Source organism: Castor canadensis, chromosome 2 (genome assembly GCF_047511655.1).
Source record: "Castor canadensis chromosome 2, mCasCan1.hap1v2, whole genome shotgun sequence".
Lineage (NCBI taxonomy): Eukaryota > Metazoa > Chordata > Mammalia > Rodentia > Castoridae > Castor > Castor canadensis.
The window spans coordinates 137823-282001 of record NC_133387.1 but is presented as its reverse complement, the minus strand read 5'-3'; the positions used below and the strand labels follow the sequence as shown (position 1 = coordinate 282001).

Here is a 144179-nt window from a genome sequence, read left to right as displayed (position 1 = left end):
TTCAGAAGGACCAGATGCCACATTGGTTAAGGCATGATGTCTATAATTATGGACTGAATATGCAGATTATAACTCCTGCTTCAGAGGCTGCCAAATGGGAACAGATGACTAGTGGAAACAGTTACTTCTGATAATTTAATGGTGTGTAATAATAGCAATGATGTGTTTATCATTGGATGGATACCTACTTTGATATACAAACTATAATTTGCATATATACAAATGGTCAGGTCAAGCTGAGGCCCACAGAACAAGTCCAGGGTCCCTGATAGCATCTACAGGAGTGCCCACCTCTCTGGGAAGGTGTCCTCACTGGCCAGAAAGTGTGGAGTGCAGTCACCACACATCCATTGAGTATTATGGTATGTTATTGAAGTTTCTCTCCAGCTACCAGGGTGGCATGCTTTTACTGGGTCATCTGTGCTTAATCCTGTCACACATGTATACATACACTGTTTACTAGGACAGCCTGACTCTGTCCTGCAGCCAGGTACCCAAAGGCTACACATATCTGCTGTTTAGCCTGGTCTATTGTCTGTGTTGGGGTGCTCTGGGGGTGCTGTGTGTGCCACCACTCAGCAAATAGCAAATCATGACTATATTTGCAAGCAAGGCCACTTGACAGCAGACTTCTAGGACAAGGGATTGTCAGGAGGAAGAGCCACAGGAGTGCAGGGCTGCCCACCCTATCAGACTTGTCCTGCTCGCGCTGTAAGCTGTGTGACTCCATCCTCAGCTGTGACGTAGGCATGTGTAACTCCTACCTTGTAGATGAGGACAGAGAGGCACAGGCTGCTTAGCCCCGGCCTCATTGCACACCTGGGGAGCAATGAGGAGACCACAGTCTGTCTCATCCTTCCTTGTTGAAATTCCAGATCCATCATGCACGATGTCTGGCCTGGGAGGACATTCAGATTGTGTTCCTGTCTGGTGAGAAGACCTATGGAAATCCCCAAGAACTTTCAAGACATAGGCTGGCAAGCTGAGGCTGGCGAGTTGAAGCATGGCTGGAATAGTGGAAGATACTCTTCTGATGCTACAAAAGCATAAAAACGGAAGGCTCAGAAGCTGAAGCAGGTGTGTGCACGTGCATACTCCAAGTGCAGGCAGACAGCCTGGACAGCCTCTCCCTGGACTTTGCAAGGAGCTTGTCCTAGAAGTCCTGAGGGAAAATTGAGCAGGACCTAGCTGAGGAGAAAGGCAGCAGTCTTGTAGAACTGAGCCACACGCCTGGGCCACAGAGAGGCTCAAAGAAGGCAAGTCTCACTTTGTGGCTGAGGTCGTGTGGCAGAACACAGTCCAGGCAGAAGACTGTTGTTTGCAGGACTGTGACCATGATTCACATAGGCTAAAAACTAGGACATTTAAATGTTTTTAAGATTGATGACAGTGAAGGCTGTTGTGGTGAACAGAACAAATAATAAAACACGGAGAAGATGGGGAAGACAAGCCAGTGAAAAGGAGAGAGAGGTGAGAAGAGAAAGGGCGAGGGAGAAAAAAGAGAGGGAGATGGGAGAGAGAGAGAGAGAGAGAGAGAGAGAGAGAGAGAGAGAGAGAGAGAGAGAGATGAGGGATGAGGACAGCTGTTTATTGGGAGCTTTCTATGGACTTGCACCAACCAGGTCCTGTGTGTGTAGCTCTGTTGTGCTTGCAGTGTAACCTATCACACCCTTCATGAAACAACATCCTTTTGCTAATAACACACAATTAAATGAAGCAGATATGTGTGTCCTATTGATAGGAAGTGGGGTCCATTCACCCTCTCCTCACATTAGACCTGCTGAGGTCAAACCTCAAGGAGTTTCTGAGGCTCTCTCTACTGTGGGGCTGAAACAGGCAGGGGCCTCCCCCCAATCGAACCAACAAATCTGCTTCAGCATGGGACTCTGTTAAGCCTGACTTGAAGGAGCTTGCACTGGTGAAGGCATAGGGGGTTGCCTCCCCGATAGCCATCCCTCTGCATGGATTTGTCAGCTGTGATAACAACTGAATTCTGTTAGCTTCTGAGGTCACATATGTGGTGGCAATTGGAGTAGAACCCTGAGTGGACCAGGATAGGACAGACAAGTTGTGATGTGAGTGTGGCAGGAGAAAGGCCTATGTGGAGTTTTCTAGGGTCAGCTGAGGCAGGTTATGGGTCAATCTGGGCTCCAGAACTTGGCAAGACTGGGCATCTCAGAGTTGAGGAATCAAGCAAAGGCATGTGGATGCACAAATGAATATGCTTATCAACAATTTCTTGCTGTTTTTAAATTAGAGAAATCTGGAAGCATGGACAGAAACTCATCCCACATATTGGTATAGGAATGCCAATCCTATTATGAAGGAGACTTGGATCGATAGAAGGAGCATGGTTTTCAGGGATCCAGGTGTTCAGCATGAGGCAGGCACAGTATTAAAAGCTCTCTCCAGAGCTGGACACTGGTGGTTCTCCTGGGTTCGGATCCATGCTTGGTGGAAAGACCGCTCCCAGAAATTTGCTTGACCCATCAAATTTGGGGGAAAATAAAAAATAACTATCAGTTATATGTGTTTGCGTGAGTTTCTTAAGGATCCAGTCTAACGACCTGGTTGTTACAGACATGCTACTGAGTGGACAGAGACAAACGACAGCAGTGGGGTTGGTGCCCCGTTTTGCAAAGCCTTGTGACCACGTACACTTGGTGCCTCTGCTGTCCAGCTTTGCTTGGCACCTCCAGGACATGGGCTCTCTTCTTCACCAGATGGCCATTTGTTTTTGTTTAGCTCTCTCTGCAAGAAACACCCTCTATTTTCTCTGCTGCAGTCTACCTCCACAGCTCCTGATTCTTCCTCTGGTTGCCAGACGAGGACATTAACAAACCTCTTCGTAGTAACCAATTTTCAGGGCATTTGCATGTAGCTGCTGTGGTCTGTTCCTCATCATCTAAGAGGCTCTCTTTTCCTGTCCAAGCTCCCTGGCGCCACCAGCAGCTCTTCTTAGGCCTTGGCTCCTGTCCTACAGCTGTCTCGCTTATTGTCTGTGGATGCTCTGTGACCTGATCAATGCAAATGGCGCCATGACATCAGGAAGCAGACCTGTTCATAAACGTGAATAGATCCAGCTTATCAGGACCTTGTGGTTCCTCTCCACCTTATCATACTTTGTTGTTTTTCTGGGTCCCAACTTCTGTTTTATTTCTTACTGCACATCCTTGTCCTGTCAATCCAGCTGAGATCTTCCTCCTCTTTATTTGTAACCATTATTTTCTATACTACACCAATGCTCCAATCATATGGAGTCTTAGGTCCCTATGCAAACTGACCAAATCACACTGCACTCGCACACCCATGGCCGAGTAGGAACTGCTGTTGTTCCTCTCCTGACTTATTGCCGTTGACTCCTGCTGACTGCCTTCCCTGTCCTCAGGATCAACCACTGACTTCAATGAGACATGAATGAGGCTGCTTCCATCACAGCGGAGAGTGAAGGATGAGATCCACTGCTCACCTGCCCAGCCTCTGTTCTACATGTGCCCAAGTCTCCCCGTAAGAGACCTGCCCTAGAGCCCCACCACCTACCCTGCCCTAATGTCTCTTCTGTCCTTCGTCTGGTTTCCCTTTGTGCTGGGCTCTGTCCTTATGCTTGCTCATCTGTTTATTGCCTGCTCTGGGGGCAAGGGTTTTTGCCTGTCTGGTCACTGTTGTTGCTGCAACACCCAGGCCTGAGCCTCATCTGGGAACTCAGAAGTGTCTAGCGAGTCAGACAGTCTTTGAGAAATCCATTTGGTGGCTCCTTATTCTTTGAATTGTTGCTTACATTCTCTCACTTATGTCTAGCATGATAGGGGCTCTGAGGGCTGGCTACTGTCTTTCAAGACAGTCCTGGCCCAGGATTTGTAGGAATCTGTTCAAGCTCTACAAAGAACACCTCTTCTGTGGACTGGACTGGTAAGAGGTGAATTGATGTGGTTAGTTAGACCATAGTGGGACACCACCAGATAAATGAAGCAAAGAACCTGAGGACCCATAGGAGACCAGTATGTAGTGTGGGCAGAACTTCCTCCAGGAGAAGGTGGGGGCATGAATAATTCATTGTGATGCGTGGGGTGACAAGTGAGAAGCAGGGTGTTGTGTGATTGAACTTTTGCACAGGAGTGTGACAGAACCAGATGGCGTGTAAGCGCAGATGGAGAGAGCAGAGCTGGCTGTATGGGACTAGGGTCATTGGAAAGAGCTCAGACCCGAAGCTTTGAGTCATACTAGTCTTTACTTAGGAGAGACACTGCAGGATGTGCCTCGTGTCATGATAGACCTTACTTAGGAGGGATGCTCAGACACGCCTCGTGTTGTGATAGACTTTAGGAGGGACACTGAGACATGCCTCATATCATGATAGACTTTACTTAGGAGGGACACTGTGAGATCCATCTTGTGAGCATTGGTTTGGCAACTCTGTGGGGGAAAGAACGGATGCCAAGTGACAGGACTGTATTTTAGAGACTGGCAGGTGCTGGGTAAGAGGGCCAGGCAGGTGGTATTTGGAAATTGAAACCAAGTACGGGGGGAGAGACTGTAGGTCAGTGTGGGGTGGAAAGGACAGGGGTTGTACAGCAAGGAAGGAGGTGAGGATGAACCTACAGAGCTGGAGAAAAGAGGCTGTCACATCCCAGAGCTACACAGGCTGGAGAGGAAGCACCGCACTGCCCGGGACACAGCTGACAGGCGGGCAGAGGCCGGAGTGTGGTGGGAGGAGCAAGGTCACACACAGCAGCCAAGGCAGTGGAGGGCAGTGGAAGGCAGACACTGGATGTGTAGCAGAGATGCTTATAGGCAAAGCTGATTTTGAAGTGGTTTTGACACAGTTTTCTTTTTTAGTTTTGTGTCAACTTGCGATCCGGTATTCAGTGAGATGAGGCAGGTGATCTACATACAGGGGACTGTTTTCAAAGTTCTGGTTTTGAAGGAAAAGTGGGTGGAATATGCTGCTTGTCAGTACATAGTAAGCCACAAGCACTGCTCGGGTGGGCAATACAATAACAAATATCTTTAAAACTATCTCCAGATACCACCCACCCCCCAGCATGACAGCCAACAGAAGACCAGGCTCTAAAGTTCTTCAGTATGAAACAGCCATGTTAAAAGCAAGGCCATCAGAGTGGGAACATAGCCCTGAGGTGTTCCTCACATTAGCAAGTGATGGAGTGCTGACCACTTGGAGAAGGATCTGGTGCCGTGGAGGGAGACGTGCAGTGAAAAATCATTAACGAACGAGCTTCTGTTACTTTTGGTTACAGCATGAAATTGAGATGTTGATGTGATTCCTAGTGGCATTTACTTAATAACATGCAGACATGGATTGCATTGAGCATGTCATGTTTTATACTTGGCCATTGCCAGAGCTCTGGTGGTACCAATTATACACACTGAACCGTGCTGCAGGTCAGATTCTATCCCTCACGAAGCAATGTGGTCAGATTTTCAAATAGGTACAGGCTAGTTTTCCACAGTTGACATCATGGAGAGGTTTACTCTTGCAATTTTATTGAGGCTGATTATTATTATTTTTTTTACAAACTTTCTTTATTTCAAAGACAAGCTTCAGTGTAGCCCCTGTCTGTATGTTCACCACTTTCTAATTAGTAATCTAAAATCACAAGGGTTACGTGCCACACAATGAACTTAAAATGTTGCCTGTTGATTAGGAAAGGGGAGAGTCCCTCTGTGCCCACACCCTCAAACATACCTCTCATGGTTCTAAGCTCACTGCACACCCAGCCCTCCATTTCATCAGCCTCACCCCACTTCATTGACCTGAACTGCGGATTGATGGCCTGTGGCTCTCTCCAGCAGTTCCTGGCAACAACCAGTTAGCACCTTCCTTCTGAGATTGATGGGCTGTGCTGTTTTCAAATGCCTCACAAGGCATCCTTTCTCCCCTTTATTGCTTTACCTCCCACCCCCCCATTTTTCAACAGCTTTAAATACACATCTTATGTCTTTTACCTTCAGATCTTATGTTTTACAATATTACTGATGCTTTATCACTCTTTTCCTTTCCCTCTTTTCTGAGGAAGGTTAGGGTCAGGGAAAGTTTGGGACTACCCCCCCTCTTGTCTCAAAGAGCTTCCCATAGCCCACAGGTCAGAGGAGCCAGGTAATGACATATTCTCTCCCCACCTCCAAGTTCAAGGTGGTGTAAAAATGACCTAGCAAAAGACCCCTGCCCTTTTTTCTTCTCCCACCGAGGTGCCTCCTTTCATCTGGCAGAGCCGCTGCTTCCCCTTCCCTTAATAAAACTTTTCTACCTTACCACACCCACATGTTCTGCTTGGATTCTTCCATGCCAGAGCTCAAGAACCAAGAAGCACCTTTTACCATTAACAGCCCAGTATTATAATCATGTTCTGCATCTGAGTTTGTGTGTGATCATGCTTGTCTTTGTGTATAAGTTTATCTTTTGGATCTGCCTTCCATGTATGAGAAAACATGCGGTCTTTGTGATTCTGAGCCTGGCTTACTTCATTTAACATGATGTCCTCCAATTGCATCCATTTACCTTCAAACCACATGTCATTATTCCTTGTGGCTGAGTAAAATTGAACAGACCAAAGTAAAGTATACCCACAGTGCTCATATACTAAGCAACCCTTTGAACATCAACTTAAATATTAATAGCAAAAGACAGGACTGTAAAATAGGTACAGTGTGTATGTGTGTGTATGTGGGGGGGCTACTAGAGGGAGGGGGAGGGTGAAGGAAGGAGATCAAGGCAATGGTAAATTGTTGATGGACTTCATATACCTATATGAAGTAGAACAAAGAAACCTCTTGCAATTGCTTTAAGTGGGACAGAGAGGGGACTGAGGGGCAGAGACAATTGGGGCAATGTAACTAATATACAATATAAGTCTAATTAGAATTGCCAGTAAGAATCACCCCCTGTATAATGAATATATCCTAACAAAACAAAACAAAGCAACAACAGAGGAAAAAAACCAAGGCACCCTTTCGCTGGTGCCACAAGTCTGCTGAGGGGAGCCCAGGACCCATGGGGTCTGCAGAGATGGTGAGGACCAGTCACAAGGGAATGATGTCCGTTCTTCCTTGGGGTGGGGCCTGCACATCTGCTCCTGCTGGTCTAAAATTGCATGATCATGGCAAAGTTTGAGTGATGCCAGCACAAACCTTCTGGAGGAGCTCACCCACAGTCATGGGCTTGGTCACTGGAGTCGTGTGATCTGTCATGGTCGCTGTGACTGAGGAGTTTGGGAGGACTTGGCAGGGTCTCACACGGTGCACCAGTTGATGGCTGGAGGCAGGGGGGCTGGGACAGCTGTAGGAGGCCAGGCCCTTGTCTTTGTCTCTCTTTTCTCTTCGTCTCCATCTCTTTCTCTGTCTTTGTTTCTCTCTTTCTGTTTTTGTCACTCTTTATCTCTGTTTCTGACTTTCTCTTTCTCTCTGACCCTGTCTCTCTGCATCTGTCTCTCTGTTTCTGTCTCTGCTTCTCTGTTTTTATCTGTCTCTGTCTTAATACCTCTGTCTCTGTATTTTTCTGTTTCTGTCTCCCCATCCTGTGTAATCTTTCCATGTGGCCTCTCTGTGTGATTTCTATGGTGGCTTCAGGGGCAGCAGGCAGTTTTCCATGGTGGCTGGTGGCTTCGATAGAGAACACTGTAGCAAAGGAGGAGGACTTGGTACCCCTTCCACCTTAAAGTCTTGGTTTCAGTTGCATCACCAGCTCTCAAATCCAGGCTTGAGAACTAGCCCGCACTCTTGATTTCGGGGGACCCAGATCCTGGAGGCTCCTGTGTGGTCTCTATGAGTGGTTGGAGCAGCATGAGGGAGCAGCAGCTTCTGCAGACTCAGGGGCCAGAATCTGTGTGGGGCTCTGAGTGACAAACTGCTGGGGTGCATAGCTCTCCCCAACCTTCACAGATGCTGCCAGGAGGGTTCTGTGTCCCATTCTATGGTCAAGAAAACTAAAATCCACAGTGAATTCTTGAAGCATGGTCAGGAGGTACTGGAGCATGTCTGTGAGTGTTGCTCTGGCTCTAAAGCCCAAGTTCTCCTCCTGGTCCAAGGCCTCTCCAGCAATGGAGCCTCTGCAGAAGCCAGGGGGTGTTAGCTGGGCTCCTCAAGCCTAGCAGTTCCCTCCTGTGGGAGCAGAAGAAGAGGGCATGCTGCTCTGCCTTTCTTCAAGCACACACAGCTGCAGTCTCTGGCAACAAGTCTGCGGTGAAAGTCTACACTCCATCTCACTTAAACTTCTTTTTGCAGCTGAGATTGAGCCTGGGGATGAGAACTCTGCCAGTCTTTTCACCCCTTGTTCCTCCCTCTCTGTCCTGTAGCGTGGGAAGGGAACCGACACTGGGATAGCCAGAGCTCTAGCCACTCCCCTGCAGCCTGTGAGACCTCAGCTCAGCAGCTGGTCTCCATGAGTCCCATTTGTGCTAACTAGTGGGTACAGGTGGACCCCAGGTTTCCAGAGTCCTGAGTCTGGCTTACTTCAGTGAGTCTCTTGCCCTCAGGACAAGACAAAAACCCAACAAGTATATTTAGGATCATTGGTCAGACACGAAGGAGTTTTTCACTCACTTTGTCCCACACAGAAGCCGGTGCAGGGGATACATAGTCCCCAAAGAGGTGCAGAAAATGGAACTGCTCCAGGCACACTTACTGGGCTTTGGTTGGGGAGGGAAGGCCCTGGGATGTGGGCAAAACCAGGTATCAGATTTACCGCTAAATCTCGGACACACTCCAGGGAGGTGAGGTCTTTGCCTTGGGTGGATTGACTGTGAATTGATGATGGTTGTAGGATATCATCCTGTAGTGCAGTGAGTCCCTAGGGTTCCTAAGAACTTCTGGGGCTTCACACCAACAGGGACCCCTGGGTCCTTACACCGATGTGAACTCCTGGACCTCACATCCATATCACACTAACCTAAACTCCTGAGATTTCAACTGAAGTCTACCAGAAGTGGAAACTAAAAATATTAAGTCTAGCATTTTTAATCATTACCATTTCTATACACTAATAATGAACAAACTGAGAAAGAATATATGAAAACAATTCCATTTACAATAGCCTCAAAAAAAAATCAATACCTAGGTGTAAAACTAACAAAAGATGTGAACGACCTCTACAAGGGAAAGAGATTGAGGAAGACAATAGAAAGTGGAGAGATCTTCCATGCTCATGGATTGGTAGAATCAACATAGTAAAAATGTCGATACTCCCAAAAGTAATCTACATGTTTAATACAATTCCCATCAAAATTCCAATGACATTCATTAAAGAGATTGAAAAATCTACCATTAAATTTATATGAAAACACAAGAGGCCACGAATAGCCAAGGCAATACTCAGTCAAAAGAACAATGCTGGAGGTATCACAATACCTGACTTCAAACTATATTACAAAGCAATAACAACAAAACAGCATGTACTGGCACAAAAACAGACATGAAGACCAGTGGAACAGAATAAAGGACCCAGATATGAAGCCACACAACTATAACCAACTTGTCTTTGACAAAGGCGCTAAAAATATACGATGGAGAAAAAGCAGCCTCTTCAACAAAGACTGCTGGGAAAACTGGTTAGCAGTCTGCAAAAAACTGAAACTAGATCCATGTATATCACCCTATACCAAGATTAACTCAAAATGGATCAAGGATCTTAATATCAGACCCCAAACTCTAAAGTTGGTACAGGAAAGAGTAGGAAATACTCTGGAGTTAGCAGGTATAGGTAAGAACTTTCTCAATGAAACCCCAGCAGCACAGCAACTAAGAGATAGCATAGATAAATGGGACCTCATAAAACTAAAAACTTCTGCTCATCAAAAGAAATGGTCTCTAAACTGAAGAGAACACCCACAGAGTGGGAGAAAATATTTGTCAGCTATATATCAGACAAAGGACTGATAACCAGAATATATAGGGAACTTAAAAAACTAAATTCTCCCAAAACTAATGAACCAATAAAGAAATGGGAAAGTGAACTAAACAGAACTTTCTCAAAAGAAGAAATTCAAATGGCCAAAAAACATGAAAAAATGCTCACCATCTCTAGCAATAAAGGAAATGCAAATTAAAACCATGCTAAGATTCCACCTCACCCCTGTTAGAATAGCCATCATCAGCAACACCACCAACAACAGGTGTTGGCGAGGATGCGGGAAAAAGGAACCCTCTTACACTGTTGGTGGGAATGTAAACTAGTACAACCACTCTGGAAAAAAATTTGGAGGCTACTTAAAAAGCTAAACATTGATCTACCATTTGATCCAGCAATCCCACTCTTGGGGATAGACCCAAAAGACTGTGACACAGGTGACTCCAGAGGCACCTGCACACCCATGTTTATTGCGGCACTATTCACAATAGCCAAGTTATGGAAACAGCCAAGATGCCCCACCACTGACGAATGGATTAAGAAAATGTGGTGTTTATACACAATGGAAAATTTTTTAATTTAGTTTTTTATTATTCATATGTGCATACAATGCTTGGGTCATTTCTCCCCCCTGCCCCCACCCCTTCCTTTACTACCCACCCCCCCTCCCCCCACCCCCTTGATACCCGACAGAAACTATTCTGCCCTTATCTCTAATTTTGTTGAAGAGAGAGTATAAGTCATAATTGGAAGGAACAAGAGTTTTTGCTGGTTGAGATAAGGATAGCTATACAGGGAGTTGACTCGCATTAGTTTTCTGTGCGTGTGTGTTACCTTCTAGGTTAATTCTTCTTGATCTAACCTTTTCTCTAGTTCCTGGTCCCCTTCTCCTATTGGCCTCAGTTGCTTTTAAGGTATCTGCTTTAGTTTCTCTGCGTTGAGGGCAACAAATGCTAACTAATTTTTTAGGTGTCTTACCTATCCTCACCCCTCCCTTGTGTGCTCTCATTTTTATCATTCGATCAAAGTCCAATCCCCTTGTTTACACAATGGAATTTTATGCAGCCATGAAGAAGAACAAAATGTTATCATTCACTGGTAAATGGATGGAATTGGAGAACATCATTCTGAGTGAGGTTAGCCTGGCCCAAAAGACCAAAAATTGTATGTTCTCTCTCATATGCGGACATTAGATCAAGGGCAAACACAACAAGGTGACTGAACTTGATCACAAGATAAAAAGCGAGAGCACACAAGGGAGGGGTGAGGATAGGTAAGACACCTAAAAAAACAGCTAGCATTTGTTGCCCTTAACGTAGAGAAACTAAAGCAGATACTTTAAAGCAACTGAGGCCAATAGGAGAAGGGGATCAGAACTAGAGAAAAAGTTAGTTCAAGAAGAATTAACCTAGAAGGTAACACCCACACACAGGAAATCAATGCGAGTCAACTCCCTGTATAGCTATCTTTATCTCAACTAGCAAAAACCCTTGGTCCTTCCTATTATTGCTTATAGTCTCTCTTCAACAAAATTAGAGATAAGGGCAAAATAGTTTCTGCTGGGTATCGAGGGGGCTGGGGGGAGAGGGAGGGGGCAGGGGTGGGTAAGGGAGGGAGCAGGGAGAAGTGGGGAGAAATGACCCAAACAGTGTATACACATATGAATAAAATAAAAATTAACAAAAAAAGTCTAGCATTTTCAAATTTAAGAGGACAAAGGTAAAATTTAAACAAAAATAATGATATTGAAACGTGACTACCAGAAAAACAAAAGCATCAAAATATTATTCAAATGAAACAAAACCATTTCCTGGGGACAGGTAATATCTAGAACTTAGCATGGAACATGAACCTCTTCTGCTGTAACTGTGTTGCCAGGCACTGAAGCCACATTTCTTCTGGACTATGGTGGGTGGGAGGGTAACTGACCTCTGAGGTGGGTATGTGCAGCTGAGTTGGGGACCTGGCAGGGTCCTCCTTGATGTCAGGGCTCTGGCTCAGTAGGGACCATTGAGGGGGATAGGGAGCTGAGGGAGACACTCAGCTCAGCCCTGATGGGGCAGCTAGCCTCTACCTACCTGCCTCTCCTTGCTGTTCTGCCTACTCCTCCCTAAGACTCATGCAGATGAACCTGCAATACACCTTGGAAAGAACCCAGTCAGGGTCAGTTGCATCTGGGACGTCCCCCAGGTTCCCACAGACAACAGGGAGGGACAAGGATGCATGACTTGCTTTCTTGAGGGTTTCTGAGGGCTATCAGTAATGTGTCTGGGGGTGCTAGGCAAAGATTTCACTGCATAGCTGCCTTCTGCAGGGGCCAGTGAGCCCTGTGTGTGCCTCACCAGTGGGCGCCTCACCAGTGGGCGCCTCACCAGTGGGCACCTCACCCAGCATAGTGGCAGCTATTCTGTGTTCTCTGAGCCCAAATCCTCTTGACTGAACACTGTTGATCTGTGGATTTGCAGGAGCTTATAGTGGTAAGTCATTAAGGCCTCCATTGGAGATTCAGGTGGCCCCATGGTAAATCATCTCCTTCAGAGCCTGGTGAGCACTTTTGGGAACATCCCCAGGCTCTTGTTCATCAGGGACCAACAGTTTGACGCCCAGGGAAGCAGCCTTGCCACCCGTGTAGATGTTCCATGGCAGTGCTGGGGGACTGGGGTCAGTATCACCCATTTCTATGGTCCTCTAGGTCTTTGAAAAACCACGAGACTAACTGGGGACTGTGTGGGTTTAAAGGGAAGAGGACAGGCATTAGTGACTGTGGTTGGATTCCCTGCTTCAGAGGGGCTGATCTCACAAGGTGAGGCTGGCCACGAGCAGCAGACATTGGCCTGAGTACCTGTCACCAGGGGAAGCCATTCTTAGTGGCTGAGTCTTGCCACTTCTGGTATTCTGTCCACCATTGGCACCATAGGGACCATGCTCACAGTCTCTCCATGCTGGGTCTCACACATACCCCTACTGATGGTCCACGACCTTGTCAAGGAAAGGGTCAGAAAATCAGGACCCACACCTCTAGTGTCTAGGGAGGGTATGAGGTGGGACACTGAGAAGCTGCTTCAGAAAGAAGTAGGGCGAGATGCACTATGATTATGACAATGAGAAAAAGGAGAATCCCTCCCACTGGCCACGAGCCCCCACACATCAGGACTGTGTGCTCAGCACCTTCTCTCAAAGGAGAAAGAGTTATAAAACAAAACGAAAATGACTGAATTTCAACAAGGTCATCTTTCTGGTGTCCTGGTAACCGTCCTGCCCCTTTGGCTGCTGTTGACCATTGTGAGTCTGGGGGGTCACCTCCCACTTTCTGGTGTGTGTCCTACTCTGCACCTCTCACTAGACCTGGGACACCGTCCATGAGTGGCTGTGTGTGGGACGTGTGAGCTGTTCAGTGTGGTCAGAGCTGAACTTTGCGTCTCTCAGACTCACTCGGATGGCTCCCAGCTCCCCCTTGCCGCTTCGGTGCAGGGACCCTCCCCCAAGGGGTGCAGCTTTGTTGGAGAATTGTGGACCTGAGATGTTCTAATCCTGACAAGGGTGTTTTCAAATGTTCTCTTTTTTTTTAAAAAAGAAACTCTTAAAAAATATTATGATAAAAGTATGTCATTTCTGTTTTGAGCCTTTATCAGCCAAGGTGTTCATGAGGACTGTTGTTACCCATGCTCCCCAGGCATCTGGGAACTGGTGGCTTGGGCCCCCATGGATTGGCTTTGTAGCTGGGTCCCCAGGCTCCACCCCCATGGTGAGCATGGCTGGTGGAGTGTCTGCTGTGGGTCTTGCTGCCTTGAGTGAGTTGTTTTATTCTTGGAAGTTTTGGTCACAGCCCTGTTGTTGTGTGCTATGCACAGTGTGTAGCATACATGACCGGAGATGTCACTTTGCCTGTGTAAAAGCAGGGGATTGGTATTGGGCCTGTTTTCTACAGGAGGAGCCCAGGGCATTGCCTGAGGTTGGTCAAACAATGCATTTGCCCTGTCTGAGACTTTGCACACACCAACTTTTTGACCAGGAATTCAGCAGGGGGTGGCAGCTGTTGCACACATGGTAAAGGGGTTTGCACTCTGATCAAGGTGACAATACCCTACGAGGTCCTCAGGCCTTAGAAAGGGCCCCGAGGCAAACCAATCAATGGAGGGAACAAGTGCCAGCGGCTTGAGGGGTTGTTCAGGTGGGAACACAGAACACAGGACTGCAAAGGGCACTTGGACATTATAAACATAATTTGCAAAATGAGAAGCTTAGTGTGAGGTTCGGAGATAACATAAGGAAACACCCTAGAAAATAGAACTAAGTGACAAGAAGCTTAATAGAACAGTTCACAGTCCCAATATCTGATGATAGGAATTATGAAAAAACAATAGGGAAAACAGGGATGGGGGTGGAATATTGAAGAAATGTAAGACAATTTCCAGAGTTAAAGGATGCAAGTCTCTGTATTAAGTGGACCCTCCAAGTGCCCAGAAAAATGAATGAAAAGTTTCCTAGAAGGATATAGAATTATTAAACCCCAGAACACCAGGAGCAAAGAGAAGGCCCTCAGGACCTCCAGGAGTGGAAGTGGAGGGAAAATGCAGAAGGGGTTGAGAATCACACTGACCACTGATGGCAGACCGCCCACTGCTGTATTGGCCCTAGAAGACACAGGAGTGATACATAATTTTACAAAAGAAAGACTTTTGACCTGGGACAAAGATAAGTTGTTGATAAGATGTGACAGAAGGTCATGAGAATTAGTACTTTTGTAGTCTTAGGTGATTTTTTTTCTCTGAGTCACTCTTTTTTAGTAGGCTACTTGAGGATGTACCCCAAGAAAATAAGACGGTAAGTCAAGAGAAGATGTTGGGCCCCAGAAATGATGTAGCTCAGCACAGCCCTAAGCAAAGATGCAGCTGGAACGCAGGGGAAGGCTAGAGCAGACCAAGGTCTGAGTTGCTGGGAAGAGAAGGGAAGGCACCCCAGGGGGTGTGAGGTCATGTAATGGAGTTTCCACGAAGAACTAAGAGCAAGAGAGAGGACGAATGGCTACAGAAGCTCTAGGAAGAACAAGGAGTGGCACAGCAGTGGAAACTCAGCTTGGTAGTGAACAAAGTCAGGCTGCTTGTTATCTTAATTAGCAGCACAATTAATTACTATGGCGGGAAGGACAGGTGAGGAAGTGTAGAAAGTGATGTCTTTCCTCCTAATCAGGAAGCCAACTGTATAAAAATATGCAGTTGGTAGACCATGAATGACATTTTAGGGCTGCCATTGAAACATGTGGGGAGCAGTTTGTGGGGCCGGGTCATAGACAAGGGGTCTTTCTAGTGCTTGAGCCTTAGCATTTCTTGGTGTTTTCGTCAGGACACACTTTGCATTGATTGGCACTCTTTGGAAAACAAATAATGCCTTTTCAATTAGTCTTTATGGCAGTGTCATAACTGTTGCTATTTTCGGTTTTTTCAGGCCTTTTAATCACAAATAAGCCCATGGTTCACAGCACACGGCTGGCTGTCAGCGCTTCCTGAGGCTTGGCAGCTGCTCTCTGACCAGAAGCCTAGACACGTCACAACAAGAAATGAAAAACTGCGAGAACCGTGCTGGGAAAATGTGCCGGCTTACCAAACCATGCCTGGGGAGATGGTGGGGCCTCACTCTGCTTTGAGCTGGAGGCCTTGGCAGGTACAGCTGGAGGAGGCCATGGGGTGGACAACCCAGCTCCTGCATCCCGTGGGGCAGGTTGATGGGGAGATGAGGTTGGAGCATCAGGGTTGATGCTCCAATCTCAAAGCAGAGTCATCTGACCTCAGACCTGCCTCCCAGTGACGCTAAATAGTCATCCTTGTGCCCTCAGGCTGCAGCCCCCTCACTGTCCAGTAAGCTCACAGCAGACAGCTGCCTCTGGGTTCGGCTCCCTGGGTTCAGCTCTGCCTGCCACTTATGGACTGGGAGGGCTGGTTGGTATCCTGACCTTTCTGTGCCCTGGCTTCCTTGTCCTTAAGTGCGTCAGTCCTAGTACCTAGTACAGGCTGTGGGGGTGACTAAGGCAGAGGGCACGTCAGCAGTGGGGAGCAGTTAGCATACTTCCTGGCGTTTAGTGCACTTCCTGGAAGTAGTGTATTTCCTGGTGACTAACACACTTCCTGGTGTGCAGACTGCCCTTCTCCCATGCTCCTACTGTGGTTGAATGGTATTACTAATGAATGTCGCCTGTCACTTAAATTTTATCAGATGCTTCTGCATGTGAGACATCCTGTGCCCATGGATGGTGTACGGAGTGGAGGGATGGAGCCTGTCCACAAGGAGTGTGGTTCATCTGACGGCATTAGATTGTTGCTGGGAAAAATAGGAACAGTCATACAGCCACTGGGCATGGAATTAATTCACTCACTTATCCACTCCACAAATCTTAGTGGAGACTCTCTGAGTGCCAGGCTCTGGAGGAGGCTCTAAGCCAACAAGCATGAACTGGGGGCTGGAGTATCACCAGGCCTGGGCCTGCGAAAGCTGGAGATGGGTTCCCCATGGCCTGTGGAAGGCTCCTCGTGGTTCTGCGCTGTTGTACTGACAACATGGATTTGTCCTCACTAGACTGGAGATCTGGGGGGAGACCTGGGGCTGCAAAGAAGCCTCTCTTGTTCTAGACTCAGGAGGGACACAGGCGTCCTGGGCCACAGTCCTGTGCTAGGGCAGCTCAGGGTTTCTCAGCAGGAGAAGTTTCCTGACTTGCTTCAGAGGCCACAGTCTGTGCTCTTGGTGGGAAGCTCAGGGGAGGATGACTTTCTAGAGTTTACATTTTTCTCTCCCGAATATTTGAGACTGAGCCTACAATCTGGGCCCCACACACCATGAAACAAGCTTACAATTTAGCTTTATAAGCCCTCTGGCTTTGTATTTATGTAAATACCAGTCAGAATATGAAGAACCCGTCAGAAGCTACAAGGAAAGGCATCAACAGTCCGCTCAGTGGACTCAGAGGCCCAAATGTGTGGAAGAGTTGGGTTCCTGCCAGTGCTGTCAAGCCACTCAGGCTATGTGCGGCTGCGGGCATGTCACCTTCTCACCAACAGAGTCTGTCAGGGTGAATGGGCCTAAGAATGACTGCCAGCCCTCAAAAGTGGCCTTCATGTTTGGTCTCGTATGTAAGCATTAGCCATTATGCTTGGTGAGATTTTGGGGGAGAAGAGTAGGGAAAAAATTTTAAAATATTTAAAAATTTTTAATTGACAGAATGTTTTCACAATTAATGTGAAAACATCCTGTACCTAGCAGGCAAGTAACAGAGGTAGTGCACCGGTTTGTTGGTTTGAATCCTGTGGGTGAAGCTGGGGAGTTAAGTTCTGTTATTTTGCCTCAATTCAGACAGCCAGCAGTCAGACTTGCCCACACCTCTGTTGGGTGCCATGGCCTGAGAGCAGTCGCATATTATGAGATTTGAAAACACTGGGAGCTGGGCTTCCCCCAGCACTGTGTGACTGGGAGCTAGTCCTCTGACCTTGAAGTCAGCTTTCTTTGATGAAGTACACCTGCTTAGGCCGTTGCCTGACGCTCTCTGCAGGAGCGAGTCTTCCTCGTGATTCTGTTAAGTGAGCCTCTGCGCACCCGGTGGAGTTTTTGCTGAGAGGGGCTGCATTGCCCATGAGCTGGGCCTTGGACGTCTTCTGTATGAAGTGGATTGTTCGAGAAAATGTTTCACAGTGTCTGTGCTGTGTGATTGCCCTGCTGTTAATGTAGGGCGAGTCCTGCTTTAGCAAATTATTTTATAAATGATTTCTGTATGATCAAAAATGATTTATAATCCTCAGACTAGAACACCCTAATCCAAAAATCAACACCATAAAATTATAGGAAAGTATTAAAATGATGTTTGAAGTGAATAGAAATTATTTGCTTCTAGGGCCAAGACTTCCTGAGATAAGAAGATGTGTTTTGACCAGGATGGTTGGGATTCCTCCCCTCTCCACCAACATATGTTAGGCTGGTGTGAGATGCCCTCTTGGGTAGTCTGTGTTTGAGGTGGGTGCTGAACGGGAAGGATGGAGGAGGTTGTGTGTGAACCTCCATTTTAACGGTGGTGTATCCCTGACACCCTCAGCCATGCCTGGATGCAGGAAGGGGCCTTGCTGCAGAGACTGCAGCTCGTGCTGAGAGCCACCCCCCACAGGATGGTCTACACTGTGCCATGGCTGGCCAGGTGCGGGTCAGCTGACCACCTTGGGTCCTGGAGGACAGAGAGGTCAGGACCATGGGCAGAGGAAGGGCCAATTTCCTGAGAAAGGGATGCGGAGTTGCTGGCTACCTTGCATTACTTGTTCCATCTCTCAGGTGCCCAGTGTTGATTTATACTCCCCATGCATGAAGAACCCCACTCTGAAGAGCAGGCGATGGAAATCCTGCATGGAAAACCCTGTCCCTACCCCATCCCCAGTGTCACGAGGACCACATACAAGGGACTGTGTCCAGAGAGCAGCACTGGGGCAGTCTAGAATTCTGGGCTCCTCCACGGCCCAGAATTCAGAGCACTGAATTCTGACAGCCCAACTGTCAGAGCACTCAGTGTCTTCGAGACTCATCTCGTCCCCACCACCTGCCAACTGGGAGCTTTCCCACGGTCATGTTCTCCCTGTACAGCTGTTTCGAGTGTCAAGAGGCCGAGGCTTCCTGTCCACGATCTCACCACACAGATGGGATGAAGGATCCCTTGTGCCCATCGAGGGCTCAGTTGTCTTTCCTACAGAATGGCATTTGTGAGTTCTCACTGGCTGAAAACTAACGCATGCTCATGGGTCACCTCTGGTTTCAGCCCCTCTCTGGGGAATGGAGGATAGTGCAGAATTAAGAAGGCTGGGAAGATCTGCCTTCCTTAGCTCTGCTTCCAGCCTTTGGCTGGCCAATGATTCTGTCTGAATTTCCTCCTTTGTGAAGTGGAGGGTTAGTGTGATCCCCCATGACCTATCCTTCACAGTCAGGACAAATTCCTTTCCACCCAGCTCCTGGGATATGGGTTTCTTGCTACTGCCCCTAATGGCGTCATTATGGGTTTATCAGGATGTATGGTGGTAAGTCGCTCTTGGACTGTGGGGGTCTCATAATTAAAAATGAAAAACTAGAGAGGGATACTAACTTGTGGATACTAGAACAGAGTCGCCCACTTGTTCTGAGAGATATTCCATAAACTTCTGCCTAGAAGTCAGTCATAATTTGTGTGAATGGTGTTTGGACCGGGCAGCAGGTCCTCTGGGTTAGGGCCTCTGTGAGTCTGGTCTGTTCTCCTCCTGCCCTGAGTTCATGGTGACTCACAACTCCTAGTCTAGAACTCCATGCCACCCCTCTATCAGCTAACACCTCTCAGGAGGCTGCAGGAGGAGCCAGAGAGAAGACCAGAGCCAGGCAGCCTTGGCAGAGCTGCCTTAAGGCCTGGCCCAAGTGTCTGAAGGGCCAGAACGGCGCAGAAGTCACACCAGGGGTCTCCTGGCTCCCAAATGTTCACAGACCCCAGGGACAGGGCCACCCTTGGTCCTGTGGATGGGGTCATGGTCTCTTGAGGGCCAAGATCCCCAGATTCCACAAGTAGACACTGTTCTAGTGATTAGGCTCATGGGGTAGGCCTGACAATCTTGTATAAGGGCCATGCTGTGGAAAAAATGTCCTTGCCTCTGACCTTAAAGAGGCCACCTGGAGTTAACGCCTTACAAGAGGTCTTTCTGAGGGGTTGTGGTGTGGGGCACGGGAGGTGGGCTGTGAGGGTCTTTCTGAGGGTTGTGGTGTGGGGCACGGGAGGTGGGCTGTGAGGGTCTGAGCAGAACAGATGCCCAGGGAATTTTCCTCTCTCTTCCTCTACACTGCTTTCTTTTTTATTATTTCAAAACGAAGTAGTTTTGTCATTTAAATCTTCAAGTGTTTCTTTTTCTCTCCTGTGCTTCAAATCTTTAAATATACAATTAGTTGGACAAACTCTGGAGTGTCTGTCATATGCCAGGTACTCATGAATGCAGGGTGACCAGCAAAGCCCCGGCTGTCACTGTCTGAGTCGGAGAACTCAGGTTTTTGTGAGTTTATCAACAAAACAGAATTGTTGGGCTGGGGTGTGGCTCAGTGGTGAGAGCTTGGCTAGCATGTGCAGGCCCTGGGTTCCACCCCCAGCACTGTGAGAAAACAAACAAAACATGCCAATTGCTTTGTGAGTAAGCTACTTCGTGAGTAATGAAGATGGTAGACTTTCCCTTCTTTTTTCTCTGTCTTCTTCCTTCCCTCCCTCTTCCTTTTTTTCTCTATTCTTTTCTGAATTGGTTTTAAACCTATCAGCTGGGTTCAGAAGAATCCCAATTAGAGCTGTACAGGTTGTCCGCAACACTGCCCAGCTTTATTTTCACAGGCCTGTGGACTTTTGTTCCTCTGCAAGGTTTCTGGAACCTCCCCATGATCTCGAGAGTGCAGTCTCCTTGCAGGGCACGGGCCATGGTCACTGAAGGGAGACCCACAGCAATGAACCTTTCCAGACAATTCTGAGGGAGCCCTAGAGATCGACTTGTTTTGTTGGGAGTATCTTCATGGGGCATAGGAATGAGTTAGGTCAAGGAGAGGACTGTGGTGTGGACACCCCCACAGGGCTGTGGTACGGTATGCTTGCCTGGTCCAGGATTCAAACCTCTGGGCACTGGCTCCTCCACAGCGGCTTTTCTGCCACATGCCACTGTTGCCAATCTGTGTGGTTTGTGGTAATTCACACCCCCAGACACCCAGATCGACCCTGAGCACCCTCCTGTGTCTCACACTGTCCACTGCACACCAGCAGGAGGCACTTGATGTTCTCCCTCATGCCACTTCAGAGAAACTTGTAGTCACCCCAGCACACCAACCTTAGGGAGGCTTTTAGAGCAATGCAGCCTCCCTGTCTCTGACACTGCTCTCAGCATCTCAGTGACCAGACTCCCAGAGAGTAAGTCTCCATTCTTCCTGTGCTGAGAACTGACATCTCAACAAGGATTAATAATCATTAGATAATTAATCAGGCCTCCACTCAGAAATCCCTCCACCTCCATGTCAGTGAGGAAGTAGCACAGGGAGCCTGCTTGCTCCATCACTGTGCACTGCCTGTCTCTCTACAGGTTTTTGTTACTGTTCCCAGTTGGGATCCATTTTACAAAGCATTCAGAGCAAGGACAGGGGAGGGGCCGTCAGAGATGGGTCAAGACCAAGCAGTGCTGGGCAGGGAGAAGGCTGGCCTCACATCCCTGCCCACAGAGCCTCAAGACACCAGATCAGCACTCTGGAGATGCTGCCCCTACACCCTGTTCCCCACTGTGGGAAGGAGGGCACAAACCTTGGGCCTGTCTCTTTCAGTCTTGCTGTCAGCCAACCTACATGTGCGTGACTCCCTGGCTGCCCAGCACAGCGCAGTGCTGAGGACCGATCCTGCTGAAGTCCACAGCTCAGATTGGGTGCCTGTGTGCAGTGAGTGCTCTTGTGTGAGTACTCATGTGTGACATGTACACGCTGGTGGGGCTGGATCCAGTATGTGCAGGGACCAGTGGCCTGGGCTCACCTACCCCAGCCCTCACTCTGCAACCAGCAACCCTAGAGTGTCCATCTGTGTCTCAGAAAGAAATTTGGGTTAATCGGAACCACTGGCAAGTTGCAATCCTAGGCTGCTGCTGATTTTGCTGTGAGACCTGGGCTCACCCACCGTAGGCATCCAGAAATGGTCTGGCCTGGATGCATTGTCCCACTCCTATGGCTGCCACAAATTACACGGCTTCCGAAGCCCAAAGTGGCCACTGCCTGGTCCTTTCCAGGAGCTTGCCCACCCCTGGAACCTGCTTCTGGATGTTGAGGTGAGTTGGGAGATCTATAGTAGAAGGCAGGGAGGGCATGGCCGACCTCAGATCTGGGAGGCACAGTAAAAGGCCTTTCTGGCCTTGTTCCTATTTTTCAGAGGCTTTGTTCCACCCAGGGCATGGCAGCAAGGCCCTGGGCTCTGTTGCCCCCCCATCTCTTGGCCTGGGCTGGCCTCACCCTCACCAGCTATCTGGTCCTTTTTGTTTGAATGAAGGGTCTCACACTTGCTAGGCAGGCAGGCACTCTACCACTTGAGCTATGCCTCCAGCCCTTTTTGCTTTAATTTTTTTCTTTTGAATAGCGTCTTTCCCAGGCTGGCCTGAACCACAATCCTCCTATTTACACCTGCCATGTAGCTGAGATTGCAGGTGTGAGCCACACCAGTTTTACTGGTGAGATGAAATCTTGCTAACTTTTTGCCAGGGTGGGCCTCAAACTGGGATCTTCTCCTGTAGATGGAATTATAGATGTATTTTTCTTATCCTTCAGTTCAAACTATTTTGCAATTTTCCTTGTGATTTCTTTTTTGATCTATTTAGACATGAATTGCCTAATTTTCACAAATTTGGTTTTTAGGTTTTTTTGTTATTAATTTACAGTTTGCTCATTTATTATTTATTACAGTACTTGAGTCACACCCTTAGCCCTTTTCTCTTGAGTTTATTTTTTTAGGTAGGGTCTGGAGCCTGTTGGCTAGGGCTGGCCTCAGATACCATTTCCTATCTCTGCCTCCCGTGTAGCTGGGATTACAGGTGTGTAGCACCATACTCAGCCTTTTGGGGGTGGTACTGGGGTTTGAACTCAAGACTTCATTCTTGATAGGCAAGAGCTATACCACTTGAGCCATTTCCCCAGCCCTTTTTGACTTACTTTATTTTTCAAGTAGTCTTGTTTCTGCCTGGGGGCTGGCCTTGAACCACAATCCTTCCTATCTCTGCCTTCTGAGTAGCTGGGATTTTAGGTGCACACCCCACACCTGGCCCTTGATTTCTACTTTAATCCTAGTTTTATTTCTTACAGCCAGAGAACTTACTCTGCATGACTTTGTTCCTTTGAAATCCATGAAGACTTGCTCTGTGACCCACCACATGGGCCACCTTGGTAACTGTTGTATGTTCATTTGAAAACGTATATTTCACAGTTGTTGGGTGCTGACTAGGCCAGGCTGGCTAAAATTGGTGCTCATGTGCCATCTTGGCTGACTTTTGGGATGTACTTAATTGTTCTATGGATTGCAGAGAGAGGCCAGGATCTCCGGGTGTAACTGTGGTTTGGCCAGTCCCTCCTCAGTTCTGTCATGTTGCCTCATCTATCGTGGAGCTCCGCATATGCACACTTAGGGTTGTGTTTTCCTAATGAACTAACCCTTCATCCCTATGAAAGGGGAAGAAGGTGCTGAGCGTGGGATGGGAGTTCAAGAAGACAGGCCACATTGGAGTCGTGTGGTTTGGGTCTCTAAGCCCCTGTGTGGGATGAGTTGGGTTTGCCATTTCCCCAGTCCACTGTCAAAGTAGGTGTCCTATGTTCATTATGTTATATTCCTCACTAGGTGAGCAACTAGAATATGTAGTTTGCACTGTTCCGTGGCTAGCTTAGTGGAGTTAATTACTGCAAGGAATGTGCAGGGGTGGGAGTTCCAGACAGGTGGATGCGCTCAGGTGACTGGGTGCAGGAGGTGATGCTTGTGCTCAGGGCCAGTGCTTCTCCCACTTCTGATCTTGTTTACAAAGGTGCATCCCTGGGTATGGCTATGCAGAGTGCACGGCACCGGCAGGGGCTCACGGTAGACACTCCTTGAAGTCACCACTCCCACCAAGTAGCCTTCAGTGCCAGAATCTATTCTATATTCAAGATTACAATTTTCATTCTTTAATGACTGAACATTAGATTACATTCAATTGTTTGATATTGTTATTATAAATAACATCACAGTGACCATTCTTACACATAAATCATTGTGTATTACTCTGAATATTAAGTTAGGAAATTTCCTGGAAATAAAGTTACTGGCTTCAATGGCATGTTGACTTTAAAGTTCATAGAATAAATAAACTTGGCAGATAATATGCTATATGATGTAATAACTATTATACTGCATCATGATAATACTATGACATAATAAACCACTAAGTAAGTGCTTGTCATATTATACTGTGGTGTAATTCAAACCTCCCTGGCATAGTCACCGGATGCATGCTGCTTTTCTTTATGGAATTAATGTGTCCAGTTACAATTTTCTTTTACTTAATAGAGGAGTGCGTGCATTCCTTATTCTGTTGGCCTTTTGCAAGTTTTGGTTCAATAGGTATCAACTGCCTGAGCCTAGGACATACGGTGGCCCTGGGGACTGCACTGAAGTCCTCATGGTGCCCAACTCCAGGGAACATTCACAGGCGGCCTGAGGAAAGGTCTCTCTCAGTTATGCTGGGGACAGCAGTTGTCCCCTTGTCTGAGAGGTTATCATCAGAATACAGTCCTGACACTGAGGCCAGGAAGCCTCCATCCATGGTATGTGGTTTTGTTCAGGGTCCTCCAGAGTCTCATGGAGTAGTTTTCATTTCTGTTCATAACAGTAGGCATTGACTTTAGCAACCTAGCATGGCCAGGACAGGGCCAGGGCCATGCAGACACAGCCCAGGCAAACCGATGACTCCCGGCTCCTGGCTTTCTGACTGTCCCATGCCCGTGCTCAGTGGCTTCTGCCCCAGAAGGACTGCCAGCCAGAGTTCTTATGTACTGAACCTGAGTGGGGCCTGTTTTCTCAACTTGAAAGCTCTAAGCAGCCACAGCTGAGCAAGCAGGGCTGGTCTGGGGAATTGAGCTCCTGACCCAGAACTCTGTGATTCAGTGCTACTCTGTGGAGGTCCCATGAGGACCTGCTTTGCTGTTTGGGGTTGCGATTGTCCTACCCAGCTTTCTCTTCCTCTTCTGGGCCCTATATCCCTCCTGACAGCTTCTCTCCTGGACTCTGCAGTGACTGGAAGGTCTGCAGGCCTTGCAGGCCGAGTGACAGAACCTCAAGACTGTGGAGCAATGGATGTAGCAGATTGAGAGCTAAAATCATCATGGGTGTCTTATGCCCTTAAAGCCCTTCACTGCAGCCTCCATGGCTGAGCTAACATCCTCGTGACCATTAGGTACACCTCTTGGAATGTATCGCTAAACTTAGCAGACTTCTATCTTCCACCAGTCCTAAAGCTACGAATGTGGTAAGACGTTATCTGAATCCTCTAGGGGAGATGTCTCCTTGGTGTCCCCACCATGTATGTGGTAAATGTTCTTGTTCTGTTACTATAAAAGTTCACGTAATCCCTTCCACTGTGGAACATGTCACTCAGGGTAACCTGGATCCGTGTTCCTGGCTTCGTAGTTGGCTCAGAATAAACTGTCTCTTATTCCCTTTGAAGCAAGAGTTTGTTTTGTGTTGACACACCTTTGCTATGTCTGACCTTGGTTCCTCTCACTGACATGCCCCTTCCTTTTAAGGTTTCTCACAGTCTCAGACCTTTTTCTGATGTTTTCTGTTCAACATGGGGCAACTCAAGGATTCTGGAGTCTGACTCTGTCCCCTGGTTTCTGCACAGAGTTGTATCTTTGTGGCCAGGCTGCTCTAAGTGGCCTGTTGCCCCACCCCCACCCAGAGAAAGTGCCCTCCAGTCCTGCCCTCTGTTCCTGTGCTCCCTCCTACCTCCCCACTCAGATGCTCTCTCTCACAGGTGTTCCTTTAATAAGGCAGAGGGAAGAGGCAGTCCAAGGAACTGATGGCATGGGGAGTGCAAACCTGAAGTCTCCAGGGTCTGTAGCACTCACCAAGGTTCAGGTCTCTAGGGTGTCAGACACCTGCAGCTCTCAATGCAAAAACACTGGCCCTAGGTTCACCCCAGAACTAAAAATAGATACCCAGGCCTTTACCACATGTGGATGGAATTGGGAGAAAGACCTGCTCCTGCTGAGCAGAAGTCTGACCTCACAAGTGGCAGTTGGGGTAATAACTTACTTTATGACTTAAAAATCACAACTTCTACATATGCTACACCCATAATTCAAAGATTTCGGCCACAGTCACTTGTATTTTGAAAGGCATAGAATTTCTGCACTGTTTTTTTTAGGCTTTTACAAACAACCTTCACATGTGAGGCTATGAAAACCCTGACTCAAAAAGATGCGTAGTTCTGTTTGGTTTCCGTGTTTTGTAATTATATTTACATGGTGCTCTTCCCCTGTGTCTTCAGTACCAGGCATTGACTGGAAAAGCAGCTTTAGGGACAGTCCTGGGGTGCCGGATGTGTGTGTGGGGAAGTGTCCATACTGAGGCCCTGCCTGACAGGGTCCACGTGAAGTCTGGGAATGGCAGAGGAGAGGATGTTTTCATGAGCCAGTAGGCCACCTGCTGATGTGGCCACCTATTCCACTTTCCTTGTTAGTCATTTAGGGAACATAAAGGAAGCAGAGTCCCTTTCTTTCCATCTTCCAATGAGCACTTTTCTGTATAAAAGATGCCCTAAATCCTTTGTGAGGTCCACGTCCCCACACAGCATGCTCAGAGGTACCCACTGGTCAATGACGATGGGAAGAATTGTGTCCTCTGCTGAACTGCGATTCCTGTCCTCATTAAGTTAACCCGTGAATGGCCAGTGGGCTATGAGGCTGGGATAGCCGGAGGCCAGACACTGTCCAGTTTGGTAGGGGTTAAGCTGAGGCTCGGCTATAAACTAGAATTAAAGACAGGCTTTCTGTGAAGACAACATACTCACTGTCCCTCACAATTAGAGAAACACACATCAAAGTGAGCTGTGTCCTGGCTTTTCAGGAGGAGGTGAAAGCACCCAGGGATATGTACAGCCATGTGTGGCACCTCTCGGAGTGGTGAGAGGGTGGTCTGCTGCTACAGGCCAGGAACCATGCCCCAGATTCCACCATCCACTCTGGAAGTTTGTCATAGGTGAATATTTGGTTAATCATAAATATCTGTGAAGATGTTTAGTAGGGAATAGATAGAGTAAACTAAGCTCTGCCCATGCCGTGGAGTGTTAAGCAGCCACTGAAAGCCATGCAGATGTGAGCCTAGTGTGGCAGTACCTGCCTGGGACCCCAGCTACTGGGGAGGCTGAGGCAGCAGGATTGAGAGTTTAAGGCCAGCCTGGGCTTCATAGTGAGACCCTTTCTGAAAAAACAGAAAATGCAGTTCTGCACATTCAGACAGGAAAGATCTCTGCCATGGTCCAATTGAAAGCAGCAGACTGCTGTACAATGTGACCTACCTTCCATGAGTAAACAGAGGAAGGGAGGAACAGAGGATTGGCCTGCAGAGACAGGAAGAGCCTGGGACCAGCATCAGCTGTTTGTGATGGCTACCTCTTGGGGGAGGGGAACCTCAGCATCTCACTTCCTCTGCTCATAACATCTGAAGTTTTACAACTCAGATTTATAATCCCAATAATCTGAAAATTGCAAACACAGCCAATAGAAAAGCTGGTTTTGATGAGAAAGGAACCACTGCCACTCTCACTGATGTAGAGGGCTTCCTCAGAGTGGCCCCTGGCCACTCCAGCCCCTCTATCAGACAGGGCAAATTCAACCTGCGTGGAGTACTCTCCTCTCTTTCTGCCCACCTTGCTCTGAGGAAATTCATAAGACCTGTCCGTCTGGCTCATTTCCAAATTCAGCTTCTTGAGAATTTGATTTTTAGCAATGTGCTACATTCCTCTCAATTGTATGGTAGTTTGATTGAGCACTGAGCAGAAATAGGTTCTAATTTACCTTTAACATAAATGTAGTTAAGGGTCAGAGCACACAGACATGCATACACACATTCAAGCACACACACCCGTAGGCACACCCATGCACACACACACACATACACGCAAGCACACACCCACTGCACACATGTAGGCACATCTGTGTGCACACATCACATACACACAGGCACACCCACATGCACACACCCATGCACACATGCACTCAGGCCCGCTCTGCTGACAGGGGCTCCAGTTCAGTGGAGCTGAGGGAGGGTGTGTTCAGCCTGCAAGGCAGGGATGGTCAGGTGCTGGGTCACATCCCTTGGACTGCCACCCTCACTTCTTGGTCTTCCCATATCCACCAGAACTTGTGAGGAGGTGTCAGCTGGAGCAGTGAGAGTCTCCAGGGAGGGCAGCTGTTTCCACAGTCCTCAAAGGTGTCAAGTAGCCACAGGACCCTGCCCGTGCCTCTCCCCTGGGTATAGACACTGTGCTTCAGGGCCTCAGCACTACTGATAGCAAACTTACTAGTACTGATATGAATCAGAGTTTATTGTACTATCTACATGGCTCTTTCCCATCCCGGGGTAGAGTTTGGGGCATTCCACATACACAGCACTTAAGATTACATATTAACAAGTGCTCACCACATCTGCTACTGGTCAGTTTGTCAATACTCCGTTTCACCAGGGACAGGACCCAGTCCACTCTGTTTATGTCTGGCACGTGGTTGGCTGAGGTGACCGTGTCCCCCATGCACATTTGGATGCCTGTGTGTGACCAGCGACTTCTCCTCAGTGTCTTCTCAGGTCACAGCATGGTGTCCACACGTGGACACCTTTAGATATGGCAAAGCTTTGTTTTCACAAGACTGCTACAGTGAGTGGGAACTGGGTGGAGATGGAGCTGAATGGAGGCGGGGCTGACCCTAGGGCTTCCAGCATTCACCGCTTTCCTCTTGCTGCGCCTTGTGTCCTGCCCTTGAGCCTGTGGCCCCAGGAAGGGAGTGTTAGGTGTTCTCTAGATCCTCTGACCATACACCTACCATGCCTCCAGACAAACTGGGAGCTCATTCAGAAAAAGTCCAGAAGTGGTAATATTAGATGGGGCCATGTAGACAGACATAGGCAGGATGGAAGCCTGGTTGCTGAGCTTGAGCTGGTCTCCGCACACTTACTGCTCCACTGTCCTATGGCCTGACCATTGGTCAGCCTGTCTGATCTGGGTGTGGGACCATCACTGTTCCTGGCCCTGCCAACCTCTGGCCCTGGCACAGCCATTGAGATCATTAGTATCTGTGCTGGCACAGGAAAAAGACTTTGCAGCCTTCACTTTGGGGAGCAAATGGTGTAAAATGTGCTTGGAGCACTGGGTTCAGCAGCTGTGGCCTTTGCACTGAGCTGGGGTGCAGTCTTCAGGGTCTCTGGGTGCCACAGGTACTGTGCCCTGTCCCACCCCTATGGCCACGTCAGCAGTCTCCCCCAGATCTGCCTCTCCATGTCTGCAAACAACCAGCGTATGAAAAGCAAGGACTGCCTTTTGCAAATATTGGATAGGAGTGCTTGATACCATTTGCTATTTTGATAAAATAATTCTCCACTTAAATGGAAATAACTTTAAGATTATTTTCACTAAAAAGACAGCAGGTTTCCTGTTGCCAGACAGCTTCTCTATCTGTGTGGCTGATCACCAGGGGCCTGAAGCCTGACCAGCCAACCTGGGGCTGATGGCTTTCTGTGGCCTCCCTGGGGCCATTCGGGGAAGCTCCAGGCACTGAGAAGCAGGCAGGGGCAGTTGTGGAGCTGCCCCAGGAGGCCACTGCATTTTGACTGGAGACCCACTGAACTTCACATGTCCTCCCTTAATCATCTCATGGTCATTACCTGAGTGATCAGGGTGCGACTGTCCTGGTGATGAGGCCTGAGGGGACAGTTCCAGAGGGCAGGACTTTGGGGTTCTGGGGACCAGGACAGCATCCAGGAAGGAGGGCTGCTCTCAGTGGCTTTCCCTGGCCTGGCTTGAGGGGCAATTTCATGGAAGCCCTAACCAGGCCTCTGTGTCCAGGAGACAGAGATGATGATGGGTGGTTATGTCCAGCCCAGTTTTGGGCCTGGCTCCTATTGACAGGAGGTGACAGGGAAATTAGAAACCCTCATCCTCTTTAGAGGCAGGTGGGCCGTGAAACCTGGTTTTGATGTCCAGGAGCCACCTGACCCCTGTTCTCTTTTGCGGATACACCTATTACAAAGCTGAGCAGACATTCTAAATGCTGGAGCCTAAAAATAATTTGTGATTAAATCAAGTCGATTACAACATGGCCCTGTTCACATAGGATCAAGTTGACTGCAAGGACCTGGTAGATCGAGGTACTGACTGACCCGACAGGACACAAAACCCTGGGGTAGGAGAAAGCCAGCACACCCATGTGTCACATACTGTAGTCTGCTCAGTAATGAGGGATGCAGCTAGATGACTGAAGTCTCCGTCTGCAGAAAGGACTGGGCACGGGAGCCCCGGTGTATCTGCAGGGCGCTTTCTGAGCCATTCCGGGACATGGACCAGCTGTGCAGTCGGTAGTCACGGCTCCCAGACTGGGTGGAGTATAGGCCCCGCCACCTCCTTTTCAGCTCACACTGCACCTAGGGGTGAGAGTGTCCAGTGAGCAGTGAGCTCAGGAGGTGGGAACTCATGTGTCCCCCGCAGAGCTCAACTGGGGACCCACCAGTGGGAACGCAAGTGTCCCCTACAGAGCTTAGCTGAGGATCCACCAGTGGGAACTCAAGTGTCCCCTGCAGAGCTCAATGGGGACCCACTAGTGGGAACTCCTATGTCCCCTGCAGTGCTCAGCCAAGAACCCACCATAACTCCCTCTGCCTGCTCCAGGTGTGGAGGGTGAGTTGCCATTTCTCCACATCCTGATCAGATGGACAAAGATGAGCTTGGGGAGACAGGGAGTGGAGAAGGGCTGGGAGAGACCCAGTCAGAACAACAGGAACGTGCTCTGTCAGTCACTCCAAGATGACCAGCGTGGGTTTGGAGAAAAGGCCATGCCACCAGACCCGGCTGTGTGTTTTTGGGACTTTCTCTGGCAGCCCAATGACTATGCTCTGGCTGAAGTTTTACTCTCAGGCTGTTTGGTGAGTGAGGATTGGTCCAACTTTGTGGAAGGTGTCAGACACAGACAGATGCCAGTGGCACAGGACTGGACTGGGGAATTCATGGAGGGGATCTCGGGGCCACTGGGGAGAGGGAACCGTGTGGGGTATGTCTTGCCCCGGGCACAGTCCCCAGCCCTTGTAGGGTCCTCACAGATTTCCTTTCCCTCTGAGGACTCAGAGGGCAGAAGGTGCTGGAGGGGTTGGCTGCAGGAAAAGTCCTTCTTCACTGATTGGAGAGATGGGCCATCAGGTGGAGGGTCACATGGGGACAGTTGGTAATGTGGGATGCACAGGCCCCAGGGCCAGAGGACAGGGGGGGAAGTGAGTTATGTAGGCAGAACAAGGCTCCCTGCTTTATCTTGAGACTGGACTGGTGCATCTCCCATGAGGTCTTATCCCTTCCCACCGAGGCCTGGGACTTTTAGTCGTGGGTCAAGGAACAAGAGTTCCATGGAGGGAGGAAACCAAGGTTTTGCTGGAAGGGGAAGAAGCTGTGCCAGAGCAGAGATTTGGGGAAGTGGGCTGGGTCTTTGCTCTGTGGGGCCCAGAGGGGCAGACGTGGACAAGGAGCCTGACCCGGATGCTAAGGCTCTATTTGGGCTGCCTCCCTGACCCAGTGTCTGTGCAGGGTTCCCATGACAGGGACTTACTTCACTGTTCAGGAAGCAGTAGAGAACCGCCACGACCAGGCCCTACAAGGAGAAGGGGTGTCAGGGCTAATTGTGGTGTGGCCCTCCCTGCATGACTGCTTCCCTCACCTACCTGGAAGGAGCCGACACACAGCTCAAACAGGATCTGATACGTGGAGGAGATGCCAATGGGGAAGGCAGCAAACACCATGTAGTGGACACCAAACAGAGGGATGAGCAGCAGTGTGGACTTGGCGAGCCTCCTGGCAGAAGAAGAGGGATGTGGTGGGCGGCGCCCTGGGCTCCCACGCGTGTGGCCGAGGCAGGTTGTGGAGGCTGAAGGAGTTGTGGGCCTGGGACACGCATAGGCGGTCACTCTTCCTGAGCCCAGCAAGCCTGGGCACCCCAGCCCTCTCTGCTCAGCACTTAGGTGGAATGTGTGAGTGAGGGGAAAGCTCTCCTGGGGTGTGTTGTGGTCCCCAGGGGATTCCCTGACTTTTGTCACAAGTGTCAATAGTTGGGCACGCCTGTCTGGAACAAAGTCTAGCTTCAGATCAAAAGCAGGGCTGAGTCTGTGGCTCAGGGGCAGAGTGATTGCCTGCATGTGCAAGGCCCTGGGTTCCACCCTCAGCACTGCAAAAATCAAGTGGATGGCGACCAGGGATGGTCCCACAGCACAAAGAAGGGCCTAGCAGCTACTGACAGGTCCTAGCAGGAAATCCCGGAGGTGCTCTTGTTGATGTAGGTATCAACAAGGCTAGAGGGGACTCACTGCTAGGAACCAGACACGTCACTTAGGAGAAACACCAATTTCTTCAGCTTATTTTTGAGGCATGGGCCTCAGATCTACACTTGGGGAAGCATGCAAATTCTACCATCCTACAGCAATGCCATATCCCGTGGGGTTCACTAAAGGCAGAATTCCCCCTCTTGGATGATTTGCGTACACCCCAGAAGTCTGCTCCGCTGTTGAACACCTGGGCAGAACAGGCTCCTCTCAACAAGCAGCTACTTACTATAATAGAATAGGCATCTGTATGATCCAGTGGGGACAGTGTGGTCCACAGTGGTCATGAGCAAGACCCACAGGCACCTCCACCAGCAGGCTGTCACTGGCAACTGCCCTCCCATTGTGAGTGTGCACTTTAACTAACTCAACCCAGGCTCCTCTGCACCAGCCCCTCACCAGGGCAGGTGGGCACTGTGTATTTAACTGGTGTTAGAGGGAACCTTCCAGGTCCTGCCACTGGCATGGCCCACTGTGGGGAAGAGCTATGGGTGAGGCGGGCCTCCAGCCCTTCTTGGCTATGACCCTTCCATCACCCTGGAAAAGCACAGATTTCATTACCCCACGTAATTTTGTTTCCAAAATGAAAGCATCCATCTTAAGACCTACTTAACTAACACTCTCCAGGAACCCAGAGAAAAGGTCAGCACAGACACTAAACAAGATTTGCAGAAAATCCAAATTCAATTGAAGGGCAACCAAGAACGACTTCATTCTGCCTTCTTTGTCTGCAGGCGTGAGGCCAGGGGCCACAGGCTTCTCCCTGTAGACACCGTGGGGGTGTCTCCTGCCTCATCACCCACAGCCTGACAGGGCATCTCCAGTGTGAGCTGCACAGAGAAACTTCTCCCTCAGATTTTTGCACCTTGTGACTCAGTCGGACTTAATTGTCTACCAAACCCTTTCAGGATTCTTCTGTGCCAGGCACTGAATGTCTTTAAAGTCCTAACTCAATGGGCCTCAAATCTTACTGACAAACCATTTCACAGGTGAGGAGACTGAGATTGCATGGACAACTTCCTTTAGCCCCACTGGGCTAAGACCCAGTGCTGCTGGCTCAGTGTCCACATGCATCCTGTTTTCTGAGGAGCAGGAAAGGGGGTCCAGTTGGGCAGCTCCTTCAAGGTTGGTGATTTGCTATGTCACTTAGGTGACATAGCTCTTTGCTGGTATAGCCCTGAGTCTGAGGCTCCTTCCAAGATGGATCAAATATGTCAACAAAGCAAATACCTTGAGGCAAAGATCCTGTTTATTTTGTACTTGAGTGGGGATTTTACTTTTTTCTTTGTGAATTATGGGAGGCAGTTTATGAAATCTTCAGGTTTTTTCATGATTTCTCAGATCATGAGAAATTGGCTGGTGACTTCTCCAACATCAGCCCTGCTCCTCCACCACTGAGAGGAATGGAGCTCTGCACCTGATCTGCCAGCCAGCACTTACTTGTTACTAAGATAGGCCTGGTACCAGGTGCTGGACAAGCAGCCCAGGCCATAGGCTCTGACAGGGAAGACAGAATTAACATGAAGTAATATGACATGTGGTCAAGGGGAAAAAGCAGGCTGCGACCTAGGAATGTGACCATACACCTAAGCATCTCATTCACTAAGGGAACTCCTCCCACCCCCGCAAGAAACAAGAGAGAAGGCACCTGACTTCAGCAATGGCCATGGTAATGCTGCCTTTTGGCCTTTGAGCGCCAGGCCATCAGACCTGGGTATTGTCATGGCTGCTGCAGTACCTTGGGGACCTTCCTTAAGTCGGTGCTGGGCTTTGGTCCCTACACATCTTTCTGTGTGTGCTGGCCACTGCTGGATAAGGAGATACTCACTTGTATTGTGACTGGTCATTGCCACCAACATCTGGGGATGTTAGCTTCTGCAGTAAAATCCTGATAATGCTGACAAAGAGGACAAAGTTTACCTGCAGGGAAAGGGATGACACTCGAGTGTCTGAACTCACATGGCAAGGGGTGTGTGGGCATCTTCTGAGCTCATCCCACCTGTGGGGCTCTGGCATCACCGATTACAAGACCCAGAACCAGCACTGGGTCAGCCCGTCATGTGGCAGTGAACCCTATTTTTGCTGCTGAAACCACCACCAAGAGAGGCTACTGTGGCTTGAGCAATTGGGGATATGAAAGGGACAAATGTAAGTCCCCCTGCCCTAGCATCCCTCTGACCTCCACCCTCGGCCTTCTTCTTTACCTCGGGCTCTACTGGAGGCATAGATCATGGTGGGGGTTTTTTATTTCCCCAGGCTTGGGTGTAGCCCTTCTATAGTGAGGCTGAGTGGAGCCAGCCATTTGTACTCAGGGAAGGACGGCAGCCACTGGGCCAAGATGTGCAACAGCAGAGCAGGCCCGTCTCAACAAGCAGCCACTTACTATTATAGAAATGAGAATGGGCATCCGTATGACCCACCAGGGGACGCTGTGGTCATTTGTGTCCCAGCAACTGTTGGAGAGACAGAAACTGTGTCACACCAACTCCATCCACAAACCAGGTGCCTGGGCAGAAGTGTGCACCTGTGTGCTGACCTCTTACATGGACTTGTGGAACAAACCTGTCCCCTGCACAGGCCTCACACTCCATCCATTTGTTCATCTCACCCTGGTCTAAATACCATGGCCCTGCATGTAGAAGCATCTGTCCCCAGCAAGTCAATAGGACAGGTTGCAAATGGGGAGGGGACTGTGTGTGGCCAAGGGCTAACCCTTGCAGGTCAGTGAGGCCTAGGCTTATCAGCCTTGTTCCACAAGACATAAGGAAGAAGGAACTTTTTCTCCTGAAAGCTCATCTCCTCCAATATTTTATGTATGTACTATAAATGAAGGTTTAAAAATTGCCTTCAGAAGAGCTGAGCTGAATGCAGCTGGGATGTTCCACACAGCAATAATTTCATTCTTGGTTTTCAGCATAAGTGTTGTCTGTAGCAAGAAGTTGCTTGTAGGTGGCCTCCAAAGTACTCCCACCTCCATGACCACAGCCCTGCAGTAGACACTGGCTGTCCATCAAGAGAAGAGTCTACATCCTCGTCCTGTAATCTAATTGGGTCTGAGCTTGAGCTTGCATCCACTTGCCCCAACATGCCGGGCGGGAGAAGCCTTCCAGCTGATGCCACCTCAGCTGCCAGCCCCATAGCATGGAGATGGCTCTGAGCAAGCCCAGCTGAGGAGAAACCTGACAGGGTCCCCCAAGTTGTCTGTATGCAAAGTCACACACTCAATAAGTTGACTGCCTTAGGCTGCCCACCTTGGGGAGGTCTGCCTCTCAGTGGACTACACCCAAGGCCCTTTACAATGCATACTGTGGCTGGGGAAGGCGGCATGGGGCGTGTGCTTAAGATCAGGGTCTGACTCTCTGTGGTCAGAGCTGGAGCTTTGGGTCTCTAGCTCAAAAAGGCCTTGAGAGAGAAGAGTTGGTCATGGAGGTCACCAGCTAGCCATTCAGTCTGATCTCAAAGCTTTGGTGTAGCACATGCTGGCCCCTGCTGGCTCTCTTCTATGGATACTGCAGTGCCACATAGACATGCCCCATCTCTGTCTGCTTTATCCCAATCTTAGCTACACTGAGGGTGTGGCTTGATTCCCATCTCTCATGGGAATCAAATACAAATACATCAACCCCTAAGGAGTCCTCCCCATAAATGTCCACATCTTCTTAGGGGTGCTAAGTGCTGCCTATCACTGTCTTGATGGCTGTGATGCTCCTGTCCTTCCCCAGTCAAGCTTTCTAGTTTCCACTCAGCCTGCTCTGCTGGCCACGTGTTACAGGATGCCGTGTGGGTATAGCACTCACCCTGTGTCTTCTAGAGAGAGCCGGGCAGCCGTCCATGCACCTATGCAGATGGTGGGGATGCCTGCAGAGAGATACCTCATTAGACCAGCTGGTGCTCCTCAATGAGGAGTAGCACACAAACTTGGCCTTGGGAGCCAGAACTGCCAAGGAATGAGTGCCTGGCCAAGGACCACATGCATGCTCTTGTATGAAGTCTTTATAAATATGTACAAGTTTGCCCTCACACCCTATCAGGCAGTGAAGACAGTTAAATGTGTCTGAAAGCTGAGACTCTGGTCAGACCTGAAACTAGTCTAGTAGAGAGTGTGACCAAACACAGGGAGACCAACATATGAGAAGAGGGACACTACTGCCTTAGTGACACCCGATGGGCCTGTGGGTTGGCCCCTCTTGGCAACGTGACATCTAACTCTGGGTCTTTTCTGCTCTGGGCAGAGCCAGGTTCCTGCTAGTGTCCTGTTATCTGCTCCTTCTCTGGTCCCTCTCCTATTGATTGCCCACTGTTAGTGTGAGCTGGCTAGGAAGGGAGAGGAATATACCATTTGGCTATTTGTTAGTAGCTCAGTTTGAATTTGGGGGACAAAGGGCCAGGAACAGAGATCTAAATCATTTTAAATCAGATCCCTGGTTACCAGAAACAGTTAGATGTTGCCTGTAGGAGCCCCAAGTCACCTAGCACTACCCTGAGGTATACCCTCAGGCCAGCAGTGTCCTGAGCTGAAGTCTGTGCACACAGGTCAGGTGGGACAGGAATTGGGTATGGGGTGCATATGGGCAGCTCTTACCCCATCCGATGAGGAGGTAAGCCAGGAAGCATCTGCTGGGGGGTAAGACGGCTACCAGGAGAGTGTGCAGGTACAGTCCCTCTACGAGGAGCCAGTAGAAGTTCGCCATGATGCAGTACTGGAAGAACACCAGGGTGAGCTTGCAGCCGACCTGGAACCACAGACAAGAAAATTCTCTCCTGGGTAAAAATAGTTGTGGTAGGCGAGCTGCTCTGTGTGTTTGGATAAGGAATAAAGGACAGCCAGGGTGCCGTCTCTAGATGACTGTGATTAATACAGTGGCCCTGGTGTCGGCCAAGAATGTGTGTTATATTGCAGTGAGGCACTTTGTATACACGATACCCGGGTCCATCTGCTCAGAGCTTCTGAACTCCTCAAAGAGAAACACAGGCAGGGAGGCGAATGTAAACACCCTCTTGAGAACAGGGTGCTGGTTCCTGGGGAGCCAGCTGCTGGCCGCCCTCCTAGGCACCAGGCTTACAACCTCCACCTTCCTGCCCTGTCATCCCTGGCTCCCCCAATGTGTCCTTCTGTCTGTCCTTCCTCCACTGTCCACTCAAGGCTCTTGCCTTCCCCAAGATATGCAGTGGAGGAGGGGTAGTAGGGTTCTGGCTGGTGGAAGAGCCAGGTGAGATGTTAAGTGTGCACCGAGGGACCTGCTCAGGATGTGCCTGGACACTTGGCTGCTATCGGTGGCCTGACGCTGGTGGGGGATTGGATTCTGCCCAGTGCATCTGTAGCTACTCTGTCCCCACCTCTGAATGAAGAATGAGTGTGCGCCCATGTTTATTGCGGCACTATTCACAATAGCCAAGTTATGGAAACAGCCAAGATGCCCCACCACTGACGAATGGATTAAGAAAATGTGGTATCTATACACAATGGAATTTTATGCAGCCATGAAGAAGAACAAAATGTTATTATTCGCTGGTAAATGGATGGAATTGGAGAACATCATTCTGAGTGAGGTTAGCCTGGCCCAAAAGACCAAAAATCGTATGTTCTCCCTCATATGTGGACATTAGATCAAGGGCAAACACAACAATGGGATTGGACTATGAGCACATGATAAAAGCGAGAGCACACAAGGAAGGGGTAAGGATAGGTAAGACACCTAAAAAATTAGCTAGCATTTGTTGCCCTTAATGCAGAGAAACTAAAGCAGATACCTTAAAAGCAACTGAGGCCAATAGGAAAAGGGGACCAGGAACTAGAGAAAAGGTGAGATCAAAAAGAATTAACCTAGAAGGTAACACTCACGCACAGGAAATCAATGTGAGTCAACTCCCTGTATAGCTATCCTTATCTCAACCAGCAAAACCCCTTGTTCCTTCCTATTATTGCTTATACTCTCTCTACAACAAAATTAGAGATAAGGGCAAAATAGTTTCTGCTGGGTAGCGAAGTGGGGGGGAGAGGGAGGGGGCGGAGTGGGTGGTAAGGGAGGGGGTGGGGGCAGGGGGGAGAAATGACCCAAGCCTTGTATGCATATATGAATAATAAAAGAAAAAAAAAAAGAATGAGTGTGCGCCAAGGCCTGAGGCACAGAGGTCATGTCCCTTATAGCACTTCAGGTGATGAGAGGTTTGGGAAGAGGAAACAATGAGCCAAAACTAAGTTCTTAGACTTAAAAAAATATTTTTTGACGATCTTGTAAGTTCCTCAGTTGTAGAAGAGTGTTTTTAATTTTGGTAAATTAATTAGAGTTGAAAAATAAAGGGAACAGAAAAATCTGGCAAATGAACTCTCTTCCCCAGGAGCTCTGAAAGGGTTTTCTCTGGGAAAAATGACAGATTACACGTAGTCAGCCCATTTCAGTCTCTTGGATCTTTTATACAGCCAAGCACACCAGGTGTTTCACTTCATGAGCAAACATGAAACTGCTGCTTCAATCACTGCATGTGTGTACAGTTTCCCAACAAAGAATAACATTCCAACTCCGTTATTTTCGTTTCTTCATCTATGCAGACACATATCCATAGATACAGAAAATAGGCAGGAATACATACATGTGGAAATACTTGTGTGTACGGGTAGGTGCACTGCAATTGGAACGGATGTACTCATGCACATAGTGGGTGTATATTCCTACGCACATGTTGGTGGACACGCATTTGTTTCTGTAGATGGGATGGATAAACTTACACATACAAATACACGAGTAGATACACTTACGGGAAACATGGTGGTCTTTTGAGCTGGTCTCCAGGGCCATGAGGATCTTGACCCTGGCAGCCTGCTGAGCCTACTACACCTGTGCCCTCCTCTCCAGCACTCACCCCCACTGGGCTTGTTTCCCTTTTCTCTGAAGTGGGGCAAGATGCAGGCAGAGTAATCCTCATTTGTAGGAACAGCCCAGTACCAGGCACTTCTTACTGTTCCTCTTCACCACCAGTGTTGGATCCCGGAAAGTTCCAACCTGGGGATTAGGACAGAGCCTGTGCATCCAAGGAGAGATGCTACACAACCCAATCTGAAAACAGGAAAACTAATGTATACAAATTTGTGACTTGCTACCACTCATCAGAATAGTGGGTGAAATAAATTAAAAAATCTTTGGAAGGGGGATTCTGGGAGTTGAAATCCCACCTGAAGGTATCTTGCTTTCTTTTGACTTTGATAAGAGACTCCCTACTGCAAAACATAAAACTAGTAAATTAACAATGAATTAAAGACATAAGTGAACAAATTTAAAGAAAAATCTCTCTTAATACAAGTGCATCAGAGACCTGCTGGTGCTGGTGTGAGGCCAATGACCCTTGCTGGTTGTTTCAGCCTTTTTGAAGGCAATTGAGCAATACTTTTAGTACAGCTTAAAAATACAGCCACCCCTTGCAAGGGACCAAATGCTCTGCCCCCAAATTTATGTGTCAACTCCTAACCCCAGGTGATGGTATTAGGAGGGCTTTTCTGGGTGATGAGGTCAGGAGGGTAGAACCTGCTGAAGGATTGAAGCCAAGGGAAAGGCTCCCATGCATTCCCATCAGGTGAGGATGAAGTGAGAGGCCAGCCCCCCTAGGGTCCAAAGAGCCCTCACAAGATGCCGAATTAGCTGGCGCCTTGATCTTAATCTTGATCCAACCTCCAGAACCATGAGAAACAAGTGTCTGTTGTCTGAGCTGCTCTCCGTGACATTCTGTCATGGAGGCCCAAGCTGAGACCCTTTGACCAATAGCTCCACCTGTGAGTTCCACCTGACAGAAACACCAGCACTGCTTCATGAAGGAGCACAACCAGGGGCATCTACAAGCAGCAAACACGTCAAGCCAAGAGTGTGCCCACAGTGGGGCTAGATGAAGCACAGTGTCATGCATGGCCAGTGGCCACCTGGACAGCAGGAACAGTGGCTGGTCTGAGGTCTCTGTGATGTCATGTGGGATGAGGAGTAGATGGTACAGAAGGGTTCATGTTTTCATAAAATGGTGACAGAAACATTGTCTCTCATTTCCTCCCATTTCTCATCTCCCACAAGTGTGAGGACAGGAGGTCTGGGGAACACCAGGTTGTTATCTGATCTCATCTTCTACAGCTGTAGCCCTCAAACCATGTCCCACAGCACTGACAGCATGTGGGGCTGGCAGATGACATGGGACTCTCCAGGGTCTGCTACCATCCAGATAGGTCAGGGAGAAGGCACCAGTAAGGTTAGTCTCTCTAAGGCTGGGATCAGTCAGCAGCTGGTTCCTTATAGACCCGAGGTCCTGCGTGGGAGCCTCTGTGTGAGTGTGCATGTGTGCACGTGTGTGCACGCTTGTGTGACTGGGGTCTGTGTGCATGTGGGTACACACACATCTGTCTGCAATGTATGTGTTTGTGCATACACGCATTTGCTTGGGGTATGGTGTATATGTGCACACACATGTGCCTGCAGTGTATGTGTGTGTATTTTTGCATAGTTTTGCAGATGGGTTTTTGCATGTTTTGCATGTGTGTGTGCTGTTCATGTCCCTGCTTCCTGACCCCTCTGCTGTTCTGACATGGGTTGTGGGCCTGAGACCCTGTGCAACATGGTCACTATGATGTTGTCTCTGTGGCCTTCCAGCCAAAATCTTTGGTTTGACCCTCTCTGCAGCCCCTCAGGCAGTGGGCTATGGCCAGGTCAGAGCTCAGATCTGGAAGGTGTAGCCCTGCTTAGCTGTCTGTGCCTCACTGCAGCCTTGCATCTATTGTGTCCCCACTGCCCCTGCCCTGGGGAAGGAAGACCTCAGGCTTAGTAAGCTAGGGTTGGGCTTCTCAGTGTCCACAGACTGTGAAGAATCTTCTCTGGCCTCTGGTGAGAGTAAACTGCTCTGAGGCATGAGAGCAGCTCAAGAGTCCAGAGGAAGCCAAGCAGCTGTCACCCATGTGGAAGGGCAGCTCCATCAGCCTCCCCTGGCAGGAAGAGGCCTCTTTCTGCTCTGGCTACTCCTGATGCCTCAAGAAAAAAGACTCTGTCCCTGTTCTGGGGGAGACCCCAGGTAAGTTGCTGGGAAGATGATGCTCACTTGGCAAAACCTGGCAAGGAACAAAAACGTCAAGAACATGGAGTTTGTTCCTTATGCTCTTGTCTAATTTACTCAATGCTTTGTCATTCTTAGGGGCAGCTCCTTCCTTTCCTTCTCTCCTTTGCTGTGTTCTGCTCCTTCCTCCTCCCCGTTGCCTCTTTGCCCTTCTCACTCCTCTCTGTCCTCTCCTTGGTCAGAATCACAGGGTCATTGGTACAGAGGCACAGCTGGACCCTCTGCTCCCCAAGCTGGACTCTGGGAACAGACCCAACACCTGCTCCTCTTCCCAAGTCTCACCCTCAGCTCTCTTACAATGGACAAGCAGGTGGACCTAGGGTTGGATCCTCATACAGTGGGCCAATTGCAGGATTCCCTCAGCCAGGGTTCCTTGTTTGTGAAGCAGGGCAATTGCTATTTCAGAGGTAACTGAGAACTTACCAACAGTGTCCAGGGAAATAACCTGGCACTAGGAAGAAACTCAACAAATGTAGGGGGAGGCAGAGATTCCCTGTAGGAGTTGGCAATGGTAGGGCAGGGTCACAGTACTTCTCCAACCCCACTCTGCTTGGGAGGTGCCTGCTGCTGCTCCTTTGTATTTCTGTGCAAAGAGGTTGGGTCCTTCAGGTCTCAGTGGCAAGAGTGTGCTGTGAACCGCTGCTCCAGACAGACATGGTGGTCTGCTGAGGATCACTTTTTCTTTAAACAAAGAGCTTAGGAAAGACAGTTCCAAACAGCCGCTCTGAGGCCACCGCAGCGAGAGGGCCGCTGGTGTTGTCCCTTGTTCTTTACCCGCTGCCATGCGTATGGAGAGACCCTTGTCTCCCGACACAAACTCCAGGGGCACCAATTTCCACCTGGTGCTGGGATTTGCCAGGTGAGGGATCTCATTTTCTGACTTTGTTACTATGACAGACTCCTCTCATTAACCAACTCTTGCGTCATGAGCCAAGCTATCCCTGGAAGCATATTTATTTGTAGGGGACCTTGGTGGCCTATAAACAGCTGATGTGCCAGGGAGCTACAAAGAACTCTCCTGTCTCAAAACGGAATTAATTCAAATCTGTCTGGCCAAGCAACCATGTCAGTAAATGATCTATCTGCCTAGAGTGGTTGGGGGGTGGGAGGTGAGTCTGGCCACCTGGCTTCTTGCAGAAGACTGTTGCCCATCTCAGGGCTGAGACCTCAGATCAAGACAGATGTGCCAGAATCCCCAGTGTGGAGGTTTATGCATGAGTAAGAAAAGCATGGGAAGACTCACATGTAGAGGCGCTCAATAATATTTGTTGAACTAGTTTGACTTGCTTAGGTTCTAAATAACCACTAATCACCACAAACAGAGCCAAGGGAGGGTGACTGGGCACACAGAACAGCCTCTCCTGCGTTGGTAAACACTGATCATTAAGATTTTTTTCCTCCTTGCATTAGAAGAGTGCACCTCAGACATGCAGTTGGGTCCCCACCAGGCAATGCATGAATCTTAGTCACTGTCAGGTTGATCCCTCCAGCAGAATGGATGGAAGCTTTTATTGTTTAGAACTGGGCAATTTAGACAGAAAATGCATGCTCATCCATGTTAGAATTCCCGCAGAAGCTGCCACCACCACCCTGTCTCTGTCTGAGTCTGCTGGGGTCAGAGCTCAGGGACCTTTGACTTCCCAGCTCCTGCAGCCGCCTGGATGGCACCCATCCCCATGCCTCTGTATGACCCCTGTGTCTCCATGTGACCTCTCCTAGTCTTGGCTGCTGATTCAGTCCAACTCTGACCAGGACTGCGTGCCAGCTCTGTCACTTCAATGCCCTGAGAGGAGGGAGGATGGTGGGTGCTGCCTCCCCCAGGCAGGACCCTGCCTTTAGGGAAGGGACAGCCTTACCCAGGAGGATGGTTGGTCTGGGCAGTGCAGTGTGCCTGAGCTGGAGTAGAGCACATTGTCCTTGACCAACACTGAGACGGCCCTCAGGATGAAGGAGAGAAACAGGTTCAGGTGGATGTAGTTCCGGGTGCAGTGCAGCTTCCTGGAGGAAGGGGGTGGAGGTGAAGTGAGAGGGAGAGATCATCAGATGCTGGTTTTTTGAACACCTTCATCACCACCTGTGTGGCTTTGATCTTTCTTTCTATGAGGTTACTCATTTATTTAACAATTCCATTAATTTAGGTTGTTCAGTTTTGCATTATGACAAATCTTTTTTCCCCTTTATTTCACACTGTTTCCTTAGGTTGGATTTCAGGATAAAGGTACAAAGTCACACATGAGCCCACCCCACAGGAGTGAGAGATGGACAGTTTCTGCAACCCCAGCATCACCCACATGGCTGGCATGACTGAACTGTGTCATTGCATCTTCCTCTCCTGTCTTGTTTGGAGTCTTCTTCAAGCTCCCATTCTTCTATTTGCGGCACAGCAGCAGTGCCAGCCTTGTCCATTCCTAAGTTAATTAATTACTACATGGCTCAAAGGCTTGGATGCTAACTTCTGCATTGTGGAGAGTGGAGTACATAAGCACAGCTGTATCAAATACACTGCAGGCTTGAGTTTGGCACAGCCCCAAACCACAGTAGGGAGAAAGTGCAGTTATGCCCAATAAACTGCAGGCTTGAGTTGGCACAGCCCCATCTGCAGAAGTGGGCAAGATGCAGTACAGCTGTTTTTCCTAAGATGTTTATGTTCAGAAAGAAGTGGTCACAAGTTCCTCCTGTTCCTGAGAACTGCTGCTCCACCTCGTTTTGCCACTGTATGTAAAAAACTCGCTGGAGGTGGAGGCTGCTGTTGCGTGTCTCCATCCGAGCACCCAGCCTACCTGGCCCCAGCTTTGTGCATGTTTGGTCTTTTGTCTTTTGTCCTTTCTGCATCTCCTATCACCCTCAGTTAAGTTTCTAGGACAAGCTCATGAGGAATGCGAGAGGTAGTGCTCAAACAATGCATAACTTCTTGCATCAGATGGGAAAACTGCCTTTTGTAAAAGTTGAGTTTTCTCCCAGTCATGCTAATGCCAAAGATGGTTGACTCTCCCTGGACCACCCTGGGAGTCCTGTTTTGGGTGGAGGACCTGCACTTGGTCTTCTTGTCTCTCCACGCATGGCCCAGCCACTGTCCTCACCCCTTCTGTACTGTCCCTTGAGAAGGAATCTCCTGGTAAGCTAAGTGCACAGGTCAATGTCCTCCTGCTTCACTCACTCACACAGGCTTAAACCTGTCCTTCGACCCTCTCATGACCCATGACCCATGTTGACCAATCAGCAGCCACAAGCTATACTGAACAAATGAGACTGAAATGTGGCTACTCCATTTGATTTCAAATTTTGAAGTTATTATTATTATTATTAATTTTGACGGTGCTGGGGTTTGAACTCACAGGCTCATGCTTGCTAAGCAGGTGATCTTACTGCTTGAGCCACTCTGCCAGCCCTTTGATTTCAAATTTTATGTAATTTTAATGTTTAGAAAGCCAAAGTAGTATAAACTATTTTTTTGTGGTACACAACTTCCTTGTCTTGGTAGCACTATCTCTCACTTTAACCGATGCATTGTCTATGCACTTATTGTATTTTGTATGTACATTCATATATAAATGCATGTCTGTGTGTGCTCACTGTATGAGACGTGTATTCATTCTACCATTACACATAAATAAGCCACCATCTACCTGATGTCAACTGATATCAGTTTGATTGATGTTTTTGCATGAATGGAACACGTAATACTTGTGCAAATCAACTGGTTATTCAATGGAAAAATACTGTTTTGTTATGAGTAATTTTCTTGCTTCAAAATAATGTGGGCAAGTTTTAGAATTTAAAGTGAAGGCATACTACTGACTTAGAAGTACATGAAGAAGAGAGACCAGTGCTGTGGCCATGAACTGTGAGTGCAGTAAAAGAAGCCTGGATGAGTCATGTTGAAAATTTCACAGTGAATGGTATCCACAATTTGCTGTGGTGGAAAAAGTGAAAAAGCTCTTTGTTGCGTTAAACATTATTGAGATAATGAGGTGGATTAAGATGGAGAGATGTTTTGAGGAAGTGCATATTGAATTTGATAAGAAATTTCCCAAAATTATTCATCTGAAATCAGAATTAAAAATCCCAACAAAGGCCTGTGAAATGGTGTAGGGGCCTCGGAGGCAATCCCTCTGAAGAAACACTGAAAACCTGGCAAAACTGCCCAAATAAACCTTGTTGGAACTCTGGAAAGCAATCACAGGGTCAGCCACATGATCCCCGAGCCTGGGGCACAGGTTCTAGCTCGGCCTATCCCTGCCCATGCCTGGCACGACACCATCCTGGAGAGCAGCCCTTGGTTCCTGTTTGTGGTTCCCTTCTGTTTAACCCAGGCCAGGCTGAGCAGTAGCTACAATGGATAAGTGTTGCCATCTCAGGACAAAATTAGCAGTTGAGGCAAATGACAGACAGACACTCTGAAGGCCAAGAGAAAGGCTGGGGAGTGAGTGTCCTTGGGGAGTCAGGGTTTCAAAAAGCTCCCTCATGTACTGAGAAGCCTAGAAACCTGTAAGTGAGTTCAGGGCAGGGTGCATTCTCAGATAAGATCTTCCACCTCTGGTCAGTCTTTAGGTTTAGCACAAGCAGGAAGGGAGAGCTCAGGCGGAGTTGTAAACAGCCTGGCTAAGCATTTGAGGAGTGCTCCCAACACAGCTGACTCACAAAGGTATTGAAAGTGTATGGCTTTTCAATTTATTTTCCTCCCATTAGGTTCCAGGTGTTTGTCAAACAAGTAGCTGACTACTAGCTAAAGGTATAGTGGCTTCAGAGACTAACAAGGGCCAACATAATCTCTACAAAATAGTTTAGAAAAGTCACTAAATAAACAACGTTAAGATGGAGTGAAGAGTAGCAAATCTTAGGGGAGAAGTTGATTTCCAGAGTTGTCACAACGTAATATACTAAAAATGCCCAGTTTCAATAAGATTATGAAGCATGAAAAGAAATGAATATGCTCCAGTATTAGGAAAAGGAAAATAAGTTAACAAAACCTGTCCTTTAAGGACAGCAGGGCTACACCTGCAATCCTGGTTGAGATTGGGAGGATCGTGGTTCCAGGCCAATGTGGGCAAAAATGTTTTAGAAACTCCAGCTCAATGAAAAAAGCTGGGAGTCGTGGTACACACCTGCTGTCCCAGTGAGGGTAAAAAGGGTTAAACAGGAAGATAGCTGTCTAGGCTGAGCTGGGCAAAAAGTGAGACCCTATCTCCAAAGTATCCAGAGCCCAAAGGGCTGGAGGTGTGGTTCAAGCGGTTGTAGCTCAAATGGTAGAGTACTTCCGTAGCAAGTGTGGAGCCCTGAGTTCAACCTCTAGTACCTCAAAGAAAATCATGAGACCACACTGGGACAAGAGTCCACACCTTCACGCCCACCAGATGGCAAAAGTAATCACAATAAAATAAAAGCAGAAAATAGAAAGTGCTGGAGAGGATATGGAAACACTGGAACCAAGAAGCTCTGCTAGTGGGAGCAGCCTCTGTGGAGAGGGGTGGTGGAACCTCAGTAAGCTTAGCACAGAGTTCCCATGGGTCCAGATTCCACTTGTACGTACAAACTCCAAGGAGCTGGATGCAGGCATCAAATGAAATCTTGACACAGATGCTCACAGGAACTCCATCCACAGTAGACAAGAGGTGGGAGGAACTCAAACATCCACACGGTGATGAAATGTGCCCAAACAACAAAATATCCAGCCATAAGGAGGCAGAGGTACCTATGCGTGTTGCAGCAGGGGTGGATCTCAAAACACAATGGAGGTGACAGAGCTGACATGAGGCCACACACTGGGATCCATGTCGTCCGAAGGCAGAGTAAGGGTTCCAGGTCTGGGCAGTATGTGCTGGGGTCCACTTGGGTGGTGACAGCTGCACAATATGTGGAAGTGCTCCTGATACCACTGAGTCCAACGCTTTCAGATGGCAAAGTGGTGATGTTTATGTTCTACGCCTTTTACCCCAATTAAGAACATTGTGACAAAAATTCTACTTTGTCTATCTGTAAAGCAGTTTGAATTCTTGCATAAAAAAGAAAAATAATTTTTGTTGGAGAGATGGTAAAATTTTTAAAATTTTATTTATGGAAATTTTGTTTGGAGAATATAAAGAATAGATTTAAAAAGACACCTAAAAAGCTAAAATGTTTAAATTAAGCCAAACTATTGCCCATAGAATACAAGCCTTTTCTGATATTATCAAAGGGTCAATTAGTTTAAAACTTGAACAATCGCAAATACTTTCCTTTAGTTTTAGATAAGGTGTGTGGTTATGAAAAACTCACTGGACAATTAATACTTTGAAGACATTTGATTTAGGAGGAATTTCACATTTATAAAAAAGTCAATTGATGGCCTAAAAATTGTAGTGTAAAATCTTTTTCATAGTTTCCATCTGTCAGAGAAGAATTTCAGCCACCATGAGAACACAGTTTCTCTCCTGACAGAGGCTGTTCCAGCTGTGGGAGGTCAAAATCTGAATTTATTGGGAATTTAAGACAAAGGGCTGATATTTCTATTATAGCTTCATTCCACAGTATGGTATGATTGAAACTAGTTTTGTACAATTTTCTGAAGCAGATGCTGTAAAACCATCAAGAATGTGACCATCAAATTCTTTCAGTATATGTGTGGAAAAACTGGATGACTAAGCATTTGTGGAACAGAGGAGGCACAGGGGAGAAGTGTGTCATGACGTGCAGTATGCCAGTGCTGCAGGTAACACCGAGGTCTGGACAAGAAGCAACAGGGGACGAGGGGCATCACAACCATGCTGTTTGCTAGTACTTGTGGTTGACACCGAGGATTGGACAAGACTGGGTTGATAGCTCCACTTCAAGATTCCTGGGAACAACAAGGATGCTTTCCATACCTCCGGTGACAAGGACAAACACAGCATTACTTCATTTCCTCACTATCACATCATTGAATTTGGTACCCCAAGGAAAGGAAGCTCACTTGTGACGTAGTGAGGTCTGAAAACGTATGTTGAAGTGAAAACACTCCATAATGTGAATCATACTAGTGATTTGATATATTATTCTAACACGAATCAACATGCAGAACATTTCAATTAAATATAAATTGGCTGAAAACAGCATAAGAACTGGAGGAACACTTCATATCAATGCATTTAGAGCTGTTACTAACTCATGCATTGCTCTTTCACATCTGACACTAGTGATGCAAGTTAATCAGAGTCCCCAGGCTTATCTAACTTGGGCAGAAAGTTTGCAAACAGTATGCTTTTGCTTCAAAGTTAAAGTGATAACTAACAAAGACTGAAGGAGAGTGACACTTGGTGTCCAAATTTATTTGCTAAGAAACTTTCAAGTTTCAATGACAACTGAGGTTATGTTTGAACAATGTTTTCTCCTGTACATTTTATAAAATATAAATGCAGTCTACAGCCATACCACCATGACCATATATGTTCTTGTCTGATCTCACAAGCTAAAATATAAATACAGATCAAGTATTGCTAATAAAATTTTCATGACCAAATTGATCTATGCTATGTGAATGATAAACTGAACTCTGGAGACTTACTGTGAACTCAAGAATGTTGAATAGCACATTAATATTTTATGTTGATTTCATACTGAACTGACAATATTTTGGATCTAATGATTTAAATAAAATGTATTATCAGAATTGATTTCACTGGCTCTTTTTTTATTGTTTTTTTTTTGCAGTACTAGTGCTTGAACTCAGGGCCTTCACTTCATTGAGCCACTCTGCCAGCCTTTTTTTTTTTTTTTTTTTGTGATGGGTATTTTTGAGATACAGTCTTTTGAACTATTTACCCAGGCTGGCTTTGAACCGTGATCCTCCTGCTCTTTGCCTCCTGAGTAGCTAGGATTAAAGGCATGAGACGCTGGTGCTCAGCTCACTGGCTCCTTTTTATTTTTAAAATGTGGCCCCTAGAACATTTAAAAGTATGTAAGTGACTCGTGTTATGTTTCTATTGGAAGCTGCCCACCTGCACAGCCATTGAACCCTAAGGGCCTGGGCATAATTCCTCCATTCACAGCCACCACACACTCTCAGGACATCCTGCCAGCTCTTGGGCCTTCCTCTAGGTCCTTCCACAGCCTTGTGGGGTCCACCTATCCAGGGCATTGGTGATCTTTCTTTCCTGTTCAAAAACCTCTCAAATTAGCCTTTCATCTAAGGTTCTCCATTCTCCAGCTTCAGTATTTCTTGTCTCATTTTATTTTTTTGCTATAAATATACCCATACCCTTTTGTGCCCCTGGTTGTGCCGCAAATGAGGTTCAGATGGTTACTTCTGGTCTTCTGTCTGGTCTGTGTTCCCAACAAAACCCTGTGTCTTGGGACTCTGTCCTTCTCCTAGACTGCCAAATGTCAATGTGAGTATTTCTTTGAGCCTAGTCTATGTGATGTCTTGCTTCCTTAAAAAACACTCTTAACATTGCTATAACTCTGAAAACACAAGTTCTGCTCAGAGAGGATTTACTTGGTGCTTGGTTTGACTCTGAGGGTTCAGACTTCATCCAGCACCTGTCCATACCCATCTATCATCATCTGCCCGGCTCACGCCAGTGACCTGAAACATAGCAGATGCTCACTATGAGCTTGCTGAACTTTTCTTCCCATCAGTTGACGAGGCTTTTGTGGTTGTCCATGCCTGTTCCAGCAGGGTAGAACTGCCTACACATGTCAGGCACTCTGTAAATGTTTTGACGGTATCACTGATCGGGTAAGTGTGAAGTTCAGATTTCTAATGCTGAGACTGGGATCTTAGGAAACAGCTGCTCCTCACATTGCTCACACATCCCAGATCCCTAAACATCAAAACCATTGAGTTCAAATGAAGTTTAAAAGTTTTGAAACACATTAAGAATAAATACTGAAGAGGACTTCCCCTCTTCCGGAGCAGTTCATATTGGCCCTCACTGAAGGGCCAAGCTCTGTTTCCAAGGGCTTCAGAGGGCCTGGGAAGCAGCCAGGGGGCAGGGCTTCACTGCCTGAGCTCATGCTGTCCACTCCGCATTTACCTCGCTTGGTCTCAGGGCCAAGGGCAGGAAAGGCAGATGCCTGGAGCCCATGAGGGTCTCACTAGGCTGAGTGGACAGACAGAGCATGAGTCCCTTCAAGGGAGCAGGACTGAGAAGCAATGATTCTGTAAGAAAGGAAAACAGAAAGACGCACCCATAATTCCACAGGCAATTACCTATTAAAGCTTTTTTTTTCCTTTTAAAAAATCTCCACGGTGTTCGTATGTTGGATGAGAGGCTGAGAAACAAAGCAAAAAGCAGCAGGAAGGAGAATGTTTGGAAGAAGTTTTAGCAATCATGGTACCAGGAGATGAAAATCGGAATTCAGAGTCTGCAAGGCTGGGGCTCCATGCTTCCATCTCAGGCCCAGAGAGCCATGACTCTGATTCTGCACCAGTCTTCAAAGGCTGAAGTAAGCCTGAAGCAGCTCCTGGACGGGATTGGCTCAGCCTGACCTGCCAATTTACTGTGGAGAATCAAACCCTCTCTGCTGTAGGAATCACTCAGAGCCTAAAATGTACATATTCGTAATTCAGTAAAGTTACTGTGTAAGACAGAAGCCATGCTAAATAATCCCAAGCCAAGTTAGAAAGAGGGAAAAAAAAGAAAAAACCTACGCCAAACAACAACTGGACAGAAGAAAGCGATGCAGTACCAGTGTTTTAAGAATGGACTATAAAATCATGCTGATAAACATACTCCAGAAAACAGAAGAAGGGATGGAGAATTAAATTAAAGAATTGTGTTAAGAAAATCAAGTAGAAAAAGATGTGTGCTGTAAATGTGAGGGGACAACTGGAGGAAGAAAAGCAGAATGTATGACTAGCAATTGAAGAATAATGAGAACACTTGACCAACTGGAAAGAAAAAAGAAATGAGTGAGAATGCAATGAACAGCAGTTGAGACAAACAGAAATCAAAGAAAGAGAAGGGAGATTAAAACTCAATGGTGTCAATAAGTGTACCACATGCGAGCTTAAAAATGTTTTAAAATCAGTATCATTGGGCTGGAGATAAAAAAAGCAAATCCCAATTAAATGGAGCTTATAAGACATCCAAGTAAGTATAAAACAGGAAAGTTGAAAAATGAAAGTACAGAATACCTTGTGAAGAAATCTAGTACACGTCTGTTAATAACAAAGTAGATTTTTAAGGCAAGTGCATCACTACCATGGTCAGTTTAAATTGTATGCTACAAACAACATAACCTCAAAATACATAGAGCAAACAGTGAAATTAAGGATGGAATGAACACATTCACAATATTACTGGGAGATTTAATATCTGTCTCAGTACTTTTAAAATAAGGAGTTAACACAATCAGTAAAGATTTGGAATATTTAAATAGCCCAAAGGAATGTAAGTCAGGATACAATAGAGACACCTGTACACTGATGTCCATCACAGCACTATTCACAATAGCCCAGATACCCTACAACTGATGAATGGATCAAGAAAATGTGGTATATCAACACAGTGGAGTTTTACTCAGCCATAAGGAGTAATGACATGTAGTGTGAAGGAAAATGGATGCAATTAGAGGACATCATGTTAAGTGAAGTTAGCCAGGCTCAGAAAAACAAAGGCTGCAAGTTTTCTCTCATATGCGGAAGATAGATCCAAAGATGAACATATACATAAAAATAAGCATGATCACTCATAAACTCACACGTAGAACATGTTTGTAACAGTGAAACTACTTTACGAAACTCTGGTAAAGAGGGTCTTTATATACGTATATAAAATAGAACAAAGAAACCTCTTGCAATAGTTTTAAGTGGGGTGGGAAGGGGGGCCGACAGGGAGAGATGGTGGGGGTGAGCCAACCAATGTGCAATATAAGCCTATATGGAATTGTCACAGTGAATCCCCTCTGTACAGCAAACATAGTCTAATAAAAATTCATGGAAAAAACACAATTGACAAGCTTGATGTAAAGGGCATATCATATAAGACAATAACTACAGAATTTACATTGTTTGCAAATGAAAGTGAAACTTTTACCAAAATAGGTCCCAAGCTGGATCAAAAAGCAAGTCTGAACAAATTTCAGAGGCTTGACGGTTCCTGGAAAACACTGATAAAACTGATAAAGCTTCATTCAGAAAAAACTCATTAATATAAAAAGAAGGAAATCACAAATAAAGGATACCAGAATGAAATAGTAGAAATCAGTAGAAGCCTTACATATAGTAACAATGTAACAGAATATTGAAACAGGGATGAAATGCACACATGCCTGGAAAGTACAGTAACTTACTATAACATGAAATGGAGCAGAAAGGTGGGAATAGCTCCACATCTGTTTTAAAAAATTGGAGTCCCCAAAATAAAAGCTTTTTACAGGAAAACTCTCTACAAAATGTTAGCAAATTAAGTCTAACTGTATATGGAAAGAATAATATATCACAACCAAGTAAGGATAATTTAGTAATGAAATATTTCACATTAGAAAGTTTGTCCATGGATATTTTCACATTAAATGAACAAATGATAAAAATCATATGTTCATCTCAATATACACATAAAAATCATGATAAAATTAAACACCTCTTCATGACTTCAGAAAACTGGGGACTGGAAGGAACTTTAAGTGTATTTTCTTTTTTTTTTTTTTTTTTTCATTTTTCTTTTATTATTCATATGTGCATACAAGGCTTGGTTCATTTCTCCCCCCTGCCCCCACCCCCTCCCTTACCACCCACTCCGCCCCCTCCCGCTCCCCCCCTCAATACCCAGCAGAAACTATTTTGCCCTTATCTCTAATTTTGTTGTAGAGAGAGTATAAGCAATAATAGGAAGGAACAAGGGGTTTTGCTGGTTGAGATAAGGATAGCTATACAGGGCATTGACTCACATTGATTTCCTGTGTGTGGGTGTTACCTTCTAGGTTAATTCTTTTTGATCTAACCTTTTCTCTAGTTCCTGGTCCCCTTTTCCTATTGGCCTCAGTTGCTTTAAGGTATCTGCTTTAGTTTCTCTGCGTTAAGGGCAACAAATGCTAGCTAGTTTTTTTAGGTGTCTTACCTATCCTCACCCCTCCCTTGTGTGATTAAGTGTATTTTCAAAGCATCTACAAGAGACATATGCTTATAGTGATTTACGAATGCTTTCACCCTGAGCTCAGAGGTAAGAAAAGGTGGACTGCTAGCACCATGTCTAGTCAACATCCATAGAATTACAGAATAATTAAAGAATTCACAAGTGACTTTAGCAAGGTTGCTGAAGCATGATTAATATACTGAAAAGAACAATTTTTCTATAAATAATAAGAAATGGAATTTAACAAAATATTTTAAATAGCATAAACAAATATCTGAATGACTATAAAAATATGTATAAGGCTTTTCAGAAAATCAAAACATTGGAAGAAGTTAAGGAAAACTGAAACAAAGGGAAGGACCTACTATGGTCACAGTTTGGCTGGTTTAAGATAACAGACACCCTGTCTGTCCAAAATGACCTACAGGTTCAAGATCATCCCAGCAGGATCTCTTAATGGCCATGGACAAGCTGCTTTTAAAACATTCACATGTGAGTCCAAATGGCTAAACAGGTCCAAATGAATAAAGAAGGGCAGACTCAGAAATAAAGGCTGAATAAAGGTAGAACAGTTACAGTAGTTAGAGACAGAGAGAGACAGAGGCAGATGGCACAGAGCCAAGAGTCGCCTCACATGGTGGGTATTGTTACCTGCCCTATGACAAAGACGTTGCAGGTCAGGGGTAAAGGAAGAAAGGAAGGCATCTCCCAAGGTGCCTGGACAAGTGGGACACACACTGGAAACCAGGTGAGTCTCAACCCTTGCCTCACACCACACACAGCAAATCATGGACATACATAAACATAAACATGAAAGGTTAAACTAGTGAAATTTCTGGATGAAAATAAAGATGACAGCAAAGATTTCTTGATAGAACTCAAGAAGCATGACACAGGAAAAATGGGTCCCATTGAAAGTAAGAACTTTTGCTCATCAAGACCTCATTAAAAGAGTGTACAATCAACTCACAAAGCTTGAGATGATGTCTGTAATAACATATCTAACGAAAGACTTCTACTCTAGGGGGAGGGGGAGAGACAAGGAGAGGGAGAGAAGGAGAGAGAATGAACTAATCAAATGTAAAAGTGACTCATTATCCACCAGGGAAATTCAAGCTAAAACCACAATTCTGTGTGTATAATAACACAGCTACTAGATAGCTGAAACATTAGAAACTGACAATACCAAGTGGTAGCAAGGACAGGGAGTAGCAGTGTTAAACTTTCTGGTGTGTAGTCATTTTGGAAATTACTTGCATGTTTAGAAAGGCTAAGTCTATTCATAGCCTATAACCAGTGAACATAATACAAAGTAAACAGAAAAATAAACCTAAGTGTGCACACATATAAACATGCATCAGGCAATGAATTAGAACACTAGCAACAGTTCCGTCCATATCCATCAACAGTGGAGTGGAAGAAGAATACCTTGTATTGTGGTCCCTGAGTGGAACACGACACAGCAATACAGAGAATGTGAAAACTACTCACAGTGACACAGCTGATTATCCTCAAATGGCTGAGTCAAGGACCCAGAGACCACCCAGCCTGTGAGCCATCTGTCACATCTTTGAAACATAGCTATCATCCCAGAGGACAACTCCCATTTAGAACGAGGTCCCATATATACTACACTTTGGGACTTGATCTAAGAAATAAGCTTATTCCTTTATAAGTCAAACAAGAACTTGGTTACTTGATCTTTCTTTGCTGATGGAGCATAAACATTTGATGACTAAAAAGAAGTCTGTTTCCTGGGCAAATTTCTGGAACGATGGAGAAGGCTATTATAGTATGGATATTAGAATCGATTCCCCCCAGCTCTCCAGGGAAGTGGCACTGGCACAGCTTCTGACAGATGGAGGTGGCAGAAGCTCAGGCTCTGAGGCCCAGGGTGAAGAGAAGCCCTACAACTTGGCACACAGAGGGGCCTCTGCAGGTGCCAGAAGGCCTGTGCACTGTTGCTTTCCTATCTTTGCAGAATTTCTCACTTCTGTGCCTTACCTGAACAGGCAGAGGATTATGCTTCCGGTTGCCAGAGACATCAAAGAGACACTGTAGCCCAGGGTGTAAATGGCCTTCACCAGAATATAAAACGTGATCTATGAAGAAAGGAAAATGCTTCTGTGAGCTGTTGGTGGCCCTCATGGGACAATGGGTCATTGTGAGAGCCCTTTCTGGAAGACCGCAGTCAGGGGTCACTTTGTAATTCCACCTCTGTCTCCAACCAGGAAGGATCTTCACCCTTTGAACACCCACTTTTTCCTCACAATTCACTGAGTGACTGGAGGGTTTTCCTAAAGAAACCTGTCTGAGGGAACCAGATCTGGCCCCATCAGGACCAAACAAAAGCAGATGGAGTGAGCTCTTCCCCAGGGCAAGGAGGAGCAGTCAGAGTGTGCCCAACTCTGAGTACACAGGAAGGACGTGGGGGTCTCAGAGGCTTAAGGCCAGGGACTCAGAGGGCCTCTCCTCTCCTTTTGAGTCAGGGCAGAGCTGCAGCAGCTCAGAATTGCTCTCTTCTAGCACTTATTGATGAAGCAGGTGTCATGGTTCCATACTCGTAACCTCCAAGGAAATATCAGGGATAGAGTGACGGGTGACAGCCACTGTCACAGACCACAGTGTGGGGTGAGGGGGTTCTGGACAGCAGGGACCCTATGGGGGGGGATGGGTCCCTTGGGAGCAGAGCAGACAAATCTTGGGACATCCTGAAGCTGAGTGCAAGATACCCAGAAATCATGTCAGCTCCACACTTCTTGGTGAAACGAATTCCTATGAGAAAATGAGGAAATAGTCACATGATCTGTGGGATGAATTTGATTTTTGCCAAGAAGTCCTAAAATATGTATAAATGCTACATACCTCATGGCTATTTTAGAGTAAAAGTTTAAAGCAGGCTATGATTTTGTTTATTAGTTCTGTTCTTAGTAATAATGTAACAACCTAGTCATGTATCAAACACATAACACCATTTAGTCTGGGTACCAGAGCCCCACCAGGAAGGCAGACCACAGGAGAGCAGGGGGTCATGATAGCCCTGCTCCATCCCTAGGACACTTCATGACACCATCCTCCCTCACCTTGCTCCCTACACCATCCTCCCTTACCCACTCTTTGTCTCCCAAACTATTCCTCATCCCCCCATCTTTTCCTCCCCTCTTTTCACCTCATTCTCACTCTTCCCCTCCCCTATTTCCTCCCTTCTCCTCCTCTCCCCTCCCCTCATCCTCCCCTCTTTACCTCATCCTCTCTCCTCCCCTGCCCTCTCCTTACCATCACCTCATTCTCTCTTCTCTTTGCCACCTCTTTTTTCTCTCACCTTATTCTCATCTCCCTTCACTTCATTCTCCCCTCCCCTCATCTTCTGCACTCTCCTTATCCTCACCCTTCTTCATTCTTTCTCCTCTCATCCCCCCTCTAATCCTCCCCTCCCCTCCCCTCCTCCTCTTCTCTGCCCTGTAGTTTGGTCAGGTTCCCTTCTCTGAATTCTCTTTGGTCTTGCACACATAAATCTACTCTTGATTTTATTTGGCCTTATGCCATTCTACACATCATATGCCTCTTTGGCAATTTTTATGCCCCATGGGCTTCCCAGCACATCCTGGCACACACTGTCACCTCATAGCAGCTTCTGGACTTGGCCCCCTGAAGTGGCCAGCTAGATGCTTGCTGCTGGGCTCCAAGCCAGCTCACTGCAGTCTTCACCGCCTTGTTCTCGGTTGTTTTGTTTTTCATCAGGGGACAGAATCTGGGCTTACCTTTCCTTCTGCCACCCTGCTTTCTCAAGGTGCCTTGTGGGGGCCTACGTGCAGGACCTGGATGACCTCTGCTACAGCTTCCTGTGTCCCCAGATGTGTGTATGCTCAAGTCTCCAACACAAGTTCTCACTACCAGGCCACCTCCTATGATGAATCCAAACTCAGTCTAGTCCTACCAGCCACACCTCACCACTCCTGTGTTCAGGTGTTGGTTCACATGACATAACCGTCAATTCAACGACTGTTGGTTAACTGTCCTGGAGGGCCTGGTGCCCAACACACAGCTGGACTCATAAGTGCCCCAGAAGTGGGGAACCCCAGGAGTGGATGCTGCCCTGCACCTCCATACATACCGAGATGAGACAGGCGTCCCTTGTCTGTGGGGCTCATGGCATAGTGCAGGGCCTATAGGACCCTCAGACACATATGGTCTTGCCTCCTGCTTTTGCTCACTCCAGACTGCCTCTTCTCTGTGGAAGATGCCCCTCAACTCTCATCTCCTTGGCCTGGTGTTTGGCTCATGGGGGTCAGCATGGCAGAACTCTCTGGGGGACATGGTACAAGTATGGCTTCCTGGTCTCCCACAGACTAGGCCAGGAGGTCTGGAATGCCCCATCTGCCCATCCAGGTCTGGGCTTTAGAAGGCAGAGCCCTGGGGCTCTGTTAGTGGGGGAAGGGACCCTGTCCCATGTGAAGATCTCAACATGGCACTGCATGGCCTTTCATGGCAGCTAACTGGAAACACATCACCAATCTGCCCTGCTGGTGTGGGGATGTAGAACTCACATGGGGCTCCTGAAACAGAAACAGAAAGGCTGGGTGAGGAGTGCGGTGGACAGTCAGAGACTCTGGAGGGAAGTGCTCACCTTGCCCTGACCCTGGCTTATAGGACTGCTGGGTCAATAGGGCTGGTGTGGGAGGTAGGGCCTCTTCCCAGGACTTCAAGAGCTCAGAATGGAGCTCTGCTGCACCTCACACCCAGGAGGCAACAAGGAAAGTCATTTCAATACCAGTGCCCATTTCCTCCATCAAGCAAACACTGATGTCGGTAGGGCATTTCAGCTAAGCTGCCTAAGCCCAGGGTCTCAGACCTCATAGAGGTGCACCAGAAGCCCTGCAAATTCATCAGCAACTCGGCTTGTGGGAACAATGCAAAAGGAGAACCAAAAGACGTATCATTCATCACAGAATGGAGCAGCTTAAGTGTCTGACAATCAGTTGTGGGTTGTGTACAGCCACCAGGCCCATTCCTTCTTTTATAAGCACTTTCTCTCTGAGAGTCTGCTGGGGGTAGGGACACCAGTGGAGCAGTTAGACAAGAATCACAGCCTTAGAGGGTCCTACATTGGGCAGGAGGGGATCAAAACCAACCCCCAGAAAGTAGAACTCAGTCCACATTGCTTGTAGCTGGCAGAGCTGAGTAACAATTGTGGCCAGTGTGGTTAGATTGGTCTCTGGAGAGAGGGGAAATGGCCTGGCAGAAGGAATGGCCAGTTCAAAGGCCCTATGGCAGAGAGGAATGGCTGGGAGGGGGTGGGTCATTCAGATGTGCAGGTTGTGAGAAGTGGAAGCTGTAGGAGTGATGTCATCTCATAGTGCTATGGTGGGAGCGTGTGTGGGGAAGAAGAGCTGTGGGGATCTTTTTGTGGTGAGTGCATGTTTCAGTGGAATGTTATGCCCAGACTGAAACACGGGATGAGGGTGGTCAGATTCTATCAGATATAATGTGAAGACAGGACCGATAGGATTTTCCAAGTTTTTAGGCATGGGATGAGAGGAGGAAAATAGAGCCAGAGTGGTCTCCAAAGGCTTTGGCAGAGAAATTGGACCACAAGTCTCCTAGACTGAGATGGGGAGGGGCAGGAAGGACAGTAGCTCATTCCAACACAGTGCCTGTGAGATGCCCTAGGGCCTGGGGAGGACCCAGCATCTGCAGGGCAGAGTTCAGGGAGAGGCCTGGACCTAAGGTTCGTTGGGAGTTGTCAGCAAGCAGATAGAATTGTAGACATGAGCCTGGGTGTTTATTTACTAAGAAACTGAATAACAGGGAATAATACTCTTGATGTGGCACTGGAATGGAGAAGCAACAAGCTCATGGTACCAAGGCTGGATCTCCAATAAGCAGACAGGAGTCCCTGCAGAGAGGACAGAGGCTGGTAGAGGCCTGCTGTGGGGCAGAGGCCCACAGTTCACAGGGTGTAAGTTACAGTCAGAACTCCTGGCTGAGCTGAACCTTCAGAAGTGTGTTCTCCGAGGACAGGGCCAGGCTGAGAAACAGACACAAGAGGGGAGTAGAATAAGTGGTTCTGAGTGGCAGAATTCAGGTTCATTCTCAGTGGGATTTCAGCACAATGGAAACAAATGCTACCAGAGTTTGCATCCTGACTTGGCAGGTTGGTGTTAAATCCCTTGTGCTTGGAGCTGGGTTTCAGGTGGATCTACAGCAGGAGTGGAGGTGGGGCCACCAAGATGAGGACATACCAGAACAAGGTGTCTGGGGCTCCCCATGTTGGCTGTGTTGGAGGCACAGCCTCCCTGCCCTTCCTGCACCAGCACCATCAGCAGTAGGGTTTGGGGGCTGGTGAAGGTGATCTTACCCCAGGACAGCAAGAGGGCCTTTCCTTTCACTCTGAGGAAAGCAACTTTCATTCAGCCCCTGACATTGTAGCCAATGGAGATTCTTCTGTCACCATCTGCCCCCGGAAGTGAGGTAGGAAGATCTGTGTGTGATTGGTTGGGGTAGAGGACAAACCAGGGCACAGGAAGTTAGAGAACAGGATGTCAGACTCTGCAGAAGTCCCTCCTGCCTGGAGAAGATGTTGTTATACTGATACCCCAATCCTGCAGAGAGGAATCAGAGAGTGGGGAGAGAGTCATTTCTCTGGGTGTTCCTGCTCTCCATTGTCCAGAGCCTCAACCTCAGAGTTCAACCTCTGAACAAGTATTGTCAATGGAGCTCTTGGTGCCCGGTTCCCTCACACCTCTCTAACTGCAGCAGTCGCTCCAGGTCCCTGCTTGCCTGGCTGTGCAGAGGACGGGGCGGGTGGGCCAGGGTGCTATCTGAGCTCCCTCCTCTGCCCACAGATAGCAGGTAGATGTGCGGGTGAAGGCTGTGTAGCTTTCTGAGATCTCACAATCCTGCCCAGACCTTTCTAGTACCTTCGTTACCCCTTTCACAGGTTTATTCTTACATGTGTCACATGTGTGTGCAGAAATTGACAGCTTTCCACAATCGTGCATGTAATAAATTTTTGATGAACTGAAAGCGACATAGAAAGAACCTCAGATTAACCAGGAGTAACTTCACACTAAAGGGCAGGGATGTAGTTCAGGGATAGAGCACTTGCCTAGCATGCACAAGACCCTGGTTCAATCCCCAGCACAGCAAAATGAAACAAAATAAAAACTTAACACTAATTAGAAGACACAGGAACAGAGGAGAAAGAGAAGACCACCAGCCATCTCTGCTCAGCCCACTTCAGAAGCTTTCTCTTCTGCCCAAAGCCCCTGTGGCCATTCCCCACAGGGCCACTCACTCCGTAGTCTGCTTGGCATCCCTGGCCCTGGACACCAGGGTCCTCTGGTGCTTTCAGTCCACTCGGCTTTCTTGTTACAACACACTGCCCCTGAAGAGCACTTGAGGCCCTAGGGTCCCTATACCAAGACCAGCTCATCACATTCAACCAGGGAAGGAAGAAGACGGGAGAACAGCATCATGAGGTCCGGACTCCTGTAAAGCAGCAGGATGATCAGTACAGCGATCATGGCCCAGTGGCCTGAGACGAAGCATGACCAGGAGTGGCTTTTCCACATGGCCTCCATCCTGCTACATCTCACAGGCTCCAGATGCCACAGGTGTGGTCAGTGCCACTGGGCAGTGCCATGGACCAGGCCCATCTACCTATGCTATACCCATCCTGCACCTTCCCCAAGCCCAACTACAAGAATGAGCTCCAGGGAGAACTTTTGCCTCACTGGTAAGTCCCAGCCTGGGGTCAATACTCTGGAAAGATTGCACAGGTTAATGCTTCATGAGAAAGTCAAATTGGCTGTATAACCCCTGCCCACTCAGGCAATCATGGTGAAAACACATGCCCATCTGGAAAACAGAGACATCAGAATGATGATTGAAGGAACTTGTTTGCTTGTTATGTTAAACTTCAGTGGTCACCCATGACCCCCATGGTGAGAAACATGTGCTTTCCAACATGCCTCTTGTTGTATGAGTATATACATTAAATTGTTGAAAGTTAAATAGCATTTGACTGCATTACACTGGTCACATTTCAGGGCTCCAAGCCCTAGTGGACTCCACCCTGGACTAGCAGATGAAGAGCATTCTATTCTGTCAGAAAGCTCTGTTAGCACTGGCCACCCAGAAACAGGCAATCATTGCTGATGAGTGCTAAGCCATTGTTGGGTTGTTAACCAGAGCTCATGTGTTGTCACCTCTCCACTCCAAAGAACCAAGCAGTCCCCTCCCCCACATGAAGGTTCCTGCCTCTGCTTTCTGTGGTTCCAGGTTCATTCTCAGCCCAGAGCCTCTGGGAGTAGGGTGTAGACAAAGCCAAACAGACATGACCACAGCCATGGCCATGCCGGGCTACAAACCCCTCCCCTGCACAGAGTGAGTCTTGCTCAGACACACTGGCTTCTGATGACCTAGGTTGTGGTGTGAGGGGCCAGGGATGCCATCCAGACACTGTAGACCCTTGGCTCATGACCCCAGCCCCATCCTTCATTGCCCTCCCAAAATGGCAGTGTCCAGTTCAGCAAGGGTATTTACATCCCAGGTGTGGACAATGTCTCTGATCATCAGAGGGTTCTAAAAGTGCATGATTTTCTACTAGAAAGAGCAACCCAGCAGGAAATGGGGAGGAAAGGCCATGGCCAGCAGCTGCGATTCAGAAGCTGATTCCCGCCCTGACTTTGGGAAGACACATTTGAAGGCCTGAAGTTCTTTCTGTAGGTCTCAAGCCTGCCTAAGTCCAAGAAGGGTTAGAGATGATTCTGTGACCGTAACACCACAAAGAAGTGAATGTTCCACTGATGTCACTGAGCAGTGGCTTCTTGTGAAGCTGAGCATGGGGACAGCAGGTCCCCAGGTGTGGAGGCCCCTCTGGCAGAGGCTCCTCTCACCAGGCCTGGTGAGGAATCATTGGAGCCCACCTCGGTGGAGAAGTGGTCAGTGCCAGGCTCACAAGTCAAGAACTCAAAAGGATGGTGTTTGGAATGCACAAAGCACTTTTGGCACCTGACATGTGGTGTGTCATTGTCCCTCCTCTGTTAAACAGCTCAGTATGCCACATCCACAGAGGTGAGGGTATAACCTAGGCCCTGTGAAAATGCAGACATTCTCTTTTTCTGTGTTTTTCCTTAAAGGGACCGACCTGATCAAAATCTGTCAGGGAAATGCTGATGTTTCCAAAGTGGCAACCCCCCCGGCCCCAGCCTGTGCTTCTCCCCTTGCCCCCAGCTGCCAGAAACGGTGGATTTCTGGCTGATACGTGGCGCTCCAGCCGGGAAGAGCGACTCCGCCAGGCCTCTGCCTGAGTCTATGTTCTCAGCTCTTGAACTTCATTCTCAGAACAACTGGATGTGGATCAGGACATGTGACAACATTGTGCGTGACAAAGCTCTGGCAGGGCCATAGCATATGGAGGGAGGGAAGGGGGATGTCTTGCCTGGGAGGGGTCAGGGGATGTCCTGGCTGTCCATGAGTGGGGTGAGAGGTCTTTTACTCCCAACCTCTTACACAGGGTTTCATTTCTTGCTGGGCGTGTCTGTATCACTGTTGCTCAAATCAATTCTTTTAAGACACTGCAGGTCCTTGATTTGATCCATACATGGTGTGAGGTGCCGCAGGAGGTACAGTGGTACCTGATCAAGCCTCAGCAGCTGTGTCTGCAGTGCAAGCACCTTGTTCTGGGCCTATGTTCGGGACAGCACTGGAGTGGACCCTGAAGTAGGCAAGAGTTGAAATTTGAGTTTCCACATTCACTAGAGAATAGGAAAGTACACATTTTAAATGATACTAGTTGCCTGAAGCAGGCTTAGAATTTAAACATCCATAGTTTCAATCTGTTCAGAAGGCTTAATTTGGTCACTTATAAACCTGGCTTTATCAGGCCTTGGGGAAGCAGAGTGTTTCTCAAGTGAGTTAGAGACCTAGGGCAGAGTTAGGAAGGCCTGTCAGGAACAGACACAGAACTCCTCACAGTATTTGGGTCAGGCCAATGCCACACAGCAACATGAGCCTTGTGTCATTTTCTGCACACTTTTAGTGGACAAGGGATCTCTCCTGTAGTTAACTTTCATGAGAATGAGGCAAATCACAAGCAGCCAGAGATCTCTGCAGGAGGACATAGTGTTTGTGTTTTGGGTTTTCCAGGTCACAGACCCTTCCAATCCCTGCACCAAGAACCTATGCTGAGAACCCAGCCGAGGATCTTCAAGGCAGGGCTAAATTGTGGTCACGAGAGGGTCCAGAAGCTGATCAGGGGCTGCACACAGGACAGAGGCCTATGCAACATATTCCAGCATTGCCCTAGTTCTACCTCCTACCTCAGCCTCCTTCTTCTTGAGGGTAAGGTCAGTCCTAACCCTCAGCCCTCAAACAGTGTGGTCTCTCGGGGCCTTCTGGGAAAGGGCTGGGCTCCGAGGTCTCCCTGGCACACCACCCTTTATTCCTTGAGACTCTCAGCAGCTCTGCCACTCAGACCACTCACCAGCCCTGACCAGGCCTATCCTTGCCAACAGGGATGTACCAGCAGGGAGCAAACCTCAGAGAGGAGAAAAACTTCACAAGAAGAGAGACAGAATTTTCTCTTCCAACTCAGACCCTGAGAAGATCCTGTCTCCTGCTAAATTGGAATTCACAATACATAAAACAGCCAGAGGAGCCAGGAACACTCCTAGACCAATGCAGGAGCCATTAAATATCTGTGGGATAAGTGAATAATTGCAAGAAAACATGTGTACAGAGAATACCAACAAGTAACCAAGGAGATAGAGCCCTGAGTCTGAAGCTTGTGGAATATGATGTACGATTGTAAAGCAGGGGACAGCAGAAAAACTAATAAGCAACCAACTCAGTTCCTAAATAAACTCAAAAAGAACTAAAAAGCAGCAAATTTATGTGAAAAACAAACAGTAACACCCCCAAACTGTCCAGACTATACGCAGCAGCATGGTGACAGCTGTAAATGGCTTTGTTTGTATACAGGGAGGTAAAGCATTACACTAAAGAGCCAGAGAGACAATGAAGGAAGCCAAATAAAGCAAGAAGAAGGAAATGCAGTGACAAAAACACAGACGGGGAGGCTGAAGTTGGGCTCCTTCCCTGAGGACAGGTTCTATGTGCACAGAGCATCCAAATGCCCTTGCAGGGCTGGTACATCAAGATGCTCACAGGTGCTCACTGAGTTGAAGGAACTAGAAAGCTTTTGAATTCAAAAAAAGGCTGCAAGGCAGTGTTTTTGGAATATGTGAATATAGTAGATATGTTTATGAAATACTAAGACAAGAAAAATAACAGGAAATTAATGCCTAAAGTGGTTTGAACAAATTCACACATTTTAATTAAAAAAAGTGCATGGGTAACTATGCTAACAAAGTCCAAACTTCAAAGAAATGGGTAATATTCTGGGCTGTGAACAGTGCAGGACAGGTTTAAAGAAAAGCCCCAAATATGAACAAGTAGGAGTTTTTAGAAGTTGTGAAGCAATCTGTAAAAGGGTCACTGAACTGGCTGCTTCTGCAGGTGGGTTCCCTCACTCTCCTGAGGAACAAGCCGCTCCAGGGACATGAGAACAGGAAAGGGAAGTGCGTGAGATTGTAGTCATGAAACCAGCACAGTCCAATGTCAAAAGCAGACAGTAAGCCCCCTAAAGCACACACAAAACACAAAACATGAAGGCTAATTTCACCTATAATAAAGGAGAAAAAGTCTCAAATAACATATCTGGGATGCAATAAAATCAAGTTAGATGTGTGCTTATAAAAACGAAGCAACAGACACACATATCTCCATAGGCAAGTTTTCACAGCATGCAAAGATGACACATGATGACGGTCAGCCCATGTCACACCACGTGGCAGGGAAGATGAGTCATCTCAGGAGAGGTCCAGGCACCCTCTTCTCTCTCTCTCAGGCTCTGTGCTCAGGCACAGTCAGTACCGCGGGGTGCGGGGAGCCTGCGGCAGCGAGCACAGTCTTTCGGGTAGTGTGGCATTTGATCCTTTAAGGAAAACCATAGCATTTTCTTTAGGAAAAGACACCCACAGGCCATGTATGCAGAGCGGATCACTCTGAACGCAGAGCCTCCCCGGGGAATTTCTCCGTCAAAGTCAGGAATGTGTATACCTGCTTCTAGGGAAAATGTTTCAAATTTTATCCCATGAAACATGAAGAACAAGAACTCTTCACACATCGGGCATGAAGAAACAAAACTGCTGCTTGTGGATGGGCAGGTGCCCACCCGGAAAACCAAGTAAAAATCAGAAATAAAAAAGCCATAATCAGGTCTCATTCAAAATATTTGCATGCATGACAAGATGCCTAAGAATAAGCTTAAAAATATTCTAGCCCCAGAGTGAGAGGCTGAGGCAGGTCACTGGGACAGAACATGTTTTTCCATGAAGAGACTTGGCTATTCTTCCTTCATTGAGGGTAAGAGTCAAAATAATACCAGTGAGTTTCAGGGTTCTTGGGCAGTTGGGGGATAGACATTTTGAGGTTCACTTGGTGGAATAAACACTAAGACAGCACAAAAATCTAGGGGTGGGAGTGGGGTAGGCTGTAGCAGGTCAGATTGAGCTGTGGGTTGGGGGCGGCCCTCGAAGACCAGGTGGGTTCCATAGGGTGGGAGAGGGCAGTGAGTGGATGTGACAGGGAGAAAAGTTACTCCTTATTTGCCAGTCACTACAAACACATTCCAAGTATACTACAGAGTTAATGTAAAAAACTCGTAAGAGGAAAAACACAGGTGGCCAGGTATCTGCTTTTAGAGTACAGAAGGTCAAACTATAAAAGCAAAGGAAGAATCCATAAAAGGCAAATGGATTTTACTTGCACTACCAAATATATCTTAAACAAACTTCGAAGGTCGACATGGGGAAAGTGTATCAGAGAGAGGTAACATTCTCAGTGGATGAAGGCTGTGAGCACACAGGAAGGAAAACCTTCCCACAGAAAAACTGGCCAACCAAACAAGAATTGAATGAATAATAAGCATAGAAAACCTTCTAGCACCATTAGTAGTTAGCCAAAGGCAACACTAAGATAATATTTTTTGTTCGTAAGTTGGTGATAATTGAAATTAATGAAATTTTATGGTGAGTGCTGTAGTCTGGATTTCTGTGCTCCAAATTCACTTATAAATTCCTAATCCTAGGGTGGTGTTAGGGGGCATGGCCTTGGGAGGTGGCCAGGTCTCAAGGAATCCATGCATTCATAAAAGAGATGTAGAGAGATCCCTACCCCTCATCATGGAGGACCCAGTGAGGTAGCACCTGGAACTCAGTTCTAGCCTCCGGAACTGTGGGGAATGAACCTGTGTTCATAAGCCTCCCGGGCTGTGGTATTTTTTACAGCAACCTGGACCAAGATAATACCCTCCAATGTCATTCTTATCACTAAAATTGTACAAGTACTTGTGTTCTGTAATAACAGAAAGAGAGCCGAAGACATGCAGGCAAGATGGCAGCCTGTAACCTCTCTATTGTATAAACGTTTGTGGTGCCCACTATGCCTGAGATACCTGGAAAGGCAGGTAATGCAATGGGAGCTTCTGTATGGCTATGAAAACTAACTCAACAGAAATGTTCTTCAGCTGCTTTGTGTAGCTCAGCTTTTGGAGTAAGCCAGGCTCCAGTACAATCCCGGCCACACCAACAAACTGCTTATTTCTCATTAGCCTGACTTCTACATGAGGACTCTGCAGATCCTTATGGAGAGTTTGGGACCACCCCCATGACCTCTGTTAACTAACAGTTAAACTGGGGCTAGGACTCCCCTTTGTTGGTGAGCCAATGGCCCCAGACAGCTCAGCAAACTCGCAGGGGCCCATTTACCACTGAAGCTGTCAGCAGAGCTCACAGAGCTCACGCTCCAGCCCCTGCCATGTTGACTCCTCTTGGTGTGGGTGGCCCTGTCCTGTCCAGAGGGGGGAAAAGTGTCCGGTTCTCTGTGTTTGGATCAGCTGTTGAAAAACAGGACCCCTGTTAGTTAGGATTCTTAGGGAATTTAGGCAAAGATGGATCTTGCCTGGTACACAGTACACTGTGGTCTTGAGCCTTTTTAGGAAAATGGGTAGAATTTGAAAAAGGAAACCTTCAGCCTACATCACAGAGTGCCCTGTGTGGCAGGCTCCAAAGAGGGTCCTGAGACAGATCCAGGAGAGCTTCTAGAGACAAAATGCCTCTGTGGGACTCCCTACAATGCACAAATGAAAAGTCCATGGTACAAGTGTATTAGCCACCCAAGCAGAAGACCCTACTGTATTTCATCTGCCAGAAATGCTGTTTAGATCCAGCTATTCTTTATAAATGATTGAGTTTTGAATAGGGAGTATACTGACACAGGGCTAACATTTCAAAACAAAAGCTATGAGATCTGTTTCCATCTGTTTGTATGTCTCTGAAGTTATGTATGTGAGATATTTTAACCTCTGGATGGATCTGCTAAAATTTCTCTGTAAAAGAGATCTATTTGTCTTAAAGAAAAATAAGCACCTATATAAGTTAAGTATTCCTAAAACTCTTAGAAAAACAGGAATCCTGACATTTTTCTTGTTCCCATGATTTGGGTAATCTTTGCTAAATAAGAATATTGTTATTTAGTTTAAAAAAAGATATATCCTCAGAGTTGCCAAGCTCACATATAATGCAGACATACAACTTTTATTGTTAAATTATCTTTATGCTACAAAAATTTTCAGCAAAAAAAATGTCAAGCAAGTGGATTAGTTGATGTAAATCCAAAGAAGATAGAATACTGGTCTGTTGATTGCTAAAGATAAGTTTATCTACTTTTGGACAGAGGACTGAAGAAACTTGGGTCTGTCAGTAAATATGTCCTGTGTCACGGTGAAAACTGCATGCATAGGTGTGACGGTGTACTGAACACTGGTGTGATGGTTAATCAGTACATACAGAAAGCTGGAGGGAGGGAAGATGGAAAGAGGGAGAGAAGGGGAGAGAAAGAGACCCTGACACATATAGCTTTCTGATTGCTTCAAGGTCATGACCTCAGACTGGGAGAGAGTTCCAGACACTAAGGACACTGTCAATCTGAGGTCCAGTGAAACAAGACCTGATTTCATGGGACTGAATGAACCCATGAGGATGGCCGTAATTTCTATGACGTTTTGCTTGAAACTTTGCTGGTTCTTTGATGTTTTGTTTTCCAAAAGAACCTGTTCTCTCTTTCTATGTAAGCTATGTGTAACTTGTAGCAATTCAGTAAAGTATGCCTTTGTCAACAAAAATGAATCAGTTATCCATTTCTCCCTACCCAACCCCTTCAGGATTCAGAAGCTCTTATTGTGCATACTATGTTTTATGGAATGTAGGAAGTCACGGTTTCCAACAGGATCTCTTCTCCTGCAACAGGACGCAGCTGGTGGGCCCTTGGCCCAGAGAGGCTTTTAAATGTCCAATCTGAGATTCCTTGTTAATCGTTTTAAAGAGCTGTGGTGGACTTCATGGAGCCAAGAAGCCCCTTGGGTATTATGGAAACTGGGACTGGAAGGTCATGTTTGAGGATGGGCAAATCACTCTTCTTGCTCCAGTTCCATAATTGATCATCCAAGTTTAGGGAGACTGCACTTACCCTGCAGACACATTAGTCTTACTGTGGTTACTACAGAGAGAAAAGTTGTTTTAGTTGAAAAGTGCTGTGTGGCTGTCAGAGACTTTGGCCTTGCTCTCAAGGCCTGTGAATTGAAGCTAAAAAGGTAGACATATACTTCAGAGAAATCACCATCACCACTTGTGTGTTAATGGCCATCACACCTGTGTGTATGGTAAAGTGTGAGCTCCCAGGAATACCTAGTGACATCGCCCCAGACATGCCAGCTGCAACCAGTCCCCTTTACCCCCACCATCTAAGATGGTGCAGCTCAAAGCCAGAAATCTTGGCTGGCTGTTCTTTGGACAAGGAATTGAGTTGTAATTTGTTCCAACTGTTGATCTTTGTTTTTCTTTTGTTTCCATAGAAACACCTTTATTAAGTCTCCAATTGCTGGCATCATCTGAGGCCCAATTTGGATGGGAGCTCCCGGAACACTGTCTCCTGAAACGACACTTCGAGTTTATCCCATTTAAGTGAACACAGCACGCTCAACACTGTGAGGCACTAATGCAACGTTCAAAGATAGTTCCACCAGATCTAAGAGGTTTTACAAAAGAAAGCAGTGTGACCCAAACGTTAGAACTTGGGGACTTAGCTTATTGTAAAACATCAAAAAAAAAACCACCCCAAAACTAAAGACTGCACTTGAACCCTGTTGGAAGGACCTTCTCCACTGTGGAGTCTTACAATTACAACAAGAATGTATAAACACTTTAGTAAGACTCACATGAGATGATCACATAGACTATCTGCTAGCTAAACAAGTATAAACACATGTGACAACAGTGTACTCACACAGTGTCTGGAAAATCAAAAGCAATCAGTGCATGCTGCTTTTTGATACATATATCACGTGTAAGTAAGTTTCTGTGGAATAGGAAGGCACTCTGAAGCATCTTAGTTACCCAATGTGTTCACCAATTTCCTTTGATTTCTAAGGCATGAAAAGGGTATGCTAAAAACATAGGCAGGCAGGCAGGCAGGCAGGCAGATGAACAGGCAGACAGACAGATGGAGAGGTAGATAGGCAAATAGGCAAACTGACAAGTGGACAGACAGAAAGATAGGAAAACAGACAGATGGACAGGCAGGCAGACAGATGGAGAGGTAGGTAGGCAGACAGACAAACAGGTAGATGCACAGGCAGACAGACAGGCAGGCAGATGAAAGGTGGGAAGACAGATGGGCAGGCAGAGAGGCCTCTTCTCTTTTCCTCTCACACTCTCCCTGCAGGATCTCAGTCATTCTGGAGGTTTTCAAGGTCGCAGGGCTGTGACTTTTAGATCAGCACTCCTGACCTCCCCGGAACCTCCAGACCTCATGCCCAGCCAGGCCTTCTTGACGTCTACCTATGTGTTTCTGGGTAGCTCACATTCAGCAGGTTGGATACCTAATGGGCTAGTGGCTTTCTCTGTAGCATATGGTCCCTGAGTTCTGACCCTCCTACACTCCCCAATCCACTTCTTGACACAATTGTGCCAAATGTCACAAAACAGAAATATTAGGACCACCCCCATGTGCTGTACACTTAGGTCAGCAAACCCCACCAAGTCAGGAAGCTGGTGTCTCCAGGCTCCTCCTCCTGTCAAAGTGGTAGTACACTGCTCTGTGCAACCAGTCAATCCTCCTACACCCTCCAGGGTGTGTGGCCATCTACTTCTTGACAAGCCCCTATGTCTTTGCTGTAACTTGGGCAATGAAGTTGAAAGTGGTTCACGTGACAGATGGGTTTGAAATGTGGGCTACCTTTCCACTGCTTTGGCCTCCTCAGGAATCCCTGTGAGTTCAGGTTTTCTCCTTCTCAGCCTCTCTTCTTCTGCCTCAGCAGTTATCAGGGTTCCTTCTTCAAAGAGGGCCCAGGTGTGTCTCCCATCACCAGGTCCTGCTAGGGGATTTGAGCTCTGAGTGCGGCTCTGGACACATAGGTCCCTGGTGACAGGTGCAGAGCTTGGCAGGTTTCTGAGCTTCTCATATGCTATGTGATCTTCATCAGACACAAGATGGGCATGGACTTCTCTGCCTGACCTAGGGGAGAGTCAAGGTTCTCAGCAGTCATGAAGAACAGCCTGGCCTGCAGAGGAGGGTGGCCATGGGCCTAGATCCTCTCTATGATGTGGGAATGGTGACCGCAACCACACCCTTTTTCCTAATGACTGTTTTTTCTAAACACTCAGCCAGGAACCTACAGGAGAAGACCTTAAGGGTTTTGTCTGGGGTTGTGCTAGAAGAAAAGTGGAAACTCACTGGAGTCAGAATGGCTGTGCATCAGTGTGTGGCTGGGACCTCCACTCCTCTGGTGCACTGGCTGTCCCCACTCAGAGTACCACAGGTCTTACTGAATGCATTCCAAGTGCTGACATGCCTGTCAGATCTGCCTCCCAATGTCTCCCCATTTTCCTGAGACTAATCAGGGTTGTAAGGCCAGCAGGCTGAGGATCTGCCTCTGAAGACGTCCACTCATGGTTCAGCAATGGATGCCAGGGAGACATGGAGAGTCCAGCATGCAGGAGATTCAAGTCAATGACCTATAAATTATGCAATCCTGCCAGCCCAAGACAAGGGATTATGACCAAAAACCCACTCAGCTGGCAGACATGGCCACCCAGGGGAACCAGATGGATTCACTGGCTCGTGTTTTCTCCTGTGAATTGATTTAATGGATTTCTTATTCCTGAGCAGTGTGAGCAGTGTGAGGCAACCTAAGACATGAATTCTGGCCACAGATACCATCTGGAACAGAGCAGCCTGCTGTGATCTTGCAGAAGACAGTCCAGGCTGGAGCCCTGACCCAGCTGAACACTCAAGCCTCAGTTTCCCTGTCAGCAAGGGATTTCTATGAAGTTTTGGAGGTTAAGACACAGGGTTCTGGCTGCTGGGACCTGAGCTGGGAGGTCAGCGATCAGGGAACATTTTCAGTGAAACCCAGCAAATTCCTAACGAGATCTCAGAGGGGAGGAAGGTCTTACACTTCTGTGGCCTGTGATTTCATTTTTCACCCTAAATGTTCACTTTGGTGAACATTTTTAACTTTGTTTTCACTGCTGTACTCTTTAAGAGAAGTCCTTCCAATGGTTTAAGCTTCGGGCTCTGCAGGCTGATGATTTCTGCAGGCACAACTGTGGCCTGGGAGGGCAGCAGAGCCAAGGGGGGCTCTAGTGGCCCAGTGGTCTGGGGTTGAGATGAGTAACTACTAAACAAGCAGCCATGGTGAACTAAAGGATGAGCCAGAACCACTCTCCTTATTGCTTGTCCAGCTCACTCAGCAGGATTAGCCCGGTCCCAGACACCTGATGTGGCAAGGGGGACAAGTGGCTCTGGCTCCTCTGGCCCTGCAGAAAGCCAATGCCATGGTCACAATCTTGGGCACAAGCTCAGCCATGGCATGGCTTGACCAGGTGAAATGCTCTCAGATGGACATGTGTCACACATCAAGGCTAAGAAATTCACATTTGTTTAATTTCACTTTAAAATATGTGGTCAGTATCACAAAATCACCATGGCTGAGGAGTGCATCCATTTGTGCTCCCTGAGTAGCTGGTGGGACATGGCAGGGCTGAGGGTTGGAACCCTTCAGCATAGTCCCTGTGGCTCACATCTCAGTGGAAGGCAGGTGAACTTCATGCCTGACTCCAGGTCCCTTCTGGAGAGGTGAAGGGTGCCCTGGAGATGGCCAGCTGTATGCCTGACTGGACTGGGCAGATCCATTCATCTCTAAAGCCAGGGTGAAGGGCAGGGACCATTAAGCCCTTTCAACTCTACCTCTCCACAAATACATCTTCCCTGGGGCAATAGTGCAGAGGGTGTCCTTCCAAGGATGGACGGGCTATGTCAGTATTTTCCAAACCCCTGGAGAATTATCAACAGCTCCTTATTTCTCCCCCGAAAGTTCAGGGTGGTTGACTGCTGCATTACCACCCTATTCACACCCCATTTGTAGTCTATGCTGTCAATTTAGTAGGTAACAACCAATGTTTTAAGAAAGAATAGCACAGGAATTGTGGTTTGTGAAATGCCTGCATTGTGTCCCTGAGCGAACAAGCAGAAAACCACCTGGTTGGACACAGGAGTTCCTGACTGGCTGCCAGTGTTGCTGTCCTGTGCAGGGGAAGTCTGGCTCTGTCTTCTCACCTTTCTCTTCAGTAAACTCCAGACTTGGATCCTCTCCTTTCCCTGTGTCATGTGCTCACCTATCTGGGAAGCTACATATTTCTTCCAGGTCTTTCAGTCTTGTCCACCAGCCAACACACTATACACAGGGTGCTGCAGTACAGAAGAAAAACCTCATTGGTACTCAGCGTCCATCAACTGTCTGTCTGTCTTTAGAACAACCCATTCTTCTGACTGAATTCTGCAGTCACTCAATGATAGGAGAGGAAATGAGACCGAAGGGTAGAGGCCCAAGCAAGGCAGAGCATTGCAGAAACCTCAGGGGCACTTGGTAAAGGAAGGCAGGGATTGAGGACAGGTGGCTGGGATGTGTGGGATTAATGCTGGTGGGGTGGGGGGACAGAGATTGCAGGGGCCTGAGACCACATTTCACCCTAGTAACAGCTTGCTTCCTTGGCTTCCCCTCCCACCCCACAAGAGCGGCACAACGCTTTTCTGGGTCTCCACTGGGGACTGGCATTACATCATGGAGCCTGGTCAGTGCCCCCGGAGTCCCTGACAGCACTGTTTCATGCTGCAGAAAATGCAGACACTGTCGCCACTGGGGCGGGGGGGCAGTCCCTGGAGTACATTGTCCTGTCCAGAGGCCTTTGCCATATGTTGGCTTTGTGACAGGAGCAGGAGGGAAAGGGAGCTGCAGGTCTAGTGGCATTGGAGGCCCTGACGACCTCTCTATCCTGGGGGCATGGAGATACACACTCTTGCCTTAAAGAGCTGAAGGCTGGAGCTTCCTCTGGCTTCACAAATGTTTCAGACCATCAGGAACCATACTGTTTTGTGGGAAATTCTAAGATTTTGTTTATTTGCTTGACACCGCAGTCCACCACAGCCCTTTCCTGAAATAAGTGTCCTTCCCAGGATTTAGCGCTAAGCCCACTGTTGCACACAGTGCAGTAGTGCAATCAAGTCAAATGCACTGGCGAAATATCTTCGAAGGACCCCTGTTCTACCACAAGCCATCTGCTTAAGAGACTGGCAATCATCAGAATGATGGAGGAGTGTTTTGCAGTTTACAAAATGTAATGTAAATTAATTCGCCCACTTCTCCCAACAACCATACAAAGGAAGCAGACTGAAATTACTGCAGTATTCCCATTACAGAGAAGCAGGGCCAGAGAGGTCAGTGGTGAGCTTAAGGACAGGGTTCTTAGGTTGCAGGCTGGGACAGAAGGGAACCACAGCACCATCGCACACAAGGAAGCTCCCATGGCAGGAAGTAGCTGCTCTACAGTTTTAAATTTTCTCTTTGGAAGGAGCTGATGATCTGGTCTGCCTGATCCTAGCTCCATGACCTTCTGGAAAAGGTGAAACTGTGGTGACAGAAGAGCAGCTGTCGCCAGGGACTGGTGGGGATAGCACAGCATGGAGGACTTCCAGGGCAGTGAAAAGACACTGCACAATGCAGTAATGGTGAATTCTGTCATTGCACATTTGTCCAAACCCAGCCAATATAGGGTACTATGAGGGAGCCCTAATGGAACCAATTAATCAACATTGTATCAAAGTCATCAACTATAACAGGTACAGTACTCAGGGAGGAGAGATATTAATAAGTAGATGAAAATAACACGTATTCTGGGCTCCATTTTTGCATATACTTAAAACTACTCTAAAAATCAGCCTACTAACTTGAAAAAGCAGGAGAACTGTTGCAAGTCTAGTGGAGGACACAGGTGACACTGGGGTGCTACTGTCTGAGAAGCACGCTTCAGTGTGCACTGGGGAGAGGACCTGGAGCATTACTTTTCCAACAGCAAAACTGCAGCACGACTGCACAGGGCCCAGTGAGAAGGCAGATGCTCCAGGGTTAGCCAGTGGGGTTTAAGAGCTAAAGGGGCAAATCTGATGCTCATGAAGAAGCTGAGGAGGCTGAGTCTCCCCTGTCCTGCTGCTGGCTGAGCCACTGTGTCCAGCCTAGAGTTAGGAGGATGGTCGTGACTATTCCCTACCATGCCCTTTCCTCTGGGCTTTCTCAAAATGACAGGCAAAGAGTGAGGTTTTGGACCTTGATCTGCCACTGCCCTCTGAAATATTTGCCTGAAATGTCCCTCTCTCCCTTGAGACTCAAGAGCCTTGCCTTGTTCCAACTGCACAACCTCCAACACTGACCCACACAACATCACCAAACTACCTTCAAGGCCCAGTGAGTCCTTTAGCCTCTCATAGCAGGCTATTTTCTGGGAGGTTTGTGTGTTTGTAAGAAGGAAAAGGTCTGTGTTTGCACAGGCTTTCAGTCAGACCTGGAGCCTGGGCATTGCATGGGGCTGGGGGTAACTTGGGGACATGTATAGGGCAGGGCCAGGGAACCAGGACAGTGAGGCCGACACAGGCCCTGTAGTTTCAAGACAGATGCTGCTGCAGCCCCTCCTAGGCAAGGGGCCAAGGGAGTCTACACCACCATGGGAATTTGTCCAACCCAGGAGCATTGCATGAACCTGGGAAGCCAGTTGTGCAGGGTCAAAGAGGGGTAAAAGAGGAGTAGGAAGTATTTCTTCTCAAAATGCCAGCAGCTACTAGAGCCCAGTGCCCAGGTAAATGTGTATACATATATTTAACAGAGCAACAACTTCAGCACCTGTTGGACTACTGGAAACATCGAATCAGGAGGCCAGTCCTTCCCACCTGCACACGCCTGCATTCCCAGCGTTTGGGAGGCTAAGAAAGGAGGACCCTGAGCTCTCTCTAAGCCAGCCTGGGCCCCATAGTGAAACCTTGCCTCGATAAGCAAGTAACAACAACAAAATCTTAAAACAACACAAAAACAAAACAAGAAGAAATGCCCTTCAGTAGAAAACCATAGTCACTACTATGGGTTTGGTGATGTTTCTGAGGTGCTGGGTGCTGGTCAGTGAGGGAGAACTCTCTCATCTTGACTGTCTCTCTGTGGCTGCTGGGAAGGAGCTGGGCACCAAGCATGGACATTGGTTTCATGGAGTAGTCTCCACATTGTGCCTGGAGACCTCAAGATTCCAAACTGTGGATGTTCAAGTCCCTCATATAAGATGGGGTAGCACTTGCATATAACCTGTGCACACCCTTTCATACACTTTAAATTATCTCTAGATGGCTTATCAAACCTAATACAATGTAAATACTACCTAGCAGTTGTCAGACCATGCTGTCTAGGAAATGACAAGAACAGAAATCTGTCCATGTTCATCTAGGAGCAGGTACTGCAAGCCTAATGCAGCAACAACACAACTCCTGTTTTGATCTGAGGTTGGCTGAGCCAACAATGAGGGAGCCATAGATACCTGGGAGGACTGTGTTCCCAGGCTGACAAGGCCTTGCCAAAGCTAAGGAGCTCTGTACTGTACCCAAAGAAGACTTTTTAAAAAGTCTTACTTTTCACGAAAAAGATCACATCTCTCAGGTGAAGTCTCAGCCTGCTAGTCCCCCAGGTGCAGAATTGGAAAAGCCTGACATGAAGAACTGTGCTTCCAGGAGCGGCAAGTGACAGGGGTCTACAGATCAGATCCTGAGCAACTCTGTCTGGAAAGGTAAAGAGCCACTTTCAAATGACCAATGGCGTCCTGAAGCAGCAGCAGCCCCATGAATGAGGCCTGCTCCCCCTGCTGTGGCTCAGCTTTCAGGATATGACCATCAGACCTGCTTAGGTGAAAAGTGTAGGAAGAACTATTGGCGTCCAAGGGTCAAAGAGGGGATCCTGCACTTGTGCCTCCACCTGACCATACAAATCACATTTAAATCTGGCACAAGATTTCTCTGTTTTTCAAGAGGCCATGAGAGAAGTGATGCAGATGGAAGATAGTGTCCATCTCTTGGATTTATGGTCTTTTCTTCACAGAGACTTCCTGAAACCAGAGTTTTAGGTTCAGCCTCTAACTCCATGTGTCAGGTCTGGACACTTGCCCACACATGCCAAACAGAGATGAGTAATGGTGAAGGTCAGAGAAAGAGTGTTTATTGCATGGAACAGGTACAGGGGAAAAGGCAAAGTAAGCATTTCATCCCATCTTCCCCACACAGACATGGGTTTTAGGTTTGAATAGAGAATGAATTGGAACAGGGGTGGAAGGAATGCATAACGAAGCAGTCCTGGTCAAAGTATGGCTGGATTGGTCATTATCTCAGTACTAGTTTGGGGAAGTACTGGTCTGTTATCAGTTGAGGCGAGCAATCTGGTCAGGATAAGCAAGTCCTTGCTCCCTGGCAAGTGGTCTATCCTGTGGAGGCTCTGCTGTTTCCTCTATCCCTTGTTGTAAAGATACTGTTGATAAGTCCTTCCTTGATTCCAAGGAGGCTGCAAGGTGAATGGCTCAGAGCAAAGACAAGTACAAAATGGAGACAGATGCCAAAGTTTTCTTTTTCCTCTTAATTAAATTATGAGCCTAAGTAAGGAGTCAGTGAGTTTTAGCAAAGGCAGTTCTAGTACCTGTTACACTCCCTCAGTTCTGTCCCCAGAGCACAGCCTCTTCACCTCCTCTGGTCTTGGGTCGGCAGAACTACCTTTTCAGTCCAGCACCTGCACAGGTGTTCACTCTCCAGTCTCCACATCTCCAAATAGGAAACTGGGACTGGATTCTGGATCCAGGTGGATGTGGGCTCCAGGGGATACTCAGAGATGCAGGTCAAAGGTCACCCAGGCATGTGGGGAGTGGGAGCTATGGATGTCAGCGAATCCTGCTCAGCCACTACAGGAGTCCCTTTTCTCCTGGGGGTCAATACCACAGGGACAGGTGCAGGGAGGAGAGAGGACAAAGAAGCTTGTCAAACACTGAAACAGGCAGGTCAGGCTCACTCTGTGGGATGTGTGGAACGTGGGGCCCTTGCACTATTCTGGCTACTAACTTACTTTCAGATGGGCTTTTAAAAAGATACAGAGGAGACACAAGTATCCCCTTCGCCCTGTCAAAGTCCAGGGTTAAAGGTAAACTTGATATAAATGCAAGTATTTATATGCTTGTTGAGAAAACAGAAAATGTAACAAGATGGCTTTTATGGGGAGAATACCAGAATTAAAAGGCCCCTAGAATTTCCGCTTTTTCCGGTAGTTGTACCTGCCTTGTCCATGCCCCTTACTCCCTGCCCCCCTCCATCATCTGGGTCCTAAATCATATAAACAGGGATGGGGTGGTCTGATGGCCAGTGGGTCAGCCTCCTCAGACATCCCCCATCTCCTATTTCCTAGGCCTTTAACCATGGGGTACCCAAGCACAAACATGAGACTAGCAACTGTCTCTGTGCTTTTTTCAGTTCTTTGGACCTTGAACATCTAGTCCTGAAAGATGTGTTGTGAGTCCCCTGAGAAGCCAGTGGGACCAGTCAGTGAATGGCCTGGTGACTTTCAGTGTGTCCTGGCCACGATTAGTCAGCACCATGTTCTCCAGGACCTGCCTCCCTCCCAGCTGGTCAAGGTCCCCACCTGAGGCTGTCCTCACCTGCTGTTCCCAGAGCCAATCCACCGGCTGGTGGAGCACACATAAATCTGCTCATGTAAGAGCACTGAGAAGGGGAGCAGCTGGGGACAGGAGCTGGAGCACAGTCCCACCCAGGGTGCTGGCCAAGGGGAGTCTTATCATCCCTGCCACACTCAACCACGCAGAGCCCTATGGGATCCCAACGGACCTACACTGTCTCTGATGGTTGGTGTCCTGGCATAGATAGGCACCTGGTGCCTGGCTCCTCTGGGCCATGGATCCTTTCCTGTACTCTCTTGGCTTCATCCTGCACACTGTTATTCAGATTACACCAATTCCAACTTCAGAGCCTCTACCTTCCTTCTTTTAGGGTAACCTTCCCTAAATCTTCTCAGGGCTTAAAGCAACTGTTCCCAGGACTGAGGCATCTGCAGGGTTTCCTTCAGCTTCCTCCCGGTCCTGATTCTCCTTGGGCCTGAAGAGACTGCTGACTTGCAAAGCATTAAGTGCCATGGACAGGTTCATAAACATGACTAATAATTGTGTCTGGTCTCTTGAGGTGACTTGTGGATCACATGTTTGCTTGTGAACCTGAGTTTAGCTTCAGGGGTCCTAAGGGCAGTCATTGGTCCATCCAGCCCAACCATCCTTGGGGCAGCTCCCAGACCATCCTCTTCACATTGCCATGCTTGCCCTGCCCACTGCAACCTCATCCTCCCTGCACCAAGCATCCCCTTGTCCCACCACTGGCTGACCTTAAGCTTGGTACACACAGTGTACCAAGTGCATGAGCTCATTTATCTAACGCCATGTGGTGTAGTCTTCATCAGCCTCTTGACATGAGATACAGACTCTGCCACTGGAATTTGGTGGGAAGCTGACTACAGCCCACACAAAACACAAATGTATGACTTGGCTCTGTTCCCACTGGAGTCTGACGCCTGGAGGGTGCTCACTCCTTGCAGTGCTTCTGGCCTGACCATGTCCCTATGGTGGTGCCCTGGGCAGGTGGCATGGAGAATCTCAGCCAGTTCCTCCTCACAACCCTGGGGCAACAGTGTTGGCAGTGCTGGTGTAGGGTCAGAATCTCAGGGATGAGGAACCTCAGGAAAGCAAAGCCAGCATGAGAGAAAGAGTGGCCAGATGCTGGAGGACAGAGTATAAATATTTTTAGGAATATGGCATAATATGGAAGAAATGTGTCTGCTTGACACATGGAGGGCTAAAATCCTGAATAGCTATTGGCTAAATTTAGCAGAAGTGCTCTTTATTAAAGAACTAGGCAGGCAAAGGCACAACACACAACATGCCAGAGCTGACCACTTGTGCTGGCCACTAGTGTGAGGTGTGCTGGCAAGGTTTGAGCCCTGGGCTTTGACAGGAGCAAAGCGGCAAATCCTGTGCTCCTTCATTGTCCCCAAAAGGGGCCTTCAAATCGCTGGAGGAGAGCTGCCACTTCTTGTGTTGGGGGCTCAGGGCTTCAACAGGAAGTATTTTCTTCAGTGCCCTCAGTCAGGACACCTGGGTTTGGGAGGAGCCATGAAGAAGCCAGACAGTAGCTGGAACTATCCAGACCTCTGTTCTGGGAACTGTGAGTTCAATATGGGGACTTTGTTTAAAATCACCTCATGGTCAGTGAGTGACAGGGGGACCCACACTGACATCCAGTACCAAGACTTTTAGCCTTTTGTAGGGGAACTTGAGACTCTGCTCTGAGTGGAGTCGCTGAGACACACTGGAAATGCAGGACCTCCACCATGCCCAGACCCTGCCTGGCAGGACAACCACATCGCCTCACACCAGTCACTGTGGCTTCTGTCCCTCCATGCCTGATGGTGTGTCACCTGTGATTATGCTTGTTCTGTTTTCTGTTAACTGCAAGCTACAGTACCACTTATGAGCTCCATCCAACAGGACAAGGGTGCAGTTCTGGAGGCCATCCATGTGTGGTGACCTGAGCATGTACTCATTTATATAAGAGCCATAGGTAATAGCAACTGGGAAGTAAGAGAAGAACAGGTGGTTTCTCAAATCCTCCTGGAGCTAACCCTTTATACAATAATGGGAACACACAGGCCTGACATGAAGGTGTTCTGCTGAGGCTAGATAAGGCCAGGCTGGTTTGGGTAAAGGACACAGATGAAGAGCTGGGCACAGAAGCTGGTGTCAAAGGCTGTGATTGGGCTAGACCTACATCAGGATCTGATTGAGGTTTTAAGACCCACAAAACAAGGCCCGATCACTGCACCACACTCTTCTCTGTAGCTTCTTGGGAAAATGAGGCACAGCCATGCAGGAAGGCTCTGGCACTGTATGAGAGAGGCTCCCAGGGTCTCCACACTTCTTTCCTTTCTGGAACTCCAGACACTGAGTATATTTTTGTCTTTGGATTGCTCCAAATGCACCTATACCTGTGGTTTTTGTGGAGACTATTTTTTTTCTTGAGTTTAATTAATGTCGAGAGCTTATTTGGAGGTTTTAGCAGGACAGCGTATAGCTACTCATATACCCTTGACTGAAGAATGGTCCTCCTCTAATGGGGATGGTCATGCTCTTTGACTGAGCGTACAGCTTTGGGAGGGACACACATGGAGTGGTGAAGGAGGAATGGGACACCTGCCTAGCCAGGCAGATCAGTGGAATCAACTCTGGCGACCAATGGGGTGACAGATGTCGCAGGCAGATTGCCCTCACATTCATTGAATTTAATTAATTTTGGAACCATTAATGATGGCATACACAACATCCATGGCAGAACTTGTCTGTGTGTGAGTGAGAAGGCCAATAAAAAGTACGAATTTGGGAAGAGAATGAGACATTGATAAAATGAAGCATGAGCTGCGGGGCAGGAAAAGCCCAGGCCATCTCATCTCCCAGAGGGTCCCCTGCACTCACCTGCCAGGTGACTGGTTTGGGCCACACACACCTGCCCAGCACTGTCCTGGAGCCCATCCCAGGGCTCAGGAGTCTGGGATGACATCAGAGATGCTACCATTCCATCTTGAAAGAGTCCCTAAAACAACCCAGTATCCAAAGTATTCAAGAGATGAATTGGAAACCAGGAAGAAGAATTGTTTGGTTTTAGGTCATCATTTTCTTTGCTTTCTCACATTAAAGTGTTTTGACTTCCTAATCCATTACAGGGAATATGCGTTTATGATATTTGCAGAATCTTTGAAGTGTTTAATTAAGAACAAAAATAATTCTTCAGGCTAGGCAGAAAAGTGTGAGGGGATCAGACGCTAGGCCTCACACAGACAGGATTTAGTGATGGGCCCTTCAGAAGCACTGAATGGATCTGGACACCAAACAGTGTCCCTGGAAACACCTCCTGGGTGTGACCCAGTAGAAATCTAAGGAATAAGGGGTCATGTTCTGTAGTGAGCTAACCTTGCCTGGGCAGGTGCTCTCCTATATCCCCATCATTCTTTATAGCTGGGAACGAGCTTGATACAGAGGCTCCTAGGAATCTCCACACCCAGGTGAGTGGATGCACGAGGGACTGAATGCATGTGTGAGGATCAAGCCTCTACCTCTCCAGGGACCTGCACACAGACCTGCACACACAGCTCCTAATACACAGTGCTGGTGGCACTGCCTTAGAACACTGCTCAGCACTGACTGTGTCTTATTTACATCTAGGTACAGACATGGAGTGAAGCTCATGGGGTGCCTCACATGGCAGGTGACCCACTCTTGACATGGGAACTCCTTACACACTTATATAAACCACTTCACAAGCCCCAAAACTCCTGGTAACTGGGACTGCCCCCATAGCCTCTTAAATAGTCAGACTACATCCCAGGGCTACCCTGGAAGGGCTGTGGCTAAAGCCACCCCACGCCCTGGCCATCCTCATGCTCTGGGTCAGAAGTCAGAGTCCTCAGAACAGGGCCTAGGAACCTGTCTCTCTGCAGAAACAGCCCTTCAGTGGAAGCCTCATTCACAGAGGCCCATAGGATGGCCTCCTGGGGAGACACACTGACCCCACTCACACCTCCTGTGGAAATGTTCTGAGTTCAGAACAAGATTGCCTGGGCTCTGAGCTGAGTTCTCTGTGACCTCATCCCTGATGGGATGACTGAGGTTGAAAGTCAAGCAGCTGCCAAGACTGCAGCCAGGCACAGGTCTGTAGCTTTATGCTCCTGCCACATAGGCTCCCGTGAAGGCTCACACCAGGCCTTTGGACATGGGACCAGCTGGGCCATGTTTGTGGGATCCAATAAATACAAAAGTAGCAGACATTAAGCATGCTGTGGCATGATGTGCCATCAGGATGACCCTGGAGACAACCTCCAAGTGGAAAATGGGGTGGGGTTAACCATCCAAATGAGTGGGGTGCAAACAGCCACACAGGGTTTTAGTTTGGGGGAAGGGACAGGATGGTCTATGGAAGGTGTAGGTTCCAGTCACAACCCACAGCAGATGACCCAAGCAGGTGAGGACATTCTGCTGCATTAAATTCTAAGCACTTTAAAAGTCAATGGTCATGGCTCGTGAGCTTGACGAGGTTGGTGAATCTTCTCCCAGGGATGTGTGAGTGGAGTTTGGAGACACTAACTCCAGCACATCCTGCAGTCACCAAGTTCAGCTCACACAATGGCCCATGTGTTCAGGTGGCTCTTTCTAACTCCAAGGAGAGAGTGCTGCCCACAGCCGCACAAATAACCAGAGGGCGATGGCCTCCAAGAACACTGAATATGCCTGACAAAGAGGATCTAATGCCATGGTTATGCACAACACCAGGGCAGGACAGCCCCAGGTTGCTTAATGAGAACTTTTCTTTCCTCACATCACCAGGGTCAGAAAAGAAGCCCCTTTTTCCGAGGGAACTGGCATCACCGAATGGCACCACACAACAGAACCAAGTCATCAAACCCACACAGCATGGGGGTAGTCATGGATTCCCTCTCCCCACAGCTGACCTGGGGGCTGATCACAAGCTACTGAGGCGGGCAGAAGGGAGCTGGCATCCGTTCAATTGAGGAACTGGGTCTCTGACACTCAAGTGGGTATTCTCCCTAACTATGTGGGACTCCACATGGGAAGACACCATCCAGGACCCTCATGGCACTGAAGGGTTGACACCATTCTCCTACAGATGTGTCCCAGTCCTGGGCCAGGGCTTTAACACAAAGAGCCTAAGAGGGTAAGGGGCCTGGGGGTTGCTCCACCAAGTAGAAAAGTCAAAGCAAGTGTGGGCAGTAAGTGGAAGACTCTAGAGTAAGACATAGGGACTCAGATAAGGGGGAGTGAGTCACAGCATTCCTTTAAGCATCTACCAGTGAAGTGGGTATTAGCAAAGCTGAAAGAGGTGACAGTGGCTCACAGAACACATTCATCTCAGCTGCCCCACCCTGTGTCTCACTAACCCTGACCAGAGGGCAGAGCATCATCTTCCAACCAGTGGGACACTGGCTAAAACAGGCATTTCCTACACGGGGTTTCATAATTGGGTTGGGAAGGGCTTGAATGATAAATCTTGGCAAAGAGAGGAAAGCAAATCCTCTGCAAGGGAGAAGTGGGGGGCGGGGCGCTAATCCCCATAGCAGCACTGCCAGCATCAATGGCAGGAGGGCACTTGTGCCAAGTGAGAGGTGACCTAAGGCATCTCAGTGGCAGGAGCAGATGGCTCCCTGTGTTTTGAGGGCTTCTGGAGAAATCTGTTCATGGGTGATATTTCCTGAGGCTGTGTGGGACCCTCTCGGGTTTCCTTTACCAGAGCAGGCCATGTGTCACAAACAACTGACTGTAGGTTTATAAGGTGCTCACATCCCTCAGCACAGCAAGGAGATGACCAAGGCTGAGGAGGGACGGAGATGTGTCTGACATAGGATGGGCTGGGCTGGGAGAGTTGGAGCAGACAGAGCTGGGCTAAGTACAGGGCTGAGAGTGGATACACTTCACTCTGGGAACGTCCTTGTTACCAACAATTACTTTCCTACAGGAAGATCTACAGCGAATATGACACCCCTGGCCTCTTGGAAATTATACTGACGAATGCCTCAGCCCCGATCTGGAGCATTGTTGCCACTGGGTCCACATGGCCTGAGATTAACCACCATCAGCCACCTGCCCCCAGACTCAGTTTCTGAGCTTGCAAATGTGCCCTGGTTTGGTCCTGTCTGCTGCAGGCTCAGCTAAGAAACAAATAAGAAAGGGGAATGATGGAGGGGGTGAATTCAACTATGATATATTATAAGAACTTATGTAAAAGTCACAATGTACTCCCGATGCAACAATAATATGATAATTTTTTAAAAAGGGGAAAAAAAGAAATATGCTGGTTTCCTTAGAGCCCAAATGATGGCAAAATCATGAACAGAACAAGGAAACCCAACTGACAGCAAGGCATTACACAGGATGGTTTGACACAGGTGGAGTCCACCCACAGGTGCCCACAGTCCACACCCACTGACCAAAGGTAAAGAAAATTTGCCTCTCTCTGCCTCTGAAACTATGTACAATCACAGGAGTCCCAAACACCTGTAGCAGAGCTGAGGCAGAGACTTGGACTAAACAGAGGGAAGGAGACCACAAAATTCTTGTAGGCTGAGGTGGCCCAGCTGACCAAAGCCTCAGGGTGTGAAGCTCCCAGTGGGGGCTGGGCTGGGAACCTACCTTGCTCTCATCCTCAGAGTCATTGTAGCCGCATGCATCAATGAAATCTGGAAACGTCTCTGACCATCCGTCACTTGTACAGTTTTTGCTTATGTTTCCTGGAAAGTAAAGCTCAGATATTTTTATCTGCAAGGCCAGCCTCAGTAGCAAGTGTGAAATCTCAGCCATCTTAAATGCTGCCTTGCCCCTGGCCAGCATCCCGCCTGCCTGCGATCCACCTCATGGGCTTGAAGGGTCCAGGAGATGCGAGTGGATGCGCCATGTCAGCAATAAAATCAGAGGTCATACTTAGAATTGCTGTAACTATAAGTACTGTTATTTTGGAGCAGTACGAAATTCTTGGCAGGCTTCGATGGTTTGTCATAACCACTTGATTATGGCCAAGACTTGTCCCTGGTCCCAGCTGCCCCATTCTGCCCCAGATCCTGGCACTTGCTCTCCTTCTCAGTTTGTCCCTCACCTTCACTGCCCAAGAGGCAGCACAGAGCAGGCTCCACTTGGCCACCAGCAGGAGGAAAATGATTGTGGGATTAAGGTTTAAATTGCAAGAACTAAAGGCAGTTGTAATCTTGTAAAATCTCACTGTTTGCTCCTAGATGACCTTGAACCTATGGCGAGTTCAGAGATGTAGTGTTTCTTCTGTTTACAAAGAACATGTAGCAAATGACCACACCCAACAACAGTCCTGGAGGGTAAGGAAAGAAACAAGGGCACCAGTTTCTGAGCCTATCAGGCCCTGAGCTCCCCCTCCCTGCACTTCCTGAATCCCTGTGGAATTGCCAGGACAACTTTGCAAGGCACATGTGGTAGCCATTTTACAAATGGGAGAGGAAGGTCCCAAGTGTTAGGTAACTATTGAGTGGGAGACAGGTTTTCTGACTCAGAAGTCCTATGATTTCTTCTGCCCTGGGGCACACACCTGCCCACTGGCATTGGGCAATTAACCAATGCCAAGAGCAAGCTTATCTCTCAACAGACATGGTATGTAAGCAGTTCCTGTAAGATGGGGTGGCAAAGTGGGCAAATCCCAGGCCCAGACCAACCAATTCCAGCCTCAAGTGGACTCCAGGTCCCAGGCCTACATTGCCTCTCCTGGAGATCTGTTGAGGTCACCCACTCAGGGACACTCCTGACCAAGGTGTGTGCAGCACAGCTGCTTCATGGTCCTATGCTAATGGGTTTGGGACTTCCAGAGAAAGTTTATGGCTCAAGCCACTTGGTAGATCACGTTGACTGGGTGGAAGTTTTTGAAGTTCAGATTCTCTAGAATGATTTAGGTCTTCTAATGTGGCACCGTGGATGACCAGCACAGATGTGGCCTCAGCCAGGTGGGGTGGGGCTCAGGTTCCCAGAACAAGACCAAATCTTCCTAGGATCTCCCAGATAAAATAAATTCTGCACAGTTCTTCAAAGCATCATGCTGTCCTGTTTCCAGATATGTCTTCTATTCTCTACTATTCCACACAGATTTCTCCATGTGATGGAAATGTGCATCTTGAGTCAAGTGTGCAGCACAGAGCACAGCAAGTGCATGGGGAGGGGCCAGGGCAGCTCCCTCCTGAGTTGCAAATGCACAGAAGCTGCTGACCTCAGGCAACAGCACTACAGTCAGCAGGTGGGGGCCTAAAACACCCCCACCTGAAGCAGTGGCCTGGATTCTTCAATTTCCCTCAAAACCTCAGGGACCAGCAGAGAATTCTTGAACCTCTCCTCCCTGTCTCCATAACCCCTATACACAATTTTTGCGCTCTGTCTCCCATTTGTCTGTGTCTCTAGCTCTGAGCCATTTTCACTTGGTTCTCGCTCCATGCTTGCCCTGCTCACCTGTTTGGGTTCAAGTGGATGATGTTCTCCTGCTCCCTAAAGTAAGTGCCCCCGACATGTGCAGCTGCTCCCTATCTCCATTTGAAGCAGGAAGCAGTTAGGAGTTGTCAAAGAAAGTAAGGCCCCGTTTCTTGTTGCCAAAATGGAAAACTGACTCAGACGCAAATACCCGGACACAGGCATCTCCCACACGCCGTACCTGGGTGGCGGTAGAAGTGGCTGAACACTTTGGGGCAGGGCACAGTGACTGTGTCCCCAATGTCCGCAGGGTGCCAGCAGGTGATGTTGTCCCAGATGCCACCGCAGCCTGGAAGAAGAGGCAGGGGTGAGGTTCAAACCAGGGCCAGGCGCCTGGCTGCCTGGGGAGCAGCAGCAGGTAGGGCTCCTCTGTGCTAAGCTTCTCAAGGAGGAAAACTGCTGTTAGTAACCACCTGAAAACCGGTTTTCTGTGGAATTCTTGCACAGTATTGCTGAGAATGTGGATGGCTTGTGTGTTCATTTCAGCTAGCTTTGGAGAAATAACCAGGCTTGTGAAGCATTCAATGTGCACTGTGTACTTGTTTATTTTATTGACAATTGTATATATTTATGGAGTAAATGAGATGTCTATAACAAGGAATGATCAAGTTAGGCTAATTAGCATACACCACCCTCTCAAAAATTGTTTCTTTGTGGTGAGAACATTTACAATTAATTCTTCCAGTATTCTAAGTTGCCTTGTACAGCAATATCATTAGGACATATTCCTCCCATCCAACTGCAACTTTGTACCATCTGACCAGCCCCTATCACCCGAGACCCTGGTAGCAAGTGCCACTCTGTGCTCTGCTCTGTGAGAACCACTTGCAGATCCCATGAGACCTTGTGGTATTTGTCTTTCTGCACCTGGCTGATTCCATTCAGCATCACGTCCTCCAGGTCCATCTGTGTTGTAGCAAATGACAGGATTTCCCTATTTTTAAAGGCTGAACAGTATACCATTGTGTGTTTATAACACATTTTTAAACAAAAAGTTAAATTTCTAGAGAATCATTAGTTTTTTCCCTGCTGATCTGCACTCCCAGTGCGGTAAAAAAGGTACCTCTGGGTATTTAAGTTTTGGAGTTAGGTTGTGGTGGGGGGACCCCAGAGGAGAGTTAGTGGCCTGGTGATTGGAGGTATAAGTCATACCCCATAAATATTCTAGGACACAAGGTTGTGCCCTGTTTCACTTAGTATGGACAGTGCATGCCTTCCCCCGGGCCCTGAGCTGGCTGTTGGGTTTGGTCTTTCCCACGAATCTCTCCCCAGACATCTGTGATCTGCATTGTCTGCACCTGAAGGGGGTGAGCTAGATCCTACAGCACTGGAGTTGGTAATTTGCCTGACCTTCTGTGGTTCTCTCTGAGGGACTCCACAGCACTCCCTCCTGTCTTCTGTGGCATGCAGACCTGCTTCCCAGAGATGGAGCCTCCCTTCCAGTGGCCTCAGCCCCTGAGCTCCATTGTGCTTAGCAGGCAGGTTCTGCAAACCTGGCAGGGCTGACATGGGCTCCTCCTATCCCCACCCAAGGGCTCGTTCCCACCCAGAATGTGTATGTCTTGTGACCTGCACCCACCACTCAGTCTCACAGGAGCATGTGTGGGGCCCTGGCCTGGCATAGGCAGGCACTGCTCCCCTTGAAAGTGGTCATTTGGGAAAGGTCTATCCCACTGATATGAGGGAGCCCAGAGGAGCAAAGTGAGAGCTATGGGGCTGAATGAGGCCTTCTTGGACCTTCCAGCCTTGGGGGGTGTCTGCTGAATGTGGCTGAAGAACAATTTCAGCCAACCTGGGTTGTGGTCAATCCAGCCCAATTTTGCATTCAAAAAGCTTAAATTTAAAGACACAGTCCTTCTTGTAAAAAGGATGCAGGACAGCAAGATCCAGGCAGTGCTCACAGTGAGCTCAGGGCAGCTGGAGCCTGGCTGTTCTCTTGACATCTCACAGCAAACAGCAAGAGCTGAGATGTGAACCTTCCTCTCTTCCTGAAATGTGCTGAAGGCCTTAGGAACAGGTATTGAGCCAGATGCTCAAGCACCTCCCCACCTCCATGTCTGAGGGGCCATGCTCTGCTGTGCCCCATTCCTGCCTGACATAAGCAGTCAGAGACCCTTGTGAAGATGGCCAATTGAAACTGCCTGGTTGTAACAGAAATACCACCAGATACCACTTTCCTGTTTCAAGGGGCTGTATGTGAAGCTGGCCAGTTGGCCAAGTGCATCTAGGTGAATAAGTTAGACATGTTTTCACTCAGCAGAGGACACACTGCACTCATCTCACTGCCTTTTCTCCTCCTGGGCTCTGTCCCTCCTGTTGTGTAGGGCATTTGAGTGAAGGATGCTACAATGTGAGAGGGTGATGGGGGGACATGGAAGAGAGAAGCTTGATAGTAACTGTTATTTAACAGCAGGAGGAAAGATGGTGAGGGCCTCAGTTGTGCAGCAGCTCAGCTCAACTGCCCTCAACGGCGACACAATCGAATCCAACTTCTTTTATGATACGGGGTGATTTGTTTTCTTATCTCAGGAGAAACAGGCAAAGCACTTCTTGTACCCCAGCCATTTCTTGTACAGAATTCACTGTGGCCAGAACAGAATGGTCATCTGGCAGGACACAGAGTCAGACAGAGATCCTTTGGGATGCCACAGCCCTGTGAGACTTTGCTTGAGTCACGCTTCAGGGAGGAAGAATCAGGAGCAGGGCCAGGCCTGCTGTACAGCACTCTGTGTCTGTGGCAGACTCGCACCTCTGGGGAAAAGCCCTAGTGTGACCCACGTTTCAGATGTGGCATCCGGACTGTGTACAGAGCTGGGCAGGGGCTGAGTGCAGGTAAACTAGTCAGCTCCTCAGGGCTGGTGGTCTGCTCAGTGTCCCATGCTGGGGCCCCCAGTCTATGGGCATTCCCCATAGACTGGCTGCCTCAGTGGCCCTCCGGGCTGTCCTGCCGGGCAGGATCTAGAAAAGCCCCAGGCCAGTTTGCTCTGCAGGGCTACATCATGAGGCCTCCAGGTGTTTTTCTCTGCCTGGCAGAGCCAACCCCAGCCTCAAACCCTCCCTTTATCCCTTTAGAGCACAGCTTCCTTGTGTCCCTCACTCAGCTGGGGGAGAAGAACAGGGTATCCCATTGACACTCCCTCATCTTAACTTGCAGAGGCAACTGTCAGACCCTCCTCTGAATACTGAATACTGAATACACTGGGGAGGGCACCTGCCCCCTTAGGACCTGAGTGAGCTCAAGACTATGGAAATCCACTTGATACCGTTACACAAGCACATGCAGAGAAGAGAAAAATGATTTCTTTATACAGAAGTATGAATTATATATTGATATGTTCCTTGTTTTCCCATTTAACAATGTATCATCTCTCATTTTTCATGTTATGCAGAATGCCATCATTTTTAATGGCAGCATGATATTCCACAGTCTGACTGAATCCTCCATTTGTAAGCCCTCAGCATCTACTGCTTGTAATATAAGCAGTGATGAGATTATTGTCTGGTAGTAAATTTAACAGGGGTCAAAAATACCCAGTCTTTTGTCTTTAAGAAGGAATTGTAGCTCTTCCCTAGTGAAGAGAAGACTCTGAGAATGCTAATTAGTAAATGTGTAAAGAATGGTGATGCTAAGAGAGGTCAACACATTTTCACCTCCAAACAACTGATTCAGAAACAAATCAATAGGTTCTAAACACTGACAGTCCACTATTTCTCACTTACTGGCATGAAAGTGGAAACCCAGGAGCTACAGAGGTGCAGAAGCTTAACTACATCAGTACAACCACCAACTTTGGGTTTTGCACATCTGTACAAGGCTCAACTGTGCAGGACTCACCTGTGCAGAGTGTACCTATGTAGGACACTCATGTGCAGGGTGAACTTGTGTAGAGCACACCTGTGCAGAGTATACCCATGTAAGGCACTCCTATGTAGGGCACACTGTGCAGCCTTCTGTCTGTTCTCAGGTAAAGTGGCTGCTGAGCAAGGAGGTTTCTGTGATTCCTCTGAGCTTGCTCTACAATTCTGAAGTAAGTCTTTTAGAAATAACTATCTTCATTTTTGTCATCAAAGTGGACTGACCTGCTGGATTGAATTGGAATTAAAGTGGGAAAACGTCCTTCTTATGAATACTTTGTCCTCCTCTGAACTATGGCCCATCTGTTCTAACCTGGATTGTCCCTGACAAGTGACTAATTCTTGGCCTCACAAAAGCCACTGCATTGTTCTTGCTCACAGAAGGATGCTGGCTGCTCTGTACTGTGTTCACAAACAAGTAAATACTCAGCCAGTCTGCACAGCCTGGAGAGGAGGATGCAGGGGACCATGATTCCTTCCTCAGATTAGAGTGCCCCAGACTCTGAAGACCACAGACCCTGAAGACCAGAGCCCTTGGGCTGCTTGCAGAGCCTGGAGGCCAGCATCTCCACAGAGCCATCTACCCAGGTGCCAGGCTCACCAGAAGACTATCCCTAATGTCCTGGGGCCAAACCCCGGTTATGTGTGACTTATATCGTCAGCCTCCTTCTGTACTCTAAAGCAGTGCAAAGGCAGTGAGGATGCAGCCTGCAGCAATGTGGCAATATTTCTATTACTACATTTCTGTTCATTGAACTCTCCAAATAATACCATTCTTGGATACCTGGTGTCCCCTGGACACTTGGCCATCACTTTACAGCTGCCTAAGCTGACCACACAGAGCAAGAGCACCATGTGTCTGTTGTTTGAGCTCGGGGGCATGTGGCAGAGATATAGATATTGTTCTTGGAGCACCTGCCCTGTCAGAGAGTTGCCATAGAGTCAGGACCTCTCTGTTCCAGTAGTTGCAACCAGGACTTTCTTATCTTAACATTTATTAAAAATAAGGTTCCAGAGCAAGAAGATCAAACCATGCAGACAATGGGATGTGGACCACCTGGGTCCAGATTTCTCAGCTCTGAGGAAGATGAATGTACTGATCTGGGTGGATAAACCCTCATCTGCACCTGGAGATGCTGAATGCTGGTCTATTCTTCCAGGTCCCCTCAGACTGAGGCTCTTCCATAGACACCTGTGGATGCTGCCTGCTTAGGTTTCCAACTATAAAACACCCTGTTACTCTGAGTCCCATTGAATCCCAGTTATTCTGGACGTGGTGATTGGAGAAATTCTGCTAAATGAAGGACTCCTTTTCTTTTTGTTCTGAGGATGCATGTTTACACCATTTGTTCTTAAAATATTTGCCAGTAAGATAAGGAGAGCTACCCTATGCATTAGCTGGGCTGGGTTTGGTGCCAAATGCTGTTTTAGGAAAGATGCAATTAGGAATGACGATAGCAGCAGCAGAAGAGAGGAAAGCAACCTTTTGAGAGAAACACCCAACACATTGACCCATCAGAACCAACAAAGGGAACAGGCTCTAGAATGCACAGAGCATGTGCTTCTCTTGGGAGCAGTCGGCATAGGTGTGGATCACCATACACTGGAGGACTGCAGGATGGCTTCAGAGATAATTAATGGAATAGGTCAGGGTGTGATGGTACCTAGCCGTCCACAGAGTTAGGAAGGGTTCTCCAACCAGGAAGTTGCCCTTTCCTGTTGACTCAACAACCTTCAGATGGGCTCCAGCTAAGCTGTTTATGATGGTGGGAATGAGTACTCAACACCTTCACCAATGTTCACTGAGCATCTGCCACGCTCAGTGCCACGCTGTGGGAGGAATGACCTCACCTCCTAGGTGACAAAGAGCTCTTCCTGCCACAAAGAATGGCAGAGGCTTAACTGATCAACGCAGCCACCAGCCTGGGGTTTGCTCGTCCACAGGCTCTTGCTTGTGAATTAGCCCACCATGCCCAAGAGAAACAGCAAAGAAGCAGGTAGGAATGGGAGGGAACCAAGGCCCACAGAGCCAGGGCTCTACCTGTGTTAAGAATGTCGCAGGGTGCTGGACAGGAACTAGAAATGCCCATATGCTGTCTCTTTCGGGTGCAGCTGTAATCCCATTCTCAATCTCTGGAGGGTAGGTTGCAAGCTACAAACTAAGGTCCAGAAGCGTCATTTTGGGGATGTTGTCACCAGGCATTTTGTTGTCACCAGGCATTACCACTGGACATTGCCATTGGATGGCACTGGGGAACTGGCTCACCTCAGACTGCTGAACCCGAGAAGCAGCAGCTCGATTCTGGGGTTCAGGTGGATCCTGTAGGCAGGAGCCATAGTCTGGGACTTGAGCTAACATTATACCACAATTCAGACCCAGAAATAACCACAGCTTCTAAACGAGCAAAAAGATTTTTCAAGGTAACATGCAGGCATCCAGATAGAACCTATATATATTTGAAAAGATGCTGAATTCAATAAACCCCAACACCAATATGCTCCAAACAGCCAAGACACTAACCATGTTGTGGGGCTTGCTGAGCCATCATCACCTGAGGCATAAAAGCTAACCACAGTCCTCAAGATAGGAGCCTCTGCCCCACACAGCTCCATGCAGACAATGGGCACTGAGGTGATGCATGTGAGCAAGAAAGGTCCAGGAAAACTGATGTGTGTGCTAAATGTCTGACCTCTGACTCATGCAACTGTTTGCTGGGCCTTTGCAGATAGCACTAAGTACCCTCAGAGACCCCTTCAGAGTCCACCATGGCTCAGGGCCTGGCTGGTGACACAGGAAGTCCAGGGCTGAGCAGAGTGTGAGAGGCTTTGCATGGGAAGTCCTTGGTGGCCAGCCCCATCTGGAGAGGACTCACAGTGTGGGAAATCTTGCCATCCTGATCCAGGGATAATCTCCCCTGGATTTATGATCAGGGTTTGGGTGACTTCCCAGGACTGTCCCAGGACATCTATCTGCAATGTTATGACTCACACACCCAGCAGGGTCTGACCCACAGCTAGGATGGAACCAGCCCAGGCAAGAAGACCCTGGCATGACCTCCTCCAAGTCCCTGTGAGTCCAGCCCCTTGTGAGAAACAATGCAGTGACCACAGGTGTGGCCAGAGCTGTGCCACCGTCCACGGGACCAGAGGACTGTGATGTAGTGTGGCACCTGGGTCCCAGAGGTTGGCATTCAGTGATGTCATCAGCTCCCTGACCTGCCTTAGCGCAAAGACACCTCCCACCCCCATCCTCCCAGGTCCATGACCCCCAGGAGTAGTTCTGAGCCCAGACTCTTGTCATGCAGGACTGGCTTGTCTCCGAGGTGAGTGGAGTCCTACAGCCAGAAATCCCTCTCTCCTCTCTAGTTAACCCTCACTCTTCTCCACCCTTTTCTGTGCAAGAGGGAACATAGGCTGGTCCTACTGCCCTCCTTCTGTGCCCTGCTGGGTCCACTTCACCTCTCCTTTCTGCAGCCCTCCTGTGTAAGAAGGGCTAAGACAGCCCCAAAGAAGGCACTTTCCCTGGACTCTGAGCTGGCTTTCTTACTCTGCAAGCAGTTCCTATGCTTGGGCCCTTCTTTGTCCTGTCTCCCTGCCCTTTGGTGTCTGCCCTCTTGATCTGTGGAATTGGCTTCTAAGAGTTCCTTTTCTCCATCAGATGATGAAGGAACATCTTCATCTCCCTCCTAGAATGCTACTTGATGGTCAAGTTTCTACTAACTGCTCTGTGAACCTTCCTGAGATAAGCTCACACCGGCACTTGGCTTCTCCATAGTCCTCTGTGGGTCTCCTCCCTCTGGCTGTGCACAACCACTCTGCACTCCTTCCTATTTGTGCCAATGTTCCCAGTTCTGCTTCTACCTCCTCTCTATGGCTGAGCTTGGCCTGCACATGCTTCCCCCATCTCACCACTCGCCTGAGGCCCAGGACAGAGCCAGCACAAAGCACTGGTGGAAATTTCTTCCCTCCCTCCTCAGAGCTCATCACATTCTAGTGTAAGCAGAGCATGCTGTGCACAGCTTTTAACTCCCATGGCACCTTCTGCAGGACTCGCCCTGTGGAGGGTGCCCTGGGGCATAGCATGGCTGTGTGCTAACTCCTCACTGCAGCTTGTGAGCCACACTGGTGCACAGCCCCAAACCCTGGTCCTCTCAAAGTGGTCTCTGTCTTGGCCTCTGCCCTGCCTTTTTCACTGGAAGGATGGAGATGAAGTATGGTACAAAGAAGCTCACCTCCCAGCACCTGAATGGCTGGGTACTGGGGATACTCTGGGTCATGGAAAGCAATGTCTCTCAAGCCAGTCTCCTTGTCCAGAGAGGCCACGGCTGCTCCTGTGAGTCCAGTTCATAACCAGAAAGGAGGGAACAGAGAGGCTTCTGCCAGGGGTGCGGCAAGGGAGGCAACACAGAGGAGCAAGCCAGAATCACCAAGCCTCAGAATGCAGAACCCAAGGCACTGTCCATAGAGGAATGCTGGAGAAAGGAAATGCTTTTGCCAAGCAGGGCATCAGCAGAAATACTCACCCAAGAGGCAGCTTAAGTCAAACACACAGACCAGGAAACTGAACAGGACTTAGAATCAGCTAGTGGACTTGAGCCATCGAGGGAGGCTCCTTTCCTTTGAGGCATATGCTAAAGAGGGAGATGACTGATGCCTTCCAGAACATGCCACTCTAATAGGCAACAGTTGTAGAAGGCGATGTGATAAGGGATAATGACCTGCAAAGGCCTCTCACCTTTAGCTTGACAATCTCACCCAGGGGTGACAAGTGCTTGGCTGCCAACTAGAAGACTGGGACCCTTCATTCTGACTAAGCAAAATAGGTCTCAGGTATCCCCTCACCTTGTTCTGGCTAGCTGCACTGTTACCTGCACCATGTGTCCACTAGTGTCACCACTGGGACAGGGATGTGACACAGCTTTCCCAATACCCTGGTACCCAGAGAGGCCTTCACTGCGCACTAGCATCTGATTAGTAACTTGAAGTCAAACCTCAAATGTTGGTAAAGTATTTTATTCTCATGAACAAGACAGTCACCAGGACATTGTAGCAGCAAAATATTAGATGCCTAAAAGTCCAGAAGCCTGGGAGAGACAAAAGGAATGCATTAGAATAGCATACTACTCTTAAGGAGAATATATGGACCAGTGCAGAGTAGTCTCCAAATGTACTGTTAAAATTAAAAACTGAAACAGAGCAAGATGCCAATTGAAGCAAATGTGCGCATGGCTTCTGAGTGAGATGAGGGGCACTGTGTGGTGTCTCCAAGGGCACAAGAGGACTTTCTGTAGCAGAGAGGACTGGTGTGGGAACACTTCTCATCACATATACTTCTTATCCGTATTTGATGGGCTCAAAAATCATTTAATTTCTAATGTGGGAATTTTCACTAATTCCTCCAGCAAAGTTTTTAAAATATCTTTTCAAGGGCCAAGTGCTCTATAAGATTTGAGAGATGTAACAGAAAACAAGATGTTTTCTCTCCCTTAAGGACATCAGAATAAAGGAGCAGTGATCACAATGATCTGTGGTCACTGGGGTGACTGCACAACATGCCTGGATAATAAAGGAAGGATGGAAGTCACCAGGCCAGGCCTTGAGACTTTACATGTGTGTCTTGTGAAGAGGCCCTACCCACCCACATTCCACCACTCTTCTGAGGATGTCTGCACAGCAAACAGCCTTGGGAGACAGGTTCTCTGGGCCGCCCCAATAATTACGGCACCTTTCTCTCTGAAGTCTTGGCTCCTGTGGATCTTGGGCTTTCCTAGGCTGGGGCTGCTCAGCAAGCAGCTGCTTGCTCTGAAGGGCTCCAGGGTACTCAAGAGCAAAGGAAACCTTGGGACATGGAGCTTGGGCTGTTTGCAGTGTAAGGAGCTGAGAAGTGTGCATCTCTGGCCCAGCATCTGGGTCTTCTGTCAGCATCCCTGAAGCTTCAGCTAGCTCCATGTTAGCGTCAAGTGAGGAACAATCGCAAACCCTCACAGCTCCTGACATGAAGGTCAAGGTAGTCTAGTCTCTGTTTAAAATAAAGTCAGTTGTTCAGTGATTTCTGTGGCTTGTTCCTAAGCTGACCTTGGCCATCTTGCCTGCTCCAGCTGGGTGTCTCTGCCTGTGGTGTACAGAAGGGGCTGCAGAGATACACAGGCAGCGTCTCTGTTCGGTCAAACCCCAGCGGGTAAGAGGTGACACAAGGGCTCCTAAAGGCTGCCTTCCTGCCCTGCTTGGGCAGAAACCCAGGCAAGGTTGCCAGGGATGCCCTTCTGCCTTAGCCAGTGAGAGTCCCACCTGGGCGTCTGCTATAGCCTTACCCATTTGTGGCCTTGGAGGGCCTGATCCACACACATACTGGCAAGATTAAGTTGGTCATGGTGATGAATCAATATTAAGTGGCAAAGCTCAAATCTCTCCTTGGGTTCCAGAGGGAGTCCTTTAGAGGAGTTTAGAACCGATACTGGTTTTTGTCAGCATTTGTTACATGATTTCTGCTTTTTTTGACTCATAATGTGATAGAGGAATATTTCCATGCCAGTCTTAAAGAAATTACCTCACTAGAATTGATAATAGTTTTTTCCTGGTTTCTGGCCCTCTTTCCCACCAATTCCTCAGCTTCCACAGACCCTGAGGGCTCAGCAGTAGAGGCAAACATCTACTCCTGTCCTGTGGCCTGGTCCCACCAGAAGGCTCACTCAGTCCTGTCCCCATGTAGGCTCTGGCTCCCATCACCTACTGCATCTTCATCCTGGAAACCCACTGCTATTTATAACCTTGGCATTCAAGCCTGCATATTTCAGAGAGTAGAAAGAACTGTGGACACAGGCTGTCTCGTAGAAAGCTGCAAGATGGCTGGGCTGATGGTCAGCTCTGCTTCTCTCCCTGGGATGGTTGCTGGTGACCAAGCACTTCTTTCAAGCCAAAAGATGGAATGAGTCAGATACACGTATTTTTGCTATAAGCTAAAATGGAAAGCAAGAATCTTCAAAATAAGATGATATCCAATCAGATGCTTGTGATTGCAAGTAAACCAAGTGGGTTTCCCCACTGTGCCAAACAAGGAAGACATCCTACAGTCAATCTGAGTTGCCATGTTCCTCTGCCACTAGGCACCGAACTGAGTGAGCGGTGTCCACAGACTCCACCTGGGACCCAGAAACTCAGGAGCCCGATGTGGTTCACACACACTTTGTCTATAAAAGGAGCCTGGCAAACGTTTATTAGAATGCTCATTTATCCTTAGGAGGGTGCCGGCAAGTCCCAGCCATGCGGTTAAGTATGAGGCCAGCCATTGTGCTGAGAGCCAGTTCTGGGGCAGTGCTGGCCACAGAGGTCTGTCCAGCTCCCACAGAACTTTAAAAAAAAAAGTATTGTTAGCAAACCTTTTAAAAATTGTAATATTTTACATAAAATTTGCATTTCTGATAAACCATCTGAAAATTGGAAGCTAGGCTATTTGGAAGCTGCATTTCCTTAGGAAAAAGCCAGCTGGCACCAGGAGGGCTATCCCTTCCTGGACCCCCCATAACATGATTCCAAAGCCTGTCTTCTCAGTCTTGCTTTCCTGACTTGCCTGAATTTTCACTGAAAGAAGCTGATTGCAGAGTGCAGAAGACTTATCCATGTCTCATCTGTCGTGGTCAGATGTCAGCTTGAGCTCTTCAAGAGCTGGCCCTCTGCAGGTGCTGCAGAGTTGAGTTACTGAACTCACATTCTCTGGACAGAGTTCAGCTACACAATTTGGAGCGTGTGGTCATCAGAACCATGTGTGCATCTTGAAATTGCAGGTCTTTAAAGCTGAAGGAGCCCCGAACCCAGAGTTCCAATTTTTAGACAAGGAGATGGAGGTGCAAGGAGTCTAAGAAGGGCAAAGATGGCTACTGTAACAGTTAGACCTGCTCTCTTCAACCTGGGAGCCTACTGGCTAATATGTGAGATATGGCCCAGATGCCATCGTGCTGTTAAATTCAAGAAATACACTAGGTTCTACAACTTGGTATAAAAGAGCATGAAAATAATAACTATATTGATTCTAAATCAAATGATAAAGAATTAGATATATTCAGGTAAATGTAAAACACATTATTAAAATTAATCTCGCCTGCTTCTATTTTACTTATTTTAATATGGTCACTAGAAAATTCAAATCGGCTGTGTGACTTGTAGTTGGTTTGAGCTGGTCTAGAAGAGAGCTCAGGTTCTGTGACCTGGATTGTTTTAACAGAATTTGATTTTAATTTGGGGATAAAATCATGGCATGGAGCAGAGAAAGAGAAAGCACAGGACAAAAAGTGTTGCTTCTTCTGGTAAGTGGGGTGCTGCCCCAGAGCCTCCTGGAACCCATGAGGGGCCTGGGTAAAATTCATGGTGTCCCAGCAGCCCACTGTCCAACTTAGGACAAAATGGACAGGTTTACAGTATTTACAATAGGTCTGTCTTCAGGCAAACCAAAGTCCCACTTCCCTGTCTGCTTTCTGGTAAGTTTCCATCACTCTTAACTGCTCTAAAGTCACTGTGCTAAAGCTAAGATTTTAAAATTCAAGAATTCAGATAAATGCTCATTCCACAGAAAACTGGAGCTGCCTTTGCAAACCATAACAAAGCCCATGAACTTGTGTTGGTCACTGTTGCTGTTAAGGATTAAGGTTTTCTTTGAAAAGGTTTTGCATGAAGACCCTGCAGACACAATGCCTATCATAACACAGCAGAAACTGGACCTGTCTTCAATATGCAGGTGACCTCTGACCCCCAGTTAGGAGAGGCAGCTGTGAGGTATTTGCAGGACCAATGAGCAGACCCACCCCGTCTGCCACCTACCTCTGTGCTTTTCTGTTTGAGAGCTTAGAAGCTCTGCACATTTTGTTTCTTCCTCCTGTATTTCCAGATGAAACCGGCATTCTGGGTGGATGCTGCTCACCTGGTCACGGTTAAAAGAAATAGAAGTAACTAAAAGCTGCTCTAGAGGAAAGTCAAGCAAAAATCTACTAGAAGAGCCCAACCCTCACACAGTTCTAAGTGCTTTCAAACTAGAATTCATTTAAAGCAGCCATTTTCATTTTCCTGGCATGGTTATTAAAAAAACAAAACTTTACTATTTACTTTGTGAAGCTTTTATAAGACAAATATAAAACCCAATAGAGTATTTTTTTTCTGAGTAGAAAATACACTAACACACTACATTGTACATTGTTAGCATTAATTTAGGGCCAATAGAGCTCTTTAAACCCATAATTGTTCAATATTCAAACGCTTCCACTTCAAAGTCCCTGATTTGATTAAAGTAAATGCATGTTTATTCTTCATGACTATGTGCTATAGGCAGATGCTGGTGGCTCTCCGTGTTGACTGCAGAATGATGATAAGAAATGCTATGTTTGAAAGGTAGAGGACATCTAAAACGTAACCCTACAGGTATAGATAAAATTGCAATCACTTTGTCTCTAGAACAGGTTGTAGAACAGGTTGAAGAGCTTTTCAAAAAGATTAGAGGGATGAGGACGGGCAGAGCTGAGAGAACCATAGAGCTGTGGCTCCACAGATGGACAATTTCTAGTCAGGCTCCATCCTGATATCTCAGATGCTCTGTAGTCATCAGTGTGGTTCATTAACACGATGTGAAACAGAGCTGCATGGGGTTCAGTCTCAGAAGACATTGTTCTCTCACCTCTGCTTTCACAAAGGTTCAAATTCTGTTTCTAAACTTCTGCCAGATCTCCACAAGGACCTACATCTGGGCTAGAGCTGCCCCCAGCTGCTGACCAAGCTAGCGTTCTAGTGTTATCTCTCGCTCTCTTTCTAACCAAAATTTTGCTTTTATGAAAACAGTGATGAAAGAGAATCATACTCTTGGCCATCTTATCCTACTATTGATATGTCAATTAGAATTCCAACGGAGAATAAAATTTCCTAACAGAATTAAAAGGACAAACTTAATGATGCATTCTTCCACATTTAGATTAGACTCCAGGTTTGTCAGTTTTACCAGTTCTTTATGAACAAATCAATGGTATAAATTTCAGAATTAATGAAATTGTATTTAAAAAGAAAAAAATAAGGTATTAAAAGCAGCACACATCTAACGTTCCTTCCCGGAGTATGCGCAGCGAGGCTTATGCGGGGCATCAGAGTTTAAGGCGGCAGCACAGTAATTCCCTAGGCTCTTCAGCCCTAGCTAGTGTGCTTCTCCTGTATGGCTGCCAGCTGCGCCTCACAGAAACCAGGGGCTGACAGGTGGAGGGGGTCCCGAAGTTTCGTCAGCAGTTACAGCTTTCCCTGCACAATTCCCAAGCTGAGGGCTGGAAGTGGATCCATCAGCGGCCGCGGGGCTGAGCGCACGTAAAGCACGTGCGTGCCACACGCGTACGGCTCTCATGCCGGGAAGGAAAGCAAGAAGTAGGGTTCAACCCTTTCCCCCCAAGAAAGGGTAGAATTCCCGAGAATTATATAAGGTAGCAATATGACTCCTTTAGCAAACTTCTCTTCAATTTATCATTTCCTACGACTCTCTTAAAAAAAAAAATTTCCAGAAGGAAACTTTCTTAGTCACCTCACGTCCCCTGTGACACACACTAAAACAGATCCAAGCCAGTAACAAGGACCAGGAGGTGGAAGAAGTACTTAACAAAAAGCAACTCCAATTTCTCTCGGAAGAGAAGCCTGCGCAGGTGGCAGCGGCCGCCCGGCGAGCAGCAGCTCAGGGACCGCAGCCGGGGCGCACGCCCGGCCGGGAGCCTGAAACTCCGCTGGGTGTCAGGAAGGACCCGATCCCGCTTCAGGCGAACCCGGGACGGCGGTGGGAAGGGGCAAAGTGCCAACGCACCTCCCCAGGCCGGCCCCAATGTCCGGCGGCGGGAGCGGTGCCGGATCGTCACGCTCTGATGCGGGAGGCCAGAGGCCCCCGCGCTACCCCGTTCCCCTCCAGGACCGCCGATCGCCTGCCTCGCACCCGGACTCGGTGCGGCCGGAGAACGAGCCTCTTCGGGAAGGGGTCCCCGGCCCGGGGCGGAACGGGAACGGGATCCGGATCCGGGCGCACTCACCGGCACCAGCAGCCAGCAGCAGCAGGTCAGCAACGCGGGCGCCCTCATCACCGGCTCAGCGCGCCGCCTCTGTCCCGAGCGCCCGCGGCCGTGCGGGGCCAAGCATGGGCTCCAAGCTCGGCCCCAGCGCCGCGCCTCGTCCCTCCGTCCCCGCTGGGAATGCGCTCACCGCCCTCCTCGCGCCCGGGTGCCCCCGGCGCCCCTGCACCCCTCTTCTCCGCCTAGTGCCCCCGCACCGCTTCTCCCCGCCCTCTCCTCGCTGCTCCCCCCGCACGCCCCTGTGCTCCTCCCCTTCTCTTGATCCCTGCACCTCCCTCCTCTCCCTCTACTGTTCCCCCCCCTTCCCGCACCCCTTCTCACCCTTCACCCTTGGCTCCCACCTTTTGTTCCCTGCCGCCCCGCCGAACCCATTTGGTGACCCCCTTCGGTGGCTGGAGGTGCTGGTGAGATGATGCTCACAGGGCGAAGAGCACTGCGCCGCCCACCTTCAAGTGTGCCTCCCCTGTGAACCGCGAGGGCGCAGCCACCTGTTCCCTTCTTACCAATACCCTGAAGACCATTCCCCAAAGGGCCGAAAACCCATCGGGGGCTGCCTTAGGAGCCAGTGGAGTTGCACTAGGTAACTGAAGCATAAGTGGGGAGGCAACTTGGCCTCAACAGAGGAAATCAGATCTGACAGAAAGTTGGAGAAAATCCAACCTCGCAAATGTAGGTCCTGGTCCATACGTGGCTGATGGGCCTGGGAAGTCGCTCTTACCCCAAATCTGGTGGCGTGGGTGTGAGGGGACTGGGTCTGGAGATCCCTGGTTAGGGACTTGGAGGGTTGTGTGTCTTGGGCCTGAGATAGGACAGTCTAGGGAAGAGCAGGTCCTTATTCAGCAAATGGAACAGTACTAGAATTGAGAAATAAAGCAGGCAGTTTTTGTCTTGACTTACTCATAAGTAATTTCAAATCCAAAGAAGAATAAGAATAATACATAACATACCCCTTACCCTTAATGTGGACTCAGCCACTAATGTTTTCCTCCCTGAGTTTATCATTTGTGTTCTCTGACACTTCCTAGGTATGTCCTCCATCTGTCTAGCTCTCTCTGTCTGCTATCATCTGTCTATATCTCTATCAATGTCTACCTAGTGGGGAACACTTAGAAAATAAGACCTGAACATTAGGTTTGCTGCTTGGGATCCGGAAGTTTGAGCTCTGGCTATCATTCCACTAACATTCTTTCTGGCTATTCCTTGCTGGGCAGGCAGTGAGCTTGGAGCTATCTGTACATTTCAAAATCTTGGGGACCCCTGGCCTCCACCTCAGAGACACTGTGAGTATGGGTACTTGTGGGAGCCTGCACCCTAGAAGTCACTGCACTGGGTGCACCAGGTAAAGATGGGTGAGATTCGGGGGCTCTTCCCCATAGAGTTCATCTCAGGGATGTGATTTGAGGGAATGATTGCAGTGGAGACAGGTGGGGTTCATCTTTCCTGAGGGGATGAAGGAGTGAAAGTCAAGACTTGCCGAAGGGTCATCCAGTTGAGAGCAAGGATGGGAGGAAGGGCATCCATCAGATGGAGTTCTTGAGTAGAGGGACCCTGACGAACGCCCATTGTCCTGCGATCAAGTTGGAACGTGACCCCTCAGGAGGCTGAGAGCCAAGGGCCTGAACCCAAGCAGACCAGGGTCAATGTTGCCCATGAGTCAATACGTCAGAGGCTCCAACCATCTGGGTGCTCCCACTTTGCCCAGAATTCTCACTGTTCCTCCACAGGTGGGACTGGATTTGCCAGTGAGAGGTCACTCTGTGTCTTCCAGGGTCTCTTTAGTTTCATTTCTGGCTGTCCTGTTCTGGTGCAGGGAGCCTGTGCGGTGGAACAGTGCACCTGCAGGTGGGGCTGGTGGTCTGGGATGGGACCTCACATGGCTCTATCTCCTATGCCTTTGAAGCCTGCTCTGACCACTCCTCAGCACCTCTACCTGTCTGTTAAGTTTCCCCATCTCTCTCACCCTTTCACACCCATCAGCTGATGGCACCTCCCACACCTGTGGCTGTCTGGGGTTCTAGGCCGAGCTCTGATCACAGAGAATCAAATCTTTAATGAATGACCACTGTGTGTCCTCCCCAGAAGAGAACTGAGGCCTAGTGACTCACAGGGAAGCCTTGGGCCTCAGGATTAGAACAGATCAGAGGGATACTTAAAAGTGGACCATCAGTCAGTTAAAAGTGGACCTTATGCTGGTCCTGTACATCTCCAAAGGAGGAAGTACCCTCCATAGAAACCCAAGTGAGGCCCAGATGAATATTGGACTTTGGGGATGCCCTCTAATTATGGACCACTGGGTTGGACAACAGTGATTTCTGGAATGTCCAAGCTTACAGGACCATTTTCAGCTTGTGAAGATCTTGCTGTTGAGCCTTGTAATAACCTCCATTTAAAAAAAATTACTTTTCTTTCTTCACATCCAGTAGAAAGCCTGGATGTTGGAGAACTTCATTAGCTCAATTCCTTTCCCCACTCCCAGCTGTGGAATTCCACAGGAAGCAGCAGGTAGTCAGGGAGCAGTTGGTGATGGACAGCCTTTCTGGGCCTGGTCCTCTGTGATGGTTTCAGCACCTCTCGGCATCCGTGGCTGGGGACTGCTGTAGTACCCAGGGCTGATGCATGCCTGGTGCATGGCCCACACATGTCTGCATGTGTGCTGTGTTTGTGTCCAGCTGTGAAGTGGAATTCCTAAGATACACTTGGCCTACTTCTCAAGATGATTTGGAGCTTAATTAAGTCAAATGCCAGCCTTGGGATGCCACCACCAACTTCCAAGCATCTAGCTGTGTAGTGCTGCTGCAGGGATGCATCCCTACAGGTGACACAGACTCTGGCAGGGGTCCCTCCTCAGGGTAGGATCCAGCCCTGCTGTTCGCACCTGACTGGCACATTGAGGGAGTGGACTCATCAGCACTGCCCCTAGTACCATGTGCCCAAGACCAGCAGGTCCATGTTCTTTTCCAGCTGTTAGGAAACTCTTGCTGTGGACTAGCAAAGCTGTGGCTTCCTTTAAGCAAAAAATCTCTTCTCCCACTCAGTCTGCAGCTGGCCCAATGAGAAGGGCCTGGAATTCCTATTTAAGGGCATAGCCTGGTGCCCCTGGCATGGAGGATTCTGAGTGTACCTTCTTGAGCTGTTGATGCCTCTCCTGGTCCTGCATTGCTGAGACCCCTCAGTGGCAGTGACACCCTCAGTGACAGCCCCTTTGATGAGATGCAAATGCTGCTTCTCTGCATTGGCCTCGTGGATGCCCTGGCCCAGCCTCTGCAGTGGACGGCTGGCTGCAGCCTCACCTCCTGGCCTCTTGTGAGCAAGATGCCATCTTTGCCTCCTTAAGGAGACACAGGACAAGCTCTGCAAATGGATCTTCGGGCAGTTTCACTTGGTATGAGGGAGGGAGAAGCACCCACCAGCCTCCGCACAGGGTAGTTACTGTTCTCTGCCTTCTGTGCGAGCCTAGACAACTTGGCTTTCTCTAAGGTGGCCTGTGCTATGGGAGGGCTCCAGACTGACACTGGCTGAGGCCTTTCTGGGGTTGCTTTCTGTGCAGACATTCTGTCAATAGCCTAGCACCTGACTCTGAAATGTGGGAATATTTGATTCCAACTGTGTTGACCTTTGGGGCTTAAATTCTAACAGCACTTGCCAAGTCACCTTTCATGTTCTGTCACAAAACGCCCAGTAAGTCTGTCTCACAGGCATTCAGACACACCTGGAGAGAGACTTGTTCCCCAAAGAGGTGTCTAGGAGAGGAGCCAAGGTGACCGCGGACAAGAAACATCCAAAGTCTAGCTTTCAACAAACTTTATGTTTTAGAGCAGCTGTATGTTCAGAGAAAAATTGAGCAGAAAGCACAGAGAGCACCCATTGCCCTCCAGTTTTCCCATAGGCTTATATTGTGACGTCTTGTACTGCACATTGGGTCCAAGGTCTACATTGCGGTTGGCTCATGGTGGTGTACATTTTATGAGTTTGGACAAACCTGTAATGACATGTGTCCCCCAGCACAGCATCATACAGAGTAGTTTCACTGCCCTGAAAGTCCTCTGCGTTCCACATATTCTTCCCCCAGTCCCTGGCAACCACTGAGTTTTTCAGTGTCAGAAATGAAATCATCCAGATTATAGCCTTTTCAGACGGGATTTGTCCACATTAATATGTGTTTAAGGGCTCCTCTGTCTTTTCAAGTCTTGATAGCTCATTTCTTCTTAGTGCTGAATAGTATTCCTCTGTGTGATGGACACATTTATCCGTCACCTGCTGACGGTTACCTCGGTTGCTTCCAGGTTGTGGCCACTATGAATAAAGCTGTGTTGTCGGGTGCCGGTGGCTCACACCTGTAATCCTAACTTCTCAGGAGGCAGAGATCAGGAGGATTGTGATTCGAAGCCACCCCCAGGCAAATAGCTCGTGAGACCCTATCTTGAAAAAATCCAACACAAAAAAGGGCTGGTGGAGTGGCTCAAGGTGTAGGCTCTGAGTTCAAGTCCCAGTTCTGCAAAAAAAAAAAAGCTGTGTTAACATTTACAGGCAGGTTTTTGTGCAGAGTAAAAGTTTTAATTTCTAGGGGTAAACATCAAAGAGCATGAGTGTTGGGTCCAATGGCAGGAGGAGGTTTAGTTCTGTAAGAAACTTCCAAACTGTCTTACAAAGTGGTGGCACCATCTTGTGTTCCCACCAGCAATGACCAGCAAAGAGTCCCTGTGGCTCATATTCTCACCAGCTGTGGTGTTGACAGTGTTCTGGGTTTTGACCTTTTTTGGTATTTTGTTGCTGCTTTAATTTGCAGTTGTCTGATGACATGAGATGCACATGGCTCTTCATAGGCTTATTTACCATTTCTAAGTCTTCTTCAGTGAAGGTCTGCCCAGATTTTGTAAGCTTTGAAAACTGTTTTGTTTTCATATTGTGGAGTTTTAGAGTTCTTTTTATTTAGGATGCTGTTTCCTTTTCAGATAGGTGGTTTGCAAAGAACTCCTCACAGTCTGCAGCTTGTCTTCTCATTCTCTCAATGGCATCACTTGCAAGGCAGAAGTTTTTAATTTTAATGAAGTTTAGTTTCACAAGTTTTCCTCCCTTTTGTCATATTTTTGGCATAGTTAAACAGTTGTCACCAAAGTCAAGGTCACCTACATTTTATCCTGTTATCTTCTAGGAGTTTTATAGTGCAGCATTTGCATTTAGGTTTCTGATCCACTTTGAGTAACATGGTGTAAGGTTTGTGTCTGGATTTGGATTTTGAATGTGGATGTCCAGTTTTCTTAGTATTGTTTGTTGAAAAGACTATCATTGCTCCATTGAATTCCCTTTGCTCCTTTGTCAACAGTCATTGACCATATTCATGTTGGTCTGTTTCTGGGTTCTCTGTTCTCTTCCATGGATCTACTTGTCTATTTTTTTTTCCAGTTCCTCACTGTCTTGATTACCATAGCTTTAGAGAGTCTTGAAGCCAGGTAACATCAGTGTTCCAGTCTTGTTCTTCTTCAATATTGTGTTGGCATTCTGAGTCTTTTCCTTTCATATAGATTTAGATCAATTTGTGAATACTCACAGAATAATTTGCTGAGCTTTTGACTGGGATTCTGTTGAGTCTGTGTATCAGGCTGAGAACTGACATCTTGACAGATTGGGCCTTCCTATCCATGGACATGGAGTACCTCTGCATTTGTATAGATCTTTGATTTCTTTCATTATGTTTTGCTGCTCAGTTAACTTTTTTGATGCGAATGTTAACAATATTGTGCTTTTAATTTCAAACTCCAAACTGTTTATTTCTGGTATAGAAGAATGCAGTTGACTTTTGTATATTGTAATTTTATGCATGCAACTTTGCTCTAATCACATATTGGCTTGAGAATTAAAAATTGTTTCTTTGAAATTGTTTTGCATAGACAAGCATGTAACCTGTAGACCAAAACACTTTTATTTCTCTATATCATTCTGTATATCTTTCTATTTTTTTGTCTGATTGAATTATCTAGGACTTCCAGTACAATATTGAGTGGATGTGGGGACAAGGGGCAACATGTTTTATTCCTAATCTCAATGGAAAAGCACCTAGCTTTCACATTAATTATGAGAATGATTGTATTTTTTTTGGTAGATAATCTTTATAAAATTGAGGAAGTTCCCTTCAATTTCCCAGTTTGCTGAGGGTTTTTAAAAATTTATTGTGAATGTGTGTTAAATCTTGTTAAAACCCTTTTCTGCATCTATTAGATATTATGGTAGGATTTATTTTCTTTAGCCTGTTGATATGATGGAGTATATTAATTGATTTTCAAATGTTAAACCAGATTTGTATACCAGGAAAAACTGCCACTTGGTCATGGTGAGTAATATTTATTTGGATTTGATTTTGTAATATTTTGTTGAGGAAGTTTGCTTCTATGTCATGAGTGATACTGGTCTGTAGTTTAATTTTATCATAATGTTTTTGTCTGAATAAGTTTAGTTTTCCCTCTGCTTCAGTTTTCTGGGAGAGATTGTGAAGAATTATTATAATTTCTTCCTTAAATTTTTGGTAGAACTCACCAGTGAATGAACCCATCTGTACCTAGTGCTTTTTGTGTTGGAAGGCTGTTAATTGTTGATTCAGCTCACTTAAAAGATAATAGATCCACTCAGATCATCCACTTTTCTTTATATGTTTTAGTAGATTGTGTCTTTCAGGGAAATGGTTTGTGTTATTCGAGTAACCAAATGTGTGAGCATAGAGCTGTTTGTTATATTCTTTGTTCTTCTAATGTCCCTTGTATTGGGTAGATGGCCTCTCTTTATTTCTGATATTAGTAAACGTGGCTTTTCTGTTCTTAGTTACCTTCTAAGAGGTTTATCTGTTTGACTGATTTTTGCAAACAACTTGCTTTTGGCTTTGTTATTTTCCATTTTTTATTTCATTGACTTTTGCTCTATTTTTTATGTCTTTTTCTGGGCTTACTTTGGGTTTGATTTGCTCTTATTTTTCTGGTTCCTTAAGATAGATAACTGATTCTAGATCCTAGATCTTTGTTCTTTTCTAATGTGTGCATTCAATGCTACAAATTTTCCTCTAAATGCTGCTTTCCCTGAATTCTGCAAATTTTGATAACTTGTATTTTCAAGTTTGTTTATTTCAAAATATTTTTAAAACTTATTATAAGGGCTGGCTGAGTGGCTTAAGTGGTAGAGCACTTGCCTAGCAAGTCTGAGGCCCTGAGTTCAAACCCAAGGACTGCAAAAAAGCCAAACAAAACAAAACAAAAAACTTAAGACTTTGTCTTTGGCCTTATATACTTAGAAGTTTGTTTAATCTGTCAGTGCTTTAAGGGTTTCCAGGTGTTGTCTGCTACTGATCTCTAGTTTAATTCTGCTATAGTTTGAGAGTCTATATTGTAGGATTTTTTTCTTTTAAATTGGCTGATGTGTTTTGTGGCCCTAATGTTGTCTGTGTTGGTGAATATTCCACATGAGATTGAGGAAAATGTGTCTTCTGCCACTGTGGAATGAAATTTTCTGCCAGTGTTAATTAGATCCAGTTGATGAAGGCACTGCCCAGTCCCTCACTGCATGGTTACTGCATTTCTGCCTGCAGAGCCTGTCCATTTTTGATGGAGAGTGTCACAGGGTCCCAAAGGAGAATGGGTTCACTGTTTGTCCTTGCCATCCCACTTGTGTGTCTTGATGCTCTGTTGTTAGGCACATAAAAATTAAGGACTGTTATGTCTTTGAGAATTGACTATTTAATCATTAAGTAATGTATCTTTACTCCTGATAATTTTCCTTATTTTGAAGTCTGTTTTGTCTGAAATTAATATAATCAGTCTCACTCTCTTCTGTTTACTATTAGGGTGACGTACCTTTCTTGTTAGTGTTGTCTTTAACATGTTTCTTTATACTTAAGGTGGATTTCATGTATATGCATATATATAGACATACAGTTAGGTCTTGTTTTTAATCCACTCTGACAATCTCTGTCTTTAATTGGCATATTAATGATTGATACTTAATGTGGTGATTGGTACAGTTGGGTTAACATCATATCTGACTGTTTCTATCCTTTGCTTATTGAATTTTAACCTGCACTCTTTTTCTTCCCTTTCTGGTTTTAATTTAGCATTTTATGTGATTTACTTTCTTCTCTCTTGAATATCAGTTATCTTTTTTTTTTACTATTTAGTACAAAATGATTGCCTTGAGCTTGCAGCATACAATGACAATTAACCAAGTTGCTTTTGGATAACACTTGTCTACTTCATGAGCATCATCAGTACTTTTTAACAAAGAATTCATTCCCAACAACTTCTGTCACTCAGTTCACTTATCCATAAGCAAATTGCCAAATACTTTTGCTATTATTATTTTGAACAAACTGTTATCTGTTTTATCAATTAGGAATAAAATTTAAAATATTTTATTTATTTTCATTTATTCCTTCTCTAACACTCTTCTCTTTATGTAGGTTTGAGTTTCTGACCTCCATCATTTTTCTTCAGTCTGAATAACTTCTATTAACAAGTTCCTTCAATTTTTGTTTGTCTGAGAAAGATTTTTTCACATTTGCAGATCAGTTTTGTTGGATACAGAGTTATAGGTTGGTAGGTTTTTCTTCTTTCAACATGTTAAATATTTCACTCCACTATTTTCTTGCTTGCATGGTGTTTGGAGATAAGACAGATGTAATGCTTTTGTTTTTGTGGTAGTGGGGTTTGAACTAAGGGCATCACACTATCTAGGCAGGTGTTCTACTACTGAAGTCATGCCCCCAGCCCTTTTTTGGCTTTAGTTATTTTTTAGGTAGGGGTTTGACATTTTTGCCTGGGGTTGGCCTTAGACCAAGACTCTCCTAACCATGCCTCCTGTATAGCTGGAATGACAGGCATGACTGCTACACTGAGTTATTGGATGAGATGGGGTCTCACTAACTTTTTTGCCTGTGCTGGCTTTCAGCCATGATTGTCCCAATATCCATCTTCTGAGTAGCTGGGATTATAGGAATGAGCCACTGTGCCTGACCAGTCTGATGTAATTCTTAACTTTGCTCCTTTATATAAGATTTTTGCTTCTCCATCTTCTTTCAAGATTTTCTTTGTGTCTTTGATTTTTCTCATGTTTGAATATAATATGCCCAGGTGTAGTTTTTAATGTTTATTCTGCTTGGTGTTCCTCTGAGCTTCCTGGATCTGTGATACCACCATTATTTTTGAATTTTTCTGTTGTTATTGCTTCAAATATTTTTTCTGTTCTTTATTTCTCTCTTTCTTCTTCTAGCATACCTGTTTTGTGTATGTTTTACCTTCTGGAGTTGTCTCATGGTTCTTGGATATTATATTCCAATTTCCTTTTGTTTTTTTTTTCTTCTTTGCCTCTCACTTGCGGAGGTTTCTGTTAGCATTGCTTTGAGCTCACTGACAGTCTCTAGCTGAGTCCAAGAGCATTCTTCATTTGGTTAATTATCATTTATCGTTTCCTTTTGATTCTTTCTTTGAGGTCCACTCTCTTACATTGCCTGCATGTTCTCACATGTTGCTTCCTTTACCATGAGGAGGACATACTCATCCTAACTGCTCAAAGTTCCTCATCTGATGAGTCAACACCCCTGCCGTGGCTGGCTCTGATGCTTGTTCTGTCTCTTCAAACTGTGTTTTTATCTGTTAGTACCTTTTAGTTGAAATCTAGACGTGACATTCTGTGTAAAGAGAAATGAAGTGGATAGGTCTTTACTGAGAGGTTTATCCAGCTGCACGTGAGGCTCCGTTTACTGTTTGCTGTGGCTGTAGATGTCAGAGGCCACAGTTTCCCTGGTGGTCTGTTTTTCTCTGCTTTCTGTAGGTTTCCCTAGAGGCTTCTTCCTGATTGAGGTCTGATTCATGCAGTTCTTTTAGTTGTATTTTCCCGTTATTACACACAAGCCTATTGATACTCATGTGGTAGTGAAGCAGGGAAAGAAAGTATCCATAGCCCCTGCTGTAGCCCCTTCTGTGGCCTTCACAGATGCTGTTCAGTTTCTGCCCCTCCTAGGTGGGATGGGAAGGGGGCTGGAGTTGGAATTTTCTTCTCCAGGTCCCTGGGGAAGATCCTGGTTCTTAGTCTCTGCCCATCTCACTCTCCAGTTTGGGGGGCAGTGAGTACCCTATTGCCTCAGTTCTCTGATGGATGCAGGAACAGTTCAGTTTTAGGTCCTTCAGCTTTTTCCTTGTTGTGAGAGTAGGCCTGGTGGCTGCAAACCCCTCACATGATGGTCCAGAAACTGGAAGTATTTTGAAAGCTTTTTTTTTTCAAGCCAGAAGTAGGGAAGAACATAGAACAATATTTCATAAATGTGTCAGGCTACTTTTCAAAGTATTGTCTAGAGTGAGATCAGAGGGACTCTAACATCTACTCAGTGTTTGGTTAAATTTAGGGAGAACAGATCAACTGTTGATAAGCAGATTAACTCATGGATTGATGGTGAGGTTCTCTGTACTTTTGAAAACCTTAGTACCTTGGTAGTTATAATTACCAGGCAGGCTGAGCCTACAAGTTGACAAATGCAAGTTGAGGCTGAGGCTCACTGCTGCAGAGCACCCCAGCCTCTTGGAGGACATTTTTGCCTCTTGCTCCACTAAGTCCTGTGATTGGAGTTGAGAGCTATTGCAGCAGAAATGTGGGGAGGACAAAGCCAACACTCCACACCTTCCACAAGACATGTTCTGCAGGCCCTGTCTCATTCTTCTCATCTCTTGAGGTGAATTATCTCTAAATGGTGCAGTTGCCACTCAGTCAGCCACCCTGTAGCTCAGGTGACATTGTTGGCTGCTGTGTTCCCAGTGCATCCCACAGCAGGACCATGAGCATTCACCTAACTCCACCTGCCACTGCCCTTTCCTGCCCAGGTCTCCCAGGTCACCTTCAAACAGCCTGATTCCTTCCACATGAACCCAAATCACCTGGTGCCTCATCTCTTCCCTCACTTGGCTTTCAAAAGTCTCACATATGGCATCTGTATTTTGCACACCCAAGTCACTTGCATTCTGTACTAAGAAACAAAGTGGCCAGCAAGGGTGTAGATGCCACTCAGTGTGACAGGTAAAACAGACAAGGTGGTAATCCCTCCCCTCACCCTGGGTGCACAGACCCTGCTGCCCCCAGATTGCTTGATCCTGATGTGACTGTGAGCTGTTGCTGCAGAACACTGGCCCCTCCAGGTAGGTGCTGCCCCTTCGGGGGAGTGCATGGAGTGGTGAGAAGGGGCCCGGCTATAAGGCTTGGAAACAGAGCATTAGGTTGAGAAACCACGAAGGATACGACCTTAGACCAAATCTCACACCAGCTGGGAAGGGTGAGATTTAGTTTTGTGGAATTTCACCTGTCACCACAAAGCAGTGGTGAATAGTGCACATCCAAGTGCAAGGGGGTGCACTGGTGCTGGGAACCTGCCCACAGTGAGGGGGTCAGCCCAGGACACCAGAGTAGACCAGTAATGGCTCCTAGCAGCCTCCAGGTGGAGGGCGGGGAGGTATTTGTAGTCACAGGCTTTGCTGAACACCCCTCAGCCCTCCTTCAAAATGCACATTGATCATGATACCTTCCTGCCTCACATCCTTCTGGGGCTACTCTCTGTCTTAGAAGAACCATATCTTCAGTACACCTTTAAACAGGGTGACATACATCATGGTATGCCTGAGCCCCTTCCTGGTCCTTCTTTTGCCCCTGCATTGTTATAAATGTCCCTTATTCTCAGGAGTGTCCTGGTTTGAACATATCATATGAAGCATGAGGTCTGGACCCTCCCTGTGCAGTATCCAGGTCTCTGTGCTTCTGATTGGACAGCTTGGGAGATGCCGGCCCCTAGGCAGCACTCTCTTTCTTCCCATCAGGGCCAGGTGTTGGCCTTGGGAGGTCTGCCTGCTCCATTGTCAGTGAGCATCACATTTTTCCTTGTGGGGGAAGGTAAAGAGCTCAGTGCCAGAAGGAGAACCTCACCATGGTGACTCCATACCTTAGATCAGGAAAAGCAGTGGAGAGTGGCCCAGGGGTCATCGTAAGTGCTGAACATCAACAAATATGAGGGTGCACAGCCCTGGCCTCTCCCACTGGGGCAGGCAGGACTCATGTTTAAGCTCCCAGACTCTGCCCAGTTCTTCAGGAACTGACTTGCTCGCTCCTGACCTGATGGTGGCCAAATCATAGCTTCTCATACCCACTGTTCTTCAGGTTTGTCACCTTCTCTAGAACCATCTGAGCTCACTAGTGGGAGGCATACATAAACACTGTTTGTAGCATGAGTAAGTGAGTGAGTTCTTGCAATGACTCTTGGCTCTACTACTTTGGCCCACCTGGGCTGTCCTGGCCCTCATGGCCACTCTTGAGCAGTTCCTGGTCCATCACTGGATGCTGCAGGGTTGCTGGGTGGGTCTCTGAGGTCACAGCTGCCCCTCATGTCTGTCCCTCTTCCTCTCACTAAACAGAGGAATGCAGGTAACACCAAGCAAATGGTTGGCTTTCTTCCTCATTAGTGACGGAGACATCCTGTAGTGAGGTAGGCATGTCAGGAAGCATTTTAAAATATCATCTCATTTAATTCTCCTAGCTCCTTGGGATGTGGTTGCAGATTTTCTTTTCTTCTTTCAGTGAACTTCTAGGTTTGCCCTGACAACAGAGGCTGAGAATGCAGATCTGTCCTGATGAACCAGCACTCTCTCCAAGTGCATTTCTGAATGGCATTTCTGTTCTGAAATCCCTATTCAGTGAAACTTATCAGAAACATTAGAAGTGGTGTGAACACATGGAAGAGGCAGGACCCCCAGGAAACAACAGACAACACTCACTAACACCCACAAACTCTTAAATTGGAAGATACTTCCTGCTTTCTCCTCTACAGCGAGTGATTTATGTTAATCATAAAAACTTCAACAAAAAGAAAAGAGTGAAGTTGATTGTTCTTGCTCTATTTGTCTTTAAAAAATTGAACTTCTCCCTCAGTGCTCCTTTCTGACACCGCTCTGTGATGAAGGGAGCAATTTCAAGGTTGCAGATACATTAAAACTGTTTGCCGTGCAGGAGGAAATGGTTATAGAGAGAGGTGTCGTGTGTGAGAGGAGAAACAGCTTTCTTCTGATTTGTAAAGTACACAAGCTGCTCAGTATGAACAAGGTATCAGATGCCTTTTACATTCTGACCTGTGAGGAAGGAGGGGGTCCTGTGGCGAGGGTGACATAGCAGGTGGAAGGCAAGCCACAGGTGCACTAACACTCCCATCTCAGGAACAAGAGTTAAAGAAACACCCAGAGAGGGATTCCTGGAAGCACAATAAGCAGAAATGACTCTCTAATTGAGGAACAGATGGATAAATGGGGCCAAGTTTAAAAGTTTGGTTCAAAATGAATGGGGAAGAATAATTAATTACTCAAGTGACCTTTGCATAATTAATAATGTTCTCTTGGATATAATTAAAGTGAGGATTTTCTAAGCCAAATTGTTCTCAAGCATGAACTCACATAAAACCACAGCTTCTGAAACATCAAGAAATTTAAAAATATTAAAATATTAAAATATTGCTGTGTTTTCTTTGCTCTTCAGTCTTTTTCCTACTCTCTATCCTCTTTTATTAGGTCCTCTTCTTAATTCTAAATGCACTTTCAAGACGGTAGGCGAGGCAGAGGAGGCGGAGGTACATGGTCATGGGAGTTCTCCAGAGAGCCCCTGACTGCTGGCTCCTATACAAGACTTCCAAAAACACTACGCTGACAGGTGAAACTTCTTTTTCCCATACCTTCTAACTGTCTGTTAACAGCAGCAGTCTTCTTTGTTTTAATCCTGGTATAGATGAGTCAACACAACTACAGAAAGCCAGGGCCTGTGCCTGTTGGCTCTCCTGCATGGCCATGGCATCATCTCCATGACATAAACCTGGTCCCTTGTGAACTGACCAGTGATGGGCTGGCGGGCCATTCTGCCTTCCTCTAGAATCCTGTAAAGAAAACTAAACTCATGGTTTAAAACCTCATCTAGATGCATTTTCATATTTATTTGGAGTCTTTAAAAGAAGCAAATGAAAACAGTATGAGATTTTACCTAATATGCTGTCAAAGCTGAGGAAAAAGCCCTTACAATTTTTTTTATCATATAAATTTAAAAGGCAAACCCTAGGCCTGTTTTTACCTGGGATCAGCAAATGTAGCCTATTTTTGTGGCTGTCTCAACCTTGCTGTGAAGTCTGACCCACCCACACACCAGAGTCAGTTCTTCACCTGGGAGGGGACAAAGTCTAACAGTGACCCTTATGTCCCTAAAGGTGACTTTCATGGGAAAGCCACAGTCCAGGAGAACCAGGACCAGGCAGGTGTGCAAATACCTCTGAGCAGCAGGACTGGTGCCTCCCCCAGTCCGCTGTGGCTGTACACCAGGACTTCTCATGGCTGTTGGTCACTGAGCCATCCAATACTTGTCTCTCTACATGTGGGGCATTTCCATGCTGTCTCATGTCTCTGAAGGACCAGGACAATGATGTGCCTAGTAGATGAAGAGAGCTGAGATGAAAACATTGACTGGAAGGATGGAGTGGGTGGCCTGGAGGTGCCTGCTCCAGCCTGTGGACATTTACCTCTGTGGGGCAGATACCAGCCCTGTCCCAGGAAAGGGAGGAAGAGAACTGCTCTCTGTGTTCCAAGGCGCTGAGAATGCAGAAAGGCAGATGGTTCAGAGCCAAGGTCCACCAAGAGGAGCAGACCTCCAGCCCTGCTAAGACTGAGCAATCATGTCCCCACATAAAACTATGTGAGTAGTAGGGCCTACCTTGTAAGTGCTCTGAGTACTACGGTATTGTTCTGAAAAGGAAGATATTTAGATGAGGATTGGGCCTATAGTAAGCAATCACATACTTGCTGTTATTGAAAGTTATTTGCTGTCACTTTTGGTGGGAAGATAAAGGCCTTCCATGATCTTGGATGAGACGAATCCTCAGTTGGTCTCCTGACTTGGAAGCTGCAAAGGTGGGCTTGCTGTGAGGTGTGATCAGGAAGCTGCAGGGTCTAGCAACACACCCTTCAAGGTACTCAGAGCAAGTGAAGGTCAGCAACCCAGCATGCAGAACTGGCCATGGGCCAGCTGTGTGCTCCTGTGCCTCAGCCTCTGTCTGAAGGGTGGAAAAACACTAACAGGATTGCAGGGATGGTGTGAGAGTTCAGAGTTAATTTGGTGAAGCATCTAGGACAGGGTCTGGCACATGGTGACAGTGTGAGTCTTTGCTGTCTGTGAGCATCATGGCTTCTAAGGGCAACTGGCTGGGATCAGCCCTTTGTGCTGTAGCCACAAAGGAATGGTCTTCCACCTGCCTGTGCTGATGCCAAGTATGACCACGTTCACTGGCATGACAAGGTACCAACCCACACAGTTCAGGCCACTGTGCTGCAAGCTGAGAGCAGGAAGCCCTCCCTTCCCTGCAGCTAAGGGAACCCTGTTTCTGAATTAAAAGGGTCAGCATTTCTATTTCTGAGCCTAAATAAGGCACCAGTATGTGTAAGAAATGAGTTTTACATAATTCCGTAATGGTCTAAGATCTATGACAGTCATACTTAGATGACAGGTAGAGGCAGAATGTTATTTTTCTGCCTGTAAGAGCTGCATCTGGATATGTCCATACTGCTTGTGGTTGTGCACAGTTACCCCATGTTTGCACCAGGATGTGTCAGGTGAGTTGATCAAATTTGAAGACTCCAAGCTGAGTGCTTGTCATCGACCACAGAATTGAGCAGCTTGTGTGACTGATTTTAAAGCCTGGTTCCTGTGATAGTTACTCATTTGCTGTGCACAGAGGCATTGGCTGCTGTCCTTCCCACACCCTTGGGCAGCAGCAGCAGGGCTCAAGACACAACTCCCACTTTTCTGGGCAGTGGGGTCAGAGGCTTCTGGTTTTGGAAATGCAGGACCTGGCTTAAGGGGAGGTCCTTCCTCTGTACCACTGTACCCTATGGCTGTCTCTCATCCCATCCCCCTCCCCCCTCCCCCCGTGAGGGCAGGGCTTCCTCTCATCACCCCCAGGGTGGTCCTTCGCTTTTCTCCTTCCATCCTGAGGGTGGGCCTCCCCTCTCAGGCTGTCTCATATCATGTCTGCTGAAGACTCCCTCAGACACACCCAGAGGTGACACTTTCCTGGTGTCAGGGTGTCCCTTAACCCAGCTGCATTGCCACTTGGATTCATCATCACACATGTCCTCCCTCTCATTGAGAAGTGGAACATTTTATTCCCCATTGTTTCACGGATATTTTTGTTAAGATGCAGTGCTCCTCTGCTACCTGAGGCACAGGGACTCATACACCTTCACCAGAAGAGGGTTAGAAACTGTAAAAACACAATAAGGCAAAACTCAATTTTCAAATATTTATGTATCCCATCAGTGACAAGTTTTGAATTAAAAGATATCAGATGGGGAATTCCCTTCTCAAAATTACGGACAGGTAAAAACAGTGCAGTCTTTTCCTTAAGAGGCAATGGCTGTGTGACTTCATAGTTTACCTGCTCCTGTGTGCTGATGAGGTCATATGTGCCGGAAATGCAGATGTTTCCAGATTCAACTCAGTGTTGTAACCGACTGTATGTAAAACAGGAAAGCTTCTCAGTGTTTGAAGTTGAAACAGAAGCTACAATAAGTTGTAGAGTTGTTAGCAGATGGGGATTTTGTATACACATATCAAAAGAAGGGACTTCCCCAATGAAGATCCAGAAGACTGAAGAACCCAGGGGGGCTCTGTGGTTCTACCTCCCAGTCCTTACACTACCACCTTCCATGACAGCTAGCTGTGTCTTATACTTCTAACCCTGCAGCATCTCCAGGACTGAATCTGAGTGACCACAGCCAGGACAGCAGTGCTCTTCATTCTGATGTTGGACACATGCTGCTGTGCGTGGCCATTTCAGGTTTGCAGGTCTCAGCTAGGCTGTAAACTTGAGTCCGTGACCTACAATTTCCCTTGTTGCCCGTGGTGCCCCACATAGAGCTCTCGGTACAGGGACACTGGCTGAAGTGTCAACTTGCAACATTCCATCCACTTCCCCTCAGATGATCACTCAAGACAGAAAGCCTGAATGTCCAGTCAGCAAGCATTTATTTAGCATCCATTTAGGCAAGGCTTTTTGCTTGGTAGTGAAAACCAGAGACTGGGCTGATTCCTCAGAAGGTGCACCCATTGCTGGGGAGACCAGCGTCCACCCCACGTTACAGGAGTCACCATATCCTCTTTGTCAGCTAGCTAATCACAGGATTCTAGATAGAAAGAGGTGAGTGAAATAGTACTGGGCTTAAACCAGATGCCTTGCTGAGGGAATGGAACTGTGGGCACTCATGCTTGGGCACTGTCACCACCTCTGCAGAGCAGGAAGTTCTGCTAAGGCCACATTTCTTCTCAGAAGCCATCTGGCGATATTGAGGGCACTTTGAGTGCTTCAATGTACCTCCTTCCCACGTGGTCACATCTGCCTTAATTCTCTCCATGTAGTTCATTCACCTTCCTGAGCACAAAAGGATTTTGAGTGAGGATGTTCAAACAGAACAGGAGGAAAACCAGAAGAGGGAACTGAAGAGTGAAAAGGGGTACAAAAACCCAATCATCCATGTTGGTTTTCCTGCGCTATCTCACTGTGTCCGGGCATATTTCAGAAAGGTGATTTGCTTTGGCATTGGAGTGACATTGTGTGTGGTTCACTATCATTAAGCTATATGAGACCGATGGACTTTGAAACATGGTCACTTGCTCAGGGTTTGCCTCTGAAATTCAGGGTCAGAGAGTAACTTTATAAGCACTGCAGTATGTTCATAGCTTCATGGAGTCCGCATGAGGCATGGGGCATGGGGACCACCCTGCCTCTGTGCCTCCATGCATATGGGGGCTGGGGCAGCAGACTGAGGCTCCTGCTTCCCAAAAGGATGCATCCTGCCCTTCCAGTGAATGGTCCCATTGACCATCAGGACTTTCAACCTCTCAGCAGTGAGCTGAGGGTAGCAAAGATGGAGGCTGTATTGGACAGACCTGGGGGCCATACCCACTAGTTCTTGCAATGTGTGAACAGAGGAGATGCAGTGTGGGCCCAGCTTTCAGTGCAGCCTGAAGCTGGTCTCCTGTGCCAGCTGAGAGTGGCTGCCCTCCAGAGAGTCCTCTGCCCACTCACCCCCTCCATTCAGCAGTGCCAATGTTGAATATTTACTAAAAGCTGTGTGTCAGGCACTTTGTGTCAGGCACTTATTCAACCCACTGTCCCTTCTAAACAGATGTTAGTAGCATGCTTATTCCAGTGATGAGGAACATTGGTGGTGGTACTTGATATGAATCCTGGATCTCTTTTCCTTATTCCCCTTTTCATTCTGGGGTGCAGAGAGGTAGCCACTGGCAAAGTAATGATGTGCCCATGAGTCTCTGCCTCTAGCCAGTCCTAGTGGTCCCAGCAGGAGCTAACCATGGCACTGTCCAGACCCTGCAGACATGGCATGGAGTAGACCAACATGGAAAGAGCTGTCCACCAAGACCACCTGCATGGGCCTGCCAGGCCTCAAAATTCTCTGTTGTGTAGGAGAGAAGTCAGGATCTCCAGGACTCTGATTCCAAGTTCAAGTTCTTATTCATTGATGAAGACAACATCACCTATCCAGAGAGAGCATTGCACTGTAACAGTGTGCTGTCTGTACTTGGAGACAAGGTCCAGCCTGAATTCTACTGTATGTGTTGTAGACAACCCCCAGCCCATTTTTTAATGGAAGGAAAGAACTACTAAAAACCATTTATTTCACCACCAAAGTGTGTAGGAACCCCAAAGAATGTACCAGCTTTAGCATCCCTCCACTCCCTAGTTTCAGGTGACAGAGTCAGTGTTCAGCAAGATAAAATAAAAAGATGGGAGAAGTCCATAAAAACTGGCCAAATGACCTTTGTTCCTACAAAGTTGCTGCTTTTCTTTGAATAAGAAAATATTTCTTTTAATGTTTTCACTTCCTTATAGTTCTGCTCATGAGATGCTTTTGTGAAACCACTATTTTAATACAATTTTCTAAGAATTTAACTCCTCAGAAAATGGAAGCCCTGTGAGTCACCAGCCAGAGACAGCATGGGGCTCTGGGGGGGATCAGTGTGAGGAGGAGGGGCTTAAGATGCCCAGGCTCCCTTTCCAGGATGGCCCAGAGCATCTTAGGCAGGGGACCCTCCTCTCCCATGATATAGCCTCCTAGCTTCTCCACTATCCTGCTCCTCTGTCACCTTCCACCTGTGCTCCAGCAGGTGCAAACAGCTCACCCCTGAATGGAAGCTCCTCTAGGGACACTCCTGCTCAGACCTGTCTCTGTCCTTTCTTTCCTGGCTTTTTGTGCTCCATGCCACTGGGCATATCCTGCCATGGCAAGCCCACCTAGTCCACCCTCTGTTTCTGGAGCATTTATGAGGTCTAAAGTGTGTGACCTCCATAGAGAGAAATCTCAGAAGGAGAAATTTTACAGGAAATTTGACAAGATTGATAACATTGTTATTTATCTTTTAAGTTAAAGTCCATAAGGTAATTTTGATTTAAGATGTATTTTTATAGCTTCATTTTAGAACTGTTTGCTAAATTTTCCTTAAAAACCAACTCTGAACTTTTCACCCATTAAAAGCAAGGTCATCATGTTCATTTGGTTCTCTGGGGACCTCTGAGGCTCTGTGCTGGAGAGCCTGGTGGGCTCTGGTTGCTGCATCTGAGCCCCCAGCAAGACCTCCCAGCTGTGAGTGCATGGCTGAAACTTTGTGAGCCACCAGTCTGAATCTGATTACAGTTACATGAAAGACCCTTCCTTGAACACTTGGTCCACGTTTGCAGGAGCTGCCCTGATGCAGAATGGGAGACAGCCCACTCCTAGGAGAGGCAAGGGGCCACTGAAGGGTGCAAGAGAGGTGTCACTGTCCCCCATGAGATCCAGAATCGAGGGCCAGGGCCTGCCAGCTATGGCTCACTGGCCTCGGCTTCATGATGGAGGAGCTTGTCCTCTTCTCCCTGTGATGGTGGCAGTGCCACGATTGTGAAGTCAGACCTAGTGGGTTGGGTTTGGGAGCCTCTGCTATGAGGTTGCCAGGCTGTTTTTCTGGAAGGATGTTAGTAGGATGGGAATGGAGAGGGTGGCAGGTCCTCTGGGTGGGTCAGTTCTGTAGCCTGAGCTGGTAGCCTTTGAGAGGAGGCACTACATCAAGGTCAGGGCCAGCTGATAGGAGCAACTGACAGGAAATGACAGCTCAGACTCCATGACCTCAGAATGCTTCCTTACATCCTTATACCTCAGACTCTCCCCAGGGGATACAGCCATTCACTCATGATTGGATAGGCACGTGTGGTGTGTGTAGCTGGTATGGTGTGTGTGGGGGGTGTATGTGTTAATTGTGAGTAGTTGCAGTGTGTGTGTGTGTGTGTGTGTGTGTGTAGTTGGTTAATTGGTGTGGTATGTGTAGTGGCCTGGTCTATGTGTACCTGATGTGGGTGGAGTGCATATAGTTGGTGTGGTGTATGACGTGTGTGTGGTATGTGTAGTTGGTGTAATGTGTGTACCTGTGCCTCTGCTGGGTGCATAGTTGGTGCAGGGACTGTGTGCTTGTGTGGTGTGTGTGTGTATGTGTGTGACACTCACTGGGTCTGCAGTGGAATTTGTTCACTTCACAGTCATTCTTTCTCCACACTTTTGGGTTGGTGTTAGGTGGTCACAGGAAAACAGCTTCCTACCAGAAGCAGGCAATGGTGTAGTCCAAGGGAAGATCTGGTTCTTTTGCAGGAGTGCTGAAAACTTAAATGTTTAATGCTTTGGACTCTTTTCAGCCAGCTGGTGAATTTTCTTTTATACTTTAGACATTTCACATGGGTTCAAGGGACAGCAACATGCTATAAACCAAGAGCCAATAAAAATACTGCTTAACAAAAACAGCAGTCACTACTTAGTGTGCCATTCTTGACTCCTCAGTGGGAAATTGCAGGTTCCTTTCTATAGCTCAAATAACATGGTTCAGGGGTCCACTCAGTCAACACTGTCACTGAGCTATCAACTGCTCCAGAGGCTTCCCATTCCCTTCTTCAAGCTCCCTCAGTCATAGGCCAGGATTGGGCAGTGAGGGAGTCAGACTGCCAGGCCCACCTCCAGCACTGGTGGGGCCATGGCACAGGTTGGCTCTGCAGCAGACTCTGAGCAGTGGGGCTTCACAGGAGCAGCCCAGAACACGTTGCAGGGAGTGGGAGAGACAGGGCAGAGCAGTTGTACCAATGAATCCTGGCGGTGCCTGAGAGATGGTATCCAACACCCCCTGGGTTGTCCCATCCATGTGAAGGCCCAGGCACTTGCTGTCCAGCTCCACCTGTCACAGGCTGCTCCTGGGAAGGGATCTACCAAGACCCATGGGTATCTGCTTGATAGGTAGCATGTCCTGCAGGGGAATTGCCACAGGACAGGGGCCCCCAAGAGCACCTCCCTGTGTCCTGCACTTACAGCATCAGATCCTTTCTGAGGAGTCAAAATAGACTTCCCTTTCCTTTAATGCTTTTTCTTTGGTCACAAGTTGGTGTTTAGAGCTAAACAGAAGTTGAGGTAATTATAAAATCTCCCTACTCTTGCTGCAAAAATTTAGAGATTTCAGTCTAAATGAAATCCTTTTCTCTTTGGCACTGTGAGGAGACAGCCCACAAAGCAGGAGAAAATACTTGCCAGCCATAATTCTGATAAAGGGTCAGTATCCAAAGTATGTAGGCAACTCAAATGACTCAATAGTGAGAGAACAAATAACCCGGTTAGAAATGTGCAAAGGGCTAGAACAGACATTTCCCAAAAGAATGCTCAACACCACTAATTATCAGAGAAATGCAAATTAAAACCAAGATAAGATATCACCTCACACCTATTAGAATGGCTTTGCCAAAAAGATGAAAGAGAAGTGCTGGTGAGAAGGTGGAGAGAGGCAGGAGAGGGAGCCTTGCACATTGTTTTGTGGGAGTATAAATTATTACAGCCAGTGTAGAAAACAATCTGGAGGCTCCGCAGAAAACAAAAAGAGAGCTGCCATGTGACCCAGCAATTCCACTAGTGGGTGTTATTAAAGGAATTGGTCAGCCCTCCACGTCCATTGCAGTTCTATTCACAGTAGCCAAGATTTGGAGTCAACCCAGACATCCACTGGTGGATGAATGGATTGGGAAAATGTGATATAAATATGCAATGGAATATATTCAGCCTTTCAAAAGCAGGAAGTCCTGTTATTTCCAACAACGTGGATGGACCTGGAGGACATCATGCCGAGCGGAATCAGCCAGGGGCAGAGAGGCAAATAACTCACTGTCTCACTTAAGTGCCAACTAAAAGTCACTAAAAGCTGACCTCACAGACCAGAGCATAGAGTGGCGGTTACCAGGGGCTGGGGGTGGGGTGGGTCAAAAGGTGAGAAGTTTCAGTTGGGTGGGAGGAATATGTCCTTGTGATGTTGCTGAACATGAGTTGTATATTTAAAAATTGAGGAGCGCCATTCTCTTAATCAAATAGTTACCACAAAAAAGATGTACTGGAGGTGAGGAACTATTGACTAACTTGATTGAATCATTCCACACTGTATGCAGATATCAAAGGGTCACACTGTGCCCACACATCTACGCAGTTATGATTTTAGTTAAAATAGAGTCATAAAGGAAGAGACCCTCTGTCAGGCTTATTCCCTCGACTGCTGGCCTTCTCTCTGCTCTTGGGATCTTTCTCCCACTCAGAACTGTGGAAATCCCACACTCAGGTTTTATATATTTCTGGTAGAGGGGGCATTTTGAAAATCTTCATTTGTTTCCCAGTTATTCTTATAGCCTTAACTCTCAGGCTCCAAATGCATGCTGCAGGTGAGTAGGGCCCTTGTGCTTGAGGGAGTGGAGTCAAGGCAGGAAGCCTGACAGTTGGAGAGTTGGTCGTGCTCCATCCCATCTTCTGAACAAAGTTAAGCCTGATGTGGAGCCTGGTGTGTGGTCAGCCTGTCCAGCAGCAGACCCTGCTGTCCCTTCCCCAGGCACTGGTTATGACATGGGCATTGCAAGAGTCCTTTTCTGTTCAGGAGGCTAGCCTCATACTAGTCAGATGACCTTTAACAGGTAGAGGTCCACACTGCAGAATGAGGACAACAGTGTCATTGACTCAGGCTGCCATGGGGACCAAGCACGAAGGGACACAGGATTCAGAGTGACCCCAATCAAGCCAAGCTCTCAGAACAGGATGCCTATTGGTGGCACCTCCTGTCCTTTGAGCTGCTCTGTGCCCAAAACGTCTCACTGCTGCTGAAGGTCTTCCCTGAGGCCCACCCTGTTTCACGCTGCCTCGTGCTGGACCTTCAGTGGCCCTCAACCCTCAAAGAAGTGTGACCATCCTGTCTTCTTCCCAAATGACCCCTGCTGGGCATTCTTCAGTACACATGTATCAGACTTTAAGCTGCTGGTGGTGCTTATGGCTTAGTGCAGTGAACCTCCCAGTAACCGTCTCCTTTGGCTTTTTATATCAGCTTATTCAGGAGTGAGTAAAATAAATAAAGCTAATGGACAAAAATATCTGAGGGTGGAAAGGCCAAGTTTGCTGGTGAGACCAACTGTAGAATTCTACCTTGGCCTGGTAACTCATGTCTCAGTAGCCAGCCCACATGCCCAACATGGACTCCACCAGGAAGCATGCATCTCTACTGTCAAATCCAGCAGCCTCCTAGTTGCTAGGTGGCTCAGTCCCCATCTCCCTCTCCACAGGTGGGAGGATGGGCCAGGAGGATGGAAACTGCAACAAACCTCTCCCCCTTCTCTTTTCTGGTCTCCTTAATACAGTAAGGGGCTTGGGCCACTGTTTTGCTCTTCATGAAAAATTGGAGGGTCTCTGAAAAGCATTATTTTCTTGGAATCCTAAGCTAAGCCAGAAGTTTCTGTACACCATGCCAAAAGAACACACTTCCAACTTTCCTGTGGAGAACTGACCTGCAGGACCAAGATTTATGATTTTATTTTTCAGACAGAAAAATCTCTAGTTCCTTAATGCTGGCAGATTTTTAGTTCAAGAGTGCAAGACAATCTTGATTTATTCCAGAGTCAATTGTGGGTACAATTTTGAGGTAGGTCATTGTGACATCCAGCTCTTTTTCCTTCTGAGAATCTTGGGGCCCTTGCCATAGGAGTGCTGTCCTGGCAGGAGCTGCAGCCTGTCCTTCACACTGTCCCTCACGCTTCCCCAGGTGTCCTGTCAAAACTGACTTTCCTGTACTTTGTTTTCCTAGAAATTGTACATCATGGGCTAAATCTTTAGTAAGTCATTACTGAGGTATTAACATCTGATAATGGGCCAGGAATGCGGCTCAGTGGTAAAGCACTTTCTTAGCCTGTGTGAGACCATGGGTTCAATCCCTAGTAACACAAATAAACAAATCATCTGATAGCAACTTAAAGGAACAAATCTGCATGAGCTTCAGTTGGCATTGGTCAGAAGGATTTAAAATTCTTGCCCCATGTTTCTTACCATGCTATGTAAAGGCAACAGGGAAGATGGCTCTCCAGGGGACCCTCATTATTGGACTTGCTGTGTTGTTTGTTGTCTTCCATGAAAAGGACACAGCACATCACCTCCATTAAACTCCACTGGATCAGGTGGTCACAAGCCAGTTCAGTCTAGAGGGCGAGCATAGACCCCAGTTCTTCACAGGGGATAATAAACAACACTGCTGGCCCAATACATAAAGAGTCATTGGAAATCTTCTAGTTTTAAATGTGTCTATGCCAATGAATTAATGACAGTTATGCTGCTAGTTATATTGACAAGGAGATAGAAGTCTTGGTAAGCTTCACTGAGGTAAACCTCACATCTGAAAGTTCAAAACAAACTTCCAATAAACCAGGAGAGTAGAGAAGACAAAGGAAAGAAGCATGTTCCTGATGGAAACACTGCAAGATGAGGAAGTTCCCCTCCACAAGTCCTTCTAACATGATCTTATGCATGCTTCCCCCTGAGGATCAGGAACAAGGCAAGGGTGCTGCTGTCACTACTCAGCACTGTATCCAAGGTTCTAGCAGAGTAAGTAGTTTCCAGCAAAAAAAAAAAAAAAAAGGAATGACAGAAAACGAATATGAGTATGTTGGAAAGAGGATATGAAACTGTCTTTGCAGGTGATAGGATCTTGTGTATATAATACCCAAGGAACTCACAAAACTATAGGACTAATAAACATGGTGAGTCATGTTTCAGAATGCAAGCTGATTGTACAATTGATATATATAAAATTGATTTTACACCTACATATTCACAATGAATAATCAAACATGAATTTAAGAAAACAATTCCATTTATAAGAGCATCAAAAAGAATAAAATATTTACACATAGTTTTAACAAAAGAAAGGCAATACTTGTATATTGATAACTACAAAACATTGTTGAAAAAATAAAGCCCTAAATAAATGGAAGAGATATCATGTTTATGGACCAGAAGACTTAATATTAAGATGACCATACTTCATAAAGTGTTCTACAGTTTCAAAGCAATCCTTGCCAAAACACCAGATTTTTGTTATAAGTCAGCAAAATGATTTTTAAACTCATGTGGAAAATCCAGAAGCTCACAATGGCCATAACAATCTTTTGAAAGGAGAACGGCTAGAAGATTCATGCTTCAGACTTCAAAACTTACTGGAAGCTATGGCAGTGAAGAACTGGGGTGCTGGCATTGGGATAGGTAAAGATTAGTGGAACAGAACTGAGCGATGATAAGTGAACCCTTATATTTATGGTCGGTTGATTTCTAACAAGGGTGCCAGGAAAATTCATGGGGAAAGAGTAGTGTTTTCAACAAATGGTTCTGTGACAACTCAATGTCCATGAATGAAAGCATTTGGCTCCTAGTTCAGTGTCTACAAAATTAACTAAAAATAGATCACATACCTAAATGCAAACTGACACTATAAAGTTCTTAGAAGAAGATATAGTAGCAAATTTTTTAAAAATGCAACTTCAAAAATGCTCATAACAAACTAAAAATAAACTGAACTATGTAAAATTTTTAAAAACACACTACAAACAGTATAACAATATCATCAATACAGTGAAAGTTCTATGCCACAGAAAGAGAAAAGACTCATAAGCCATACACCCAGTAAAGGATGTGTATTTAGAATATGTAGAAACAATTCTTACCACTCTCCCCAATAGCACTACCCTTGGGACCAGGTCATCAGGTCATGGGCCATGGAAACAGTCATCCAAGCCACAGATGACTAAACCATAATGACAAAGATGGTCTCATGGAAATGCAAATCAAGTACAAAGTCAGACTCTATACCCACTAGATGGCTACAATATGATATATTCAATATGATAATATAAAGAACAGACTTTTTCATCAGGGGCAGAGATACTGAAATCCTCATGTATTACTGCCTGAAATGTAAAATGGTACATTATATCTCTATATATCTATATATATAAAGTGTGGTGCTGTTTATACACATGACCAGAGAGGCAAACTTACTGAGACAGGGAGTGGCTGCTGGGCTGGAAGCAGGCAGGTGGGACCGAGGAGTACTTGCTGGGTATGGAATTTCTTTCAGGGGAATAAAAGTGTTCTAAAATAGACTGTGGGGAGGGTTGCACAGCCTTGTTCATATTCTAAAAATTCTTGACTCAATGTACTATAAATGAGTGAAATGTGTGTTGTATGACTCATATCTTAATTAAGGTATCAAAAATTAGGATAATCATTTTTCAGTCCAAGTCTTATGGTACTCAGATATTCATCCAGCTTGCTCTATCTTCCTTGATCAGCCACTGATTTTGTAGGACAATAGAAAGATGCTACGTCTTTGCGAAACTGGTGAATTTAGAAGAATCTGTTGCAAGTATTTATTTGGAAGATTTTTATAACAGATTGGAAGATTTAGCATTTCCATTTTCCTAAACTTTACATTATCTAGGTGGCACAAATCATGATGGATCTCTTTTAACTTCTATTCCCAGAATGCTTCCTGGCACAACTTATTTAAACTAATCATTTCCCTCCTCTGCCATATGGGACCTGCCGTCTTTGCCTGGAGAAAAGAGGTTGGTGTGAGTATGCCATAGATGTATGTTCACTCAGCTTTGCACTTTTAATATTATGGCCAATCTGGACTCTTCATCCACTTCTCCCTGTGCTTCAGACACCACTTCACCTGGACGTAAACTCCAAGACCAAGATGAGCAGATAGCCAGCAAGCCAGAGCTCACCATCACAGCTCTGCACCCTGAGTGGCCATTCTCCCCAGGAAACCTTTGGCATGATGCTATGGACTGCATACTCATGAGAGTATAAATTCATCTGTTAGGTTTTTGGGGTTGTTTTTGGTGGTACTGAGATTTGAACTCTCTACTCTCTCCTGCTTGCTAGACAGATGCTCTACCACTTGAGCTACACCTTCAGTCTTTTTTCAGGTTAGTTATTTTTCAGGTAGGGTTTAGTATTTTTGCTGAGGAGCTGGCCTGGGCTGTGATCCTCCTACCTATGACTCTGTGTAGCTCAGGTGACAGATGTGTGCTTCTAGCTCACCTTACTGATTGAGATTGGGGTCTTGCTCAGTTTTTACCCCAGCTGGCCTTGAACCATGATCCTCCTGATCTCATATCTGGGCCACTGCTCAGCCCTTATCCAGTAAATATTATTTATGCCTTCCATGTTTCAATAAACATTCTAAGATTATTTTCTTGTACTGTATTGCTTATCTTTTTTGGTGTTTCTGGCACTCTGACCCTTTTGGTCCAAAGTGGGAGACAGAATTTAGAAGACAGGAGAGTGGCCTGTCTTGTTAATCATCGTAACTGCAAACTCCCATTTCTGAACTTTACCTTTTATACAAATCAAACGTTCTCTTCCCATCCCGCATAACCTCTATTGCTTGAAGAGTGCCTTAGTCTGATTATGATACAAATAACATTAACATTTTCACAACTATTACCCTGTCACATATACTATTGGGAAAAAGCCAGGAGATGCCCCAGGGTCTTTCTACTCCTGGGTTACTTATAGCATTAGTAGAATAGTAGTGTTAGTATGCTAATGTGCCTCTGTAACATTATTGTGCTAAGAATGGCTCCTAGTGTCCCATCCTATACCATCTGGGGTGGTTTTCCAGCTCTGATCTTGGAAAAAACAGTGAAGCCAGAGTAGGTAACACTTTCCAGCCAAACAAACTCCACCAGGCAAGCATTGCCCTTTTTCTGATCAGGATTCCTTCCAAGACTCTTGCTTTGCTGTGGACTAGCACTCTTAGTCCACCATGAAATGACATTTCTCCACCCAGTCAGTTCCCTGCCTTGGAAATTCCACCTCGAATCCCCTGAGCCCAGATCCCCAATTCTGAAGTGCTGATACTCTACTGTTCTCTGACTTCTCTGCTTGAAACACTCCTGTGTCTCACTGTGACTATACTGTCCAAAGCATTGTTATTGCTCTGGTGCCATATTTTCTTCCTTGTGTTTTGGAGAGTGGACCCTTGACACTACTCCAGGTCTCATGGAGGTCCAATTGAGACTCCTCTGCCTGCATTAGGAGCAGCAAGATCCCCGCCGACAGGCTCCCAGTGAGCCTGCGCTCTGATGCTTTCTCTAGAACTCCTCAATGCTGAGTGAGTTCACCTCACCTTTAGGAGATCTTCATCACCTAATCAGACTTAAAAGCTCTCTTTACTGGTGGAACCTGTGTCTATGCTGTGTGTCTGTGTTCTTGCCTCTTCTTGTTGCATGTCCTTAAAAGAAATCCATGGGGACAGGTGCACCTACCTACAGGGTCAGCTGAGGAGCTCAGGTTTGCAGATGAGCATTCTTTGGACAGAGTATACCTTGAGCCACCTTTCCAAAACTGTGTTATATGTTGCTTCAGCTTGCTTCCTGCCCCCAAATCTGCTCTGTTCAGCCTTGTCTTCCTGGAAGTGGAATTTTCAGGACTCTCAGGTGATGACCGGGCATCGTCCAGGTTGCAGAGAACTGTAGCTACAAATGATATTCTTACCCATGACCAAGGTTCTTGTGGGTCATCCTGGACTGAATTCACACCTTTTGGGGGCAGAGGCCATCACTTCTTACATGCATTCATCTACTAATTCTACTCTTTCTAAACAGTGCAATTCTACCACAGATAATTTACAATTACAGTGACCAATTTGGGAAATACTCAATGTAAGCAAAATTCCTCATTTGAAGGTTGCCTCAAAACAAAAAGAGCAAAATCCTAACCATCTTTAGGTCTGTATTTCCTGTTGAATATGAGGAAGATTTCAGAAGAAATCCAAATATCAAAATACTTCTTTAAGTATTTAACTGTTTTTCTTTTGGATCTCCCCAAAATGCTTTTATCTACTGCTTTCTCCTCACCCAACTCCATACTGAGACCATTGTTACAAAGTTTTAGAATGTCAGCCCCAGCTTTTAATAAAAGTCAGCAGATCTGAGCATTTTGAAACTTAAAGTGGCCAAACTCTGATTCTTGGGCCTTCTCGCATATTCATGTTACTCTTAACACTCCTACGTCAAATCATTCCATAAAACGTGATTGGGCAGTCCTGGCTTTGCAGGCAGAGGATGTTGGACACGCAAGCTTGAACTCCTAGTTCTGCTCTGTTGGATTGTACACGGCTCCGACACCATCATCATTTAGCATCCAAGTCTCACCTGTACGCACCCCTGTGCTCCAGGTCTCTCAACGTCTCCAGGTTCCAGTGCAGAACAATTAACTCTGCTCTTGTCTCTGTCTATGGTCCCCATCCACACACTGAGGACTCCTCCATATCCAGGACTCCCATGCTTTAGAATTAAACCAGTCAATACATGAAGGGTCTTTAACTTGCCTGGCATATAGTAAGCTGAATAGATGTAAGTTGTTGTTAGGCTATGTGTCATTAACCAAAGAATTATTTTAAATAAGTAATACTGGGAAACTTTGGTCACAATAGATTTTCTTTCAGTGCTCAAAAGTCTCCTGGTCCACTGGAAGAAGACTATCTTCTCTGCATATTCTCCACCAGGAGATGGTGTCATTTACTCTGGATAGGGGCAGCTGTGCTCTGAGGGAAGGCAAGTTTCCAGCTGCAGAGAAAGCTGCCCTGGTCAGTGCATGTCAGTCCCTTCCATCAGTGACAGCAGCTTTCACACTGGGCTCCGGCCACTCCAAGGAGCTCATAAAACAAGATGACAGGAGTAAAATGGCTAGAAAGTCATGCTTAATATAGCAAGTAATTCTTCCTTTCTGCCAATTTGACATTAGCTTCACCTTGTTTTTCTGTAAGTCTGGCTATGCCCATAAACTTCCTAGGGCCACATTACTGAATCCCTAAGCAAATAGGTGTACACCTGAAGACCAGACAACATATGACCTATTAAAATGCAATTGTAAGGAGGATAGTAAGTCTTCTTTACTAATTACAGAAATTACCACATAGATATATTTTACACTTCTCTGCAATAGGGTGGAGCTCAAGATTTAGATTGATTTATTTTGTAAAGTTTTAGCAATTATTTATTTTAGTATAACAGGATAAAGTATAGATAAGGGGCAGAGGGAGAGGAAAAGAAAGAGAAACATCTGTTCCCCATGCAGGAAATGGGAGCAAAGACTTCAAGATTTAGATTTATTAATGAAAAATAACAAACTCTAAAACTAATTTATATATCTTTCTTCAGTTTACTCTGAAATTTTTTTAAGGTTGAGAAGGGGGAAGTTTGTACTGTGTTGAAAAGAATAACATTTTTGCTGTAAGTAAAATTGTATGGATGAACCAAGAGATAAAGATATTGTTAATGTAAATTCAGTAAAGTGAGTTGTCCAGGTATTTTGTTATGTTAACTCAGGGCATCTTGTTCTCCAATTGTGTAAGAGAAATAACCCTTAATATCTGACTCAAAATAACTTTGGAAACCCAGAGGCCATGAGTGGGAGCTGCAATCATGCTGACAGGTGAGGAAGATGTCACTTATGGCTGAGACCACACAGGGACCTTTCTTTTTATTCCAAACCTGTTCTTTCTGTGTTCCTTCCATCAGTGTCTTTAAACCATGTTCATAGTGCACTATGGTCCTGTTTTTCTACAATGTTTATTTTCCTGTCTGTTTTTCCCAAATAAGTAATGGTTGAACTATTTGAGGGAAGGTTTCATGCCTCTGGATCTGCGATGGTCACTGAGGATCTCACATACAAGGACTGGCTAGCCTGAGGATAGGCTTCATCACCCCATGATTTTGTGATCATTTATAATGCAGACAACTGAAGACCTGAACAGCCAGAAGCTCTGCAGGGAGGAGATGTGGATGACTGGAAACCCAAAGTCTACAGGGAGGAGACACAGTTGACTGAGAGACCAACATCCACAGGATGACCAATGGTGGAGCTGGGTTCAGCATTCTACTCACATTCACTCTGCCTGACCATCCACTTATTCTTCTTATCTCCAGGACCTGGCGACTAATGGCCTGTAGAGCTGGGTGGCTGTGAGGTGATAGACATGGCATTGGAACAGTACCAGCAGTGTGTTCATTTCTTGCTAGCATTTTTATTCCCACTCTGTATCCTATGGACTCCCTTACCCAACAGTGACTGTGCATACCCATTCCTGACTCTTTCAGTGGTGCCATCCTGCCATTTCTGTCTTTGGAATGTTCCTCAAAGCCTCCCCTCCATCCTCACTGCTGTAGCTGCCTCAGGGATCAACACCTCTTACCTCCTGAATTCTCAATGGGATTCCCCCACTCTTGATTTTAGGACTGATCTATACTGCACTACAATGTCTTCCAGACACGAAGTTTGTCTCCTGCCACTGCTTCACTCATAACTCCACAGGGGCTCTCAATCCCTTCAGCATAAAATTCAAACTCATCCCACTCTCAAATGTGTCCCCTCATGGTCCCAGACTTCATCTCAAGCTTCAGCTTGAGCTGACCAGTTTCCCATCTCACACTATAGGCATGAGTCCCTTGCCTGCCAAACAACTTGACCCTGGGTGATGGTTTTGGCTTGAGAGGGAATCCTTAGTGCACCCCACTCAGACAGACCTATGGCCCCTTCCTGAGCTGCTCCTATCCAGTGCATTCTTCTCCATGAGTCTGAAGCCTGTGCAATCTGCTCTCCCCAACATCTTCACTGCTTATAAAACCTAGGCATTGCCTGTTGTGTTAGTCTGATCTCCCTTCCTCTCTATTCTGGTCTCTAGTGCTTGTCCCCATGACAGGATTCTGGAGACACGTGTATTTCCAACAAAAAAGGCTAAGTCACCTGATAGCTTTCAGAATTGGGGCTCTGTAGGCTGGTTTTTTTTAGTGGATCCTGTTCCATGTGGCAGCTGTGCCAGAGGAGCTGGGCCCCTGCCCAGTAGAAGAAATCTCCTATCACCCTTGTCCTTCAACCTGCCACTGGTCCCCAAGGTCTGAGAAGGTTATATGGGAATCACCAAGAACTCAGGCAAAGGATGCAAAGCAGGGATACTTGACAGCCACAGCTGGTTTCTGTAGGAAGCAGGGTGGGACAGCATGGAGTCAGGCACACGTGGTGCATACCACTTTTATCTGTCAGAAAGCACTTTGCCAGTGACCTCACCTCTTTCAAGTGAGTCTGGGACATGTAGCCCACCTGGGAGCCATGTATTCAGCAAATTCTGTGCAAATGCAAGAGGGGCAGCTTGGTGGACACAGTGGACCCTGTGCTGTAGTATAAGGCTTCATTGGACTGTTGAAGGAGTTACAAGTGAGTTTAAGGCAGAACTTCATGTTAACCTCAAAAAGCAGTGTTCGTGATAAAGTTCAAAAGTAAATTCCCTTCATAGTCTACATGAATATTTTCATATTGTAGTGCTTGTCAAGAATTCCACAGTAACAGCTGTTATCTCTGCTGTGTTCCTCAAAACCCACCTTCCCCCACAGGTCTGGGTGTGTCACTGAGGAGTAACAGAGAATCATATCAGCTGAAGTGGTAAAGTTGTTCTTATATTGAAGTAATGTTTACCAAAAGAGGCCCTTTACCAAATTTAAAAAGAGCAAACATTCCACTTCATTCTAATGGGTTAAAAAGAATTTAAAAAGAACCTGCAAACTATTCACATGGAAACTCTTTTCCACATCTTGCATGGAGACTGGCTCCCTTCTGCCCCCGTTTTCAGTGGCTTCAAAGCAAAATTTATGAGCAGAGCTTTCTCTTCCATCATCTCTCATGTCAAGTTTTCCTTCATGAAACTCCTTTCTTAAAAACGAAAAGGCAAGACTTTGTACCAAATACTTTTTCTATCATGGGATGGTAAAACCTGTTGGAAGGTAGGAAGGAATATTTAATTCATCACAAGTTTCCTCTTTAGCAAAGTTGATGGTGTGTCTTTCACACCCATTGTGGCTGCACTGGTAAACACACCCTCATTTTTCAGGTCTAAGTGATTCCAGAAGCCATTATTCCAAAACAAGCCCTGGCAATCCTTTATCCTGTTCTCAAGCTCCTGACAAGCTCGTTGATACCAAACCACCAGGCGAAGGTAACTTATGTAGCAGCCCATCCATCCTCAGATAACTTTAGTTCTCAGAATAACAAGTTTTTCAGGTTTGCTCTTTGTCTCTGAGTTTCAGCAAGCAGAATTTAATCATTCTGCTTGACTTTTGGGGCCCCTCCTGCCACAGACCAACCAGCTCTTCCACTGGACTTCATACCTTCCCCAGCCAGAACCCTTCTGCTGGTTGGCCAGTTTGATTGACTACTTGGTCATAAACATGTTTTTCTGTTTTAAACCCCTGTTCTTTGCTGTATCCTTTCATTTTTGCAGGCATAAATGCTATCCATCTTTCAAGGTGAAACTCAAGTTCTCGCTCTATGATTGAACAACACATAGGACTTTTGTCTGCTGTGAATTTTAATAGGGCATGTGATTTATGTAACCCATTCAACACATACCACATGCTGCCTTAGACTAGGTATCCTTTATTTAATGCATATTTCACTAGATAACTCTTTGGGGAGTGTTTTAGTCACTAGTAACAGAAAAATTAGAGATTTAAATGAGCCAGACTTTTATTTCTCCATAATACTCCTACACTGGTGAGAGGCTGCACAGTGTCAGGGAGTCAGACCTTCTCCTTTTGTATTGCCACACAGGGCTTCCACTGCCAGGACCCTCTGTATCCAAAGTGGCTTCAAGGAACTCCAGCCATCAATCTCCATTCCAGACAGCAATACAGCAGAAGAAACAAAGAGAGCCATGCTCTTCTTTTTAAGGGAACTGTTTGGAAATTACAGATGTACCTCATTAACCAGGCTTACTCAGTCACACCTACATTTAAGAGGGTTTGAAAAGTATGGCTATATTTTAGGTGGCCATATGCCCAGTAAAATAAATAGACAAGCATTCTGAAATAAAGTGGCAAATAAAAAGTGGCCATCTCTGCTATGCAGGAAAAGGTCCAGTTTATTTTTTCACCTTTTTCAGTGTGGCTAATGTGGAATCTTGTATCTAACAGAATCAGCATGTAATCTGTTTAGAATTTTCCTGAACTAAATTTAATTTTTATTTTTAGGGAGTTGGAATTCCACTGTTGTTAGTGGTAGATTAGGCAACTCAGACAAAGCCTACTGATGGACAGCTAGAGAAGCTGGACAAAGATAGAGGCACATGCATAAAGGCCTCAGACAGGCTGGGATGGGGAGGCATGACCTGGAGGAGGAAATCTGAGATGTTTGTTCTGTGGGCATCTGCTGATGTCTGGAAAGGCCGAGGCAAATGGGACCGAGAGGCTCAGCTGGACTTCAGTGTTCATCCCAGAGCAATGGAGATGGGATGAAGGGTCTGAAAGAAAACAGGGACCTGATAAATCAGGGGCTTACACAGTATGGAGGGTAACTGGGGACAAACCAGTTCTTCAAATGCCAGAGCTGGATCCAGACGCCCTCAATTCCTCAACACTGGCCCAGGGTCACCAGTGCTTTTACCCTTCCTACTTGTCAAAAATATATGCTCTCTTTGAAGAGACACAACATCTCTTGTACATATTTTCTCTTATAAAATATACATCCATAAATTTTAAAAGCATTATTCAAAGAGACAAGAAAAGTAACTGAAAAAATAAAAGAAACATTTGCAACAGAAACAGATTACAACCTCAAAGGAAGTATCAGAAAATACATTGTAATAGCCATTCTTAATACAATGAAGGTAATAAATGACAAGAGCACACATTTTGGCAGAAAGATGAAAAATAAGACACAAGAACCAAGTGAAAATTCTGGAATAAAAAGTGCAATAAAAGAAACAAAACCTTAATGGATAAGATAATAGCAACTTTGAGTGGAAGATACATTCACAGAACCAGAAAGTAGTTCGTACTATAGTTTGAAAATGGTCTAAAAACTTATGTTGAATATAATCCCATTGTGAGGGGATAGGAGTGTAGAAAATTTTCTCAACTATGGGGCTTTTGGGAGGTGATGAAGGTTAGATAAGGTCATTAGGGTAGAGTCTTTTAGTTGCAGAGAGAGAGAGAGAGAGAGAGAGAGAGAGAGAGAGAGAGAGAGAGACAGCATGCTCCCAGTCTTGTTGCTATGTGGTCTGCACACCTTAGGCTCTTCCATCAAGAGGACACCCCAAGATTTAGCCACTTGGCCTGGCATCTGCAGAACTGAGAGCCCAATTCAACTTCTTTTCTTTATAATTTACCCAGCCTGAGGCATTTTGCTATTAGCAATAGAAAATGGATGAAGACAGTGCAGAATAAATTTATAGAACTCAGAAAAAAAGAATATACGAAAAAGAAAAAAGATAGTATATATTAAGAGATAGTCAAAGAGCTGGAAATAAGATGCACTATAGCAAAACCAACCAAACAAAAAGGGACTAAGAGGCATACCAGCATAGTGAAAAATTATGGCATGGCTTCAAGTGTAATTACAGAAGGAGAGGGGAGAGAGAATGTGGCAGAAGCAGTGTTTGAAGGAATACTGCCGAGCATTTTGAAAATATCAAAGACATTACATTTCAGATTCAAAATCATTCAAACCAAGCCACATTTAGACATATGTGCATAAATCATAGCGTAACCCACCAAGGATAACAAAATAGACAAAATCTTTCAAGCAGCTGGAGGGAAAGGAGAATTATTAATGAAGCAATAGTCAGGAGATATTCTACTTCTCAGGAAAAAAAGCAGAGTCCACCAGAAAATAGAAAGCTGTTGTTAAATGCTATGAGAAATAAGAATTCAAGGTGGGATTTATATTCGGTGAAGACACTTTTCACTAATGAAGAAATTGAACATGAAAAACCTCTGTTTCCAGAATGGGTACTTAATTCTGTAAAGGAAATGCAGATTGTCTTAAATGCATGGAGAAGGACAGTGGTACTGGAAATAGCACCTCTGCAACCCAGGGAGGATTAGGGAGCAGGGGGAAGCTGATAAAGTAACCTTCATAGGACAGTGGCTCATCTGAGGGATCAAAGTGCATATCTGATACAAACAGAGTCTTGGCCAGCATGGGCTGCTATATGAAAGCACCACAGACAGGTGGCTCATATACTACACAAGTTTATTCCCCAAGTTTCAGAGCCTCAGACTGTGGCCAGCTTGGTTGGGTTTCAGAGGTGGCCATCTTCCAGGCTACAGACCACTGACTTCTTATCATGTCCTCCACATGGCAGGGAGAGAGGACAAGCTGGCTCTCTGGCCTCTTCCTATAAGGCACTGTCCCCTTTGTGAGGACTCCATCCTACTAACCTAATCATCTCCCAAAGGCCCTACTTCCAAATGCCACAGTAGTAGTGATTAGATTTCAACACAGAAATTTGGGGGCACAGAAAAATTAGCCCATGACTAATAGCACATGATTTGTGGGGTGGTAAATAAAGAAACTTGTACTCTAAGCTCTTTGTGTGGATAAGAGGTAAAATATTAATTTAAATGTGAAATTTCCAAGAAGGGGATGCATGCAGTAATCTTGTAATCCAATAAAGAATAGTAATATAGCATATAATTACTGAGGTGATAGTGAAGAGGAAAAAAGAAAAGAATGAAAAAATCAATCCAGTAGAATGTGAGTAAAGAAGAGTGTATTATAGATGAGATAGGTAGAAAGCAATTAATGATGTTAGATCTTAACCTAAATATATCAGTGGTTATGTTACATGTAAATAGAATGAGTGCTTAATTATAAGACTAAGACCCCACACTTACCTGCTGCGTCTAAGAGATGTGTAAAATATAAAGGTAAAACAGGTTGAAAGTAATGGGATAACAAAGACACCAGAAAGCAAAAGAAAGAATATACAGCTGAATATTGATATAGACCCTTGGTGTCCATGGGTATCTGGTTCTAAAGAGACCACGATTGAGGCGTGCCACTATAGAGGCACTCCTTGATTGTTTTTCCCATAATGCCACCCAACTTTTGCTAAAAGTCACGTGGCTTTTAACAAATCTGAAAATTTCACTGGATCACTTAGACTAAGCACACTGTATTCCATTTTTTTGGCTTGGTAGGATTGCCATAACTTTTACCTTGCTTTTTGGGCACCATTTGCTTTTTGGGGAGGCATATTTTTACAAAATTAAACCATAAGTAAACACTCTGCAGATCACACCATGATTTAAACACAACTGATAATACAGGACTGGCCAAGAGAGCTTTTCCACATCAATTGAGCTGCATAATGCGTGTGTGGGAATTACAATTTTTGTTTTTGAAATTTATTTTATTTATATATTTATTTTTTCTGCATTTGGTCAAAACTGTGTGTAATAAATCTGCAAATGAGGTAGGCTTACTACGCATGATGTGAGGTCACAGATGCATTTCTAAACAAAGGCGCGATTCACTGGAAACTACAACTAGTCTATCTTATCTCCCAAATGGCATAGCTTCAAAAATACAAAGGAAAAAGTGGACAGGACTAAACATAATGATGATTGGAGATACTGAGCACACCTCTCTGCGTATGTGGCAGAAAAGAAATTTTAAAACGTCAGGGTATAGTTTAATAAATAAGGCCTGGTCTGGTATATGGAACATGCTCTCCAAAGCATTAGGACACAGTTTTTCAGTACACATGGAACATTAATCAAAATTTGGCATGTTGGAACAGACTTTGAAGAAAAGGATTTTTTTCAAGATAAGGTCTTGTGAACTGTTTGCCAGGGCTGGCTTCGAACCACAATCCTCCTGATCTCTGCCTTCTGAGTAGCTAGGGTTACAGGTATGAGCCATTGGAGCCCAGCTAAATTGTTTTAATTTTAATGTATAATATATAATTGTGATTATATTTTGAAGAATTTCAGCAATACATGTTGAAAAAGTTATGGATGAATTCCATTACTGGAGCCTGTTTCAAAATCATCCAGTGCGTTATGTGATTTGCAGATTAGAAAGATGGAGTCTCAGCTAACAGTCATTGATGCCAGTGCTGGCTGTGTGGAGGCTTTTTGCTGTTTTCTCTCCTTTTGTGTATTTCTTGCAGTATCTGTAACAGGTAACATGGATGCTTTTAAATAAATGATGTGTCAAAGTAAGTCAAAGGAGACATTAGAAAAAATAAAATACTATCTCAATGAAAGTTCCTTATCAAGACTTGTCCTATGCACACCCAAATAATTTTATATGGCAAGAGTGCCGTCATTTGAACCTAAATTGCAAGTGCCATGTATATAAGGTGAAGTAGAAGTTTTATCTAAGTTTAATCAGGTGGGTTTCCCAATGAAACAAAATATCAGTGTCTCCAGAGGATTTTATAGAACCCACACCTTACCACATAACAGGCTAAATGCTGAGGGTACCATCCAAAATGATGCAATATACTGGGATTGGGAAATGCATCAGTTCTAAAGGGAATTGATAGTCAGCAGAAGCCAGCCCTGAGACAACTCAGATGTCTGAATTGTGAGCGCCTGCAGGAGGTTCAGAAATTTGTGTCCCTTGGGAGCAGTCAGCAGTTTGGGCCCTTTGCCCTGACCTGGATTTATTTGTGGATAAGGAGTCCTGGGGAAAGTACATGGCCGGCTTCTCTGCCAGGTCACTCTCAGTGCAGCAGGTGGCCGTGGGCACCCTCCGTCTGTGCTGCGGCAGCTGGAGGCATCCATGCAGAGTTGTGAGAGGACCCTAACAGCCTCCACACGCAGGTCCTCAGAGAAGCCAGACGCCCAAACCCAGCTGTTCCACCCCACCCCACAGAGCTCAAAGCCAGGCAAAGCTGAATCACTGTAATCTCCTGATGGGGACAGGGCACAAATGTGGGCTGTTTGCCCTAGGACACAGGCATGTGTCTGGTTGTTTCGCCATAGTAACAACCATGTGAGTGGCTGTGCATTTATGAATGGTGCACTTTAATCATTGTGTTTTACTGTAGAACAGTTGGGAGAGGACAAGTTGCTGCTTCTTGATAGATACCTCGTGTGGATGCTAACACAGCCTGGAATTTCCTGGTTTGTTAGTTGAGGAATACTTTTCCCAGGTGCAGCCCATCTGCTCATTTTCCAGTCACTAAGTCAGACGTCTTTCCTTTATTATTGTTTTTTTTTTTTTCTGGTTGAAATGGCCACAGCTAAGCATGTGCTATTTTTAGGATGGAAGGATTTGACCAGTTGAACCCAGAATTATTTCTTTCAAATCTCGGTGGAAGTTGCCTGATTTTGTAGCATAGTTACTGTTGAAGCTAGGGTATGCACCTAACTAGGGAATGGTTTTGCTTTTACACACATCAAGGTAATGCCTGATTTCTAGTGTTTTCAAAGGCTCTTCAGAGTGAGAAAGAACTGTGCTGACTTGGAATAGGGGCATGGAAAGCTGTGTGATCCCCAATCACTATGGTCAGAGGAGCCAGGGGAAGGAAGAAGTCCATGCCAGTTGTTCTGGACATGCTATCGAGTGTCCCACACACTGCAGGATGCACCTTCTTGGGAACTAAGCCCTTCTCCACATGGACAGGGCTTTGGAAGGTGCTCTCAGCATGACTTTCTCTGACATCTCAGTGATTGAGGCTCTAAATCTTTCATTCCACATCTAGATAAACAGGTTTACAAGCAAGGGGCCCCTCAGAAGCCAGCACATCCATTTCATTGCAAATACTGCTTTGCACACCTTGAGAACATGACTGAAACTGCATGTGGCAAATTCCTCTGGAAGGAATGGAAACTAGCAGACACCAGTAGAAAACAGACAGGATCTCCCAGATGTAGATATCACTTGAATGAGCCCAAGTGTTATTGATAAGAGAAAATCAAATTATCTTATCCACATGCACACCAAAAGTCAGGAGGAATAATGGTTCATGTGATAGCAAAAATCTGGACACAATCTAAGACTAGCATAAGACCACTAATAAAAAAATAATAAACTGCCATATGTTCAAACAATACACAGTTCTACAGCAGCTCAAATTAAGAGTGATAAATATGTGCAACCAGATTTATAGGTTTTAGCAATTTAATTTTGAGTATGGAATGATAATCCCAAAATAGTTTTAAAAACAACTAGAATGGAAGTCACATAACTTTCAGGGATGTATTTATAGGGTGGAAGTCAAGGGGTACCCACATCACCCTCTGAGGGGATACAGCTTCCAGGCACCTGCGAGTTACTCTATAATGGGCTAGTGTTCATTTAGGGTAGGACTTTCATAGGTGTTTGTTTAATTATTCAAATAAATTCATTCCAAAAAGCAGGCGAGTCATGAACAATGATGAGAGTGTTTAAAAAGTTGATTTAAATTAAAAGGAAATACACAGGAATCTGGAAGTGTTGAGCAGAGCAAAAGTCATCAAAAAGAAAATAGTGAAAACAGAAAAGTGTGAGGAGAGGAGAGGGGTGACCTGGGGTGAGCATGAACTCTACATGTCCTGAGGGCCAGTATCTGAGAACCAACAAAGCCATGGACAGTCACGGACAGATGAGAGTGGAAATCAGAATACACCTTTAAACACCTGTGCATCTGTGAGTCACTCACCGTCACACAGGTGTGTGATCTGAGGCCCTGCTTCATTGACCAGCCTCAGTCTATTTTCTCTTGCTATAACAGAATATCTGAGACTGGGAAATTCATGAAGGAAAGTTTATATTGGCTCAGGGTTTTGAAGGCTGGGGAGTCCAAGAGCAGCTGGCTGAGAGGGCCTTACGCTACTTCAACTCATGGCAGACAGCAGAGGAACAACAGCTGTGGGTGGAGGAGAAGGGCGCTGAATTCCTCCGAGAAAGGTATCCAACTATGGTGGAGGACTCATCCATGACATGAATACTGGCCTGAGCTGCTGCACTGAAGAATCAAGACTCCAACACATGAGATTTGGGGACACACTTATACCATGGTGCCTAGGTGAGAATAGCCGTGTTCAGGCCCTTACATGTAAGCCTCAGGCTGCCCGTGACTGTGCATAGGCCCATCCCACAGCATGTGGATTTGCAGGCCTAGCTTGTCAACTGTAACAGGAAAGTGTGTAAAAGCCAGAACCCATTTCTCACACTGAGAAATAATTTAGAGCTGAGTTTAATTCTACAGAATGTGTAGTGGTGCTGACTGCTGTAAGGGGTGGAGGTAACCCTTGATTCACTTTGGATTAATGTGTGTAAGTATCACCTGAGGTCTTCTGAAATCACTTCATACCTCTCCTTCCCTGGAGCCCACTGCTCCATCAGACAAACCTCCCTAGGTTCTAAAGATGGAAACAGTCCCATGTCCATGCCATGTGGGTGTGAATGCCTTGTCAACTCCTGTAGATCGGCAAGCAAACAGACCCATTTTTCCTTCAGGCACTCAGTCCTGATGTCTGCAAGCTTTCAGAGCAAGTTCACGGTCAGGGGCCTTTCCACTTAAAGGTCTCTATTTGGTTAGGATTACAAGATGGCAAATGCTACCTTTGTTCTACCTAGGGTGCACAATTTTCAGTTCATGTGTGCATTGCTGGTAATTTTTCTGCACAAGCTTTTTCTGGTTATATGTATTAAAACATGAAAATATGTCTTTTGAATGTAATAAAAATTGGGCCTGCTTTGTATACTTCTTAAATTTTATTTTTCTAGCAATTTATTTATTTACTTTTCTTTACAAAACCATTTGTTTCAGTCAACCAGGACACCAGAGGCCCTCCACCCCCAGGCATTGTGGCCTAGAAGGGGAGGCCCCCATGAATGAACAGCTGCCAATCCCTGAAGAACCATCTGCCCCTCTGCACAGGGGCCAGCATGAGGACAGTGTTCAGCAGGAGATTTTGCCCTGCCCCCACAGCTGCTGGGAGAAAAGGCCACAAGGTCCCTGGGATTCCCAGTGCCAAGAGTCTATTAGCAACTTATTTTTATTGTATTTTCAGAGGATATTGGTCTGCAAAGATTTGGAAATTAAAGGCATAACCAGGTCCTTGCCACTGTGGCTTGAGGAATGACCAGAGTGTGTGTGCCCAGTGCTTTCAGTGCCCTGAGGCCTCTCCAGGTTGGCTCTCCACATGACGGTTTGAGGCTTTTGATGCAAGATTTAGGAGCTTGAGAAATATTCTTGGGGTTGCAAAAAATGGGAGCCAGGCCTCATTTTAGTCAATTTAGCATTAAAACAATGTGGAGGAGTTCCAAA

The 144179-nt window shown here is 46.7% G+C and overlaps 1 protein-coding gene across 4 annotated transcripts; it reads right to left on the bottom strand.

Moving 5' to 3' along the window:
- Positions 1–27962: 27962 nt before the first annotated feature.
- On the bottom strand, positions 27963–101826 carry Vipr2 (vasoactive intestinal peptide receptor 2). 4 transcript variants are annotated; one of them, XM_074059753.1, is made up of 13 exons: positions 101616–101826; positions 99394–99493; positions 86909–87016; positions 84886–84983; positions 55106–55203; positions 42926–43067; positions 36571–36721; positions 35786–35846; positions 34372–34441; positions 33817–33908; positions 31335–31554; positions 31223–31264; positions 27963–30053 (listed from the first exon to the last, which is right to left on the bottom strand). In XM_074059753.1, the coding sequence occupies exons 1-13, from the start codon at positions 101661–101663 to the stop codon at positions 29880–29882; spliced, it is 1404 nt and encodes a 467-aa protein (XP_073915854.1). In that variant the 5' UTR covers positions 101664–101826; the 3' UTR covers positions 27963–29879. The 4 variants fall into 4 exon arrangements, with proteins under 4 accessions (XP_073915854.1, XP_073915866.1, XP_073915862.1 ...); XM_074059765.1 differs by having other exon boundaries at positions 31335–31464; XM_074059761.1 differs by lacking the exon at positions 31223–31264.
- Positions 101827–144179: the final 42353 nt, after the last annotated feature.

Bases quoted from the DNA above. Each gene is read 5' to 3' on its own strand.
- Vipr2 (XM_074059753.1), bottom strand. From the start codon at position 101,663: ATGAGGGCGCCCGCGTTGCTGACCTGCTGCTGCTGGCTGCTGGTGCCG. The intron at 87,017-99,393 runs GTAGGTGGCAGA...CTCTTCTTCCAG, and splicing joins TCAAACAGAAAAGCACAGAG to GCTGCGGTGGCATCTGGGAC. The intron at 84,984-86,908 runs GTACGGCGTGTG...TTTACTTTCCAG, and splicing joins CCACTTCTACCGCCACCCAG to GAAACATAAGCAAAAACTGT.